At 40.7% G+C, this 144,179-nt stretch overlaps 1 protein-coding gene across 1 annotated transcript; it reads left to right on the forward strand.

Moving 5' to 3' along the window:
- Positions 1–6,728: 6,728 nt before the first annotated feature.
- Positions 6,729–74,194, forward strand: LOC126125964 (protein D2-like). Its single transcript, XM_049915138.1, has 4 exons — positions 6,729–6,956; positions 38,803–38,895; positions 51,687–51,735; positions 73,995–74,194. The coding sequence occupies exons 1-4, from the start codon at positions 6,729–6,731 to the stop codon at positions 74,192–74,194; spliced, it is 570 nt and encodes a 189-aa protein (XP_049771095.1).
- Positions 74,195–144,179: the final 69,985 nt, after the last annotated feature.

Consider the following 144,179-nt stretch of genomic DNA (forward strand, 5'->3'; position numbering starts at 1 on the left):
AAGCATACCTAGTGAAAGTCCTGCAGTAGTCTGCCGAAATAGCAGCAGTCCACTTTCCTGCATATCTCTTCCAGATGACTACAGTATCCTGCTAAAATCGGTGTCAGTTCACATCCATCTGAAAAGAAAATCGATTTAGAACTAATCACAAGAATAAATTACGATGACTGTCACATACAATACTATCCGAAATGAGTTATTAAACAGACATGACCTGAGCGTTGAATGATATTATTATAAGTTATTTTTTCATTCTTACCATTAAAATAATAAGAAAAATGAATGGAAATTACAAAATGAATGAAAACTTTTGTAACACATAATCCATAGTTAAGATTAAATGATACTTTCTATTTGTTCCATGTAATTAATAAAAATTAACTAGTTTCGTGTCATTTAAATCTTCACCGTTCCCGCCGGAGGTTCGAGTCCTCCCGTGGACTTGAGTGTCTGTGTTATTCTTAGCATAAGTTAGTTTCAGTAGTATGTAAGTCTACGGACCGATGACCTCAGCAGTTTGGTCCATTAGGAATTCACACACATTTGAACATTTTCTTTACCGTAAATCACCCTAGAATTCTTCATTTTTGACCCACACTCGATTCTTGGTCCTCACAACGATTTTACTGGTTAGAGCGACTAGAATGAATGCACACTCAGTCTGGGTAATTTACTGGTTGCTAGATGGTGAAGTCCGCTCCGGTGTGAAGAAGCCGACAACATGAACGATGCCCTAACCACATGCCCGTCTGTGCTGACGACCATAGAAGCCTTTGACAGGCGGTGACACAGTGGTTCGTCGTCTGTGCATAGTGCATTGCACGTATTAATATCAATAATAATAATAATAATAATAATAATAATAATCAGAAAGAGATTTCCTCTCTGAAGCAGGACGTTCGCTAATATGAAACATCCAGGCGGATTAAAACTGTGCCGTACAGAGACTCGAACTCGGGATCTTTCCCTTTCGCACGTAAGTGCTCTACCGTCTTTTTTTTGGTGGCCACAATGTCTCCTCCCTCCCATTTCTGGTGATGTGACACAAGGGATGCAATGGTTTTATTGTTTTGAATGTTTTTTTCTTTTAAAATAATTTTTTTTGAGCAGTAAGTAACTGAAACTAATAATCAAAATGGGGACGCACGTAACTGAAAACATGCTTATAGTTGCAGTAAAGGACAAAAAGAAAGGGAGCAAAGTGTGAGGCTAAGGAAGCCATTAAATAAAACCTAAGGGTTGAATCCGTACCAGCATTAACTGGTACTGCGAAGAACCTTTCGCATTGGGGGCAAAAAGAGGAAAGGGGGCAAATACTGCTACACATTGTGAGGGGTCACGACCAAATTCCCTATCTGCTGTATCATCCAGGTATGACTTCTCGCAATGACCAACGTAGATCCCACGTTGTACGTGTAGTGTTCTATCATTGTCTTGTAATTTTAGCTTCTCTTACCCGTGATGATCCAATGCGTGGAGGGTCGTGGAACGCACTCCACAAAAAACTTGAAAAATATTGTCGATACTTCAGGTTACGGAGGATCTTGCAGTGTCGTTCCTGCAAATAGTTCCAAAAGTCTAAAGTGTCCTTAGTGCCATCTTGAAACAATGCACTGCATGTCCACGAAGCCATGTCACGGCATTAGTTTTCGTGCGTAATACGTCTCATCCGGGAATAATATAGTATTGGGTTCGATATGATTCGGCGTCACTCGAAGGAAGTACGCTGACATTTTTCTTCATTAAGTGCCACACTGCCGTAGACTCGCCACTGCTAAAACGGTGTTCATCGTTGTCTTGAAGGCCACAGCTCGTGCACGTGGGTTAGTCCACCATGTGGATCGCATATAGCCTTGATCTGTTCACCTGGTTACCGTTGACAGTGGTATACAACATCGCCGTGACGGCAGTATCGAGTGTTACGTGGTGAATCGTCCTCCACACTACTCGCCAGTTGACGTTCGGGTGCTTCCTTTCCACTATGTTATCGGGTCGTCCACGCTGCAGGACACCATAAATCGTCCTTTCTGTCGCCAGTCGAGTCGCAGGTAAGGCAAGTCGAACGTAACTGAGTTCGAGGTGAAAGACACCGACGCAGAAGATTGACGAAGTGACGTGGCGTATCGGCGCAGGTAGCGATAAGGCGGGCGGCGTTAGTCCTTCTAATAACTTTTCAGACTGCCCGGGCGGTGGTGCCATAGTTTTACTAACGCGCTCACAAACAGCGCGACAGCTCTGTCATGAACGTGGTAAAGGCCAAGGCCTCCCCGATCCGGGGGAAGGGTGAGAGTCTCATACGTGATCTTGAAAAGCATTCCTGAACTCACGAAGTACTCAAAAGCCGCCAGTATACGGCGAGCTAACATCACCGGTGTAGGTAATATCTGGGCGATGTCCGGAATGCGTGACGCTAAATGTTTGTTGACATACTGGGTCCGTTGGACGATGTGCAGGGCTCGTAGGCGGTCCCGGGTTCGATTCCCGGCGGGGTCAGGGATTTTCACCTGCCTCGAGATGACTGGATGTTTGTGTTGTCCTCATCATTTCATCATCATCCAGGAAAGTGGCGAAATTGGACTGAGCAAAGGTTGGGAAATTGTACGGGCGCTGATAACCACGCAGTTGAGCGCCCCACAAACCAAACGTCATCATTATCGTAGGCGGTTGTTGGCTATCCCAGTCCGAACATTTCGTAAAAGTCGTCGAAAGCTGTGAGCAGCGGTACGTCGTATATCGTCTGTGAAATCAATGCCGAGGCATTTCAAAGTTTCTCTGAGCTGTAAGGGGGTGACGCTGTCCTCAGGCAGTCCGACCCCGACGTTCATCGCCACTTATTTTGCGATGTTGATACGACCACCAGTGGCCATGCTATATGCAGCTATCCAACTGTAATCTTTTGTAACCGTACAGTTACAAAATACTTTTAAAAGGCACCTCCAGATCCAGAGGGTCCACGTCTTGCCTTCTACATTGAGGAGGGCTGCCAGTCTGCTCCTCAATCTCTGAACTAACACCGTCTCCCGAAAATCTTAGTTCAGTCCTACCTTTCAGCCAAGTAGCCTCAGTAGCACAGTGGAGGAATTCTCTTTGGTCACTGCCTTCTCTTACCAAAATCACTCCTCTGGCAAGTGCTGCTTCCAGAAATGTAATTTTTTGGAAATTTATTTTCAGTACGTGCTGTATGTTCTAAATTCTCGGCATAATAGGTGAAATCTATAGGGATCAATGGATAAAATACAATTTTTACATGAAATAAGATGGAGTGATAAAAATGGAAGATAGAGAACGAAGAACTAGAATAAAAGACGGTTAAAGGTAGATAAGCAGTCTTTCGCCCCTGTAGTTAAATATATACAATAGAAAAACAATGGCAGAAATAAAATTCAGGATGAAAGGATGCCAATAAATGTCAATAATAAGACTCCCCGGTGACACTGTTATCTTCAATAAAAGGTGAGGAAGACTTACATGAACGGTTGAATGAACGAGTAGCCTAATGAGAACGGAATATGGATTGAGAAAAAAGGTGAAAGGAATGAGAAGGAGAAGAAATAAGTTTAACGACAAACTTAACATCAAAATTGAGGACCGTGAAGTATACGCAGTACTGCCTTGGAAATGGCTCTGAGCACTATGCGACTTAACTTCTGAGGTCATCAGTCGTATAGTACTTAGAACTACTTAAACCTAACTAACCTAATGACATCACACACATCCATGCCCGAGGCAGGATTCGAACCTGCGACCGTAGCGGTCGCTCGGCTCCAGACTGTAGCGCCTAGAACCGCACGGCCACTCAGGCCGGCCACTGCCTTGGAAGCAAAACAGCATACCGCAGACGGAGCAAGCAAGAAATAAAAAGCACAATAGTACAGGACAATAGGGCATTTATGGCGAAAATAAGTCTCTTAATATTAAACGCCTGCCTTTACTTTTCGGGGAAAATTTCGAAAAGGGAAATTTGCAGCACAATTTTTATGCAAATGAATCATGGACATTGAGAAAACCGGAAAAGAAGAGAATCGATTCGTTTGAGATGTGGTGCTATAGAAGGATGTTGAGTGGACCGATAAGAAATGAGGTTCTCTGCAGAATCGGCGAAGAAAGGAATATATGGAAAGCAACGAGAAAGAAGATAGACGATGATAGGACATGGTACTAAAGGTAGCTTTAGAGGGTAACAACTGTAGGGGGAGACATACGGGAATATATACACCATAATAATTGACGATATTGGGTGTGAGGGCTACTCCGCGATTGAAAGGTTGGTAGAGGAGAAGAAGGCGTGGCGGGACACATCAAACATTTACGAACACTGACGACCCAATAAACAGTAGGGTCTGGCACTGTAGACAGATGAAGGTACGACCAACCCTTCAGCTCTAGGATGGACAGCGGTCCCCTGTCAACTGGATGCTGACTACTGCTTTCACGACAAGGAGGAGGACGACTTAACGGCGATGCTGGGTATGGCATGTTATACTATGATCAGAATCTGGCACCTGACTATCATTCTATAGTTAGTGCAGTGTCTGTATTTGAGTGTCTGTGTAGTTCGACGCATATGTCTGATGGAACAGAGACTGCTGACTATCTACAACCATAGTAAGTTATGAAATATACTCACAAATTGCGAATACGACATTACGTCAGCTGTATGATTTACTAAAGACACATGTGAATTCTGGCCGGCCGCGATTCGAATCCAGATTTCCCGCTTATCGACAGCGGTTGGCTTACCTACTGTATCTATACGTGCATGCCTCCCAGATCGATTAAAACTTCCATACGACGTAGTGTCTACGTACCACACTGCTTCTAAACCGTTCGTGTTATTTCTGCATAGCCAGAGGCAATGTTTTTCTCGTCGCTTCTCCTTACTTTGGCGTTAAATACAGTTAGTACGATGTACACGCACGCATGTCAGAAGAACAGACACTAATGACTATCTACAGTCGTATTAAATGATGAAATATATCCTTAGACTGCAAAGGCAATATTACATCAGCTGTATGGTGTAAAGGAAACAAAAGAAAAATTCGGAGTAGGTATTAAAATCCTTGGAGAAGAAATAAAAGCTTTGAGGTTCGCCGATGACATTGTAATTATGTCAGAGACAGCAAAGGACTTGGAAGGGCAGCTGAACGGAATGGACAGTGTCTTGAAAGGAGGATATAAGATGAACATCAACAAAAGCAAAACGAGGATAATGGAATGTAGTCGAATTAAGTCGGGTGATGCTGAGGGAATTAGATTAGGAAATGGACACTTAAAGTAGTAGATGAGTTTTGCTATTTCGGGAGCAAAATAACTGATGATGGTCGAAGTAGAGAGGATATAAAATGTAGACTAGCAATGGCAAGGAAATCGTTTCTAAAGAAGAAGAATTTGTTAATAGCGAATATAGATTTAAGTGCCAGGAAATCGTCTCTGAAAGTATTTGTATGGAGTGTAGCCCTGCATGGAAGTGAAACAAGGACGATAAATGGTTCAAATGGCTCTGAGCACTATGGGACTTAACATCTCAGGTCATCAGTCCCCTAGAACTTAGAACTACTTAAACCTAACTAACCTAAGGACATCACACACATCCATGCCCGAGGCAGGATTCCAACCTGCGACCGTAGCGGTCGCGCGGTTCCAGACTGAAGCGCCTAGAACTGCTCGGCCACCAGCGGCCGGCATTGTTTAGACAAGAAGAGAATAGAAGCTTTCGAAATGTGGTGTTGCAGAAGAATGCTGAAGATTAGATGGGTAGATCACATAACTAATGAGGAGGTATTGAGTAGAATTGGAGAGAAGACGAGGTTGTGGCACAATTTGACTAGAAGAAGGGATCGGGTGGTGGGACATTTTCTGAGGCACAAGAGCTCACCAATTTAGTACTGGAGGGCAGTGTGGAGGGTAAAAAATTTTAGAGGGAGATCAAGAGATGAGTACACCAAGCTGATTCAGAAGGATGTAGGTTGCGGCAGGTACTGGAAGATGAAGAAGCTTGCACAGGACAGAGTAGCATGGAGAGCTGCATCAAATCAGTCTGGACTGAAGACCACAACAACACATGGTGTAATATAGACACCAGAAAATTTCTGTTTCATCAAAGCAAGGAAAATCCCTATGTGAGATTCACACGAACTGTGTGTGATCACTGTGGGACGTAGACAGTATATTTGGAAATTTGGATTGTCCAGGACGTTTGCACAAAAAGCCGAAGTGGTTAAGGTGACCACGCGCCATGTGCAAAAAATTCCTGTTTGAGACCCTGCTAGGCACAAATTTTCGCCTATAGTAAACCATGCAGGTGATGTAACATCGTACTCGCAGTTATCTAGTAAATTTTATGATTACGATTCTCTTTGCTTAGGTTCTGCTTTCTGCCCCGATTCGAAATGAATTTGACAATCGGTAATTTTCAACCAACAATAAAGACTACTTACCACGCAGTAGTCAACATTACACATGGTGCACTCTTCGGTCCAAATAGTGATATGTTGCTTTGAATCTACTCAAGGCCAATGGTTTAGCAAATAATGAGACGTGGAACGTACATGTTTCTCACGGCAATTGGAGTGCGGAACCGCAGAGCGAGGAAGTGTGCCCCGGAATGAAAGCCGCCGTTCGCCAATCGCGCGCCATTAGCGGAGCAAATGAGCCCAGCTTCCGGCACTTCCCACAGCGCGGGTATTAGTGCCGGCTGGCGCGCGAGTTCCCACGAGACAGCACGGGCCATGCTCTGGCGGTGGACGCTGTTGATGCTTCTGGTGGGCGGAGCCGGCCAGCGGGCCTCGGGCTCGCCGTGTCCTGCGCGGGAGGGCCGCATGAGCAACGTGTGCGACGCACCAGCTGCTCGCCTGACCGTCACCAGCGCCAACGGCACGTGGGTGCGCTGCGACCAGCAGGTGGACAAGGAGCAGTTCGAGGCAGCGCCCGTCGTTTCCTTCCCAGCGGCACTCCAGGTAATCACGGTATGGCAAGCATGCGCCTACGGACGGGGCTGGATCTTCAGTACAATAGATGAACAGAAGTTGTTGGGCAGCATCTAACAGTCGGCAACGAAACTTAGCTTTGCATACAAACTGACCGGAAAAAATCGACACCAAAAAATAATATACGGTAATGAAATTTCGGGAATACATTTGTGTAGGTAACATATTTAAGTGACAGTGTTGACTGGAATACTCTCCTTCAAATTCTAAAGGTGGCAGGGGTAAAATACAAGGAACGAAAGTCTATTTACAATTTGTACAGAAACCAGATGGCATTTATAAGAGTCGAGGGGTATGAAAGGGAAGCAGTGGTTGGGAAGGGAGTGAGACAGGGTTGTAGCCAATCTGTATATTGAGCAAGCAGTGAAGGAAAGTAAGAAAAATTCGCAGTAGGTATTAAAATCCATGGAGAAGAAATAAAAACTTTGAGGTTCGTCGATGACATTGTAATTCTGTCAGAGACAGCAAACGACTTGGAAGAGAAGTTGAACGGAGTGGACAGCGTCTTGAAAGGAGGATATAAGATGAACATCAACAAAAGCAAAACGAGGATAATGGAATGTGTTCGAATAAAGTCGGGTGATGCTGAGGGAATTAGATTAGGAAATGAGACACTTAAAGTAGTAAAGGAGTTTTGATATTTGGGGAGGAAAATAACTGATGATGGTCGAAGTAGAGAGGATATAAAATGTAGACTGGCAATGGCAAGCAAAGCGTTTCTGCAGAAGAGAAATTTGTTAACATCGAATATAGACTGAAGTGTCAGGAAGTCGTTTCTGAAAATATTTGTGTGGAGTGTAGCCATGTATGGAAGTGAAACATGGACGATAATTAGTTCGGACAAGAAGAGAATACAAGCTTTCGAAATGTGGTGCTACAGAAGAATGCTGAAGATTAGATGAGTAGAACACATAACTAATGAGGAGGTATTGAATATAATTGGGGAGAAGAGGAGTTTGTGGCACAACTTGACTAGAAGAAGGGAGCAGTTGGTAGGACATGTTCTGAGGCATCAGGGGATCACCAATTTAGTATTGGAGGTCAGCGTGGAGGGTAAAAATCGCAGAGGGAGACTAAGAGATGAATACACTAAGCAGACTGAGAAGAATGTAGGCTGCAGTACGTACTGGGAGATGAAGCAGCTTGCACAGGATAGAGTAGCATGGAGAGCTGCATCAAACCAGTCTCAGAACTGAAGACCACAACAACAACAACATTGTAAGATAATCCATTGCAAAGTGAAATACTGATACAGTAGCAACCGTTGTAACTAGCAATCGCTGTAACCACCAGAATGTTGAATGCAGACATACAGACATGCACGAATTGTGTTGTACAGGTGCCGGATTGTTTGTGGAGTGGAATTCCACTTGGTCGGTCAATACAGGGACAGTTAATCCTGTTTCTGGATGATGCTGCAGTTGTCGTCCTATTTATTTATATAACTTATGATGATACAGAGCTTGGATCAAATACGTAATTTTAAGTGTATACAGTGTAAGAAATGACAAGCAAAATACATGTACAGAATCAAACGTTCACAGTATTATCCTAAATTATCTACACATGACACAAGTTCTTAGATTTCTACGTCCAGTCTGTTGATCCAGTTGAGCCCTTCAGGTGATGCGTGGTGGATGTCATTTATTGATCCCCCAAAGGCTCGTTTTGGGAATTTACCAACAATGTTATTAATTGTATGTACGGCAGCTCCACAGTCACAATCTGAAGATGTTGCCCAGCCCCATTTGTGCTTTATATATCCGCAGTTCCCTTGTCCTGTTCGGATGCGGTTGATGTTTCTCCACTGGCGTCTGGGGAGTGTGAAACCTGGAACTCGCATGGAAGGCTTTTCAACCAGATGACCGTTGAACACTGACGATTCTTCCCACTGACTTCTCCATCCTTCGTTCATGTCAAAGTCGGAGGCTTCAAGGTGTTGTGCAGTTCACCAAGGTGGTTTTCATGACTTCTGACGCTGATGTTCTGCTATTAATATATCGCTGTGTACTGGTAGATGGGGGTCCTTCTGAATGTTTCTCCAGGTCTTCAGGAGAGCATCTGATCTTCGTGGAGCTAGAAGTTGGATGTTACTTAAAACCGGTAGCCATGGAGTTTGAGTGCTACGTATGCAGCCTGTGATAAGTCGCATTGTCTAGTTAAGTTGGGAATCTATCTTGCTACAGTGAGCACTATTGATCCAAGGTGGACAACAGTAGTCAGCAACAGAATATGATAGTGCCAAAGTAGTTGATCTGAGGGTTTGAGCGCTGCATCCTCAGGAGGTACCAGCAAGCTTCTGAATGATATTATTACGGGTCTTCACTTTTGCGGCCACGTTGGAGAGATGTTGTCGGAAAGTTAGGGACCTATCGAGTGTTATTCTAAGGTACTTCGGTGTGCTGCAGTACTTCAAGGTTTGGCCTCGGAGTTTAACTTCTGGTTTATAGTCAGAGTGTCTGTTCCGTAAGTGGAATGCTGAAGTAACAGTTTTCTGAGGGTTTAGGCGGAGGCACAATTTCCTGAAGTATGTGTCCAGGATTTCCCTGTCGGCAGTTAATGTGCTTTCAGCAGTGGTGAAACTGGAGCTCTCGGTTACCAAACAGATGTCATGATGTTCCATATGTACTCGACTGCAGACAGTTCTGCTGACCGAGCAGGCCACGGCAACATGTCGACACTGTTGATCATGTCGGGTTACAACAGCGATATGTAGACGAGCGTTATACCGTTGGAAAATACCCCCTGGGCTACTGTTAATGAATGGAAGAACAACAGGTCGAATCACCAGACTAAAGTACAAATTTTCAATCAGGGTGCGTCGGATAACCTCGATGGTGCTCCTGATCATGCAGATCCTGTGTGTTTAGCAGGCAGACAGGATGACTGGAGGCTCAACTGGTCTCGTTCTAACCAACACACGGCCATCACTGGCACCCAAGGAGAACCAGCTTTCATCAGAAAACATAACAGACCTCCAACCTCCCAGCCAATGAGCTCTCGCTTGACACCACTGAAGTCGCAAACGGCGATGGTTTTAGGTCAGCGGAATGTACGTTACAGGCTGTCTAGTTCGGAACTGTCCTTCACGTAACCAATCTGTAACAGTTCGTTGTATCACAGTGATGTGAACTGCTGCTCAGATTACTGCTGCAGATGCAGTATGATGGGCCAAAGCCATACGCAAACACGATGGTCTTCCCGCTCGCTAGTGCCACTGGGCGTCCGGAGTCCAGTCTTCTTGTGGCAGTCCGTTCTCGTGACTACCGCTACCAGCAACACGTACAATGGCACATTCTTGTCAAGCCTTTCTCCAGTATCTCACAAAGAATATCCAGCTTCTCGTAGCCATATTACACCTCGTTGAAACTCAGTGAGGTGTTGATAATGACGTGTGCGTCGCCTTGAAGGCATTCTTAACCAACATGAACCCATCACATCGAATCTCAAAGGCAACTAACGCTCACGAGTGTTAAAACAACTTGACTTGCATCCTCATAGTGGCGTTACTAGCGCCACTCTCACACAGTCGGTGTGAAATTTGAATAGACATTGCAAGATTCCCTCGTTTCTAAACTGATACTGTTATTACTCAGCTGACCCGCGAGTCCGTAGAGGGTGGTATATCTGACGTACAGTAAAACTGGTCAGCATTTCCACCCGGTATTTGCGAGTATAAGTCGGACCTTCCTTGATCCGCCTTGGTGGGTCGTGTCGTCGGATTTCCTCCTACCTGTGCGCGGTGCAGCTCTCGTAAATGTCGTCCCGTGCAGATTCTTCATTGGCGTATTGGATGTCTCTGTCGGTGGAAGCTAATTATCTGAAATTGCTGTCGATCAAATGTTCAAATGTGTGTGAAATCTTATGGGACTTAACTGCTAAGGTCAGCAGTCCCTAAGCTTACACACTACTTAACCTAAATTATCCTAAGGACTAACACACACACCCATGCCCTAGGGAGGATTCGAACCTCCGCCAGGATCAGCCGCACAGTCCATGACTGCAACGCCTGAGACAGCTCGGCTAATACCGCGCGGTGCTGTCGATCAACTTTGGGGTATCTATTTACTCGAAATTAACATTCAGAATGCCGTAATGTCACTTTTATTCTTATTAGATCAATAATGAAACACTCATGTCACAAACTACTCGTAATCGAGAGCATGGCTAACATCGAACAAGACAGGAAGAGCTCTTAACGCCGACTGCCGAATTTGGCGCGCAGTCCGTATCTCTTACTAGTTTCGTCACAGTTCGTGGATTTCCGATCAAGTTCGTACTTACTAAGATATGAATTTTAACGAGGCAAAATTATGATAAATAGTTTTAAATATCCAGAGACTCCTCCTAGTATACATGTTGTCATAAATGACTTTAATTATTAAATATAAATAAACAAAATCGGTGACTTTGACGCCAGGATGGCGGTACTTCCCGTCATGTATATTTCCCAGGCTGACTCTTGTTGCTACGGTCCAGCGCCGAGCCCCACCCCACTACGCGCGACATATGGTCGCTTCGTCACCTAGCCAGCCAGCGTGGGAAATGCTCTCCGACTCATGGCCGGCTACGGACTACAGAACTTCCTTACTATCGTGAATACATCAATAAGAGACAATAATTTATTAAAACTGGTAAAAATGTCTTCCTCGCGTAAGAGGCACCTTACAACATCACCTTTCAGATGTAGAAACATGCCTATCAACTTCTAGTTACGTCGCACAACTCATTTTTGATGTTGCAGTTTTTTGCCCGACAGTGTATGTACAAGAAAGGCAGGGACGTTGCTCATAAGTGTAACCGTCGTTTTCTGGTCTAAGAGGGAGTACTCTCCCAAAACAATTTTTGTTTGTTTATTTTTTGTTTGGCAGTCATTTACATTTCCCCTACTTCGGGCGAGTAGGCGGCGACCAAATTGCCACTCCTCAGCCATAGAACAATAAATTCTTTTTATTCTTAGTATATATATTTTTTGAAGTACAATAAATGATGATGTTCATACCTAGATGGTGATGATTTGATGTACATTCACTTTATTATAAGCGTAATATCAGGTGACCTCACTTTATTGTGAGTGTGATATCAGGAGGATTCCGGTATTTGTGGGGAGGGATTGGAATGTGTGAAGTATTAGGCAGGATTTTATATAGTAAAGGATGTTCACTGTCTTGTGGTAAGGAAGTGAAAGGCGTAATGGTGTTAAGGAATGACCGGGCTGCCAAGATGACAAAGTCTGCGTTGGAGCCTTCGTTTGGTATGGATGGAATGGGTGGGGTACGTTATGATTGGAAAGGAAGCTAGAGTTCAGTGTTATTTTCACAGTCTGGAACAATTCAAACAGCGTTGGGACGACGGGACATTGCGGGATTGGAAATGAAGGGATGGCGGGACGTTTTGACAGACACGCGGCAAAGATGGGGGAGACTTTAAGGTATTGGGACCCAAATTTACAAGACGTATGGGAGAAGAGAAGGTATTATAGGTGTCTGAGGTGAGGGAACTTTATGAGCTGGTAAAGGGCACAAGTGCGAGAAGGTAGTCGGATACTGCAAGTGAAGCGTATTTGCTATCGGTGCAGAATTTCGAAGCAGCTATAAAATTTTGGAGGAATGGAAGTCCATACTATAAGGGGATGGGTAGTAATGGGAGGATGGGGTTTTTACACGTTTGGATAACGATCGTTGCATTTTAATCCGCATGTTCGTGTAGCTACCAGTTGGTATGACAGTAGATTTCTGGTCGACTGTTAGTCCAAGACACTTTAGTGTTTTAGCTAAGTGCGTCAGACTGTTGTGGATATTCAGTTAATGGGTCAAGAAAACCGAAAACGACTGGGATAGCGGTGTGCTGTACACATTTCCGGCCATACCGCATCAGGTGACATCAATAGCAGAGGTTGACACAGCGGTGGGTCGGGCCGATTGGCTCATCTAGTGCCAGAGCGCGGAATTTTATCTTACCCATTCAGCAAGTAGAGTTCACAGTTAATTCACAAATTATTCGTCTATAAATAAATTTTACTTCACATACTGCATAATTGATTCAAATCTAGGACACTATCTCTTTCACTAAAGTAGAATGTTTCCGAAAATATCGGTACCTATATCATATTGAGGCAAAAAACATATTCAACCGCTGCAGCTGTTTTTCTTGACATTTTCACTTTATTCAAGAAGCGCTTCCTCCATCGTTAAACTCCTCCCACGGCTTGAGAAAGGACAAGGGCTGCACCGACGAGGGTCTCGCATCCGAGTCCCGACTGCCTTGGTGTTTATAATTAACAGCATCGCAATGTCTCATGTTCCAGCCTCACGAAACATATAAAACAACAGTTAAATGTTCCATTTGTATAATTAATAAAAGAATAAGAACAGAGTGGGACCTTCACTGACACACAACGTACAAATTTTGAAGAACACCAACGTCCAGCACACGAAACCCGCTGACCAGAAACAGTTTATCAACGTTTAACAACGTTCGTCCTCTTGCTGACCAGATACCGGTGCAAAAATATCTTTTCCCAGTGAGATTCGCACCAACTTCTTATGCATTATACCGTAATTTAATTAAATTTCAGCATATCTACGTTGTTACGCCCCTGAAATTGTGTTAAGAAATATTGAACGGGTGGCCTCCACAAATTCCATGCTGTTTATAGACAGAGGATCTTTAATAAAACAGATTTCTTTAGGCCATTGTATTACTTTAACAATAGTCAAACCTGGTGATAAAGTGGTTTTTAAAATGATCGAGAGTTACTCCCATCGTTGCGAACCGACACTCAAAAAAGGAAACAAGGTTCCAGAAATTGAATCATTTATAGCTCGGCGGTACGAACTTTCCTACGCTATTTTATTAAATGCTGAATAATCTAGTTCACCATTCAGTTTGACGATATTGTTTCACAGCTGTTCTAAGAGTTCATTAAACATGCTGATAACTATCCTGTTTCTACAACGGACAGCTTAACAAATTCGTATCGCTTTATTAGTCTTCCTAACAGTGTATTTATTAATTCCATCCCCATTCTAAAAGAGTAGCTCAATTTTTGTGCGTTTAACATTAGAAATGTGCCTACAGATCGTTGCTAATAAATTATTGTAGCATCCCAAAGTTCTTTCATTCCACGACCAATGAAATCACTACAACAGAGCTCGGTGCTTGTTTAGTTGTGAATGGGACACAAATCGAAGAACAGCATTCACTCATCATTTGATTGACCACATCCATCCATTGTCTCAGAGTATTAATAAAATGAGTAAATATTAAGGAAAAGGATCTTACAATTAACAATGGTTGCAGTACTGTTTGTGTCCAAGTGCAGTGTTGGTGAATAATATATCTGCAAAATTAAGTGCTGTACAGCATAAAACTTCTTAGCAAAGAACATTTATGCTACTTGTGCTGTGAGCTTTTCATGATGGTTGTAATCGTAAGGAACAATATCACAGTGGATTTGTTCCTTAGTAATGAGATTAGTTAACAAGAATAATATATTCTAAAATTAATAATTCGGTAAATAATAGTGAGATAAAAAGTGTGATACAAAGACCCAACAAATTTTAATAGTCTAACAAATTGCTGCAATTCCGTCTGTTGCTAGAATTTTCTAGGGAGGTGCTGTCGGTACACTGTTTGATGGAACTGCCAGAGACTAACTCATTCGGGATGTTTCTCTATGGGGTTCTTTTCCATTATACGATATAACTAACAGACATTTCAATAGACAACTTTCCACATTCATCACACGGCAAAGTATTACTATGTCCACTCACTTCGATTACTACAGTTCTAAGCAGTAGCAAACTGACATCAAACAATGTTAATTTATTTTTTGCAATCACTTACTGTTCCCATACACTTGTACACATTTATTTACGTGAGATTTAATAGTAGCAAATTTGAAATTTAATTGTCGAATAAACAGAAGTTACTTTATGATCGACAAAATTATCATTACAATACGAAACCTTGGAAAAGTGCTTATGTCGGAGCACAAAAAAGGGGAATATGTGTCCCACTTTAAAAGACTGATAGAAAAGTGGGGAACGAGCTGCCTCAATCCTAATTTCGTCTTCTTCACCAAAAATTTTGTCATGCGAACATACTTGCGCTCTTTTAGCACGGAACATTATAAATCCTTTTATCCAGTCTCTCTTTGTACTTAAGCCTTGGTGCACAGCATCTTCCTCTCAGTGCCACTGTTTCTGTATGTTTCTCTCCCTCAGTCGTCTTTTTCTGGTATTAATTTGCAGCCACTGTCTCCGTGTCACGGCAGTTCAAAAATTCAAAATTTCAGTTAGTTTTTACTCCTACGTCCAAGTCTTCAAAATTTCAGTCCAGAATGCTTCGTCCGATATAACTATGTGTTAAAAGTTCGCCGATGTGGGAGGATCCAAATCTCCCCCCCCCCCCCCTCCGAAACCTACGTATGGTCTCAAACCATCTATATTTTTCATTTCCACAGTTTACTCTCTCTTTTGCTCCCACCGCTTCTGTCACTATGCAGCCCTCTTTCTCCTTTACCGCCACTGTCTCTCACTGACCATCAATATCTCCTCTCTGTTTGGCCCCACATCCATCTCTTCTCTTTCACTGACAGTTTCTCTCTTCCACCGTTCCCTCTCTCTCTCTCTCTCTCTGGCACTGTCTCCTCTCTCGTCCACCGTCACTTCTCTCAGCTACTCTCTTTCAATACAAATAAAGCACGAATATGTTCTCATCCCAAGTTTTTGGCGAGGGAGACTGCAATAAGATTGGGGCAGCTGGATCACCAGCTTTCTGTCTCTGACAACTTTAAAAGAGGAATACATTCGCCTTTTTTGTGTTCCGACAGGACCATTTTCCCTCATGGTTCCCGTCTTTTCTCTGCTACAGCAGGGTGTTCTGCTTAGATAAAACTAACTCTATAGGTCAGTGAAGTTTCGGCAGTTCATCGATATGCATGCGACAGCCTGCTTACCAATATGTTTCGGAACGCCAGGCATAAAAATGGGATTTTCGGGGTTCATACAAAGGTGTCTATTGGTGATAAAAAGGTAGGGTTTTGGATAGCCCTTGGTCTAAGGACCATTTGAATGCCGGCCGCGGTGGTCTAGCGGTTCTGGCGCTGTAGTCCGGAACCGCAGGACTGCTACGGTCGCAGGTTCGAATCCTGCCTCGGGCATGGGTGTGTGTGATGTCCTTAGGTTAGTTAGGTTTAAGTAGTTCTAAGTTCTAGGGGACTTATGACCTAAGATGTTGAGTCCCATAGTGCTCAGAGCCATTTGAACCATTTGAACCATTTGAATACTGAAAAGAATGATCGTCTTAGTGACACTATACTACAGTACATGGCCAAAGTATAAATATTACACACTTTCTCCTGATTAGGCAAATGAACCAAATCGATTGGTTCTTTTTGAATCTGATGTGGTCTATGGTGGACTTGGTGGGACTTAAGGAGGTATCATTATTTCGTGGATGGTACCCGGAAAACCCCAAAACAGGTCTTTTTACTATATTTTCTCCTTCAGCAGCAAAGCAATACCCAGCCGAGGATTCCAAGATGGCTATGCACAGTAAATGGGTCAAATTTTTAGATCCCGATCTCTAACTACCTTCAAAATTTTCGTGATATCTTTATTCGTTTCCAGGATACAGCAGTTCAAAGTTACACACATGTATAAGTGAAACAGACACGTAAATATTATTAAATAAATTGGATGGTGATTGATGATGACGGTTACAAGCATGTATACCCTGTTTTAAATTGATGGGTATACCTGTGATGAATGAATGAATGATGCATTTGCGTAAATTTTGCAAGAGCATTTAGTCAAAATTGAATTACCTGTAGGCTTAAGAATTGTTAAAAACATGAGTTTTTTGGTACCAATCCCCGTCCCCGGATTCCAAGATGGCTATGCACAGCACATGACTAATTTTTACGATATATTTCTAGATTCCGATCTCGAACAACCTTTCTAGATATCTTTATCCGTTTTATAGATAAAGGGGTTCAAATTTACCCTGTTTGTGCACGTAAAATGCGGCGTGAGACGAAAACGTAAGTTATAAAGTGACCAAACACGGAAAAATATGATATAGAGCATCTGCTTTCATCAGAACGGTTCTGCTTACTGAGGCACATGCGAAATTTTTGTGCGCGTAAAATACGGCTGAGGTGTAAAATTAGTTTAGCGTTATTTCAGTTTCAAATAAGTAAACTACCAAAATTTTACCGACCCATAAAGTGACATGCCACGCTGTAGCAGGGAATGGAAGGAAACCAATGGAAAAATTCTCCTATTGGAGCCCAAAAAAGGCGAGTATACTCCTCTTTATTAAAACACACTGTCTGAAAAATAGGGTAACAGCTGCCTCGTTCTACCTTCTTCAGCACCTTTAACAATTTTCTCAAAAATATGGGCATGCGAACATATTCGCGCTTTTATATGCTGAGAGAGAAGAAGACGGTGGCAGAGGGAAAGAAACGGAGAAGTAATAAATCATGGAAAATAGTGTACAGTGGTTATGGTGTAGAAAGAGCGAAGGAGACAATGGCGGTGTAAGAGAAATAGAGGGACGCAGTGATAGTGGAACACAAAAGACAGTGAGAGGGCAGGGCTAGGAAAGGAGTGAAGGGGACTGTGCCAGTGGGAGAGAACTAAAGAGAAGGAGAAATTGGAAATAGATGAGAGCCAGTGATAATGAGAGACATAGTCTCTGACAATGACAACGGGGAAGAGGGAGATAATGACAGGGAGAAGAGACAGCAGCAGTGGGGAGGAATGAATAATAGCAGTAAGAGGGAACAAGAGGGAGATAGTGACAGCGAGAGGAGACATTAGTAGTAGGACAGAACGAAGACAACTGTAGCAGTGCGTCAGGAGACAGTGACCGTTGGAGAGCCACAAAGAGATACGGACAATGAGTTGGGCTCAATGAGTGAGTGAAATGGGCAATTGGAAGTGGATGGGCATGCGAGACTTACAGCGACTGCTTGTTTAGTGGGTGTGCGCAAATTTCAGTCAGGGCAGCTTGTGGCAGTGAGAGGTGAGTTGCATGTTTAAAAAGAGCGGGAATATGTTCGCATGCCAATATTTTTGCGAAATTTCTTAAAGGTGCTAAGGAAGGTAGAATGAAGCAGCTGTTACCACACTTATCAGTCAGAATGTTTTAATAAAGAGGATCATATTCGCATTTTTATGCGATAGGAGCATTTTTACGCTGGTTTATATACTGCAACTCATTTATGTACTTCGACATACATAAACAACTAAAAAGTACACATAACATTAAGTTAACACAAAATCGTTTGCTTTACACTTTTGCTGGATTCTTTGCTCGTAGATGGAAATTCATTAACAACTTCCAGCTTGTGATTTGTGTCTTGAAAGAGTAAAAATGAGATTATAAATATTTTCATGGATTTGCAGTCTTCCAGGTTTACATAATTTTTGGCACTCATTTTAATTTCTTTTCACTCATGTTAAGACCCTTTTCAGCCTGTTTTTGTCACTGTGGTACCACTTTGGACACATTTGTATAGGTGTGAACTGCCAATTATACAGAGACAGCGCGTTATAAAGTTTTATTGATGTAAAAATTCTGACTAGAAACATAGTTTAATGGTATCAGAACCCTTGCGTCATTTCGAACTAGGTTTACGCCTCATACCTGATACAACATGCGCGTTTTACGTGCATAATTAAGATAACTTTGAACCCCTGGATCTCGGGAACGAATAATAGTATCGAAAAAAGTTTCAAAGTTGCCCAGAAAATCATCTTAAAAATATGTGATAGAAATTTCGAGCATTCGCCACAAGTAGAAATTACAGAAGTTGCCGTCCCCACACATTGTTTTTTGTATTTATCTTGATAACCGGTACAGATTTTCGAAAACGGAAAATGGCTTTTCTAGATGAATTTCTAAAGAATGGACAGCTAAAATGCGAGCCATTTGCTACGGTTATTTATTTAGATAATTTCTGCCGACGTGGAAAAACCGGCTAAAAATCAGTCTTTGCGGTTTTCTGCATAAGTACGGCAACTTTGGAACCTCCGGATGTCTGTAACGGATCACGATATCGAAAAAAGTTTCGGCGTTCCCCGAGAGTATTATCTTAAGAACTGTGGTAAAAATTAATTTCGACTGTCTGCCATGAACAGAAATTATAGCAGTGGCCGTCCCCAACTGGTACTTTTCGTGCCCAAAAATCACGGGTTTTCGGGGTTTTCTCAGGAACCAGCCTTGAAAAAATGGTCCTTTTATAAACTGCATAAGGTGCATCTTAGCAAAAGAACAACCCGATTTGCTCGCCTTGCCTGGGTTGGTGTGTGTGTGTAATGTTTAAATTTTGACCCTGTATTGTAAGAAAGATACAGTATGTCCGTTCTTCGGTAGGTATTCATGTGGTCGGTAGGTCAAGCACAACTCAAAAACACCTGACTCCTTATATTTGTAATCAATAGAATCCGAGATGTGACTCCCTGAAAAATCGAATTCTAGCGCTTGGCTTTTTAGAACATATTGGTACGACACATGAGTTTTACACTGGCTTTATTTGATTGTTCAGAGATAGTATCAAGCAACGTACCAGAATAACATACGTGTTTTTTTCAAACTCAGTATGTTACAACAGACGTTATCGTTACAAAAGAGGGAAAACGTAACCAACAGATGCAAATGTAATGGTGACGCATGGAGTGATGTACTTATAAACTCATCATCGTAGAAACTGCAGTTACTTCAATGAAGAACATGACAAGAAACCACACAATAACCACCAGATCATACGGGGTCACGTTGACTGCCCGCAACTGTCGGCTCATGCGGTCTATGAAAGTCAAAAATTAATCATCAGTGGGAGGCAACTGCTGTTGTGAATCATCGGACCATGTCCCACAGTCCTAGTGCCTTAAGTGAGTGTGTGCTTCATGTGCTATTATCTTAACACAAAGCACTCTTGAAGCAAGCAGATCCTTCAAAGGCTAATGATCGCCTGTTTGTCCTGTCGATTAATTACGATGTCAGTAAGGCATCTGATTTATTAATCTCTGACCCCAGATTCATAAAACGGTTACTAGCCTTCGCTCGTCATAGTCGCGAAATTACAGTACTTTACCGCTGTATTATTCACAACTGATACTTGGGCCTTTACCCACTATTCCGAATACATACGCCACGCTATGCATCTGTGAGTTTCATATCCGCGCAGCCTAGGAGGTGGAACATCCCACAAGCTGGCACTACTATCATGCGTCGTTCAAACACACGAAGTACACAAAGTACCGCAGGCTCAAGTCGTATTGTGACAAGCAACTGATGTAACCAAATAACGTTGGCATATCTGCCCATCTGCAAATATTTAAATGCCCTGGCATATAATGTTATCTTTTAACTGCCTTCATTTCGTAAGCCCCCACTTTTCATTTCTACATTATAAACGTTCTTACAATTAGACGAGTTACCATTGTCCACGCAACCTGTAAGTACAGTTCAAAACATTACTACTTAATAGGAAATACCAACCACCAGAACTGTTTATAACCTATAGGCACAATGACAAAAATGTAAATAAAATAGCTAACATATGTACATATTCCAGGCCACTGATGATGCCTTGCAGAAAATAAAGGCGAAACGCGTATGGCACTAAAATTGTGTTTTATTCAGTTGCTGTCAGACGGTCCATAAGTAAAAATTATTAATATAAAGTTACCATTGTATTTCACACAGCATCTGAGGAAGCATATTGCCTGCTTACGCTAATTCATATAAAGCGATAAATTTTAGATATGTTGCAGGCAGCGAGACTCAGGAAAAAAAGCAATTCTGGTATTTATTTAATCACATGCATCATCCCCGCAAAATGTTCCGAGACCGATTTTTACTTCTTGCGTACAAGCGATGTCAGCGCAGTGCTGCGGTGCCAACTTGAACTAACAAATATAAACAAGAGACGTGTATTCGACTAGTCATTGCCGGCAGACAGTGTTGAGTAGTGGACATGCAATTGCAGTGTCTCAACGCTTTAGTATCACAAGTCACTATGGAGAAATCAACTGAATGTCTCTAAATCAAGAGTTCAGGACATTCTCCAGAGTGTTTTGAGTTTGTCCTGCACACCTTGAGTCCCTAACAAAGACAACTACGTATGGACAACTGTCGCGACTTGATTCAAGTTCAGCACGTGGACGATTCTTTCTGGAAAATATCATTAGGTGTGACGAGACTTGATGTTCTTAACACGAACTTACCACGAAAAGACAAAGTGCAGAATGAATCTCTGATAGCAAGCCAAGACCGAAGAAGGTCGGAATCCGATGCGTGAGTTGATCAACAACTCGAAGAAGGACTTTGGTTATATGAACGTTCTGTGATTGTACTCAAGTGAGGGGAGACTATGCAGAACCCAAAATATTAAAACCACTCTCACAGGTTTCCTCAGTTTTTGTTAATCCAGTCTAAACTTTTTGGACTGATGTGGTATATCTTCCTACTGTAACCTGATGATTCGGTTAGGTGCATCCTACAGCTGCCATAAATCCATTGGCAATTACTCTAGTTCATAACTGCTTACCCTCACTTGTATTAATTCAAACTTTCATTGCTGTTGGAAAATACCCCATTTTTCATATGAGTAACGTAATCATAAAATCATAAAAGAAGGTTGTATACCTGGAAGACTCCTGGAGATACTAAAAGGTATCAGATAGATTATATAATGGTAAGACAGAGATTTAGGAACCAGGTTTTAAATTGTAAGACATTTCCTGGGGCAGATGTGGATTCTGACCACAATCTATTGGTTATGAACTGCAGATTGAAACTGAAGAAACTGCAAAAAGGTGGGAATTTAAGGAGATGGGACCTGAATAAACTGAAAGAACCAGAGGTTGTAGAGAGTTTCAGGGAGAGCATAAGGGAACAATTGACAGGAATGGGGGAAAGAAATACAGTAGAAGAAGAATGGGTAGCTCTGAGGGATGAAGTAGTGAAGGCAGCAGAGGATCAAGTAGGTAAAAAGACGAGGGCTAGTAGAAATCCTTGGGTAACAGAAGAAATATTGAATTTAATTGATGAAAGGAGAAAATATAAAAATGCAGTAAATGAAGCAGGCAAAAAGGAATACAAACGTCTCAAAAATGATATCGACAGGAAGTGCAAAATGGCTAAGCAGGGATGGCTAGAGGATCAAGTAGGTAAAAAGACGAGGGCTAGTAGAAATCCTTGGGTAACAGAAGAAATATTGAATTTAATTGATGAAAGGAGAAAATATAAAAATGCAGTAAATGAAGCAGGCAAAAAGGAATACAAACGTCTCAAAAATGATATCGACAGGAAGTGCAAAATGGCTAAGCAGGGATGGCTAGAGGACAAATGTAAGGATGTAGAGGCTTGTCTCACTAGGGGTAAGATAGATACTGCCTACAGGAAAATTAAAGAGACCTTTGGAGAGAAGAGAACCACTTGTATGAATATCAAGAGCTCAGATGGCAACCCAGTTCTAAGCAAAGAAGGGAAGGCAGAAAGGTGGAAGGAGTATATAGAGGGTTTATACAAGGGCGATGTACTTGAGGATAATATTATGGAAATGGAAGATGATGTAGATGAAGACGAAATGGGAGATAAGATAAAGCGTGAAGAGTTTGACAGAGCACTGAAAGACCTGAGTCGAAACAAGGCCCCGGGAGTAGACAACATTCCATTTGAACTACTGATGGCCTCGGGAGAGCCAGTCATGACAAAACTCTACCATCTGGTGAGCACGATGTATGAGACAGGCGAAATACCCTCAGACTTCAAGAAGAATATAATAATTCCAATCCCAAAGAAATCAGGTGTTGACAGATGTGAAAATTACCGAACAATCAGTTTAATAAGTCACAGCTGCAAAATACTAACGCGAATTCTTTACAGACGAATGGAAAAACTGGTAGAAGCCGACCTCGGGGAAGATCAGTTTGGATTCCGTAGAAATACTGGAACACGTGAGGCAATACTGACCTTACGACTTATCTTAGAAAAAAGATTAAGAAAAGGCAAACCTACGTTTCTAGCATTTGTAGACTTAGAGAAAGCTTTTGACAATGTTAACTGGAATATTCTCTTTCAAATTCTGAAGGTGGCAGGGGTAAAATACAGGGAGCGAAAGGCTATTTACAGTTTGTACAGAAACCAGATGGCAGTTATAAGAGTCGAGGGGCATGAAAGGGAAGCAGTGGTTGGGAAAGGTGTAAGACAGGATTGTAGCCTCTCCCCGATGTTATTCAATCTGTATATTGAGCAAGCAGTAAAGGAAACAAAAGAAAAATTCGGAGTAGGTATTAAAATTCATGGAGAAGAAGTAAAAACTTTGAGGTTCGCCGATGACATCGTAATTCTGTCAGAGACAGCAAAGGACTTGGAAGAGCAGTTGAACGGAATGGACAGTGTCTTGAAAGGACGATATAAGATGAACATCAACAAACGCAAAACGAGGATAATGGAATGTAGTCAAATTAAGTCGGGTGATGCTGAGGGAATTAGATTAGGAAATGAGACACTTAAAGTAGTAAAGGAGTTTTGCTATTTAGGGAGTAAAATAACCGATGATGGTCGAAGTAGAGAGGATATAAAATGTAGACTGGCAATGGCAAGGAAAGCGTTTCTCAAGAAGAGGAATTTGTTAACATCGGGTATAGATTTAAGTGTCAGGAAGTCGTTTCTGAAAGTATTTGTATGGAGTGTAGCCATGTATAGAAGTGAAACATGGACGATAACTAGTTTGGACAAGAAGAGAATAGAAGCTTTCGAAATGTGGTGCTACAGAAGAATGCTGAAGATAAGGTGGGTAGATCACGTAACTAATGAGGAGGTACTGAATAGGATTGGGGAGAAGAGAAGTTTGTGGCACAACTTGACTAGAAGAAGGGATCGGTTGGTAGGACATGTTTTGAGGCATCAAGGGATCACCAATTTAGCATTGGAGGGCAGTGTGGAGGGTAAAAATCGTAGAGGGAGACCAAGAGATGAATACACTAAGCAGATTCAGAAGGATGTAGGTTGCAGTAGATACTGGGAGATGAAGAAGCTTGCACAGGATAGAGTAGCATGGAGAGCTGCATCAAACCAGTCTCAGGACTGAAGACCACAACAACAACAACAACGTAATAATACCTAAAATCTGCAAACAGTATGTACTGTTCAGTCGTAAATTTTATCACTTCCTAACAATTGTGTCGTCTATTGTGTATTGTCGTCCTTACGTACAGGCACACCCAATAGGAGTACCTTCCGCTCATACAGCGACATAGGGAGGTTCATCTGCTGTGTGTTTATCTGGCAAAATGCTTTCCCCTGTCGTAAGATCTGTTCGTGCTGACACACTAGATTGTGACCAGAGCGGTGTTTAAATGTGACATACCAATTGGAAGAAACCTGTATGTACAAGATGTACATAGTTCAAAATGGCTCTGAGCACTAAGGGACTTAACATCTTAGGTCATCAGTTCCCTAGGACTTAAAACTACCTAAACGTAACTAACCTAAGGACGTCACACACATCCATGCCCGAGGCAGGATTCGAACCTGCGACCGTCGCGGTCACGCTGTTCCATACTGAAGCGCCTAGAACCGCTCGGCCACTGCGGCCGGCTATGCACATAGTACAGAACAACACATGGATGTAAGGGAAAGACATAAAACGAATGTAAGAGTAAAAAATCTCAACCATACCGTTGTAAATAAAATAATTAGATTTAAATGAGCAGCTAAGAATTACTTTAGATCTATTATTAAAATATGTTTAATTAAATAATTCTCTTTGTATTATAGATCACTGAAGATGCCTAGCACGATTAGCCACAACATTTTTGCTATACACAAATAAAGCATTCACTTGTATGATGTGGACCTTTTCTTAGCGGTATCTACCGGAAAATTGGAAATTTATGGTAAGTTCTATGGGACCAAACTGCGGAGGTCATCGGTCCCAAGGCTTACACACTACTTAATCTAACTCTAAGTTACACTAAGGACAAGACACACACACATGCCCAGGGGAGGACTCGAACCTCCGACGGGGGGAGCCGCGCTAAACGTGACAAGGTGCCTCAGACCTCACGGTTACCCCGCGTGGCGCGGTATCTATATGATGAAGCTCAATTAAACATCTTATCAACAAAATAGTGCAGAGCAAAACTGCCTTATGCAGAATGATATACTACAGTATGATTTCTTCATTGTACTTAGTTGACAGATACATGTTTGAAAGCTGTACACAAGTTGGTACTTTCAGTTGTTACAGTCAACTTGCTATTAACGGCCTCTGCAGGTTCCAAGCAAATCAAAAACGGTCAAGCGTAACAAAATGGTCAGATTATGATACCTTTGTTGATCAAGGACTATGGCAACAGTTCCTGCTCATAGAGAATAGCTTCCATGGTGCTAGAGGAAACTGCAGTCAACGACAGAGAACAACTATTAATACACTGTACGGGTATTTGTTTTCTTTGGGGGGGGGGGGAGGAGGGTGGGGAGAGGACGAAGGGGTAGGAGGGGACTATTATTTGAAGTCCTATCCAGACGTACAGATTTATACTTTTCGTTGCTTCCCTAAATCTCTTAAGGCAAATGCCAGCCTTGATTATTCAGGGACTGTGAAAGCAATACCTACTCGCGGAGAATAATTTGCATGGTGCTAGTGGTTCATGGAGAGCAAAAACAAATGACTTAAGGCATTGGGTGCAAGTGCTGCTCTGTGGTGAAGAGCTTGGTACATCAGAGAAATTCTGGCAGGGCACGTCTAACCTGCGCAGTCAGAAAACTGATGGCACCCTACGCCCCCCCCCCCCTCACATCATCATCATCATCATCATCATCATCATCATCATCATCATTTAAGACTGATTATGCCTTTCAGCGTTCAGTCTGGAGCATAGCCCCCCTTATACAGCTCCTCCATGATCCCCTATTCAGTGCTAACATTGGTGCCTCTTCTGATGTTAAACCTATTACTTCAAAATCATTCTTAACCGAATCCAGGTACCTTCTCCTCGGTCTGCCCCGACTCCTCCTACCCTCTACTGCTGAATCCATGAGTCTCTTGGGTAACCTTGCTTCTCCTATGCGTGTAACATGACCCCACCATCTAAGCCTGTTCGCCCTGACTGCTACATCTATAGAGTTCATTCCCAGTTTTTCTTTGATTTCCTCATTGTGGACACCCTCCTGCCATTGTTCCCATCTACTAGTACCTGCAATCATCCTAGCTACTTTCATATCCGTAACCTCAACCTTGTTGATAAGGTAACCTGAATCCACCCAGCTTTCGCTCCCATACAACAAAGTTGGTCGAAAGATCGAACGGTGCACAGATAACTTAGTCTTGGTACTGACTTCCTTCTTGCAGAAGAGAGTAGATCGTAGCTGAGCGCTCACTGCATTAGCTTTGCTACACCTCGCTTCCAGTTCTTTCACTATGTTGCCATCCTGTGAGAATATGCATCCTAAGTACTTGAAACCGTCCACATGTTCTAACTTTGTTCCTCCTATTTGGCACACAATCCGTTTATATTTCTTTCCCACTGACATTACTTTCGTTTTGGAGATGCTAATCTTCATACCATAGTCCTTACATTTCTGATCTAGCTCTGAAATATTACTTTGCAAACTTTCAATCGAATCTGCCATCACAACTAAGTGATCCGCATATGCAAGACTGCTTATTTTGTGTTCACATATCTTAATCTCACCCAGCCAGTCTATTGTTTTCAACATATGATCCATGAATAATATGAACAACAGTGGAGACAGGTTGCAGCCTTGTCTTACCCCTGAAACTACTCTGAACCATGAACTCAATTTACCGTCAACTCTAACTGCTGCCTGACTATCCATGTAAAGACCTTTAATTGCTTGCAAAAGTTTGCCTCCTATTCTATAATCTTGTAGGTACCCGGTCATATGCCTTTTCTAGATCTATGAAGCATAGATACGATTCCTTGTTACACTCATAACACTTCTCCATTATTTGGCGTAAGCTAAAGATCTGGTCCTGACAACCTCTAAGAGGCCTAAACCCACACTGATTTTCATCTAATTGGTCCTCAACTAATACTCGCACTTTCCTTTCAACAATACCTGAGAAAATTTTACCCACAACGCTGATTAAAGAGATACCTCTGTAGTTGTTACAATCTTTTCTGTTTCCATGTTTAAAGATTGGTCTGATTACTGCTTTTGTCCAGTCTGATGGAACCTGTCCCGACTCCCAGGCCATTTCAATTATCCTGTGTAGCCATTTAAGACCTGACATTCCACTGTATTTGATGAGTTCCGAGTTCATCCACCCCAGCCGCTTTATTGCACTGCAATCTATTGACCATTTTTTCCACTTCCTCAAATGTGATCCTATTTCCATCATCATTCCTATCCCATTCTACCTCGAAATCTGAAACATTACTGATCGTATTTTCACCTACATTGAGCAACTCTTCAAAATATTCCCTCCATCTGCCCAAGGCATCCACAGGATTCACCAGCAGTTTTCCTGACCTGTCCAAAATGCTTGTCATTTCCTTCTTACCTCCATTTCGAAGACTGCTAATTACACTCCAGAATGGTTTTCCAGCAGCTTGACCCATAGTCTCCAACCTGTTTCCAAAGTCATCCCACGATTTCTTCTTGGATGCTGCAATTATCTGTTTGGCTTTGTTTCTTTCTTCAACATAACTTTCTCTGTCTACCTGGGTTCTGGTATGTAGCCATTTTTGATACGCCTTCTTTTTCCTTTTACAGGTTGCCTTGACTGTATCATTCCACCAAGCTGTTTGCTTCATCCTACTTTTACACACTACTGTTCCAAGACATTCTTTAGCCACTTCTAGTACTGTGTCCCTGTACCTCATGCATTCCTTTTCCAATGACTGTAATTGACTACATTCAACTAACTGGTACCTTTCTGAGATCGCTGTTATGTACTTGTGTCTGATTTCCTTATCCTGAAGTTTCTCCACTCTTATCCTCCTACATATGGACCTGACCTGCACTTTCGGCCTCACAATCCCAATTTCACTGCAGATTAAATAATTATCAGTGTCATCAAAGAATCCCCTGAATACACGTGTGCCCCTCACAGCCTTCCTGAATTCCTGATCTCTTATTATATAGTCAATGACAGATCTGGTTCCCCTGCGTTCCCAAGTATACCGGTGAATGTTCTTATGTTTAAGAAAGGAGTTTGTGATTACTAAGCCCATACTGGCACAGAAATCCAAGAGTTGTTTCCCGTTCCTGTTGGCCTCCATATCCTCTCCAAATTTACCCATAACCTTTTCATACCCTTCTGTTCGATTTCCAATCCTGGCGTTAAAATCACCCATCAGCAAAACACTGTCCTTGTCCTTTACTCTACAACTACATCACTGAGTGCCTCCCCCCCTCATACCCTCAAAAAATGCTTGGCATCTAGAAAGCTCTACCAAGAGCTTTTATTTGTGGTGGTGTTTGTTGTTTACTGTTATGGAAGGGGATTGCTTCAGCTCAGGTGATGTTCTGGGGAGGAAGAGCGAGCTTGTCACTATCCTGCTGGAGACACGTGGCGGCAGCATTTGGAATGTACATAATATAAAAGGTAAAAGTTTACTACATAATCGTCAAATTGTTTACGAAAGATACTCACAAACATTTCAGCGGTCCATCTGGTCGCCATCTTCAGGTGAGAGCGCTGTTTACTAAATCTCACCGAAACCGAGTCCAAAAGATATTTTGTTTTTTTATTCTGTATTATTCCCCTCGTTCCATACGGGCGGGAGAGGGGCGGGGTGAGCTGTCACCGCTCTTTAGCCATATGAGAGTAAAAAGTTTAAAACATATTTTAAAACTGGAGAACTGACATAATAAAAACACATATTCAGTCGCATAATTTAAAATATAAAAAAGAGATTTGTTGATTAATTAAAAGATTGACACAGATGAAATGGCAACTGAATGGTTCACGAAAGATAAAAGACAGAGGGACAGTTGCATAAGTTAAAAATTAAAAATCTAGTGTGTTGACTAAAATAGACCCATTGAAGAGTGACTTGATGAGTGGACCTAGACTGAAGAGAGATATCATGGGAATGTGAATAAGAGGGTGATTGTGTTTGCGGGTGTCTGGAGGAGGAATTCGGGGGAGTGAAGAGGGATGGCGTTCAGAACGAGGCTAGGATGTTGGTGAAGAGGAGAGGAAGGGATCCCTGACTGGGGAGGCAGGGTGGGTTCTCTTAGGTCTGGTAGGATGGGTATACATCAGGGTGGATTTCATGGTGGATAAGGGAAGGCGATTAAAGGTTCGCTGGAAGAGGATGCGTAACGTGTGGAGGTGCAGCGTTGGGGAAATGTGGTGGTAGAGGCGCGCAGGGTGATCAGAGAGTAGCGAGCAGGGGGGAAAGTAAGGGGTGAGTAGTGTCGAGTTTATGGGTAACGTGGGATAATCGGACGTGTTCAAGATGGAAGAGGAGAGAGCAGAATTTTATAAGTTGGTAGAGGATCAGTGTGGGAGACGGTAAGCGGCCTGCGCGTGAGGCCGGAGTCATCGCTTCCGTCCCCTAAGTGGCTATTTACAAGTTGCTTTTAGTGCACAACGAGAGTCCTCAGAGTTCTGCAGACTGATCAACTCTCTACGCTCAATTTGCTGCTGCACGTCTCAAGAAACAGAAGCGACGTCTATATCTGTACGTGAAATCGCATACAGTGTTACACGAATGCTGCCGACAGAAGCCGAAGCGTTGACCCCATTTATGCCGTCAAGCGGTGTAGACACTTGCAGCTGTGCACTAGATGGGTCTAGCGGGGCGTTGACAAAGTTATTTCGAAAAGAAGGGAGGTAGAACAGGGCAATTTGGGGCAAAGAACACTTGAGTGCTGTAACTGAATAGTATGATCCGCAACCGTGTCTTTCCGGCATGAGAAATAAAGATTATCACAACAGGAGCTAACGTGATACAGCATTAAGCGAAGTACGTGTATGCGATACGTTTAAAGAATGGAGGCAGCGCACAACAGTGGTGGAAATTAAAGAGAAAATAAAAATTGTGTTCACATTATTGCCTATAATATGTATGATTGAGACAGCAAAGAGAAGTGTTGCCGACAGTGAGGACGTTTACCACCAACAGTGTAGATTTTTTCACAGATTTTGACTCAGCAGTGGCATGGAATCTTAGAGCATCTGATAACTTCCCGGAAGAATAATTGATATTCTCATCACAGTGTCGTACTTTATTAACCCTTTCATATCTGAATTTCTTCTGGAAGAAGGAAAATTTTTTCTGTGTGTGGTAATGCTCTTAGGTGATTTTTTAAATGACTTAAGGTGCAAAATTTATACAAAAATGTGTATCCGCTTTCAAGAGGTACTTTCTACACTTGGCTTCATTTTATGGACTAAAATAACTAATTACGAAATATGTTCTATTGTAATAATAGTAAAATGATTATTCAGTAATTACCATTCAAAGTAATAATAACAATATTCATTTATACAGTGGAATATAGCGAACCAACCACATTCGTGTATTATGGTTGTGACCAACTGCTGCTCACTGCTACATTGACTTGCTGATGTTGTCATAGATATGACCAACAGCTGCCAGCACTAACGCACGATGAAAAGGATGAACATTCGCGCGTGTGTACCTCAGGTTTCCATTGGGAAAAAATGCTTCTTTTGCAGCTAAGACACTTGAGAATTTAGTGTACACAATTGTAGCCAGAGAGTCTGAAAGGGTTAAGCTTCCTACCATGAGGTGGTATCAGACCCGACACGATTTGCTTCTTTTCGTTTGCATCAAGAAACAACGCTAGTGTGTGTTACGTTTGTAAACAAAATGAAACTGATTTTTTAGCTAAGTGTCGGCACATGACATATGTTCTGATATTGCACCTTGTGGGAGGAAGATTAAGGTCTGTTGCACAAGGTCTAATAGAAAGCAGTTATTATCTTCTCTCATTCTAAACTCATTTACAAATGAGTATATGTTCTCTAAATTAAGATTTTTAAGAAATTTTAAGCTTCTCCTCTCCTTTCGTCAGCTCACCCAATTTTTCTCTCGGCTTGACCGTTTTTCTTTTTCTTTCGTGTTGTTCATTGCCACGGCCTATAATGCAACGCCTGCAGAGAAAGCAAGAATTTGCTGACTTCCTTTCAGCACTCTACGCCATGATAGCTTGCTTTCTGTGGATGTAGTACTGACGTGCGGTTTATGGCGCGTGTGATAACACACGATTTTTTCCATTCACTTTAGTGTGCCCTGTCTTGCGCCCTTTAAGAACGTATAAATACGCACTGACCAAAATGAAGGTATAGCGCGCCAGTTGTGAAAACGTGCACAAAATATGAGTCGCTATCGAGTATGTTGATCAGTATGTACTGCCAGCCGAGTCAAAGACCGATGCTGTATCTTTGTCAAGTACAAGACCAGCACAGATTGTAATATTGTTGTACGCAGAAAAGAGTCAATGGCTTTACAGCAAATGATGGGGTCTACACGTTTAATGCCTAGTTGGTCAGAGAGATTCAGTCTAACAGTTAATCAAGTTAGGCGAACTGGTAGTGTTGCAACGTCGATAAGGGCGTAAATCTCAGCAATGACAAGGTAAGGCAAGGGTTTTTGGTTGGATGGTTGGTTGATTTAGGGGAGCGGACCAAACAGAGGTCATCGATCCCATCGGATTAGGGAAGGACGGGGAAGAAAGTCGGCCTTGTATTTTCGAAGGAACCATCACGGCATTTCTCTGAATTGATTTAGGGAAATCACGGAAGACCTATAAATCAGGATGGCCGGAAGCGAGTTTGAACCGTCGTCCTCCAGAATGCGAATCCACTGTTCTAACCACTGCGCCACGTCGCTCGGCCGGGATTTCTGTAACACAGCAGAAAGTACATAGCGTCATATTGGGCACTGCTTGTGTCTGGTGTTATCATGCACAGTATAAAATTCAGGTTCTGAGAAAAATAGAAGTGCATATTTCGTATGTTCTACTTTCTTCTAATTTAGTGATTAAAAGGATGATTTGAAAGAGTTTACAACACAGGTGTGCCCGCAACAGATTTTTGGATGAGTATTCAGCACACTCCTTTGACCACTGTAAATGAAAGGCAGCGAGTACTCGAAAATGAAATGATGTATTTCGGAATCTGTCTTGCTCTAACAAAAGATAAAATTAAACAGCTGTTATAAACAAAGGAATTTCTACATATTTAAAATCCTTCAGATGCGGACTCATCACCACATCTTCATAAAGACGGATAAAACTAAGCAGGCCGGATTGGCCGAGCGGTTCTAGGCGCTTCAGTCTGGAACCGCGCGACAGCTACGGTCGCAGGTTCGAATCCTGCCTCGGGCATGGATGTGTGTGATGTCCTTAGGTTAGTTAGGTTTAAGTAGTTCTAAATTCTAGGGGACTGATGACCTCAGATGTTAAGTTCCATAGTGCTCAGAGCCATTTTTTCTGATAAAACTAATTAAAAACATTTTTATAAGGCGGTTTCAACAGCTAATAAATGTTTCATAAAATTCACGGTGCACAGGCTGTCTTAAAATGTATGTTTATGCTGAGGCTGGTTCCGATCTCAGGTCATCAACACGGTGTTCTATGCACACGAACAAGAAATAATTAGCGATCAATGAATACAATAGAGCAAGAGCTTAAGTAGTTACAATACTTTCAGTTTAGCGAGAGCATCAGAACTTCATAAAGTACGTTTGTAAACAACAGCGTATTTTAGGACCTTTTCTTCTGTTTTGTAGTGTAGTGTTCAGATGTAGTACTTTGCTAACTTATGATGCCGCAGGTGTAAGGATATGACATACTTGATATTTATGTACCGGTTCTTCCTTGCGCCGGTGCGACTGGCTATGAGTGCGTCTTAAAAGTCGAAAAGTATCGCTCACTAGTTTACTAGGAGAGGGTCTGACTGAAGACTGAGTAAAATGAATGGGTGAATGCAAGGAATAACGCCAGAAACCGAATAAACATTAAAGTTGGTGTAGATAACGAAGAAGTTGCAATCGGAATCTTCTGTCTTAGAATTGATTTCTCACCTGAGTACTGTAACAAGGAGGACGTGGAGGCATATTAGCCTAGATGAAGAATACAACCCTACAAAGCTCACAGATTTCTCGTGTCTTGTGGAAATACACTGACGGGCCAAAATGTTAGGTCCACTTACTTAAAAGCGTGTTGGTCCACCTCTGGAACGTAATTCAGCAGTGATTCTGCGTGCCATGGATTCGACAAGTACTTGATAGGTTTCCAGAGGTCTGTGGCACCAGATGCCTATTTTCAGGCCACACACTTCCCGTAATTTGCGGGCGTGGAGCTGGCAGCCCGACAGCGTCCCAGTTGGGTTTCACTGCATTCAGATAGGCCTAATTTGATGGCCAAGACATCAGTATGAGTTCACTATGATGCTCCTCAAACCATTGCAGCACTATTGTGGCCTTGTGACACGGGTAGTTATCCTGCTGGAAGATGCCACCGCTGTTGAGGAGGGCATCAAGAGTAAGCCATTTCAAGTGGTCCCTAATAATATTCACGTATTCTACAGCTGTCATGTTGCCTTCGATTACTATAGCAGGTCCCAAGGAAGCCAAGATCAATGTCACCCATAACAGAATACTGCTCCCATCGATCCGCGTCCGTGGCGCGCTGCATGTTTCAAGCAGCCATTCGCCTGGGTGACGGCCTATCTGGACACGACCATCGACCTGGTTCGACTTTAAACGGGATTCATCCGACCATGCGACACGACTCTATTGATCTCGATGATTCCATGTGCACTGTAATCATAATTGACGATATTGCTGTGACAACACGTAGGGGTCCTCTGCTGCGGAACAGCATGTTCAGCACTGTTCGCTGAAAGATATGCTGCAAAACACTTGCGCCTCCGCCAGAGCTGTACTCTTTCGTCAGATCTGCTTCAGATAGCCGCTTATACTGCTTTGGACAGCGGGTAAGCCTCCGATTCCGATGTTCTGTATTGACGTATGGACGTTCAACGTCTTGTCGCCTACTCGTGGTTTGAGCATTCTTCAACCGCTCTCCATAGATTCTCACGATAGTAGCGCGCGAACAACCGACCAGCTTTATCGTTGCCGAGATGCTCGCTCCCAGGCACTGGACCATAACAATCAGGCTTTTGTCGAAGTCGTTTTAAGTCGGCGGATTCCCGCATTAGTGCTACTTATCGTCACTAGAATGATTCCCCATTCGCCACAATAGCTTTGACCTTGACCTATAAGCTGCTTCTAGTCCAAGTGGCACATCGATGCAACTGCTCAGTCGTGAGTTGTGCTGTAATAAGTGAACACGTGTTTGTGTCTCTCGTCACAGAAATGTAATTGCATAATATTGCGCAGCGGTATGCCATTTCTTTTAGGGTTAAATTGGGTGAAAATGCGACAACTTACGGTAAGCTACAGAAGGCTTTTGGAGAGGAGGTTATGTCAAGAGCTCACGTTTTTCGTTGGCATAAAATGTTTAGTGAAGGGAGAACGAATGTTGGAGATGAAGACTACAGTGGACGGCCATCAGCCTCACGGACGGCTGTCAACTTGGCCAGGGTGCGTGAACTCGTACGATCTGGTCGAACATTATACGTGAAAATGATTGCAGAAGAACTGAATATCAATCGAGAAACGATTTGTCTAATAATAACTGAAGATCATGGTATGAGAAAGATTTGTGCAAAAATGGTCCCCAAAAATCTCACACCACAACAGCGAGAAACACGGAAAAATGTGGCAGCCGATCTGTTAGAGCAAACGGAAATCAATCCAGAATTGTTGAGCCGTATTATCACTGGTGATGAAAGTTGTTTTTTTCAGTACTATCCAGAGACAAAACGACAAAGTTCGCAATGGTGCTCCTAAGGATTACTCAGACCAAAAAAATCTCGCATGTCAAAGTCAAAAGTGAAATGCATGCTTGTGTGCTTCTTCGATTCCAAAGGAATTGTTCATAAAGAATGGGTGCCTTCTGTACAAACAGTCAACCAAAGTAACTACAAAGAAATTTTAGAAAGACTTCATACAAGAGTTCTTCGTGTCCGTGCCAACATTGCTGATAATTAGATTCTGCATCACGATAATGCGCCATCCCATACTACTCTGTCATTACAGCAATTTTTAACCTCAAAACAAATTTCAGTACTACCACAGCCACCTTATTCAGCAGATATCGCTCCGTGCGACTTTTTTCTATTTCTAAGAGTCAAAACGGCGGTCAAGGGACACCATTTTCAAATAACACAAGATGTCCAAAATGCTGTGACGAGGGTCTTGGAGGATATTACAGAAGATGAGTTCCAGAAATGTTACTATCAATGTCAGAAGCGCTGGAAAAAGTGTGTGGAATCAGAAGCGAACTACTTTTAAGGAGACAACACTAAACTTGACTAAAACGGTAAGCAACATTTTTTTCCACATCAGTCTCATTACTCATTACTCATTATCGTCGCACCTAGTACTTCTCTCACCGAGTCACGTGCCCTCAGCGCAACCTCGCTATGGGCAGTGGTCATAATGTTTTGGCTCATCAGTGAGTAGGCTACATATGTATCACTGCAGATTCTGTAAGGAAATTCGCGGAAAACTGGAGTGGATAGAGATAGACTGTTTCGGAATCACACACGAAAAGGAAAAGCAGGGAGGAGGGAGCACAGAGATTGGTAGTACATGTACATATATGTTCACAAGTACTCTAACCGAGGGCCAGAAGAAACCAGAATACGTGAAACAATTTATAATCAGTCCATTCTACACAGATGGTAGCAACATGTGGAATTAGTTACATAATTTTAAATTTTCGAATACAGTCAACAAGGTAATTGAATAGACGCAGGAATTTCGACAGCACTACCACCCAAGATATGTCCGTCCCAATCAGCGAATATCATATGCACAGCGTAATGTATTTTTAAGTGTGAACAGCTGTCTGATGATGAACCTAGCACTCCGAGGTGGCCGCGCGCTTCTAGGCACTTCAGTCCGGAAACGCGCGACTGCTACGAACGCAGGTTCGAATCCTGCCTCGGGCACGGATGTGTGTGATGTCCTTAGGTTAGTTAGGTTTAAGTAGTTCTAAGTTTTAGGGGACTGCTGATCTCAGATGTTAAGCCCCATAGTGCTCAGAGTCATTTGAACCATTTGATGAACCTATCGGTTCGAAACCGGTGACGGCGTTATTCATTCCTAATAAATAGCATTATTATCGGTAGCTGGTGGTTGTTTTTTTCTTTATTTTAAGAATTAACTTGTATTTTCACATAGCCACTACTCACTGTGTCAATTTTCGACAAAATAGCATTCCATTTACTTTTACTCCTTCTTCTCTGATGCTGCCAAGATCCACGTTTCACTCCCACACCGTGCTGTGTAGCAGGCTTCCAGGAACTTCTCCGTCAGTTGAATGTCAGCATTTGACATGAAGAAGCCGTTCTCCGCCTGCGTCAAACTACTCTTGCTTTCCTAGCTTCGCCCATCCTGTGTAAGCTCGCTACTTTTATAGAATAATAGAGCAGTAGTTAACCGTGAAATAGTTATTCTGTCCCATGAGGAATGAGGGAAGTTTTTTTGACAAGGATACTGGACATGCCATAATTTAACTATAACAAAAATTACGTACCTTATGTCTACAGGCATTCACACATTGACAGGTCTAGATTGAAGAAGATGGGATAGGTAGTCAGCTGTGTCCTTATAGTAGGAATTATGGCTACTTGAGTACGTGGCAGGTGTCACGCGCAGGCGTCTCTGAGTTGTGACGTCACCGTGAACCCTCACCCCACGCCGCATTGTATTGAAACTTGTAGGAACTCGGCGCACACATGCTTAACTAATATACAAGTATGAAAATAATCGAGATTTTACCGTGTTTTAGTGTTTTATTGTTATTGTTATTATATAGTGAAGATGTATATTAATTAGACTATTCTTCTACAATCGGTGAAATGTTAATGTAAAGCTTCCGAAGGACGGCATCCTCTTTCACCATCCCGGATGTCATGGTTTTCTTTTCTGTGGGAAGAAGCTCACACAAACGTAGACCACATAGACCTGTAGTAACGATGTCATTTTAAACTCGTAACTGTATTAACAGATTTTCTATTTTGGAAAGTTATATTACTACTATTTTCATTTTTTCAGTTTTTGTCTTTGTCCTCTCTCAGTTCACTTACTACCTTTGCATTTTTTTCCTTGTTGATAGCTTTATTTTGATGAAAGAGCGCGTCCTTATGAAGCATATTACAACAAAACTCTCCATCCAGGAATAGTACGCATTTATAATGCCCCTTTACCTTACAAAAACTTTTAGTTTATGATCCATGTAATTGGCGCGGAATTTTTGAAATAGTCATTACATTTTCAAAGCGAATCCCGCAAATCTTCCAGTTGACTTAATTAAAGATCTTCTTGAAATTGTTTGAAGTCAGTTCTTTCCTGAAACATTTACTTGATCAGTTAGTTTATCATAGAAATGTGCTTACTGGGGGTGTTCGCTTTTTACTCTATGAGTAACATATCCTACAGTCATGTCTAAGAGCGCAACATTTTTCTTCACATCTGGGACACTTTCCTCTTCGTAGCCAGTGAAATTCTCAAACAATTCTCCCACGTCTGAAACAATGTCTTCAACGTCCTTGTTGTCGCCATCACTTTCCTGTAGCTAAGTATTGCTTCTCAGAAGTAACAGTCGTATTTTGAGTTTCCACTAATATATTACCACTTAAACTGTCAATTTATGTATCCTTGCATACACTATGTGATAAGATTTCGCTCGCATTCACGGCAGTGTTTGTTTTCACGGTTAACACTCTGTCTAGTAGTAGTTTTTTCATTAGTTGTTTGTATATATACCTGTAAAAAATGGTATACTTCTTTACGGTAGCTTCGTTTTTGGGTCCCAATATTTCTTTTATTATTAGGCTTACTTACTTACAAGTCTACAGGTCTGTTGCGGTTAGTTCAACTAGCGATCGTGCTGAAAACCATTATTTTCACTTACAAATTTACTCTAAAAAAATCCCTCAATCACCGATAATTACGGGGTAGCTCCTTACTCAATCACCAACCACTAATAAAATTTCACACTGCCGTAAACAACTTTGTTTTCCCTCATAAACACAATTACAATACAGTATGATATTGAAATTGCGAACTACTGAGCGTTGGTTGGGTTCACTCTGACGTCAGCGGCACGGTTTGCTATTGCGCATACACCTTGTGTTCTCTTCCGTGTATCCTACTATCCGTGGTAGGAACCAACTCGGACTTGGCCTGTAGTAATTAAGGGGAAACCACGGAAAACCTAAATCACGATGTGGAACAATAAGTAGCACCGTTAGATGTGCATCTATAGTTATTTTTTAATTGCGACCACTTTCGGTGGTCCACTACCATCATCAGACCACACTCTACAGCAATGGTGGTCTTATAACCGACTGTAATCGACGCCTTAAAATGGCTAAAAGCATAAGCTTCCGCAAAACCTCTCTGTAGTGCAGACCATAAAATCCAATTCGTCTTTGGCTCATTTAATATTAAATCTGGACTGTGTATCAGACGTTTATTGATTTCAAGGGCTTCCAAAAGATTAAGTTGGTGGCCTTAATTTTCTGGGTGGAGAACATGAGATTATGGCTTGTAGCTGTGACCCTCATTTCCTGTAAATCACTTCACGTTCATGTTGGTATAGTAATGGTCAACAATGTTTCGGCTATTTACTTCTCTCTTACTTTTCCAGCTAAGCCACTGCTGCGCCGATATGTTCTGATCGGCGACTACCCGTGTTGCAGGACTCGCTCTACACGCTGATCATGGTGGACCCCGACGTCCCGGGCCACAGGCCGGGCAGATTCTGGCTGCACTGGATCGTCGCTAACATTCCGGTCAGTAGGATGTTCACTTCACTCTGTCAACATCCTGCCGCGTCGCGGCCTGTTATTGTCAGTCTTGCTCCTCTGTAAATAGACGCAGGCCCTGATAAGGCACCACTAAGTGGTTTGAACTGGTGCACAGTTTGTTCCCGATGTTGCAAGCCAGATGTGTGACTAGCGTGCTGGTCATTCTGCAATCTCTTCCAGAAAGTGACTGATGTCCTTGAGCAACACGATGACAGCTCGTACGACTGTCGTAGATTAGATAGCAAGACTTGAACTACGAAGACCGAGGAGAAAGCAACAAGCAGTTCTCAACAAATTTTTATTGTGTTTTGTGTTGCGGAAATAATGTCAACGGTTCGTGAGAACTACTTATTATATTGTAGCTTTCGCTAACTACGTTGCTTTGTATCGGATGATCATACATATGAACAGAGAATGTAATGTTCTTGCTCGGTCGGTTTGTAGAAAGATCTTTAGAGAAAATAAATTCTCTGTTTCCATCTCCAGGACGGATTCAGCGCCTAAGTCAAGTTAAACATCTGAAAATGTTAAATGTATGAACAACAGTGACTTGATAACTAAGCCGAAATATTGTCCGGTCTAACGCGCTGTGCGGCTGGTCCCGGCGGAGGTTCGAGTCCTCCCTCGGGCATGGGTGCGTGTGTTTGTCCTTAGGATAATTTAGGTTAAGTAGTGTGTAAGCTTAGGGACTGATGATCTTAGCAGTTAAGTCCCATAAGATTTCACACACATTTGAACATTTTGAAATTTTGTTTGTTGTTGGTATTGTTATTTTTGTTTTTACTTTAATTTTTAGTTTATTTGTTTTGCAGGCCACTAATTTTTTTCGTTGTATAGCCTGTTGTTCGAAACAAAATTGTTTTGTCAGAGAATCCGTAATAATTCTGCTATATAGGAAGATTACACAAAACTGCAAACCAAAGAATCTAAAAGATTAGTATATCTTTATAGAGGTTTTCAATTCACACAAGATTTATTGTTGCAACTGTGCATAAGGAGTACATGAAATGATTACGTTTGGAGATCAATAGCACAAGCGCCTACGAGGTGTCAAGTATCAATCTATGCTGAATCAGTCAACATTATTATGTGGTGTACCCTTCTCTGTTGGCAAAGGAGGCGCTGACTCTGGCATCGAATCGAACATGCAGATGAAGAAAACTGTCTCGGGATAGGCCTACGTTATGCCACACCTGCTGGCCATGTTCACATAGTTGTTGGTTGACGAGTCGCACGAGTCACTTCTCGTCCCATCGTATCCCACACGTGCTCGATTAGAGACAAGTCCGGAGATCGTGCTGCACATCTTCCACAGGACGTTGAGTTTCACGCTTAGTGTGTGGGTGAGGATTATCCTATGGGAACAAGACGTAACCTTCTTGCTGTAAAAACGGCAAAAGAATGGGTCTAACAACACTATGCTCTTACCGAGTGCTGGTTAACGTCCATTCCAGAAACACAAAAGGTGAACGAGAGTTATAGCTTATCGCACCACAGATTATAAGGCTTGGGGTGGGGCCATTTTTCTTGAACAAATGTACTCTACGAGACAGCGCTCACCCGGTCTGCATTGTACGAGCAAACAACCATCGCCTGCAGAATCTGCTTTTATCGCTGAAGACCACGGCGTGCCATTCCATCTTTCAAGTGAACCTCTGACGGCACTAGTCGACTCGTGCCCGTCGATGTTGTGTCATGAGTGGAAGATGGGGTAGAGCTGTGCGTGCCAGTAGTCTCACTGCTAACAATCAGTTCGCAACAATTAGTGTTGACACGTCTGGGCTAAGAAGCACTCTCCTCTGTGCTGTGGTTGCTGTACCTATCTGCCACTGCTGCTCTTATAGTACGACGATCCTGGCAGACGTCTGTGTTATGTGGACTTCCAGAACCCCATCTACAGGTATGAGAATTTTCACGGGACCACTGATAACAGCATCGTTGAACAACTGACGAAACACGTCTAACTTGTGTGGCAATTCCCCGAAAGGATCATCGCGCCATTCGGAAAGCCACAATTTGACCCCTTTCAGTAACGGTCAGTTAGCTGTAGGAAGCACGATTGCGCCTCGGTGGCATGGTTGCCTGCTTGCTTCACATGTTTACACCTCACTGAGTCTTCTGGCTATAAGCGTTTCCTATTAAAGGGTGGACACAGATGGCACTCTGGTATTGCATCTATCCCACAGGTGGCATATGCTGTCATCGAATCGAAATAGACGTCTTCTTTCCAAGTGTACTGATTTCTTTTTCTGGCAATGTATATGTTGTCTCCCGACTGAGGAAAACATTAACCAAGATGCCGTCGTATGTATACCATGTGTTTGGATTGCTGGTGCAAAAATCAAATGTCAAGTTCATGAGGTACGATGTGAGGCTACTAAATTATTTGGAACTTCCTGGCAGATTAAAACTGTGTGCCGGACCTAGACTCGAACTCGAGATCTCTACCTTTCGCGGGCAAGTGCCCTAAGCACAGTTTTAATCTGCCAGGAAATTTCATATGAGCGCACACTCCGCTGCGGAGTAAAAACTTCATTCCACTAAATTCTTTATCCGCAAAGAGAAGTAACGATCCACCTCAATTTTCCTCAAATTTGTCTGCAAATATTGCCACTTCAAGCTCATACCATATGCTACCCCTGTCACTAATTTCGTGATATTTATTGGAACGGGTGTGTAATCCGTGTAGGACTAACAGCTCTTACGTGAAAGCCTGTGATTATTCCCAGACATATCTTTGCTATATATAAAAGTAGTGCTACTGCCTGCAATTTTGTGTAATAGTTAAATGCCCCGTTTGGAAATTTCTTCCAGCTTCCAAAATAATCTATCGCTTGTAACGAAGGCACTAGTCGTAACATCGAATCGAACTGTGAGACACCTTCGCCATAACTCAGATAGTTACTTGTATGTTCCATGGACCTTATTAGCCATAACGTCTCATTTGGTTTATAAGTTTCAGTGTGTTTTATGTAATTGTTTGGTTTGGATTCTTATCCACAATGAACTAATTTGTGTTTATTAATTTCGGCATACATGTCTACACTGCCTGCCAAAAAAGTGAGCACTGTCACTTCGTACACATACACATCATTGGTGGATATGTAAATGATTATAGTTGCAATTCTCTCTGACAGGTAGAACAGCCTCTAGGATGCATTAATGCTGTTAATGTTGTAAGTAGGCTGTTTAGGTTTTTATGTTGTTAACGCCACGTAGCGCTCTGTATGAAAATTACTGACTGTGCTGTGTGCAGTCTGTGGCTGGTTTGCATTGTTAGAATATTCGCTATTGTAGTGTTGGGCAGTTGGATGAGAACAGCGCGTAGCGTTGCGCAGTTGGAGGTGAGCCGCCAGCAGTGGTGGATGTCGGGAGAGATGGCGGAGTTTTGAGAGCGGACTACACGGACGTGTGTCCGTCAGAAAAACGAAATTTGTAAGACTGGATATCATAAACTGATATGACTTTTGAACACTATTAAGATAAATAAATTGTTTGTTCTCTGTCAAAATCTTTCAAAAAAAAAAAAAAAAAAAGGCTCTGAGCACTATGGGACTCAACTGCTGTGGTCCTAAGTCCCCTAGAACTTAGAACTACTTAAACCTAACTAACCTAAGGACATCACACACATCCATGCCCGAGGCAGGATTCGAACCTGCGACCGTAGCGGTCGTGCAGTTCCAGACTGTAGCGCCTTTAACCGCTCGGTCACTCCGGCCGGCCAAAATCTTTCATTTGCTAACTATGCCTATCAGTAGTTAGTGCCTTCGGTAGTTAGAATCCTTTATTTAGCTGATAGTATTGGTGCACGCTGTATTGCAGTAATTCGAGTAACTATGATTTTTGTGAGGTGAGTGATTCATGAAACGTATAGGTTATTGTTAGCCACAGCCATTCTTTTGTAGGGATTATTGAAAGTCAGATTGCGTTGCGCTAAAAATATTGTTTGTCAATTTAGTGTTGATCAGAATAAGTAAAGAAAGAAATGTCTGAGTAAGTTCAGTTCTGCCCAGCTGTTTGAAAGTCAAATAACGTAAGAGGTTTATCAGCACAGTAATTGATTAATTTTTCTAAGGGGAGGTTTCATAATATTTAGTGTTGTTATCAGGCCTGGTGGGGCATATAAGAGATGTGAACGATGAGGTGTTGAGTAGTCACTGTGAAGGACACGGAAATGCCGTGTACACGTGTGAGAAAGCTTTGTCAGCACCTGACAGAATTAGAGAGTGGCTTCATTGTGAGTCTCTATTTGGCTGGCTGGTCGAATCGTGTACATACAGATTTGTGGTGCGTTCGGGTGTGACAGTGGATCGATCATAGGAAAGTGACGTCAGACGTAATAGTCGTTATGGATTCAGTCTACAACCTGTAACCACCACAAGGGAGAATCACCGTACTGTGCACCAAGTATGTCTTCGCCTACCACCTGAGAACAGATAATGGACTCCCCGCAACATTCTATGACTTCTCGCACTATCAGCAGGGAACGGGCTAGGTAGTTACCGTCTCATGAGCAGGCTGCCGTTAAGACCACAAACTTCAGTCCAGAACAGCGCTGCTGCTACGGTCGCAGATTCGAATCCTGTCTCAGGCATGGATGTGTGTGATGTCCTTAGGCTAGTTAGGTTTAAGTTGTTATGAATTCTAGGGGACTGATGACCTCATATGTTGTCCCATAGTGCTCAGAGCCATTTGAACCACTTAAGACCACAAAAGAAACGGCTGCGTTGGAATGGTGCTCTGTCTGGGAAGCATTTACTGCTAATGAATGGCGTCACATTGCGTTCAGCGGTGAATCTCGGTTCTGCGTGCTCCAGACGACGATCGTCGGCGAGTATGACTGCGACCTAGGTAGAGGTCCCATTATTCCAATGTTTTGGAGATGCATAGCGATTTTTCTCATGGTGTAGGGAGCCATCGGGAATGACTTCATATCACCGGTGGCAGTGTTTGCGGGAACTCTGACGATACAGCGGTCAAGGACATCCAGCTTCCTTCCGGGTTATCCATCTCGCGACAGCATCGGGTGTCTTTTTCAAGAGTACATGCTCATTCGCACATGGCATGTGTCTCTGTGAGCTGTCTGCGTGATGTTGAGGTACTCCCGTGGCAAGCAGAATCGCCACATCTGCCCCGATAGAACATGTGTGGGATCAGCTCGGAATCAACTCCGTAGCCGTATTCAGGATACTGAGGACCATTTACAACAATTGTGGGCCATTTTTCCTCATGAGGACATTCTGACACCCTCTCCAATCGAATCAGTGCATTCATCCTGACCATAAGGAGTGCAATGTCATACTATTAAGTGGCCAAATGGTGAAAACTTCTTTGTAAATCGACTCTATTTTGCAATCGCGGCAATAACATCACGTATCCTTTCAACAAATGAAGTTTCATTCATTTTCTTCCTGTCATTCTGCGTGATTCGCTTTTTAGTGAGGCAGTGTATTTACAATTAGAATGAATGTATGGGTAGAAAGAGTTGCGATGCAGTCTGTGTTTATTGTCTACAAGCGTCTTTAGGTTACTAGAATTCTGTTGCACATCTTTTTAGATGATAATTAGCTTATACATTTTCCAGTATCACGTTAAGCAATTAACAATGAAGGTCTTTTTTGTTCCATGTATTTTATTTATCCATTCCAAATTTTAACTACACTATTGGCCATAAAAATCGCTCCACCAAGAAGAAATGCAGATGCAAACGGGTATTCATTGGTCAAATATATTATACTAGAACTGACATGTGATTACATTTTCACGCAATTTGGGTGCATCGATCCTGAGAAATCAGTACCCAGGATAACCACCTCTGGCCGTAATAACAGCCTTGACACGTCTGGGCATTGAATGAAACAGAGCTTGGATGGCGTGTACAGGTACGGCTGCCCATGCAGCTTCAACACGATACCACAGTTCATCAAGAGTAGTGACTGGCGTATTGTGATGAGCCAGTTGCTCGGCCACCATTGACGAGACGTTTTCAGTTGGTGAGAGATCTGGAGAATGTGCTGGCCAGGGCAGCAGTCGAACGTTTTCTGTATCCAGAAATACCCGTACAGGACCTGCAACATGAAGCCGTGCGTTATCCTGCTGAAATGTAGGGTTTCGCAGGGATCGAATGAAGGATAGAGCCTCGGGTCGTAACACATCTGAAATGTAACGTCCACTGTTCAAAGTGCCGTCAATGCGAACACGAGGTGACCGAGACGTGTATCCAATGGCACCCCATACCATCACGCCGGGTGATACGCCAGTATGGCGATGACGAATACACGCTTCCAATGTGCGTTCACTGCGATGTCGCCAAACACGGATGCGACCATCATGATGCTGTAAACAGAACCTCGAGTCATCCGAAAAAATGACGTTTTGCTATTCGTGCACCAAGGTTCGTCGTTGAGTATACATAACATCGCAGGCGTTCCTGTCTGCGTTGCAGCGTCAAGGGTAACCGCAGCCATGGTCTCCGAAATAATAGCCCATGCTGCTCCAAACGTCGTCGAACTGTTCGTGCAGATGATTGTTGTCTTGCATACGTCCCCATCTGTTGACTCAGGGATCGAGACGTGGCTGCACGATCCGTTACAGCCATGCGGATAATATGCCTGTCATCTCGACTGCTAGTGATAGGAGGCCGTTGGGATCCAGCACGGCGTTCCGTATTACCCTCCTGAACCCACCGATTCCGTATTGTGCTAACAGTAGTTGGATCTAGACCAACGCGAGCAGCAATGTAGCGATACGATAAACCGCAATCGCGATAGGCTACAATCCGACCTTGATCAAAGTCGGAAACGTGATGGTACGCATTTCTCCTCCTTAAACGAGGCATCACAACATCGTCTCACCAGGCAACGCCGGTCAACTGCTGTTTGTATATGAGAAATCGGTTGGAAACTTTCCTCGTGTCAGCACATTGTAGGTGTCTCCACCGGCGCCAACCTTGTGTGAATGCTCTGGAAAGCTAATCATTTGCATATCACAGCATCTTCTTCCTGTCGGTTAAATTTCGCGTCTGTAGCACGTCATCTTCGTGATGTAGCAATTTTGATGGCCAGTAGTGTAGTTGTAATGGCAGAATTCACAAGCTCATCATTGTATTGTGAAACCGTTGCTGATGGTCTAGTAGATCATGTAGTTGCCTTGAAGAAGTGTGGAGATTTTATCTTCATTCCATGTCCATGATAGGTGCTTAGTATCTAAGTATAGGTCCACCACATAGTATTATCTCTGCTATTAACGAAAGAAAATACAGTACGTTAAGTAAGCTGTCATAACATTTTTTCCATCAAAATCGCCTTTACAGCCAGAGTCACAGTTGCTAAACTGAAACATTTAAGAAGGTACATAACACATCGTTTACCAAAAATGGTTCAAATGGCTCTGAGCACATCGTTTACAGTCCACGCCATTTTCAATACTCATGCTGTACCGTTATTGATAAAAAATTATATTATTGCTTTATACTATCGGTTTACTGTTATGGACAGTTTTAGATCCAAGAAAAATGACGGTTGAGACTCGAAACACTTCCGATTAAGTTCCGTCGACTGTTAATAGCCGCTTAGCAGCCAGAGTTCTAGTTTTATGTGACCGCGATCTAAGAGATAAGTGCTAATAGAGCTTAACTGTTTAGGGAGTCATTTCTAAGCAGAATGCTGCTTCTCAATAATGTTACATGGAATGGAAAGAGTTTTTTGCAGTAACCAATGTCAAGGTATTGTATAGTATTTGAGCGACGTATTCTGGTTAAACACAATGTGAGGCAGACACTACTTTCGTCTTACGCATCTAATTACGGTTAAGAAAAAAGAACACCCGTAAATTCTTTTGTACATCGTCGAATGCTGTAACAGTAGTTAGCACACGCAGTCCTCACCACAGTACAGTGTGGCCGGCTCGGTTGAAGCGAACGCGGATTTTCGGCACTCCATAAACTTGTTGAACCCTGGTCAGTAACATCACCTATCGATATAACGTTTTACTAAGTTTCAACCCGCGGCGGTGAGGACACTGTCATCTGACACGGCAGCACGGGATACTTTCCCTGGCCATTCCAACCACGATACGCCCACTGACCGACGGCTACGAGCACACTACTATCACATTTACTCACCTAGGACGCGTGGTACTTGACAATCGAATCCGTCTATCATCGAACTGTGTGAGACAAAATGTGTTTATATCTGAATAAATGATCGTGGACTCCTTACAGTCTGGAGTTCGGTTTGTAACTAATTTCCTGAGAAATATGCCAGGAAACTGTATTTCTCAAAAAATTCATAATTATTTAAGAGTATATGTCTATACTTGCAAAAGTGTGTTTTACCTCACGATATTACAGTAAGGAGTACACAAACAGTACCATCAGCAATTATTTTTCTCCCCCTCCCTTCTGTAACTATCAGTATGTTTATTACATAGATGTGAAGACCACCTTTGTAAATAAGTAGTTCTGGATTAAAAATTACGTGGTTATATTACAGTAGATGCTTTTGCCTTAAATAAACTCTTTGGTAGTGAGCTAGGATCTGGGAGTAGTAAAATGCTGAGTGAAAATAAAATAATATTAGAAGTAAATTTATTTATTTATTTACCCCTAGAGGGCAATTTTTTTAACTATAGAAGCAAGTGATACTAGTTCACCACAGAGACTAAGTCTCAAAACAAATCGTTAGGTTCTGAGAAATATCCAAAATTTATCAAAATTAGCTGATACAGGAAAATACACACACGTCTGTGAAGCCAGTAGGCTAGAGCATAGACAGTAGCATTAGTAAATACCAAAATTTGTTTTAAAAATTTCCATACACAGCTGATAAGGTAAGCAAAAAAAAGTTATCCAACTAATTTGGACATTCAGGGAAAGTGGAAATTTAATTAACGTACAGTTCTGTGTGCTGACTCTCGTACAAAAATAAAATCGATCTCAAATGGGATAAATTAGTATTAAAATTTTACACATCCAGCTGTGAAGCAACCAAAATGAGTTGCTGTTTGATGAGCATATAAAATAATGTACACGTCTGTAGAGCAGGCTTAAACACCAACAAACTCAATAACATAAAAACCGAATTTTAAAAAAAGTTGACGGACGAAATTGTAAATTTTCGTACAGAACTGTCAAAGAACTAAAGAGAAATGTCTGTTTCATTAGTACACATAACCATAGTAACAAGAGAATTTAAACTAATGTATGCGAATATGAAGCAGACTTTTGATTTTTGACTTTACACATATGATTGTGAAGCAGCCCTTTGCAGTAATATGCATAATCATATAAAGCGAGAAATTTAACATGTACACTGCTGTGATGCAGACCGGGGGTTTAACCAAGTGCATTTATGAGCGACGAAATCGCAGGCAAGCGAAGGGTCTGAAGGATACAAATTAGGGAATTATGTAACGGTTCAATTTCGGCCGAAGTCCCAAACAATTTCCTGACACATTCTAAGAGATATACACACATTACAAATTAAATCACACAGCTACTGAATATATATATACATTGGCCCGCTAGTAGATACCAAAGAAGATATATATTAAGAGGCACTTAAAGACAACACACACTTAAATTTTAATAATAATAATAATAGAGCACATAAGCTTCCTGAAAATGATAGCATTTTACCATTACATGAATATTTGTCTCAGATTCTTATCGCCAGGCTGCTGATCAACACAAAGGCATTGGCCAGGCACGGCCAGCAGAACGACCCGAACAGTTTCACGTCAAAATAACAAACAACACGGCCAGCAGGACGACCTGAATCAGCTTAACGTCAAAATAACAAACAACATGGCCAACAGAATGACCCGAATCAGTTTAATGCCAACACAGCAAACATGTGAAGGTGATGACTTATCTGATGACACGATAGAAGACAAAACAGAAGTCGAAAGAAGGGATAGGGGATTCAGTATTAAAATCATAATTTAAAAGAGCTGTGGAAGCATTAAGATCGAATGATGCAGACGGTATTGGTGACATTCCATCAGAATGATTAGGGGAAGTGACAGCCAAACGACTATTCGTGTTGGTATGTAGATTGTATGAGTCTGGCGGTGTACCTCCTGACTTTCGGAAAAATATCATCCACACAATTCAGAAGACTGGAAGAGCCGACAAGTCCGACAATTATCTAACAATGAGCTTAACAGCTCAGGCATCCAAGTTGGTTACATGAATAATCCACAGAAGAGCGGGAAAGAAAACTGAGTATGTGGTAGCTCAAGATCCGTTTGGCTTTAGAAAAGGTAAAGGAACCAGAGAGGTACTTCTGACGTTGCGGCTGAAGAAAAATAAAGACACGTTCATAGAGTTTGTCGATCTGGAAAAAACTTTCGACAACGTCAAATGGTTCAAGATGTTTGAAATTCTGAAAAAAACAAGGGTGAAATAAAGGGAAAGACGAGTAATGTACAATATGGACAAGAGTCAAGAGGGAACAATAAGACTGGAAGACCAGGAACGAAGTGCTTGGATTAAAAAGAGTGTTAGACAGAGATGTAGTCTTTCGTCTGTACAGTTTAATGCATACATCGAAAAAGCATTGATGGAAATAAAAGGAAGTTACAAGAGTTTAATTACAATTCAAGCTGAACGGATATAAATGATAAGATTCGCTGATGGCATTGCTATCCTCAGTGAAAGTCAAGTAAGTTACAGGGTATGCTGACTAGCATGAACAGTCTAATGAGTACAGAATATGGATTGAGAGTAAATCAAAAAATGACGAAAATAATGAGGAGTAGCAGAAATGGGAACAGTGAGGAACTTAACATCAGGATTGCTGATCACGAAGTCGATGAAGTTAAGGCATTCTGTCTGTTAGTATCAAACACAGGCCTTAAATTGATGCACAGCATCACATGGACTGCAGGAAAACGAGAACACAAGAGAATCGAAACAGTTGAGATGTGGTGATATAGAAGGATGTTGAAAATTAGGTGGACTGATAAGGTAAGGAATGAGGAGGTTCTCCGGAGAATCGGCAAGTACCGGAATATAGCGAAAACATTGACTAGAAGAAGGGACAGGATGCTGTTAAGACATAAGGGAATAACTTTCGTGGTTCTAAAGGGAGCTGCAGACAGTAAAAACTGTAGAGGAAAACAAATCAGAATACATCCAGCATATAATTGAGACGTAAATTGCAAGTGCTACTCTAAGATGAAGAGGTTGGCTAGCACGGGAGAGGAATTAGTGGCGGGCCGCATCAGTTCAGTCAGGAGATTGATGATTACAAAAATCAGGCCGATGAAGTAAATCATGTACGAAGTATGTGGCCGCGTCCACCAGCCAAGCCCTGGGAGTATCATGCCTAAGGTCCAGCTCCAAAATAGGCTGGAATCCATACAGGCAGGGTAGTTTTGCATCTCCCCAGTCGGCGACAGCTCGTCCTTGGAAGTAAATACCACCTGTGTAGACGTGATGAGCAACCACCTTGGCTCTGAGGTACATAGCGGTATCCGACGTGAGGTTCCATGAAACAGACAAGCCCTAGAAGACCTACACCGAGCTGCGCGTGCTTAAATCCCTTGCAGAGCCGCCAGCCGGAGTGGCCGAGCGGTTCTAGGCGCTATAGTCTGGAGCGCGCGACCGCTACTGTCGCAGGTTCGAATCCTGCCTCGGGCATGGATGTGTGTGATGTCCTTAGGTTAGTCAGGTTTAAGTGGTTCTAAGTTCTAGGGGACTTATGACCTCAGATGTTAAGTCCCATAGTGCTCAGAGCCAGCCTTGCAGAGCCGCCTCCAGGCGCCACTACTCAGAACACGAAGAAAACTGTCGCTAAGCAACGCGAGGCAAAGAGTTTACTCAAGCAAGGAATCGATATAGCCACGCGTGCGGCTTAATCGATATTATTAAATAATTAGTGGAGGCCATGTAAGCAGTTTCTTTGTTGTCTTGCTTTGCTCCTTACTCATTTACTAGAACATTCTTGTCATTCTGATTGTTTGTTTTGGAGAACTTTAACTTGTTTATAGCCTAACTTTTGCTGGTTCAATAAACCACTAAAAATAACAAAAACATTGTAGGAGAATATCTTTTTTGGGCCGAAGGCATTAAAAAACATTTTAAAACACAAATAGTGTAATAGTATCATCATTCAGCTGCAAAAATGTTTGTGATCTTAACCTGAACGACCATATCTAATATCTTAAACCTGTGAAGGACGTACGAGGAAACGTGTTGTAAGTGTTTGGTGTGAACATTTCTACCATATCACAGCGTGATTTACATGTTGTCACTTGTTTCTATAAACGAACAGATATGTAACGAGAACAATGACGAGACTATTTCCACAGTCATCTTTTATTGTCCAGTTGATAGAAAGCTCGCTACATAGGAAACAAAAGCTGCTTTATTCCCAGAATCGAATGGGAAATGGTTTTAATATTACTGAAGGACTCGTCCTGGCGTTCATCGTGACCCATTTCGGCCAAAACAGAATATTTAAAGGGAGCAATCAGATAGGATATGAACCTCTCTTTTCGCAAACATAAAACTCTCGCCGCAGTATCACTGCTTATATGTGGCAAAGAGAATTATTTCAACTGTTTGGAGTGAAATATTTCTGGTTGATAGCGTACTAGAATCACAGAAAATATCCAGTTTCTTGCCTGCTCCTCCTGCACGAAAGTTTTCCGTTATTTAAATAGAAAATATGTCTCTTCCTGATTATAAATAACTGTTTATAATAATTTTAAGTTAGAAACTGAAGTAATGTTGAGATGAAATTTTCACTGATATATTTTTCGTTTTTCAGGGTGGCGATTTTGTTTCCGGAATATTCGACTCTGCCAACGTCGTAGCAGGTAAGAAATGAATAATGAGTAACTGGAGTTTTAACTCGCTTATCTGATGCTAAGGAGGATGACAGTTAATCACATGAAATTTTGGTCCTCAATCCGTAAAATAGGCGTTTTATTAACTGTGGCTTTTAATTACTTAGTAAATAATACCAGCACAAGGAAATAAAATTATTCCTCGTTTCAGTAACAAAACAAATTGGAGAAACAATTAAAACTGTGAAAAACAGATTCCATAACAGCTGTACTGGTCACTAACGTAGACTTTAAAGGATCTGCAAATGTTGATTGAAGAGATGTGGAAATCAGAAAAGTACAGAAGAATGGGCAGTCGACCTCACTGTACGAAATATGAGTAAAAACTGTCAAGTACTGCCGAAGAATATGTCTCTTACAAATTGACTGTTTCATGTACTTTCAATAACTCTACTGAACAGAACCGAAGAAAGAACCATCTCGATCGCCAACCGAAGAAATGTGAAGGAAGGTTTTACAAAAGGCAGATCCCCCTCAGAGCCGCTATTCAATTTGCATTTATAATCCGTCACAGACTACTTTAAGTCTAAAGGCGCAGTTATAACATTTGTACACATCAAGAGCATATTTGACTCTGTTGACAGGGAAACTCTGTGCAAACTAATTCGACAATTCTGTGTAAAAACTTAATTAGCAGATCCATAATACTCTTACAGACAGTCTCAAAAGTAAAGTTGGTGTACGTAATTTCTAAATATTCTTCCACTGCGTATTAGAAAAAGTAGTAAAAATTTTGAATGAAAAGGTAAAAGAATATCAGTAAAACGGGGAAGGAAGAAACAGTGCATTGAAAATTTGACTGGCATTTGCACACCATTTTACTGTAGTATCTGAATATCCTTTGGATGCAGAATAACAAATAAAATGGCTCTGAGCACTGTGCGACTTAACTTCTGAGATCATCAGTCGCCTAGAACTTAGAACTAATTAAACCTAACTAAACTAAGGACATCACACACATCCATGCCCGAGGCAGGATTCGAACCTGCGACCGTAGCGGTCTCTCGGCTCCAGACTGCAGCGCCTAGAACCGTTGCAGAATAACAATTTAATGTCTTGAAACAAACGGTCACTAGAGGCGGTTTAACAGTCCTGGCAGCGGAAACCAGTTCATCACCAGCGTAAAAATCGCATCAAAGTTTTTCTGGTCAGACATGAAGAGAAACACAAATGAAAAGGGCATATGGTATACCAAAACATTTTACAATGAAGACTGCCTATCATGAGATATAAAAATACGAGGTTAGGATCTTAAATAGTGGCAACTATTTATTCAAAACCGACACAAAAGAGTTACATGTTTGCACCTGTTACTGTCCTTCAAAGTAGTCACCTGCGTTCTATAGGACGCGTTGCCAGCGATGTGGAAGGCGTAGTATACCGTTAGCAGAGCCTGTTCTGTTGATGGTGCGAATGGAGCGGTCAACTGTCTGTCGAATCTCTGGAACAGTTCTGAAGCGAACGCCACGAAGTGGTTCCTTCATCTTCAAAATCAAATCAAAGTCACAAGGACTTAAGTCCGGGGAATATGGCGGATGGTACAGCACTTCCCAGTCCCATCGACCGCAGAAAGCAGCCACAGCTTGCGCTGTATGCGCCCCCGCATTGTCATGCAAAATGATGGGTGGGTTGCACAGAAAGTGTCGCCGCTCCTTTCGCAAAGCTGGTCGCCGGTGATGCTCCAAAAATGAACAGTAATACGACTGATGTCCTTGTGACTTTGATTTGATTCAGAATGTGAAGGAACCACTTCGTGGCATTCGCTTCAGAACTGTTCCAGAGATTCGACAGGCAGTTGACCGCTCCATTGGCAGCATCAACAGAACAGGCTCTGCTAAAGGTACGCTACGCCTTCCACATTGCCGGCAACGGGTTCCACACAACGTTGGTGACTACTTTGAAAGACAGTAACAGGTGAAAACATCTAACTCTTCTGTATCGGTTGTGAATATATAGTTGCCACTATTTAAGTTCCAGCCCTCGTAATACACTAAAACACTGTAACACAACCAGAATGCCTTTACGCAAGTGAATGCCTAGCACTGAACTGTTAATTAGACAAACCAGAAATATTTAAGAGAAGTATCATGACGAAAATTCTAAGTGCAATAATAAGCAACTAAGTTTGGAAATTAGAAATCAGTGATGAAAAATATGAAAATATAGAAAAAATACCAGAAACGTTAAGAAAAGAAAGACTGATATTTTTGGGTCATTTATTCTGGATGAATGAAAATAGTATGACAAAATACATCTTCATGTATCTTTAAGAAAAGAAATTTAAAACAAGCTGGATCCAAGAGAAATGCACAACATGAAAGCTGAAGAAGCAGCAGAAAGAGATTTTTCAGGAAGAAAAATGTTAAATTTAGAAGATTCTAAAGCGGAAGCACTAAGAAAACAGGTGTGACGTGATCTGAAGAAAGTGGAAAGAACTGTGATTAAAGGATGAAAAAATTACTGTATTTAGCATCTACCTGTTAAGCAAGCAACCATTTTTTATATAAACCCAAACATACTTTAGCAGCTTTGTGCCCTTAGCAGTGGGTTCCCTTTATTCAGTCCCTGTACGTTTTAAGTGACAATTATTCTGACGTAATTAGACCTAAAACAGCTTTTATCTTTTGTTCTTACTATCTAAATTTTTTGTTGTGTTGCTGGGTTGTGTAAGACTCTCTGTAAATTTTTGTTTATTGGTAGCTTCTCATCGGCATTTTAATGATGGCACTGTGGGTTTGGTTGACGAGTCAAGAAATTACAGTATCTATAAAAATAATTTTGCTTTGTGAAAATATTTCGCGACTATATCTTGCGACTATTTACAGCTAAGTTCAAAATATCCGTTCTCATCTGTTGTAAAGATGAACAGGGACACGCAATGCATGAATCTGCGTAACTTCACTCGCAGATAACTCTTTTTCAGTTCACAAAACACCGCGTTTATGCCTCTTCTTTGTGCCCAGTCTCTGTTGTTGTTGACTTGTTCTCGTATCATTTTGGCACCAAATTTGAACTTTGTTTACTTTCCTTCTCCGTCTGCCCCTCTCTCCCCCTGTGTGTGTGTGTGTGTGTGTGTGCGTGAGAGAGAGAGAGAGAGAGAGAGAGAGAGAGAGAGAGAGCGTGCGCATGTATGTGTGTTTATCTGTTTGTGTCGTCTTTAGTTTGTTTACGGTTTAGGCTGAGGCTGGGTTTTTTGTAGTTGTAAATCTGTTTCTATTTTAGTTGTGTAATGGTTATGGGCTATTAAGTGGTCAGTGAATCTGCTATGGGAGCACTTACTTTTGAGAACTCATAGGTGTTCTGAATATCTTGTTATAAAGTTGCTACATGTTTTCCCTATGCATACCCTCTCTGTTGAATTGATCTATAGGTGTTTCCCTGTGTTCTGTTGTTTTCTTTTACCCTATTTGAGATCTCTGTTTATTTAAATGTTGCCTATTCCGTGAAATATTTTATTATTGTAGACGAGTTATTGCTATTTTGCTTTTGTGTGTGGGTGTTTTACTGTTGTATCTTGTGGGAGGCCACTGTCTCTATGTTGTGTTTGTCTGTGTTGCGTCGAAAGCTCATTTGTGTATGTTGTATGTTCATTCCATGTTAGTTTAGATAGTTTTTGGTTTCGTTTCTCTATCACATCTGTATCGTAACCATTTTCCAGTGCTATTTGCTTTAGTGTATTTAACTTCTGTATGTTGTTATGTTTGCTTTTGTGTGTTCTGTTTAATTTGTGGAGGATGCATTTTGAGCTTGCTTCATTATGTTTCCATGGGTGATAGAGCAGCTGTGGATTGTTCTGCTTGTGCTTGTAGGTTTAGTGTATATTGCAAATAATGAGTGTTGATTTTTCTTATCATGAGATCGACAAAATTTAGTGCATTGTCTGTTCTGTTTTTAATGTGAAATGAATGTTCGTGTGTAAATTGTTTCGTTCATTACGTAAGTGTTTCATGTGTGTATGTGGTTTTTAAATCAGGTATGATATGTCATCAACATAACAGTACCAGTATATAACTACGAATTGTTCTGTTTTGCTTTATTATGAGGTTCATGAATATGTTGGCTAAGAGGCCACTAATCGGTGATCCCATTGTCTGTTCTTGACATTGGGAATAAAATTACTTATTGAATATCAACTGATTTTACGCTGTTATAGTTTTTAGTTTGGTTGGTATTTCTTTAAAGTCTGTGTGTGTGTCTGGTGTATTGCTTTACTGTTTTAGTCCTTGTGTGATGATGATTTTTTCGTCTGCTGGAATGCAAGTGTGCATGAATGTGACATCAAACGATGTAAGGCTTGATGTATTTGGAAAGTCTAACCTCTTGAACCTATGTACCAATTTCTTTGATTTTTCTAGGTTCCTACTGTTTTCAGAAATGTGTGTTTCCTTTAGTGATGTGTGCGTATGCTGGGCTAGGTGATAAGACAGAGCCTTTCTGAAGTAAATGACTGGTCATCTGGAAATATTTTGTTTGTGAACATTCTTTAAGGAATTTAGAGTAGGTGCTTTTGGATTTTTGTGTGCCATTATTTTTATCTGGCCCTTTGTGATTCTTTTGTTGATGTTTTTCAGTGTTGGTTAAATGTTTCCCTGGTACCTTGTAGTTGGGTCACCGGTCATTTTGGTGATATTGTTGTGCTTCAGAAATACGAAGACACAAACGTATCTAAGCATGTTTTGATTTATAGAAAAAACACATTTGTTTGCAAAAGTGTGCAGTCATCGTTATTTCAAAATCAAATAACACACGACAGAATACTGGATGAAAAGAGCAAATAAGAAATTACTGAAACTGTCACGTAATTGCTAGTTTGCTAAAATGGAAGTTAATCACGAGTTATTTTAATTCATCAGAGGGTGTCACAGAGGTATAGAAGCTTCCGAAGTGCAAGGCGGTTAGGGAAAGACATCTGCTATCTCGCAAATATCTACTGAGAAATTAAGTAACAAAATATTTTCAGTAAGAAATCGAGATATATCCTACACAGTCTTAAATACTGCTTCCATAGGGATAGTGGTCATAATATTAAGTAACAATAGCTTCCATAGAGGCATATAAGCTGTTTTAATTTCTATGCTACAGTCGCAAATGAAGCGTCTCGAGAAATTTAAAGGAAAATTTTTAACAGATGGTACATTACTAATCTTGCACTATTACACAAGTGAATCTGCGGAGTACAGATATACTATAAATGTCACGGTAGAAAATTTGCAGGGGAGTTTTAAAAATACGCATCTGTAAAGTAGCGAAACGGAAACTTAGCGCCAAGAATAATATACTACACCGATGCAGACAATCTCACAAAAATGAGAGCCTTGCCAACAGCCAGGCAGTCAACAAACCAACGAACTGAAGTGCCAAAGCCAAAAGAAGTAAAACATTTCCAATTTTTTAAGTAGTCATCTACGATACGAAAGATTCGCGTACAAGGAATAAAGAGACATAAAAAATATTGAAAGCAATATACTGTCTAATCGATACTGAAGAAACAACGCAGTACAATCAATGCAGAAAGCACTGAACCACGCTAAATGTAGGGTCGTAGACGGAAGTTCAACTTTCTAAAACATGTCTCTGACATTTCACTGATAAATTTACCCACTTTATATAGTCGAAGGGCTTCAGAAATAAAACTGAAGCACTATGTGTTATATGAACTTGAGGCAAATCAATTGAAGCATAAGTTGGTAACATCACAGACGAGGTAAACTATCGGATCAAAAGTATTTGGACGTCTCTATGTAACACGGAACTGATTGCTGTATGTCACGAGAAGTAGACCCGCCAATATAAAGCAAATCACGAAGGCAGACGTGAACCGTCATCCTACCGAATGCGAGTACAGTGTTTTAACCACTGCGCCAATCCACCGCCCGAATGAAACGAAGCTTAGAGTATTATGTTGTGAGTAAAGAAGCTGTCACAGCAGTGCGGATCGATTAGGAGACCTCAGTGTCTTCCAACGTGGACCAGACGTTGGATGTCACCCGAGAAACAAACCCATTAGGGATATTTTAACCCTTCTACAGTTGCCCACGTCAGGGAAACGGAAACTACAGGCTAATGTGGAGACCCAACCACGTTTCATTCGTAGCGAATCTTCACGTCACTGAGAGGTGAAGGCTATATCAAAGGGAGACAAAAAGAAGTCAGTAGTCTTGCCACGATTCAGTCCCACGACCTTTCCGTTAGCAAGCGTGCACTTTGCCACCACTCCACTATGCCGAACTCTGCCTCTAATGAAAGGTCATTGAAGGTCAGTGATAAGGCTTTGCTTCAAGGTGTCTCAAAATTAATTAACTGATTTCCCATTAAGAAAGAAGAAAGTGGTGTAAGTACGTCATTGTGAAATGATACAGAGCAGTACTAGGATATTCGCACAATTTGTGCGAAATGTGAAACGATTACAGAAGCAGGTGTAATTTGTAGCGGAATCCGTTTCTGAAGCAAAGTGGGTGGTTTGTATAAAGTACTGCGTACTTGGACGAGGTGAGGCAATGTTGACAGAGTTGTTGACGAGAGACAAGCACAAAGGGTATTGATATTCCGTTGGCTGGAGAGCAGATGTCGAAAACAGTAGAGACAGCAACGTGGAAACTTTTAACCAGTCCAGATCAGACCGGTACTTCATTCAACAAGAGAACGTGAGAATTAGTCTTTGATAGAACAGTAACAGATGCTGGTTCGACCTAGATCCAAGATTTTCAATCAATAGTTTTGATGATGCAATTAAATAGATAACTGTTATGGTCATGTAATATTAATTAACCAGTCAGTAGAAACACCAAACCCACAAAGGCAGTTTAAATACAAACGTTGCTCTTTAATTTTTTGTGATAATTCAATAATATTAAACTTTGTAACTACATACTCATCCGTCATCTGATGTTTAATCAGTCTAAGAAGTGTATTGTGCTTCAGTAATGCAAGAACCATTGAAAAGTTGAAGATTTATTTTGAGACGATGCGGTGATGAAGACAGTGGTTTACTTCTCGCAGCGGAGTTCAATTCTCCATTCTGCCATCCTGCTCTAGGTTTGACGCAATTTCGCTAAATTATTTCAGGCGAGTGCCTGGAGGCTCATTTTGAAAAGGTAACGGTTTATTCCTTCTATTATCTTTCAGGTTCATCCAGTGTTCGACCAGTAATGACCTTCACTACGAGGAAGCTTTAAGTTCTAACCTTCATTCCCTTTTCTCTTATTACCGTGTTTTACTATCGTGTGAAAACATATTTGCGCCGTTACAGACTTACGCTTTTTTCTTTTTTTCTGTTTTAATATGGACCCTTATATCGTTTCGAAATTTCACAAGTTATTCCCAGTCTTTTGCCGAACGCTAGTTACACTACTTGTAGGTCAGGAAATAAACTGACACATAAGCAAGGACTGCAGAATTTGGGGAGAGTGCTTAGCCAAATATCGTGCCCTTTATTTTCATGCAAGACAGTGTTACTCATAAAACCAAGCATATGTGACAGTCAAGAGTACGTAAGAAACAGATCAGTAATAGCAGAATACGTATACTGCTCAGTTTACTATAAACGTTAATCGTAGATGATCACAGTTTCAGAGGTCTCATAACTATATCACAAGAGTTAACAAATGGGTAAAGCATACCAATATAGCCATTTCTTGAAACTTCCTGTCAGTTTAAATTTACGTGGCGGATCTGGTCTCGAACCCGGAACCTTTGCCTTTCGCGGGCAAAATATCTGCCGTCGGAGCTATCCACGCGCGACACAGACGACAAAGCGTTTGTCCGTGAAAGGCAAAGCTTCCGGATTGGAGTTCTGATCCGCCACATTGTTTGAATTTGCCAGTAAGTTTCTAATCAGGATATATTTTGACTAAGAGTGGACATTCCATGCGGCTTTCCGCGGATGATGCTGTAGTATACAGAGAAGTTGCAGCATTAGAAAATTGCAGCGAAATGCAGGAAGATCTGCAGCAGATAGTCACTTGGTGCAGGGAGTAGCAACTTACCCTTAACATAGACAAATGTAATGTACTGCGAATACATAGACAGAAGCATCCTTTATTGTATGATTATATGAGAGCGGAACAAACACTGGTAGCAGTTTCTTCTGTAAAATATCTGGGAGTATGCGTACAGAACGATTTGAAGTGGAGTGATCATATAAAATTAATTGTTGGTAAGGCGGGTGCCAGGTTGAGATTCATTGGGAGAGTCCTTAGAAAATGTAGTCCATCAACAAAGGAGGTGGCTTACAAAACACTCGTTCGGCCTATACTTCCGTATTGCTCATCAGCTCATCAGTGTGGGATCCGTACCAGGTCAGGTTGACAGAGGAGATAGAGAAGATCCAAAGAAGAGCGGCACGTTTCGTCACAGGGTTATTTGGTAAGCGTGACAGTGTTACGGAGATGTTTAGCAAACTCAAGTGGCAGACTCTGCAAGAGAGGCACTCTGCATCGCGGTGTAGCTTGCTGTCCAGGTTTCGAGAGTGTGCGTTTCTGGATGAGGTGTCGAATATATTGCTTCCCCCTACTTACAGCTCCCGAGGAGATCACGAATGTAAAATTAGACAGATTAGAGCGCGCACGGAGGCTTTCCGGCAGTCGTTATTCCCACGAAACATACGCGACTCGAACAGGAAAGGGAGATAATGACAGTGGCACGTAAAGTGCCCTCCGCCACACACCGTTTGGTGGCTTGCGGAGTATAAATGTAGATGTAGATGTAGATTCTTGATCTCTGTAATAACAGTGCTGTTGTACGAGGTGCATTCTAGTTCTAAGGCCTCCTATTTTTTTTCTCCGGACTGGAAAGAGATAGAAACATGCGCATTGTTTTAAAAATGAGGCCGCGTTCATTGTCAATACGTCCCAGAGATGGCAGCACCATACGGCAGATGGAATTTTACCGCCAGCGGTGAGAATGAGAACTGTTTTAAATACTTAAAATGGCGACGTTTTCCTTACTTGTACAGTGTGCAATCATTCGTTTTCTGAATTTGCGTGGTGTGAAACTAATTGAAATTCATCGACAGTTGAAGGAGACATGTGGTGACGGAGTTATGCATGTGTCTCCTCGTGCGGTCGTGGGTGCGACAGTTTAATGAAGGCAGAACATCGTGTGACAACAAACCGAAACAACCTCGGGCTCGCACAAGCCGGTCTGACGACATGATCGAGAAAGTGGAGAGAATTGTTTTAGGGGATCGCCGAATGACTGTTGAACAGATCGCCTCCACAGTTGGCATTTCTGTGGGTTCTGTGTACACAATCCTGCATGATGACCTGAAAATGCGAAAATTGTCATCCAGGTGGGTGCCACGAATGTTGACGGACGACCACATGGCTGCCCATGTGGCATGTTGCCAAGCAGTGTTGACGCGCAACAACAGCATGAATGGGACTTTCTTTTCGTCGGTTGTGGCAATGGATGAGACGTGGATGCCATTTTTCAATCCAGAAACAAAGCGCCAGTCAGCTCAATGGAAGCACACAGGTTCACCGCCACCAAAAAAATTTCGGGTAACCGCCAGTGCTGAAAAAATGATGGTGTCCATGCTCTGGGACAGCAAGGGCGTAATCCTTACCCATTGCGTTCCAAAGGGCACTGCGGTAACAAGTGCATCCTACGAAAATGTTTTGAAGAACAAATTCCTTCCTGCACTGCAACAAAAACGTCCGGGAAGGGCTGCACGTGTGCTGTTTCACCAAGACAACGCACCCGCACATCGAGCTAACGTTACGCCACAGTTTCTTCGTGATAACAACTTTGAAGTGATTCCTCATGCTCCCTACTCACCTGACCTGCCTCCTAGTGACTTTTGGCTTTTTCCAACAATGAAAGACACTCTCCGTGGCCACACATTCACCAGCTGTGCTGCTATTGCCTCAGCGATTTTCCAGTGGTCAAAACAGACTCCTAAAGAAGCTGCCATGGAATCATGACTGTTTTAGTCATACGCTACTAACTCTACAGTAAGTGAAGTTTCGTGCAACCAGCTGTTGCACACGAATCAACAGATCCTAAGCACACTAAGAAATTCGACTATAATGGTGGTAGTACGTTAAATTGGTACTAGTGATAACATTCGCATTGAAATAGAAAACTAATAAATGAAGCTCTTAAGGCACAAACTAAACAGTATGTTAAGACCTTCACCTATAAGTAATGACGAGCACACGAGAAATAACAACTCTTGATGCAGCACACTATCAAGAACTGTGAAATAGATTTCACATTACTATTAAAAGTCAGAAATTTCTCGCAGTGAAGAAAACCAAAGGACTATCGAACTAGAATAACGAGATTGTAATGATAGGCTGATAGAACGTGCTAATGCACCTTGTTCCCCACTTAAAATACATCAGCCACACCACATAATGCACATGTACAAAAATATTGTACACTCTCTAAAGTCCAGGAGGTATCATGGCCATCTGGCAGTACAAGACCTAACATATAAAGGGAAGTATGCCACCATTTTGAGAGGGGATACAGACACTGAAGAAGATAAATTATTCTTCAAATGGAAGTGTGAAAATTCACTTCTGCCGTTCAGATTAAGTGACTAACGTTAAACCAGGACACAAAAATATCGTAAGTTTGATATTGTCAAATGTGCATTTCAATGCACATACAAGATCAAACTTTCGTACAGAAAATAGATACCTATTTTAAGCAACATGCTCATTCTAACATTCCTCAACACCTGTTTCAGATTCTCTTGATAGGAAAGAATATATAAGGTGATACATACAGTTCAGAATCACAGAAGATGATGAATGATACACTAAAAGAAATTAAGTATTGTTGCCAATAACTTGGGTATCTGGTGATCGTCAGTCACTAGAATTGTAAAGAATGGAAGCCTTCTAAAGTCTCATCCTCATTCCTTATTCTTAATGGACATATCGTTTTAAATCTGCACTACAATATTTTTCAATGTTACAGCATTTTTTAAATTTTTTATTTCCATTATTCCATTTGCCAAGCATTAGGATGCAGCTTCTCTGTTATTCTAAATGGATCTACATGCTCTTCAGTATACTTTTTTGTTTCGGCTATTACTTTTCTTTATTTTTCCCATGTTTTCATTAAAATGAGGTCTGTCTGAAAACTCAATGGAGGTGCCCAGGCATGATGCTTCTTTCTTTCCAAAGCGATTTACTTAAATGTTATCCCTACTTTTTCCCCTTCTTAGCAAATGCTACATATACAGTAGCTGGAGATTCTACCTGTTCAAATAATAGGTTACCAGAATGAAAAATGCCCCATCATCATCACAAGACGTTGTGGCCACCGCTGAGAGTCGTGACCCCATGAACCAAGCGTCTCCATCCTGGATGGTTACCAGCTTCTTTCAGAACCTGCAGAACATGCAGACCCAATATCTTCTTGATTTTATTAATCCACCTGTTCCCTGTTCTTCCTCTCTGTCTTTTGCACTCGATATTCCCTTCCATGACTATTTTCTCCAACTTCTCTCCATCTCTTCTAACAATATGGCCAAAGAACTGGAGAATTGGCTGATACGAGAAGATAGGCGCTTGGAGATACTGATTTACTCAATAACTGAATCCTTCTTTCAGTCCATTTCCTGCGCCAGCACCAAAGCTCAAATTCATCGATGCACTGTTTGTCCCTGGCTTTAATGGGCCATGTCCCTCCACCATAAAACAAGACAGAAAACATGAGTACCTCAACAAGCAGGACCTTTGTTGTGTTCATTATTGTTCTGTTCTACCAGGTCTTGGTGACCTTCTTTATAGCCACTCGCCCTAGTGTGACCCGTCTTCTTATCTCATCATCACCACGTTCCGGGTCACAGATGGACGAAAGAATGTTCAACAAAGGCGAATATATACTGGCCAGAGTTAGGTATGTAAAAAAGGGAATTACCTTTTCGACTTATCTGGCAGCTTTAAAAACGTTTAAATCAAAACAACTTGACATATTCATACTTTGTGATTCATTAGTACTAGCGTAAAGCAACATGATACATGATGTATGTCATATAACATGACAAATGCCATCGTGTCATCCAACATGACATTTCTCGTATCACACAGCATGACACCATATGTCAGTAAAGTTGGTTGCATGCTTCCCCACTCTACAATACTTCCTATTATAGATGCAATCCTACCCTGATACTTCCTATTGTAGATGCATCCTACTCTCCAGAAGCACATACGTTCCGGTGTATTTGTTGTTACACACCTCATCATTAATGTAACAGGGTGTGTGTTTGGAGGAGAAATGGTCGCCTCAGGGAAAAAATCAACCTCCCTCCCAGAAATCATAAAGAACTGTTTTAGCGTCTTCCCAGGAATAAATACACCCCTAGAAATTTTACCCCTCCCTCCCAAGAGAAACTTTTTTAGCTATTAGGCTATTACATGTATGATCTTCAGCTATGTGATTCTAAAAAGTATATATTGTTTACTATGGTTGGCGAATCTTCTGGTTTTTGGGCACAGGATAAGGAACTTAAGCCTATAAATGTCAAGATGCAAATGTGCCGGCACCTTGCAGCTAAGAGAGCTCACTGTACTGAATAAGTAAGGTTAACTCTTAAAAAAACACGAATATGTCAATATGTTTTAATTAAGATGTCTTTGGTTGGTTGGTTTGTTGGGGGAAGGAGACCAGACAGCGAGGTCATCGGTCTCATCAGATTAGGGAAGGATGGGGAAGGAAGTCGGCCGTGCCCTTTGAAAGGAACCATCCCGGCATTTGCCTGGAGCGATTTAGGGAAATCACGGAAAACCTAAATCAGGATGGCTGGACGCGGGATTGAACCGTCGTCCTCCCGAATGCGAGTCCAGTGTCTAACCACTGCGCCACCTCGCTCGGTAAGATGTCTTTGAAGCTGCTAGATAAATCGAACAGCTAGTTCCCTGTTTTCACATTCCTAACTCTACCCAGGACATGTTCGCCTGTTTGTGCTACCTAGCATGATTTTTTATTCTGGTCCCCAAATTTACCTCTTCCGTAATTTTGACATTAGACCACAATAGCTTGGCATCAGATGTAGATTTTTGTTGACTCGAGTGACGACTGATCTGTTATCGGTTTTTTAAAAGTATTTTGAGCAATATTGGTTGAGTTCTGCTATGTTAGTCTGGTTCCTCTGTGGTTAATTGTCTGGTATGGATGAAACTGTTCAGTATAGCCGAGTGTGTCCCCACAACACACATCCATCACCACCATGTCAAAGTCATATGCTCACAGGAGGATTTTTTTTAGTTTCATATTTTTAATTGTTAATATTTTTACTAGTTTGTTATTTTTTAATATTTTTAATTTTTAAAAATTTGGTTTAGTTTTCATTGTTTTTTAAATTTTTTATTTTATAGTTATACACTTTTATTTACATATGCATGAGTATGTACACGCAGTCATATGAAAAATAACCAAAAATACTTAATGGAGTACATGGAATAACAGCAAACACAATTACGATAGCGAACGAAATACTGAATACCATGCAAAACTTATGATAGTAGTATGTGTAAACAGTTTATAATATACAGATAAACTTACAATACTACATATTACATAGATAAACTTACTTAAAAGATTGGTATATCACAAGCTGAACGATTCACATAGCAAATAATAAACTATTATTCTCTCTGATCTTAAAATTCTTGTCATTTTTTCTTTCATGTTTGCAATAACACAAAGTGAAAATTAAGAAAACGCCGCCAGAAAACCATGAATAATTATAGCACGAAATGTTGCAACAACCAATCTGAAGTAAGTATGAGTATGACTGGCTGAAATAAGCAGGTCTTCAGAACAGTGTATGAACGAAAAAGTGCTATCAAATTTTCCATATTCTTCACAAATTGAAGAGCTTAACCTTTTTCTCCGAAAATAAATTTTCCATAAGAAAACGAAGTAAAACATTTCTGTTGGTCAGAAATAGGGTGACCTTTTTGCTGACAATTATTGTTATTGCAAGTCCGCCTGCTTAGCTGGGTGGTAACATGTCGCCTCCCATGCAACCCTGTAGGGTTGGAGATTTTCTCCGCTTGCAGACAGTGTTGTTTTGCCATCATCATTTCATCCTCATCACCAGCGTTCAAATCGCCCAATGTGGCATCGACTGAAATAAGACTTGCACTTGGCGGCCGAACTTCCCTGCATGGGGCCTCCCGGCCAACGATGCCATATACTCATTTCCATCTTTTTATAGCAATTTTCGGGTATAGGTTTCTGCATGATCATGGATAAAACTTTAAATGCTCGATCAATCAGTATAACACTTTGTACAGTGTTGGGACTAATTCTGGATTGGTACATGCATTGTTTTGCATGTCCAAAGATTTTCGATTATATCAAGTCAATGGTGAATAAAATCTTTAATATATAAAGAACGAAATGATAATCAACTGTAATAACAAGTTTTTAAATTATACCCAAATGCAGCACTTAAATTGCAATGCATTTCTAGGAAGCACAGTTTCATGCACAAAAGCCTTCTCTTTCACACATAAAACCAGAAAATTAAAAGATTTTTTTGCTAATGCTTCCTATAATTACTGTAATAATATATTTTTTATCATCTGCACCACTTATTAATTTGATTCATTTTAAACCGTTTCTGCATATCCAATTCAAATAAGAACGAATTTTATGTGCCGCATTTACACCGACTTTAAACGATCTTATCTCGATGATGGGTAAGGACCACTGGATAGAAAAATTTCGTTTTGACTTTATCCATTTAACCACCTTTGTGCAAAGGTTGAACCGATTCACACAAGCTTTAAGTGTAGAAGATGTGCCCTTCAAACACCTCCCATATGAAATCCAAACCAAACAATAATTTTTGAAATGATTAAAATTTGTCTGATACCAAAGTCCTATACAGCCACGAGTGTGGCTCCAGTCAGTAGTTATTTAAGGGTAACTCTTCTCGCAAGTGAAATCCAAATGAGGGTGACTGTTTTTGCATGAAAAATCCTAACGGTGCACATAGAAAAGGTGCCATTAGCATAGCAATAACTTTATACCTATTAAAATATTTTGAAAAAGGAATAAATCGATTCACACAATCTTCCTTAATATACTGTAACATAGCTACAGTAAGATAGATGTTCAAATGGCAACAGAAATGGCTGTTGGCCGAGGCTAAACCAAAAATTTTTCACCCCATGATCCTAGCTCAAATATGAACCGAGGACCAAGACCCTCCAGACAGCGATTCCGTGCACAGGCTTTTCATACTTTGCTAATTACAGCACTTTGATGCTGTAGCGATTTGCCCTAATTCCACGCATTAGTTTACACAACGCAAGTCCTGTAACCTATAACAACACCCTCTTGGTTAGATTACTAAAACTTTGTGGACGCACTTCTCATGAATGTCTCTAATATTGCAGATCATATGTTCTAAGAGAAGATGTTATGTTAGTACTTATCTTCATTCAGCATCAGTGTCTAACAGAAAATTACAGATAAAAATTTTCATTATATTAAGAATCATCTGGTTTTTTTAATATAAAAGACTGAAACACTTAGTTGAGATCTAACTTTGACAAGTTTATTTGGAAGATTTCTGCTCACACGATTTTATTACATGCAGATTTGTTCATAAATATACAACGAACAGGTCTTTACAAACATAAGAGACATATTCACAACACCTTTTTAAAACAAATTCTATACAGTCACCACTGGTTCTTACACACACACACACACACACACACACACACACACACACACACACACACACACATATATATATATATATATATATATATATATATATATATTTATTTATTTATATTTATATTTATATATATGAACAGTATTGCTTCCAGGATGTTTTAGACTTTCGTTCAAATTAGAGATTTGACATAATATTCATTTAATGTTTACAAATACCTCAGAACAACATTAATAATAAAAATTCTTGATTTAAATGCAAAATAGAAATGTCAAATTTGAAGATATCTTATGCCAAAAGGTGTATTTATATTTACCTTTTACATTAAGATAATTTATTCCTTAAGTTAAGTGTGTTTTTGAAATATAATGATGATTTTTAGTTTGATGAACAACGAAGTTCTGTTTATCTCTATGTAAATTAAATTTGAAATATAATCATGTCAGCATAGCATTAATTGTGAATGATTTGGAAAAAATAGAGTGTGTACTCTATTTTGCACATAGGTTATTCTAAAGTGAAATCTGGTACAACCAATTTTAGTAGAACAATATTATCATACAGGATTATGCAAGAAAGTTACTAATGACAAATTTCGTAAATACATCGTCATATTGCATGATTATGTGAGAAACACGATTTCCACATTTTGTAGCCGTAAATCGGAGCTTACCAAATTGAAGGTGAGATCGCAGACTTCAGCTTACTCAGGAAATTGCAGTAAATCTTTGTTAGTTACCTGCTCATGCCATAGATGATTTATTACTTCCTAAGAGTAGTCGAAATAATGTGCCCAGTGACAGTAAGTTTGGAGTTACTTATTTAAATCTTTCATTATCCTTTCACACATATTATTGTGAGGAAAGTAAGTTGACATTTCTGTTTGTTCAGCATTACTCTTCTCTAAACATTTCGTACAACATATAGATATAAAATTCAGACCATTATCCCACAAAATGGATTTTGGTACCCCTATTTTCACAAAATAGTCCTTTTTCAAGTTTGTCTACAAGTACTTCAGCATTAGATCTTAGCATGGGGTATAATTTTACCCTGTTCATATAGCCATTCACCAATAGAAACATATACATAAAACCTGTCCTAGATACGAGTAACAGGCTGAACAAATTCATTGTTATTAAAACAAGTTGGTTCACTACACTGCACTACACATCCCATGTACAATCTTATTGTTTTCACTCACTTTCTGTCATTGGTCTCACATTGCCACCAGCTTTTTCTCCTGTCTCGGTGTTACTGAAAATTACTGTTTAGATAAGTTTCCCCATAGTGACTAAATTTCTTATGGATATAATTGATGAGCAAACCTTCATGTTGTTCTGGGAAAAAGATGTTACACTGATAGTCTGTCTTCTTTCTCCATCTAAACATTATGCTTTTCTGGAACTCCAATGTCTTCGGATTTTCTGGGTCGCTTACATAACTTTTGACAAATTTAAGATTGCCATCTTGTTTTTGGTACATTATTTATACCTCATATTTTTTTCAATCCCTCTTCATATATTTTAATCACTGTAACTAAAATATGCACCACTTCTTTATACATAAATGGATTTTTGTATTTCCCATTATTCTCTGTACTTACAGATAAAACATCAGCGTACTACAATCTTAGCCTCGTGCCTATATTTCTTGTCAATATCATATTTCTGTAAATACAAAGCCCATCTCGTTAACCTAGGGCGTCTCAGCTTACATGTTTGCAGGAAAGTCAAAGTTCTACAATCACAATAAACAGCCACATTGTGCCCACATTGCTTTGAATTCGATAATGTCAGCGACTTGGCTAATGTTTATAGAGTCCGACAATGATACGTTCTGGCACCCCTGCTTTTCAGCTTGTTCTCAGAGAGTATGTTTCAGGAGGCACTTGATAATATATACAAAGGCACAGAGACTAATGGAGTCTTTGTCAATACCTTCGTTATGCTAATGATACAGTTTTGATTGCTGGTAATTTAGACGATATTCAACAACTTGTCAACATAGTAGGAGATTACAGCAGTAATCTAGCTCTGAGTGTCAACGCCAAAGAGACATTTTAAGATTGTCATACGTCAGCCCGACTCCTTTTACAAATACATTTCAATGATTCCTCAGTACAAAGAGGAGACGAATTTAAATACCTTAGAACACTGCTTTGTGAAGACGGAGATCAGACATGTCGCGTGAAGATCAATATGGAGGTAAAATGTCTCATGGAGAACTCCAGTATTACTTACATAAAATTTAAGAAAACTCTCGCAGGTGCAGATATAGATCTCAACTTAGCGTTCGATTTGGAAACTGCTATATCTGGTCTGTAGATCCACTCTGTTCTGATGAGTGGCCACTTAATACGCCAAAATTTTTTTTTTTGTCAACAGCATCGATATACTTGGAGAAGTGCATGAACCTGTCTTGCTTATTCAGTACCGGGTTCGATCACGGACCATCTTCACAATATCTGTTCTACCAACATCACATGGCATACATACCGTTTAATCAGGAAAGCATAAGCCATTGCTGACTTGAAATCGTACAGGCTCAACCAAGCAAAAAACAACGTTGAGAACATAAAAATCTGTAAGAATAAGCTTGTGTGTTAGCCTACTGATTCTTGTTGGGCCTGAGCAATAGTTGTGTGCACTCACTGGTATTGCATGTTTTTAACATTTTTTCTGCTTTGTTAAGATTTTATTATGGCGTGGAGTATCAGTTTCCTTACTTTTGCAAGTCAGCAATGACTTAGCTTTCCCGGTTAAATAGTATGTATGTAATATGAAGCTGTTACAACAGTTATTTTTCTACTATGTTCCATGATCGAAACCGGTTGTGAATAAATGTATTGTAAGACAGCACAATGTGTGTCATGCATTTCTACAATCTTAATATGCCAATAGCAAAAGCATTCCTCCGACGTCATCGTCAAAGGATTAGATTTCAGTTGGCTGTTACTTAATTTAGTCGGACAAGTCATGTCATACATACATCACAAAGTCACAGAGCTTTCTTATGTTACCAGAGATTATGTCAGTGGCTGTAATTGAAGAAAATTAGCAGTGATGATGCTTTCGTTAGATGATGGATAACTCAGCTTATGTCTCTGTTGCCTTTCAGCACTAACTCCCTGTTTCCACGCAATTCTTACCGACTGACCACTGTAACTGCTACCACATTTATAAGGTATTTTATAAGTTCCAGGAACACCGAGACCAGCGCTGTCATCCCATGTCTGCTCTGGACTCGAGCTATTTTATTTGTTGTAGCTCTGCAGAAAGGAGGGAATGATATGGGCTTATCGTCTTCTTGTGATTATTTGTGTTTTTGTTTCTTAGAGATGTCTAATTTAATTTCTCGATCGCTAAAGCCGTTTATTAGATATCTGCTCTCTGAAACCAGGTGTTCATTGTCAGAGGTAGCTTCATATGTCAGCGTACTTTAAATGCCAACAGTAAATCCCATAAGAAAGCAGGTACACCTCACTAAAGCATTTCATACTGACACGACAGTAATTTGAAAAGTTCGCGTAATAACCAGGAGATATCAGCACAAGTGGAACAAGATTCTCGCATAATAATAGGACATCCTTTATGAGCAAAGACGTGATGCACAAGTACTCTGGATAGAGATATTTGGTGGGGGGCGACTCTGCTGTTGTTCTCGTGTAGTGATTAGCGAAGACAGAAAAAAACCGAGATTCGAGCAATGATTAACTACTTAGTAAAAAAAGATATGAAGGGAAAGGTCAGTTGTTGCCTAATAGACAAACGAGTTTAAATTTGATCTGGACATCTTATATGATGATCCGCGTAGTGGTCAACTTAGATGTGACACCATCCCAGAAATTGTTGCAAAAGTTCATAAAATGGTCACGGGGATCGCCGACTAAAAGTGCGAGAAATTGCTGAAGCTGTTGGGATGCCATCTGAAAAGGCACATTACATTTTAACAGTGGTACTAGTACTGTATGTGAAAGTTATCTTCTAGATGGGTGCCACGACTCTTAACGCAGGATCACAAACGCAGGAGAATGGAAATGTCCGAACAATATTTGACTCATTTTCAGAGCAACCAAAAGATTTTTTAGTGCCGGTTTGTGATCACAGATGGATCTTCGGTCCGCTGCTATACCCTCGAGGTAAAACAACAGCAAAAGCAGTGAAAACATGTTTATTCATCACCAACATAGAAAGCAAAGACAATACGGTCTGTGGGAAAGATCATGGCTTCAGTTTTCTGAGATGCGAAAGGGATGCTGCTGAAGATTATCTTTCCATTAGTCAAACGATTACTGAACAATACCTCGCTAATCTTCTGACCCAACTACAGCAAAAAATACGCAAAAGAAAGCCATGGGTGGCAAGGAAAAAAGTCATCTTTTAGCAAGACAATGCGCGCCAACTCACAAGTGAGAATAGCCGATCTGGTTCCTTAAAACATCCATCTGTACCTCAAGCTCAAAATTGTCCTTGGTGATGGAGATTCTCTTCAGACAAAGAACTGACAACTGAAGCTGACCGTAGTTTTGCACGCCTGGAGGTATTTAATTTTCGACATTGGATGAAGGCAGTGGAACAGTACATTAATGTATAGGAAGACTTCATTGAAAGACAAAAAAAAAAGAAGAAAGTAACAAAAAATTCGCTGACGTACTTCGTTTATATTATTCCAATGCGAGAACTTTCAAACTACCCTTGTACAAATGTGAACTTAATACGAGGGTTGGAACTTAAATAGTGGCAAGTATTTATTCAGAACCGATACAAAAGAGTTTCATGTTTGCACCTGTTACTGTCCTTCAAAGTAGTCATCAGCGTTATGCAGAACCCGTTGCCAGCGATATGGAAGGCGTAGTATACCGTTAGCAGAGCCTGTTCTGTTGATGGTGCGGATGGAGCGGTCTAAAGTTATGGTGATTCTCGTGTACGACTGTGATGGTGTTATCCTAACACATTACGTTCGTCCACGGCAGACCGTCAGTGCACAGTATTACTGTTCGTTTTTGGAGCAACACCTGATACCAGCTTTGAAGAAGAAGCGGCGACACTTCCTGCGCAACCCACCCATCATTTTGCACGACAATGAGCGGGAGCATAGAGCGCAAACTGTGGCTGTTCCATTCGGTCGATGGGACTGGGAATTACTGTACCATCCACCATACTCATCGGACTTGAGTCCTTGTGACTTTGATTTGATTCCGAGGATGAAGGAACCACTTCGTGCCATTCGCTTCGGAACAGTTCCAGGAATTCGACAGGCAGTAGACTGCTCCATTCGCACCACCAACAGAACAGACCTTGCTAACGGTATACTACGCCCTCCACATCGCTGACAACGGGTTCTACACAACGCTGGTGACTACCAGGTGATCAAAAAGTCAGTATAAATTTGAAAACTGAATAAATCATGGAATAATGTAGATAGAGAGGCACAAATTGACACACATGCTTGGAATTACATGGGGTTTTATTAGAACCAAATAAATACAAACTTTCAAAAAATGTCCGACAGATGGCGCTTCATCTGATCAGAATAGCAATAATTACCATAACAAACTAAGACAAAGCAAAGAAGATGTTCTTTAGAATAAATGCTCAATATGTCCACCATCATTCGTCAACAATAGCTGTCGTCGAGGAATAATGTTGTGAACAGCACTGTAAAGCATGTCCGGAGTTATGGTGCGGCAATGGCGTCGGATGTTGTCTTTCAGCATCCCTAGAGATGTCGGTCGATGATGATACACTTGCGACTTCAGGTAACCCCAAAGCCAATAATCGCACGGACTGAGGTCTGGGGACCCGGGAGGCCAAGCATGACGAAAGTGGCGACTGAGCACACGATCATCACAAAACGATGTGCGCAAGAGATCTTTCACTCGTCTAGCAATATGGGGTGGAGCGCCATCCTGCATAAATATCGTACGTTCCAGCAGGCGTTTATCAGCCAGGCTGGGGATGATGCGATTCTGTAACATATCGGCGTACCTCTCACCCGTCATGGTAGCAGTTTTGTTGTCCAGCGCCATCTGTCGGACATTTGGGAACTTTGTTTTTTTTTCGGTTCTAATAAAACTCCATGTCATTCCAAGCATGTGTGTCAATTTTTACCTCTCTATCTACATTATTCCGTGGTTTATTAAGTTTTCAAATTTATACTGACTTTTTGATCGCCCTGTACTTTGAAGGACAGTAACAGGTGCAAACATGTACTCTGTTGCACCGGTTGTGAATAAGTAGTTGCCACTACTCAAGTTTCAATCCTCGTATAAATGACCTGACAGTAATACTCGTAAGTAATCAAATATAGACCCCAACAAATCGTATGTGAAATATTAATGTATCGTATAGTTCGCTAGAATATGGTATCATGCTGTTTACTAAAGAATTAGAGTCAGGGACTTGTCGGCTTCGTTTTATCCTGAATAGACAGTTTGTAAGACGTCATGTATTAATGTTTTTTCCTGAGTCCGTTCTGATTCTGGAGAAGGGTGAGAAACGACTGCCCTAAGTTACAGGAATGTCCGCAGCACCTTAGTCAGTGGTCAGTGTGGGACGTGTTGTTGCAGAGTACCAGAAGCCCGAGCCGCCGGCGGGCACGGGCGCGCACCGCTACCTGCTGCTGGCCTACCGGCAGCCCGCGGGCCGCGCGCTGCTGCGGGCGCCCGCGCTGCGCCCGCAGTTCCGCCTGGTAGACTTCCTGCGCGACGCCGGCCCCTACTGTCTGCAGGGACCGCAGGCCGGCGCGCAGTTCCGAGCCGCCTACTGACCGCGCCTCCCTCGCGGCCACAGGCGTCCGGTGTTTGACGAGCAACCACCATCTGCTTTTGTGCCTCTGACGTGAAGCTGTACGTTAGGGAAGAAGAAATCGAGAAGGAGAAGATAGTTGATTGTGAAACCATCCCATCTCCTCTATATCTCTTTTGTTCCCTTCTACAATAACCTATGAAACCTTTCCTTAGGATTTCTATCTCTTGCTTAATAATAACAAATGAAATCTTCCCTTTGAAATTTATTTTCTTTCTCAATCTTCGCATACAAATTTAATTGCTGCTTATTAAAAGTGATTTTCTGATTATTTCGACGAAACATAGAATATGTCGTCGTCGTGGCCCTCATTCGTTATCTGCAATAACGCAAAACTGTTCCTTACCTTTTTTACTGTTACTGGATCGCCAACTGACTGCTACATCGAACTGCGACATGAATATACTTACTCTGGTTTACTATACTCTATTAACTGCTGGTGGACTGTCATAAGAAGTGGCTGTATTTATTACCCAAGCTGACGTTAATCTGTAATAGAAAAGCTGACGTTATTCTTTAATTAATTTGACTGAAGTTACGTAATTCATAGTTACACTTTTTCTTGACAACAATAAAATTTTTGCAACGTTTTACGTTGATGGTTTTTGGGATGGATTACAATAAGTAATGCAACATTGCTGGCAAAAATTAATTGTATTCTGAAAACGCTTCAAATATTTACTGTTGGTAATGAAATGATTTTACAAACGTTCAAATGGGACTTACTTTTTACAATAATCTTACAACTAGCATTGCGCAAACATGCCTTCAGTAGTCTTGAGTTTCGCTAGGAAAATAATTCAATAATATTAGTTCCTCTTATGATAATAGTTAGTTGGTGTCTCTGTACATCCGTTTATAATCTCTTGTAAATCATAGCTGGTGGCTGGCAGGCACACTGCTCCTCTCTCAACCTCTCGCTTCAGACCTGCTACCGACTCGCTTTACGTCTCGCTTACTACTGAGTTCCTACGAACGCTAAAGTGCGGTCTCTCATGCCAACAATGCTTTCTGGTGCAGACAATCCCTGCTACCATTACAAAATGTATCAATGCGATGTCTTTCCCGCTCTTTTCTTAAAATGTATCCATACGCGGTCTCTCCCGCCCTTTTTAAAATTACATCAATTTGCGCTCTCTCTTGCCAACAATACTTTGGTGCAGACATTCCCTGCTACCACAATTATTTCCAACATGACAAATATTAATTATTCCTACTTAATCCTATTAATAAAATATACACATCTTTCATAAATTGTGGTTTGACAATAGACAGTAGAAATATACAGGTCTTACAACTGTACCACTTAATTAAAGCAAAGAAACATAAGTATTAATTAGCTGAAAGAAATTTTTATTCATAAGGTGGGTTTTTTAACTTCATTTTATTGTATTATTTATTTTTACTGTTTGTTAACTTCACTTTATTGGGTTATTTACTTTTCTGTTTATTTGAGAACTCTGCTAAAATGTGTTGTTCCTAATGTAGGTACAGTGGCGCAACTTTAGTTGAACACCTGCTAACAGAACCACCTGGAAAATTTCTACTGTAATAATAACCGAGAGTACAAGGGTCAAGCAGATGTCCTTTTTTACTTCACACTAACTATTGGTTTTAGATTAACCACCTCATTCTCTATGTAGCATATATGCTACATCCAACTTTTATTTTTTTTTCTAGCTCAGGCATTTACTTAAACTTGCTGTACCCAATTTTAGCATGTACTTTACATCATGTGCTTTCTGTGCATCATTTGTTTTCTTTCCTGTAAGGTCTCATTAGGTTCCAGCACCTAACAGAAGGAAGTTAATTATTGCAGTATCAGCATGGCTTCGCGAAATAAAGATAATCTCTGCTTATATCAAGTCATTTTGAACTAGAATGATTTTGCAATACGTTTAATATGCGTGTGGTACATACGCTAGCTTATGGTACATACGCTAGGGAATAAGTGCATGTTTGCTTCTTCACTAAAACACAGCGATACATTTTTTCAGTGTAACACTTGGTCTACATTCTACGGCGATGTGTAGCTTCACAATCAAGAGAGAGAATGCAAGGGGAGGAAGGAGAAAAGAGAGTGAAGAAGAAAAGATATGTTGAAGATGAAACTCTTCCAACGAGAAAACAGCCTTAATGTTTCAGGCCATGCATCTGCGTCAGATACCCAGAAAAGTCTTTGTGGGTTGCTTTGATGTAAGCGTTTCACATCTGTACAGAACACTTAAGGCAAAATAGACCTCTGTTTCACAAAAAAGACTTTTTTGCAATTGCGTAAAAAAGTAGCATGTGAAGATGGTTCAAATGGCTCTGAGCACTATGGGACTTAACTTCTGAGGTCATCAGTTCCCGAGCACTTAGAGCTACTTAAACCTAACTAACCTAAGGACAGCACACACATCCATGCTCGAGGTAGGATTCGAATCTGCGACCGTAGCGGTCGCGCTGTTCCAGATGTAGCTCCTAGAACCGCCCGGTCAAACCGACCGGCAACATGTGAAAAATTTACTGACTGTCTTTTGAGATGTACTACGTAAATAACACTCTAGGGTACTTACATAAATATGCTTATGTTTTTCAGTTGTCAGTTTATAAATAACATCCGTCAAACCGTTCCCTCGTTACTATATAGAATGCCTCCATTCGTAATGTTAATTCTCACTGTTCATATAACATCAGTGAGCGCACTGTTTCGAATATTTTTATCACTGACGATGTAATTTTGTACTACTTGACAACAGTGACGAACTCGTGGATTTTGTTACTTGACGTTATTGATTTTATCGCGTAGTACAGCGCTGTAAATTTACGATGTAGAAAATTTTCTTATGTACCTGCTGATCGTCTGTGAACGGAAACTGGTTGCTCAATACAGCAGTTTGATCACAGCTTTTCGGGGTATATCAGTACGTCCTTCAAATGTTTACAAGATGTGGAATACTTCCTTCTTAAAACATATCCTGAGAGCATGATACTATTAGGATAAACTGAGTCCTAACGTAGCGAATGCTCTAATATTTTAGTGAATCACATTTTTTGAAAATTTGCTTTATTTTGTTCAGAAAATCGGATTGATCACTATTATGAACTTCTCAGTCACAACATCTGATCTCAGGAGTGAGGAAGTTAAGTAATCGCATGGAGGTATGCTGACAGCAATTTTTTCCTCGATCAAAGTCTGAATGAAGTAGAATGCGGAGCACTCTCTGCCACACACTGTACAATGGCTTCCGTAGTTTACTATACAGGGTACAAAGTGTTTGAGTACAGAGAATTCTATTGGTCACTGAGGGCAGTGTAATGAACAACATTAACATTTGCAGACTAATAATAATAGCTATTACAAGTCTTATGCTTTTAGTTTCGTTAGTACATCCAAGTACATCAGGCAAGAGATGGACATTAAGACTTACTTTCCCCTGGGTAGCAGGTCAGTTGTCGACATGTGGATGCATGGACACAAAACGGTTAGTCTATACTGGCAGTTGCCGAAGATGTAGTGGTGCAGTTATTATTGCGCACAAAAAATATTGTATTAAATTATGCGTCGTGTTTGTGCGAAGACTATTCGATGCAGAAAAAAAAGTAGAAAACAACCAATTCACTGATATATGTACGTTTTAAGGTACTGTGTATAAAAATATCTGCACTTCTAACCGTTACACTCTGTATTTAGAAACAGACAAGTGATAAATATGAATCACCAGAGGAGAAGATGATGAGTAATAACTTCAGAAGTCAAAGAAAATACCAATGAAAGGTAGTAAATGAAATGAAGATTAATTGAATGAGATTGCTTCTTGCATAAATATATTGATTATGTTTTCATTACAGCAAATACGACATCGAAAGGTGTACATTTTCTAGTGTTTAATTTTGTGGACTGGAACTAGAATAAAGTGAACTACTGTTCTTTATGGCTCATGTATCTATGTTATAATACTGAACAGTAGAATTGATGTAATTACGGTAGTGTTATATCTGATAAAATGAGTCACTGAAACTCTATGTATTTTTAATTAATTAGAAAACCAAAACTGTAAGTTAAATAAGATATCCTAAGAGGCTACGTATTGTGCAGGAGTGAGACGTGCGTGTGTGACGTCACAAAACGTGACTTGTAATTCCAACACACAAGCTAATGGAATAAAAACGCTCTATAAAATTACTAATCAAATTTTTAAAGAATGAACCACCAAAATGTGTCTGTAAAAATTCCCTGTGCATTTATGTTCGCAGTCTGACTAAACAAATTCCAACTAATGAATACTGCACACGCAAATGTGACACTGCACTGTGAAATAAAACTGTTTGTGTATGAAACGAAAACTGTACTGATTTTTACCTAACCTGAAGCTGATAATAATTCAGAAAAACAATGATTAACATTGAACGACCTCATTGTATCATAACTGAAATGTAACTGGCTGTAACAAATTTTTTATGGCTCATCTGTGGCAACGGCAACTTGGTAGAGCTTGAAGTTATGAACATAAAATATACAGCACAGCAGCAAGCTAGCAAACATGAATGAAAAGTGTGGTGCAGTGGAATGCAAGGACGTGCAACTGTTCTAAAGAGATTTTGCTTTTGATTTGTGCATATGTGTTTCCTTACACGCAATGTGTTGACACACATAATCAGGAAATAAAATTCTTTCGTGATGAGACAGTGCTGGAATTTGAAGTTTCTTAATGATAACAAGAACTGATCTTTAAAAAGCTATATTGTGAATAATGAATTCATCCTCTGACAATTACAATGATCTTAGCAAAAATGACCTTTTCTACCAAATATTACTCTGCCTAATTACCAAGACGATAAATGAATGATAAAAGTAACTTCTGAGTGCAAGCCATGTGACTTAAAAACTTTACTTATTCTAATCTGAACAATGCACTAACTAACTCAGACTAATAAAGAAAAACTCCATCAAAACTTTCCATTATTCAGTCTTGAATTATGCGCAAGCAAAGCAATGCAGCAAAACTTTACCTCATAAAAGTTTTACTTGTCCAATTAATCTTAACCAAGTCATAATTCACAATTCATCTTTCTCTGTATCTTTATCTCTGTGCTCTGCAAGCTATTTCCATTCGCTCAGTAGCATAATCAACACCAGTCTTCCTCACTAGCTTAGCTCAGAATGCCTACTACAACATCAATACTACTGGAAACCACAGATTATAGTGCATGTACTCAGAACCTCTGTGGCATAACATATCGACTATCGAAAACTAGTGTCCAGAAATGACAATTGTGAAATACGACATATCCAATGAAAATATAAATCTCATATCACTTTCCTTGAATGCGGAAAATAAACCAGAAACCTTAGCATTACCCAACCCCCTTTTACCGATTGGAATTTGGCATGATGCTATTTACAAATAGGAAGGAACAGACAAGAAGCCCTGATATAGGAAATCATAAAAAGAGATAAAAGAAAAATTTACGTCGAAATCTTGAACAAAACTATCAGTAGAAGGACTCTGATAAGTAAGAAAAGCTATTACGTTTCCAATACATAAGACAGTAGTAATGAAATTAGGCTTTTGATTACATGAGTTGTGTATACTTAGGTTATGACTTAATCAACAAACAGTTAAGTAGTAAAAGACGTAGGATAATGTGAAACTGATTTAAGAAATGAAGGACAATGTTCTGCTCAGAGAGGTAAGTAAAATTGCATTACACAATTGTCATACACACATCACACAACAACACATCAAGATCCTCCAAAGTTTTCTGTCAAGAATGAAATCAGTAGAAAGTGTTGAAACAGTACATATGTAACGACTAGATGATAGACTCGGATAGGGAGTTATGTGATATGTCCCCCACTGACAAACCGTCTAGCATCTTCTTTGAAACCACAATGATTGGCACATCACTTGTAACATTGATGCATGAGGCAGTATTTCCGGTAGACGAACACTCAGCATGACAGGTGGTGTGTAATTATTAGTGACAACCCACAAATCCGTTATTCATAGTGGCGCATCCGCTGATAGCCATCAGACCAGTATTGCAGTTTAGTGATAGGAACCATACAGGGTTAACCTGGAGAATGTCCATTTCTCTCAGAAGTCAAAGAAAATACCAATGAAAGGTAGTAAATGAAATGAAACATAATACAGTAGAGCGTCGATTATCCGAAGTAATTGGGGGACATGGGTGTTCGGAAAACTTTTTTTTTTCGGATAATCAAACAGTACATGTTTATTTCCCAAAAAGAAGACTGTACAGTAAATTTATTCATAAAAACAGGCATCTCTTTTAGTATTACAAAGTAACATACAAAGGCAACTTCAGTAGGAATACATAGTATGTGGCACAGTTTATTAAAAAAAAGCTATACATATTACATACGCATTTTGAATGAACAATACACACAGTATACAAAATTAACGTTTAAAAAAATCCTTTATTTTGGTCTGTCTACGCAAGCCTACATGCGTACGAGCAGCTAAGTCACGTACTATTTTCATTACAGATATCTGAAACTGGTCACTTTCATCTTGGGCTTCAAACCATCGCAATTCAGTATCTAAACAAGTGAACGCCTCAGAAGCTGTTGGTATACTTTCATCTTCACTTTCTGGAGCACTGATTGATGAGATGCTGGCGGCGTCATCTTTATCAGTGACGACGTTTACAATCTCGCTGTCTTGCAAGATTTGGTGTCCTGGATCTGCATCATCGATATTCATCCATTCATGAGCGTCTTCTTCATCACATTCGTGGCAATCTATTGCTTGGTTTGGGAGTGAGGGGGATGATGGACGGTAGGGTGGGAGAGTAACAGGTGCGAACGAGTACACAGTTCGGTTAAGCGGTCGTTCGGTTGACCGACGTTCGGATAATCGACGCTCTACTGTGGAACATATTTTATCATCTAAGATTGACAAGCCGTACAAAGCAAAAGGAAATTGTGAAACATGAGCAGTGAGATGTATGATAACGTATGCTTACGCTGATATAACATAAATTTTTCACAAAAACTAAGAACATAAGTTGTAGTAATCATTCATAACTGCTAATGTAAAACCGCCCATGCAATGTAATTACAACAGTCGAAATAAGCAAAAATAATATTCTTAGCAATTACAAATGTAAAATATTTCAAATGTTACAAAACAAACAGCAAAAGCAAACATGTATAGCAGTAAACATGAAAATATTACCTATTAATAATAAATGGTGAGAAAGAATGAAAAAAATTATTTGTGTGCACAATCTAAGATTTTTTTTAAATTTACCCAACTATACACAGAACACAAACGACTATTAACCCTCTACAAGCACATATAAGGACAGGAAATAATTCAACTACAACTTATCTAAGGACAGGTAACGATTAACTTCAAACACACGAGGACAGCGAACAATGATGACTGGACTAATTCATGAAAAGATTATTGAAAGTATCTGAAGAATTGGCTGTAAGAAAACTCCTGTTGGTAAGACATCAATCACCAGTGACACAAAAACTCTTATTATCCTAACTTTGTACGCCTTTAGTTTCATATACATTTGACAACAACAAAAATGTCTTCACTTGCTTCCTTTATTTCCTCTGTCAACATTTCATAATTTATTTCTTCCAGAAACATCTTTACTTCATTAGGATACTTCTATACTCATCTTTCTATTTCAAAATCATCAACATCACAGACAGGAAGAAAAGCTAAATACATGCCATCAACTCTACAGATTTAATCTTACTTCTTCATAACCACTGCCATCATAGTGCAGGTGAAACCTAAATACACACACTCAATCAAATATTACATTTCTCCAGCACGCTCACTACAAGAAAAAAAAATTATTATGCTCGTTTGATCTTTCTCCAGGCTTCGAGCTTCATGTCGTCGTATACTGTAACTTACCTAAATCCATTACGTCCCTAAATTTCACCTTTATTAGGTATTGTTATTCCTAAAAGCTGAAAAGAACGTTTTCACAAGCAAATATTTCTACATAATTTAATCTTATGACATTAAAATTTAAACCATGCCATAGCAGAAAAAAACAAATTTAAAAGAGAAAAGAAAAATGTATTGCTTATGGTAAGAGAAAAAAGAGCGCTCTTGTCTTCTATTGTTTTCTTCATTCATGCATATTTCCCAAAATTTGTCATTAGTTAGTTTCATTTCATTATGTAATTGTGAACATTTCCTTCTATGCAGCATTCTTTAGAATAAAATTTTTGCTTTAATTTTCTTTGTGGATATTATTTCCTTAAACATATAAAACATTTCAATACATAGCAAGTACCATCTTCATAATACCATATTCTCTACATTACCATGAAAGACGTGTGACAAACTACAACAAAAAATTATAGCAATGTACATTCCGTTAGCAAAAATATAGACAACTAGATACAGGAATGTAGCTATGTACAAGTATACCAAAATGAAAAACGTTCATCAACTATTCTCAAGAATTCATATTACATTTTCCTCAATAAATGTTTCGCATGGGTGATATGGTGCAGTCCTCTACTTCTGTGGTTACATAAAGTTTTAGTGGGCAAATACATCTCTTTATGGGCAGATTTACAAAAATTCCGTCTTAATGGGATTCACCGGTTTTTACCCTACCGAAACTTATTATTGCAGTGTATCTTTTCCACAATCCATTTTAACAAATCCTTCAATTTTTATGATGCACGTCATTACACTGATCATTACTTTCCACATTTTTTGTTGATCTCCTAAAACATAACTTCACTTTAGTTTAACTCTTTTCACTTTACTGAATTCCACCCATTACTCTTGAACACATAATGACAAGGTCCCTAGTAACAATAACAATATTCTCTACTTTTCCTCGTATCTGATCTTCCTTTTCTCTCTTTCTCTTAATCTCGTAATCCTCATTTCATCATCGTTTCTCACCTTATTTTATCCTTTTCATCATTAACTATTATCATGATCTATTGCCTCCTCATTTCATTAACAACATAATACTTTTCTTTACCATTGCCCATCAAAATGCATGACTTCTTCCAGCAATCACTTCTCACTCTCAAACACACATCTTAGCAAAAAATCTTATTTCTAAATTACTGTCCTCCACATGTCTGTAATGTATCGCTGATTTCTTCCTGTTTCCAATCATTATTTCTACACACTAGTAAAATACTCGATATTCTTTGATATTGCTATTCAAATTACATAACCCAAAACTAATTTAGTTAATATGTTGCCACGCTACCACACCATTTGCTTCTTATTCATCGTCTCATATTTCCTACGGAAAGCTTGCCTCAAATAATTATCTTATTGCTGTTTTGTCATCATCAAGAATTATGTCACTTCTCTCTGCATAGTTCAAGAATGTAAGAAAGAGTTCTGTTTGATAGGTATAAGCGATAGTAGAAGTGAAGGAAAGAGTGCACATGTCTAAAGATAGGAACAGTAGTACAGCTACTTGCGACCCTAAGCACGCCACTGCACATATTCACTAAGGAGTAGTAAATCCTGAGGGCTTTTTTTTTTCTTTGAAACTTTCGTAACACTTTAAACCTTACAACCGTCAGGAAACGCTTGCAACTGAAATTGTCATTCTTCAGTGTACTCGTATGCTGTTTGTTACGCCACATCGGCCGTCCACTAATATGCATGCGAGAGAAATTTTGCTTCTGATCATGTGTGCTTACGCTCTGTATGTTAGTATGTCCACTTAATTGTTTGTATGAGAATAGCCAGCATTATTAGCATCACTACCTTTATTACGTTTTCTTTGAATTTCTGTGGGCAATCATGCATGATATTTACTTTTCGTTTCTGGTGTTGGTTAATTTTCAACTGGCCAACCGTAACGTGTTTCAAAACTTCGTATTTCCCTGCTTCCTAAAAGTGCCCTCATCTACCTCTTCATCTTTTTCGAAACCTGTTTCGTTCTGTTGCCGTTTTTATATTTCATTAGTGTGAGATCTGTTCTCAATACGTTTCTTCATCGGCTGAAAGTCATCATGGATCTCTTGTCTTATCTGAAGTGACAGATTCTGCATCTGGAATTTAACCTCTTCCTGTTTCCCATTCTGCCCCTTTTCCTGTTTCCCAGTATTTTTTTCCTGTTTCATATTATTTTCTTCTCGTCTTCCTTAGTGACCTAATGAATTCTTTCTGTGATTTAATATACTCCATATGTGATTTTTTTTATAGATAGCAATAATTCTACAATAATGGCGTAATCAGATTCAGCACTAGTAGCAACAAAAGGCGACAAAGGTACAGTTTTGCAGTCATGATTCCGATTCGTAACAGCAGTGAAATACAACACTCTAAGGCTTTCGATTACACACTCTGTACAAAAAGAATAAATTATCCTAGGTAATAAATAACCAGTAAAATTCTGTATATATCAAATAGAAACACATAAATCTGCACTGCAATGACCTCAGTGTGTACAAACAATTTTCACTAAAACAGCGAATGCTTTACCCAAATAACGAAGAAAGTCTCTCAGAATGGTGTAAGTCAGGAAATATAAAATAACAGTACATAAAGAAATATATATAAAATTTTTTATACTAAAGTTAGCAGTAAATCAGCGCGTGCGCAAAAATGTTATATTACGTGGTTTTGTAGCTTCGATATCGAGGAAGTATTTCCATCTGACTACGAAATTACCAAAAGTTCCCAAAACTTCCCATCCTAGGCAAAGAGTTCGCCAAGTGTAATTTTTCTATTTAGTTTACTCTTGTGAACTGAAACTAAGGTAAAGTGAACTGCGATTCTGTATAACTTCTACACTCCTGGAAATTGAAATAAGAACACCGTGAATTCATTGTCCCAGGAAGGGGAAACTATTGACACATTCCTGGGGTCAGATACATCACATGATCACACTGACAGAACCACAGGCACATAGACACAGGCAACAGAGCATGCACAATGTCGGCACTAGTGCAGTGTATATCCACCTTTCGCAGCAATGCAGGCTGCTATTCTCCCATGGAGACGATCGTAGAGATGCTGGATGTAGTCCTGTGGAACGGCTTGCCATGCCATTTCCACCTGGCGCCTCAGTTGGACCAGCGTTCGTGCTGGACGTGCAGACCGCGTGAGACGACGCTTCATCCAGTCCCAAACATGCTCAATGGGGGACAGATCCGGAGATCTTGCTGGCCAGGGTAGTTGACTTACACCTTCTAGAGCACGTTGGGTGGCACGGGATACATGCGGACGTGCATTGTCCTGTTGGAACAGCAAGTTCCCTTGCCGGTCTAGGAATGGTAGAACGATGGGTTCGATGACGGTTTGGATGTACCGTGCACTATTCAGTGTCCCCTCGACGATCACCAGTGGTGTACGGCCAGTGTAGGAGATCGCTCCCCACACTATGATGCCGGGTGTTGGCCCTGTGTGCCTCGGTCGTATGCAGTCCTGATTGTGGCGCTCACCTGCACGGCGCCAAACACGCATACGACCATCATTGGCACCAAGGCAGAAGCGACTCTCATCGCTGAAGACGACACGTCTCCATTCGTCCCTCCATTCACGCCTGTCGCGACACCACTGGAGGCGGGCTGCACGATGTTGGGGCGTGAGCGGAAGACGGCCTAACGGTGTGCGGGACCGTAGCCCAGCTTCATGGAGAAGGTTGCGAATGGTCCTCGCCGATACCCCAGGAGCAACAGTGTCCCTAATTTGCTGGGAAGTGGCGGTGCGGTCCCCTACGGCACTGCGTAGGATCCTACGGTCTTGGCGTGCATCCGTGCGTCGCTGCGGTCCGGTCCCAGGTCGACGGGCACGTGCACCTTCCGCCGACCACTGGCGACAACATCGATGTACTGTGGAGACCTCACGCCCCACGTGTTGAGCAATTCGGCGGTACGTCCACCCGGCCTCCCGCATGCCCACTATACGCCCTCGCTCAAAGTCCGTCAACTGCACATACGGTTCACGTCCACGCTGTCGCGGCATGCTACCAGTGTTAAAGACTGCGGTGGAGCTCCGTATGCCACGGCAAACTGGCTGACACTGACGGCGGCGGTGCACAAATGCTGCGCAGCTAGCGCCATTCGACGGCCAACACCGCGGTTCCTGGTGTGTCCGCTGTGCCGTGCGTGTGATCATTGCTTGTACAGCCCTCTCGCAGTGTCCGGAGCAAGTATGGTGGGTCTGACACACCGGTGTCAATGCGTTCTTTTTTCCATTTCCAGGAGTGTATATCTGTGTTGTAATCCTGAACAACACATGTGGTATAATTTCGGAGGCGCTATTTGATAAAATGAATCCCCGAAACTGAAACTGTGTTGCTGTATTTTTAATAAACTTTTGTCAAGTAATTAGAGAAACAAAACTGTAAAGTAAATGAGCTTGTACAAGAGCACATGTAACTTACTTGTGGAAATGAGTGGAACTTCATGACGTCCATTTATAAAATCACCCAGCTATCTTCACTTACTGTTATTTGTATTTTGCCTATACTGACCCTTTTATACTGAGATGTTTCCTACATCACCTTGTGTTGTGGCTTTATATGTATAAGTGATAAGTGATTGTCTGTGTGCGTGTTCTGTGGTAGTGAATACGTACACCGTTAGTGGGACACAGGGCGATGGGTGAAACTGGTTTCACACTATACGCTTCCATTGTTATGGCGATCTGCTCCAGCTGCTGCAGATGCTGTATTGAAGCTGAAAGTGTTAATCAAAGTTGCGGAGAAATATTCGTCGGGGCTCTGTTGCATAGCAATCAGATTTGCTTTCAGTTCTTAGAAACTTGGGTGACAAAAAAAAAAAAAAAAAAAGATCCGTGACATCACTTCTTTTCCGAAGAAAACATTAGATTATTTAATTAGAACTGAACGCTCCCGTCGGAATTGTTCTCGAGCTGGTATTCATTAATAGATCACACTTGAGTATACGTCGTTTGTGGAAATAGCACGTACCTTTTTGAAATGAACGAAGTTATATTGACCTTAGTGTCAATTAAATTCTTCTCGCACATGAATTAGCGATTCTATGTTATACATAAAGATGTATATACAAATTTCCTTCAACATCTCGCAATAGCGTCGGTGTGTACTACACAATAAAGAAATGAAAGAAATTCTTAATAAGAACGGAAGCTTACTGTCTAAGAATAATTATCTAAGCGCTCTACGCCACAGAGTAATAAAGAATGACTTTGTTTCTCTCTCTCATACTGTCACATTAACGCATAGCAATCTTATTACATGATACATAATACATTGATTGCAGCATCTGTATGCAACACAGCTATTAACCATTTACTCTAAAATATCAAGCAGAAAAACAGCGAACAATTGCAAATGCTCCTCTCCCATAAGGCGTCTGCGTCGTCAAGGCTTTCTAAGCAGAGACACATTTGAATGGCCTCTCCAGTTTAGTACTGAGCTCGCTGGGGATACAGAGTAGGAACGTGTTACAAAGAGATCTGAAAAAACGCAACCGTGAATTATCAAACGCAAATGTAGAAAGTTTACTTATGAAAAGCGATAGTGTGAATTCATATTCGGACAAGGATACTGTCGCTCTTCGGCATCTCAGTGCCGATAAAATCGTTCTTCACGTCTTAAGCGCTCGCCTTACTGTATTGAAAATGATAATGCTGACGAAGGACGATGGCAGAGCAAATGCCCCTCCGGTCTGTGACGAATTTTTAATGTCAGCAGAAGGGATATAAATGGCCAACACAGCAGGAAATTGAGTGAGGTGCCCCTCGTCGCAAGCAGCAAACTCAGCGCTGGTACCAATTCCGTACAGAAAAGCTTGGTGTTTCACTTTGTTTTCTAACTGAATGGTCCAAGCCACCCAATATTTTTGTGGAGCGACGAAAGATAATCTTTCGACTGAATGTTTTTCCTAATTTCATCCATGTGATTGTTTATGCTGCCTGTCTGTATTAGAGGCAATTACTTCGTACACATAGTCAGTAATGTGCTTACTTGTTTGCAGACACTTTCTTAGTTGTGATGAGATATGTTACAATCTTTGAATTACGACTTCTCGAATTGTAACGTCAGTCTTTGACAGGAACTAGAATAAATCATTTGCGGATATTATTATGTGGATTGTACGCTATTGTACTATTTGTAAGTCAATGTGTGCCGGTATATGTCGGTAACTTGGCAACTTGGTGGCTTGTCTTCGTACAAGTCAAGTATCACTCGAAAATGTCATAACAGCTGAAATTGTCCAATATCGCAATAGAAGTAACAAACACAATCCAAAGCTGAAAACGTCATTTCACTCATCTGTTTATGTCTGGCAGGCATTGTTAATGTTGTAGAACTGTCCAGCAATTTCTCACTGTAACTTTTTTCATAGCGACTTGCAAAAATTCCACTTAGAAAAACCCGATCCGATTCTCAAATTTCCCCAGCTAAGTGTATCAGTAATCAGTACTTACGTTTTTGATTTTAATTAAAGCGGTAGTTCTGGTTTGATAATCGATAGTTGTTGGTGACGCCATAACTTTGTAGCAGAAGAAGGCCCTTGCTTTTGAAGCTTTGATGGAACACGTAAGCACTTCGTTTTATGTATGCCCCGGCCTAACGACCTAAATTCAATTTATTGTAATTATGGACCTGCTTACATCCAAGTAAACATGTCGATTCATTCAAAGAAAAAAAAAATAGTGAAAAAATGGGACTATAAATTTTGTGATAAATTGTTTCCATACATGCAGATTTATTTTAATTTTCATAGTAGTGTAAAACGTAACCGTATCCCGGAAACATAATATGATAAATTTTCAAGAAAAAATTAAATATCAGGAGTTAAATGAAGGCTCTGTCATGCATTTGAAAATTCAAGGTCAATGTGAAAAATCGCTTTTGGATACTAGAAAATACTGGCCATCTTCTTCATATACAAAAACCCACATTTTATTCCACGACTACCGGCTGCACATCCACTCTTTTGATTACTGTTTCGTTTCTGGCGCGAAATAGTGAATCATCTCATTCGTATTAACATATCAGTGAATAAAATCAGTTATATTTCTTTGAAAGTGGCTCAGCTGCTACTGAAAACATTTGTTTTATGGTTAGCTTACGGCTGGGTTTTAAACAGACTAGACAGTCAACTTAACTGACGCAGGAGTTCATTCTGATCTCCGTGCATAATTCGTAAAATATTTAATCCATAATTAGTTGCTAATCGTCCAACAGTGTAATGTGCATCTTCTCAAAGTTTTCGTCCGTGGTTGCAGATCTGGACATCTTTCAATATTGCTCATCTTCAAGAGAAGTAGCGCTACATAGCACTCATCTGCCCGTTTCGTATCTGTTGAATATAAACGAACAGACCCCTCACAAAACTAGATGTCATATAGAATTGCTTTAAACTGATTTAAACAAAAGAATAAATTACGGTGGATACGTATGAGCGAAATACACAAAACTGCTGTAAAAATCGTACGAAAATGTGGAGTTGTACTAGTTTTATTTTATGGGCCAATAACTGCTGATAACAAAAGTTTCATTGATATAGGCATTATCGCTGTATAAGAAGGAAAGCTTTTCATGGCATTATCATCAACTTCGGTAAAAGCACTGTATAATATTACTAAAACTTTACTTACCTGGATAATTAGCATTAGGTTTCACATAGCTCTTGGTCGAATATTTTCTATCGCTGCTGGCTAACACTCCTCCCAGATCTACAACACACGTCGTCTTTTTCTGAAAGATTTTTCTCCAGATTCTTGTCACAGTTTACGTCAACCGCATTCTGTTTTCTCAATGTGTGAGGCTTAGGTGACGAGTGAGGCTTAGGTGACGAGTAAAATAAAAATGATTAGGTTTAGGTCGAATGTGCTAATCCTGTTGTACCATTTCTTTATTTGCTTGCTGTCTTATTGTAGCAGTCATCCTCCACACACAACCCCCTCCCCTCCCCCCGCACCCTCCTTTAACTTGCTTCGTTCAGATTTCACGCATTGTTGCTTTACCAAAATGTTCTTGTCCTGACGGATTATTTCCGTGGAAGTCTCTTTGTGCATAGAGACTTCAGGTTTAATGCGTAATGTACAATCTTTGCAATGCCCTTTGTAATAAACGAATCTACGGCAGCTTCCACAGTTGCCACAGGCATTTTTTTGTTTTATTAAGTTTTTAAAGGGAAATGTATCGCAATAAATGAATGGATGCGAATAGTGCAGTTACACTTAAGTGGACCCTAATAAAGAGTGTATAGTTCTGTAAAGTCGTTTATCTATCCCACAGATCCTTTAAAACATTTATATGAATCAAACATCACTTAGTTTAAATGCTTTTAGTAAAAACTGAGGAATGTAAATACGATATACTAACGTTTGTCGAGCGCAAAATTAGGCCTAAAACGTCTCATTTTGCGTGGACGCTCACTACGAACACATTCGTTAAAGTAACTGTTTGTATATCACCTTTAAAACGACAAGTACTCCACCGTGTGATCCGCTAATTCTATTACTATGTTACAAGTAATGATTTAGCGTACGTGTCAGATGAAGAAGGAAACAAGAAGACTTGTAATATTGTGCAGAGGTGAACCAATAATCTCGCAGATCTTAGATTTGTACTATAGCAATAATTAATCGTGAGGAATCACTGCTCGTTGCTAACTGTAGGACGACAACTTTAATCGGCGACTGCTCTAGCTTATTAGAATTACAAGTAAAACTGATGAATTCTGTTAATACAAATAATGGATACTTTACACTGTCTCATTCGCACAAGTTAATGATTAAGAAAGATAAGTACTATCTAATTGTTCCTGGCAATTGATCAATCTAGATTACACCTTATTACGCACATGTACTGCACGCTTTTGTAATGTGGTCGTCCATTCCTGAGTTACAAGATAAATCAAGACAACAGCATTTTGCAGAGTGCAGACTTCCAATTCATATACTCTAAAATCGAATGAAACTGAAAGATGCTTGACGAATAAAAAAGTAGTGCTTCGTATACGAATTACTTAACGCACATAGTTCGTTCGACTAGATACTGACGCAGGTACGTGAAACTCAGTGTTACCAGGAAGTCACACTGAAATCGTTTTAGTTTGATAAGGAGCTAAATTTTGGCCGAAGTACCTATCTCTGAAGCGGACGGCACGCAGAAATAATAACATCGTACCAATGAAAACATTCCAGGCAGGCAGAATATGCCTTTGTATTTGATTCACTGGAATATTATGCTCTGTTTCAGATTTTGGTATTTCATCTTGCAGTTCATAATCTACACTTTGAAAAATGCACAATGGGACGCGACGTGTGAGAATATCAGGCCAATAGGATATAGATATATGTTGATGTCTTCTTTCTGAAGATTGGTCTGATGCAGCTCTGTGCGCTATTCAATTTGTTGCAAGCTTGTTCATCGCCACCCACACCCACTCGAACCTGGTTACCGCATTACCGCATTCGAGCCTTGATCTTGCTCAACAATTTTCTCTCTTACCATACTAACTGTTCCTCGTTCTAGTCAAGTTGTGCCACACAGCTTCTTTTCTCCACAATTCGATTCAGTATCTCTTCATAACTCACTCAATTTACTTCTCTAATCGTCAGCATTTTTGTAGTATCACATTTCAAAACATTCAATTCTCTGCATTTTATTTCTGTGTAATGCTTCTCTCTAGACAAATAATGTTTCAAAAAGCAAAACCTCCTAACACTGAAACCGATATCATTCGTTGATGGCTCATGATGAGTCCTGTCAATTGATTTCCTTTAGTCAAGTTGTGCCATAAATTTATTTTTTCGTCAGTTCGATTCACTACCTCATTAACTAATGAGTCTGCCGAGGTAATCTTCATTCTCCTGTTGCACCGCGGTTCAAATCCTTGTGTTCTCTTCTGGTATGTGTTGTTTGTCTCTAATTCGCTTCCATACAAGGCGATACTGCAATTAAACGCTTTCAGAAAAGGCTCCCTAACAGTTAAATTAATGTCAATTGCTACAATATTTCATTCAGGAAAACTTTTCTTGTTATTACCGTTCAGTATTTTGTGTTCTGTTTACTTGTGAAAGTGACAGTTATTTTGCTTCCCAAATAACAAAACTCGTCTAGTATTTTTAGTGTTTCGTTTTGAAGTCAAATTCCCCTAGCCTCATCTGATTCGAGTTAGAAGCGTTACTTTCATTTACTTTTGTAATTGTGTTATTGCCTTGTTTCACGACACTATTTCGTTTAACCTGTTCTTCTAAGCCATGTGTCGTCTCCACGAGATTTAAAATGTAATCGCCAAATCTAAATTTTAATTACTTTTACAAATTTCTTGTTATTTTCCTTTAATTCTTGCTCTATGTACAGATTGAATAACATGAGAGATCATTTGCAATCACGTCTAATTTTCTTATCAATAACTGCCTTTTCAAGTTTATTGTTTACATTGCGATTACATATATTTATTTCCTATTCTCATGCATCCTTCTACAGCTTTGAGTTTCTCCTCTAGCCATTGTTACTTCGTTAGTCTGCACCCTTCGCGCCTCATTTCTTAAAGCAATGTATTCTCTACGGCCTCCTTTTCTTTCACCATAACTTTTTCAATCTCTTTGTTATCTGCAGTCCAAAAAGTTTCAAGACATGGTTTGTAAAATAATTATTTAAATAATAAACTTTTTTATATAACATTTTTTAAAACGGACTAGAAAGCATGAAGTAATTTCTCCTGGCAATACACATTCCTGACCCCACGCAGATAATCCTGAAAATTTGTGCTTGTGAATTTTTAACATCTGTGGTAGTACTTGTAAAAATTGAAACTAGTGATCAAGTAATGAAGAAAATTAATAATGCAGCTGTGACAGTTCTCTGCAATTTATTGCATAAATTGACAGAACGAAAACATGGGGCGCATGCAATACAAAACTGGTACATCAATAGTTCATCTAAGTTACTCACAATTTTTTGGCACTGCATATGATATGAACTTTTCTGTAATTACCCTCAACGACAGCTACTCTCTACAATGCTTACTGTTATCTGTAGCATGCGCTCCACGTATTTCCTTTTGAATTTTACAAGTATTGTCGTAGCTACTAAAAATTCACAAGCACAAACTTTAATCTGTCTGTATGGGGTTAGAAATTTGCATGTAGCTAGGAGAAATCGTTCAGTACTTTTTTGAAACGAGTTATATTAAAAAAATAATTAAACGATCATTTTCTTCTTTTTAGTCCTGTGAGTGTGAAGTTTTTCAATTGGTTTCAATATTCTGATGAGATTACAACAAATACGTGGTACATTTCAGGTTTCCTTTCACCTGAGTCAACCAATATATTGATTCCTCGTCAGTATATCTCAAGAAAAGACCGTGAAGTAAAAATGAGAGAGAACTGAGCTAACACGGAGGCTTGCCAGCAATCATTCTTAATGTGAATCATTCGCCACAAGAACAGGAAAACGGGGGAACTAACAGTGGTACACTAAGTACGCTCCGTCACACACCAGACACGAATGCCATTTAATATTGTACTGTTATCAAGTTCTGAACAATGTTGAAACTTACAAGTCACTAACTAGCTCATCGAAAGGTTACTTTGAAATCAAATGCTGAATTTGTACTGAACAGTCAGACAGACAGATAGTGCCCTCCGACACACAGCAGGCACGAAAGTGAATTAATATTGCATTGGTGATCCAGATCTGAGCTATGTTGAAAGTTTCAAGCGTCTAGCTCATCGGAAACTTAGTTTAAATCAATTGCAAAATTTGCATCGAACAAACAAAGAGACAAGAAAACGAACTAATAAAAACGTGTTAAAAAAGAGAAAAGTTAAGATTGTGATTGTAGTGCTTCAATTGTTATATACTTCAGTACAACACAGAAAAAGTTCATAGAGCCATATTAAATTGCCAGAAAAGTGCTTCTTTGGGATGTTGCTCAGCTCGCGCGTCACATTGGCTTCAGTGTCGGTTATGTCGTCATAGCGTTGACGCTTCATGCAAATTTATGCACTTTGTCGTTCTGTGGTAGATTAGTATTGATAGCACCAAGTATCGTCATCCGTGATGACGTTTTCAAGGAAATATATGTCAGCGTTTAGCATTCTAATCAGTTGCGGCATGCGTCCGTGTGTTGCTGCTTTTGCAGGGCAAATTTTGGACACACTTTTATCTTTGTTAAAAGTATTTAACACGATATAGAGAAGTTACTTCATTGCGATTTGTGACGCACCAACGTTGACACACTACAGCTGCACGAAAACTACTTAAGACTGCCTGCTAACAAGTGACTGGCAGAAACAACATCTGTTGTTTACAGTTGTTAGTGCAAGCTGGAACAATAGTCATTGTACTGACTTGGCTTATAATTTAAGAATAAAAGCACTTTCGGAACTTGTCGGACCGTCTGTATACGTACTTATATTACAGAGATATGTCGTGGCTTTGCGTAAGTTTTGTCTATGATATTCTGTTCGCTACGATTTGCTTAGTTAAGTCCGCCTCCGTAGCGTAGCGGTAGCGTTACTGCCTTCCATGCAGTGGGTCCGTGTTCGATTCCCCGCAGGGGACTGGATGTTGTGTGTCCATCATCATATTCATCATCATTGACTCGCAAGTCGCCGATGTGGCACCAACTAAAGAGGACTTGCAATACGGCAGCCGAACTCCTCCGCATGGGGCCTCCCGGCCAACAATGCCATACGATCATTTCATTTCTTTTGCTTAGTTAAACTCAATTCAGTTTTTTCTTCATTATTAGATCTGCTTCGTCGTTATCCCTATTTGTTTTGATGTTAATAAATTGTACTCACTTGAGCAGAAAAAGGTATGCTTTGTTCCCATTACATGTTACTTAAGCCTATGCATTATTTCTCTCTTTAAGATCTACCTACACGATTAATGGATGTAATACTCCACGATTCGACACGTAAAACGGCATATCTTTTCGCTTCTCAATAACAACCTCCAGACTAATCCGCATCCGGAGATGAATGGGGGAGAACTTTCTACGCTGTAGGATGTCATCAGCAATAAACCATACCGAAGATCTGGTTACAGCATGATAGTGTTGGCTCATGACGCAAGGCCAGAACCGTCAGCCATCCAGACTATTGACCCTGCAACTGCTGAAAAGTTTGACGCCCCAGTTCAAACTAAATGCATATTAACATTGTAAAAAATGTACGAAAAACCACCAATTCAGTCGATTTGCGAACTGTTGAAATACCACAGACACAAGAACAGGGTGACGTCGAAATATTTAACAGAGCTGGTTTCCGTGACACTTAATGTTCATCACCACTGTAGTGAGCAGCATTACAGCTTTCTTAAATTTTCACACATCAAGGAAGTCTGGAAAGCTGTTCAGACTTGTTCCACAAAACACATACAGCTGGAATCAGTCCTGCAAGTGGAGGAAATCGTCCGCTGCAACATAACACGTTGATTACCTAACGTGTCATTCCAGCAAGTGTAAAAATTCGCGGGTTTCTTTCCTAATATTATAAAAGTCAATGTACCAAATGGTACTACTGGGGATTTAGTTAGACTTATAGATGCATTTTAACACGCAGTAAGGCAGTTTTCACTTTGAGAAAATATTTTTCTTGCATGTAAACGTAGCAAGAGGTCCAGAATCAACACTCCACTGCAGATTGTAGGGATGCCAGGTGTACGTTCGTTAGACAACTCATAGTTAAATATAAAAGCTTGGATTAGAAGTAAAGTATGAATCTTTCTGTGTGATGGGTCATCCAACAAGAAATTGCTAACAGCAGCCGTTGTACGCTGTGTCTTGAAAATTCTCCAGATAGGAGCCGCCTTGTGGCTAGGCAACTCTTTCGTCATATGCGTTCGGTGTGGGGCAAACATTCAGGGGATACCCGTATACTTTAGATTCGAAGAGGCAATTATGAAGTTATTGGCAGTAAATATAATGGCAGGCCATATACTGGTTAATTTTTGGTTCGTCGTTCGTCACTTTCTAATCAAACTAAATGTTACTGAGGATAATAATAACAAAATAACTAAACTAAATTTGTGCAGAATGTTTATTTTCCACACCAACACCACAAAAAACAGTCGGTCATAGACTTTATTAGTCATGCTTAAGACTAACGATAATATGATAAACTCCACTTCGTGTTCTTGATATGACGAATAAAAAATAATCCTCAAAACATAACCACGTATTCACTGTGTGCCAGAAAAGTGGAGTTATACTCTAAGATCAAAGTATTACTATGCTTGTGATCTTAATACATGATAGATTATGAGGACGCAGTCTATTAGATGCAGCATATAAGGAATGTCCAGTTCTAGACAAACTAAAAGCTACATTGGAAACCACAGTACGCGAATAAGAAATGGAATTTAGAAAAGGGATTTTAACAGCTGCTGTCGTACGTGTTAGGGCAGATTACTGCTAAAAAAGAGTGTTACAGTGGGACTCATTTAGTATTAATTTGTCTCGAACAAGCAATTTATTACGTTAATTAGGGAAAACCTTCAGCAATTTGTAAAAAAGGGGGAATAATCAAATAATATGCAATAAACTTTAAGAAAATTTGTCTGTAGACAGTAACTACATCTTGACAACACCTATCACAACAGAAAAGGAGGACAGAATATATTTCTCATTTCACTCATCTTTCCAGTATTTTTGGAGATTATGTGCACATTTCTTTGAACTGCCTTTTACGCACAGATCATATCGTACTGCTAGCAAGAAAAAGGTGTCTTAAGGAAGAAAGTCGAGTTCTGAAAAGAATTTGTGGAGAATGTGGTCACTGATATAAACCGTTTCTGTTGGAAATATTTCCCAATTACACAAAATGTGAATTATGAAATAATACAGGTATTAAATCAAATTAATTATTTGGGCTGTGGTGTGGCTTACGAAGACAATAGTGATTCAGATGAAAACCTGTCAAAACGCGGGGCACAAAAACGAAACAAAGAAACAAATGACCATGAAACTTTATAAAACAATAACCATTTCCCCAGCATTACGAAAAGCAAATTACTCTACAGGTTAGAAACCAACATCAGGGACGTCATATCCAAGTTTCAGAGAGCAGACCGAACAGTTGTAATGAAGTTACGTCAGAAAGACACGAAACATCAAAATTATAAAAGTACAGGGTATTTATAAAAGAAAAAATATAATTCAGTTAGCAGAAAGAATGGAATTACCACTGTAGTATAGTACAGGAGGACTCTCTCAGTAATGAGGGCACTTGGAAAAATCAAGGAAAAGTAGGCTGCCTCTACAGAAATATTCTATGTAACACCAAATGAAGACAATGAGATCGAGTTGATGCTGATGGAAATAGAGCCAGAGTATCAAGAACGTGGAAAACTTCACGACTGATGCTACTATACGAAATAATGTAACCGTTTATCGTTAGGTTTCACTGTTGCAAATTTGGCTGAAGTTACAGAATTATATGTATAGGGTTTATAATTTAAAATAGCAATCAATGTCTTTGAAAGTGCTTATTTAAAACAAACCTATACTGGTTCGGATTTATTGCAAATCCATCTTCAGATGCCTCTTCCAGATTTTCTTGGTTTCCTACTGGGGCCTCTTTTTGTGTTCGTTATTCATTTTATGTACTAAGATAAATACAACACGTTCTTCGATTAAACTTACGAGAAGTGTTAGTTTCCATTTCTTCGACCTTCATGGAAATACACTTGAAATGATTTTATAATTATTAAAACCTGAAATGCGTGGAAAAGTTAAGTGGGGTCTGACTGATTGAGAGGAATTCACCGTATATTTATTGTGTTACACGTTTTAAAGTGAACACGTTTTCACACTGCACTATGCAACTGCTGTTAAATTCTCTGGAAACTGCTTCAACACCCACTATTCTATGTTCTATGGCGGCATACACGCTCAAAATTTACAAAACGAGGACCAACTTCGCATACGTAATGTAACAAAATTTTCAAAGACATTAAATTATAAACCTGATAATTATAGTAGAACCGAGGTTCTCATAAAGTTTACTTTCAACAAGAGAGCATGTATGGACCGGGTTAAGAATGAACCAGAATCGTCCAAGGAAAAATCATTGAATTTTGCGTACTTTGTTTAATGACATTTTGCAGCGCACTCCTTTTTGTTAGGACAGACAAAATGAATTCATTTAGCACGAATTAAGGGATTGCATCTGAACTGTACGTTTAAAAATTACTTCAATACATAAATAAATTATTGATTTGCAATAGGGTACGTAGTGTAAAGAATTTTTTTGGTTGAAGCAAGCAGCCTGTCAACGCAAATCTTTCGCTCATCAGAATTTATATTACTAACTTCCTGAAGGTCTACGTTCATTTCCTTACATTATGATTGATCTAGAAGAGCAATAAGCCTGCTTCCCTTGAGTTATTAGAAAATTACTGCCCAAGAAAAATATGAATGATTATGTCTAAAGTGCCTTGCGCCTCCCACTCAAACAGAGATGTTTGGGGTACAGTTTTAAGTGCAAAAGTGCACACAATGTTGTCGTGTGTACATTATTTAATTTTATGACTTACATGCGGTGTAAAGTACTGTGGATCGAGAATAACAATGTTGCTACTAATAAATTAAACACTCAACGGTATGTTTATGACATCATACACCGAACTCTTAAAAATTACCATGAACGGGTACTGAAGGAACGATAGATACCTTGAGTTCAACAGAGCTGTTTCTGTGTCTACTTTAAAGTACAAAAGAGAGGCAGAGACACTGGCATCGAGAGAAGCTAAGAGAACACATATACTAGAAACGCATTTCCTATGTTATACAAATGGTTGCACAGCTCTCCGAAGAGAAGATACTGTAAAGAATTTGAGATAAGATACGATTATAGAAAATGTCGAGGAGTCAAGGTGAACGAATACCTGTCAAGCACTGGGGTAAAACAGATGTTAAATTAAAGATGACAGACTCCTAGGACAGAAAAATTAGTGGAGATTGTGAAGGAGTTTGAATCCGTGCGTGTATCACAGAAAGAAAACCATCTGTACACGCGGACATTATATTTTGATGCAATAGGCACCTGCGGATTCATTGTGTGATGGTTAATACTTCAATGAGTCCTTTAAGCCCTTGTTAAAACTGTTTCGCTGCTTTTTATGAATCTCTGTGATTATTTATATGCCTTGAATCATTATTCACAACGAAAATTTAAAGGCTGTAGTAAACAATCGGTCTTACTTATAGCCTTCGTCGAATTTCTCTTGGATTGTATTTCGCAAGGAATGCAAGAAGCTTTACTTACAATCGTTACCTAATGTGCAACTAACACGTAAACGTTATGGTTGTGCTGCAAACATATTAAGTTGCTGTTAGTTTCCGACATGGCACGCTATAGGCTGGCACATGTAACTTACATGGCACTGACGACTGTCTCTAATTCACCCTGTAAAGACGTTAAGATCGATTCTCTGGTTAAATCTTTCATCTAGCACTAAAAACTGCAAATAAGTTTCTGGTTCTTGATAGAGATCTTCGCCCACGTATCTTTTGTTTAATAAACGGATTATTTCGTTAGCTATGCAATTTTACGTGCCAAAAGCAATTACACAAACTGATTATTTCCATAACATGATAGTGACGTTTGGTAACCTTGTCTTACCAGCTCTGCAGTCAGTAACAATTTTCATTTCATGTTTAACGAAAAGTAAAAAAGTTGTAACTATTTTTATTTGTAGTGAGTGTGAATGTCCTTAAATTATCCTTACAACAAACATTGCAACTAGTTGAACTAGCACACACATTTTTATAAATTCCGTGATAGAATCTCGAAGCACAGCGTAAAGAAGCTGTGGTAGTCGCTTGATGAAGGACCCACAGAATGGTCCAGAGTGCTTTGTCTATAAAAAAATCAATATTTTTGACTGTAAGCGATATTATTTTGTAATAGAATATCGTATTTATTGTAGTACAAATATAATAAGCCTGTATGCCTGAGTTCGGTTACTACAATTTCTTTCAACAGACATATTTACGGATACTGAGTGCGATGTTCAATGAAAGTATGAAATTTAAAAAACGAGGAACGTCAGACAAAGACACTATGGAACGTATCGCAAGAAGAATCACGAATACAAAACATGCAAATTCAGCACCAGAACACACGTGTATAACAATACAAAGTATACTAGTAATCAGTACAGAAGTAATACAAGGACCCCGATCAGAAATCGCAGACGTAAGTGTGTACGGGGATTTATGCTATATTCAATTTTTATTTTTCTAGCGGAGGTAATTAATTAAACTTGCCTGATTACAGCGTGTATTTTACACCACGTGCTTTGTGTGTATCACTTGTTTTCTTTTCTACAAGCTTCCAATAGATTCCTGCATCTAACTGAAGGAAGCTCTTTATCATAGTGTTAGCATGGCTTTGAGAAAAAAGATAATTTCTGATTTTTGCAGAAATATCGTACTAGAACGTGTTTAACATGTGCTAATATACCAATCACTATTAAACAATTCATTATTTTCTCATAATAAGCCCGTGATAGTGAAGAGCGTATACGAGAGAAAGAAGAGAGTGAAGACGAAAGAGAACAATGAGAAAACGCCCCAGATTACGAAATCCTGTGCCATCACCAACAACCAGGATGTTCCCTGATATACATCTACTTGAGGTCATGAATAAGACCGGGAAATGTCGTTTCAGAAGCGGGTTGCCTTGATGTAAGGCTTTCACATTTCTGCAGAGCAAAACAAACCTCTGTCTCATAAAAAAGTAGTATATTTGTGATAAATTGTCTGATTGTATTTTGAGATATAAGAAGAAAACAACGTTTTATGATACATTAATATATTTATCTGTATCCGTTGTCAGTTTATAAATAAAATAAGTCGAAGCAATCCACGAGAGCATGTTATTACTGGAATAGAAAGCGTATTAGAGGCCTGTTGTAGCGAATGCCCTGATAGTTTGGTGAACCACAACATTTATTTTAAATTTAGTTTTTTAGCCTCATTTTGTACCAGATCAACGTATTCAACATAATTATAAAGTTTCCCAATACGGGTAAATATTGTAAAATAGCCTTTCCGACCAGCGCTGGTTGTAAAAATTGCAGTTAATTTAAATTTGTAAGTGAGCTGTCACCTGCAACTTTGAGTGAAATTTTTAGGTTTCGAGAAATACTTTTGACTTTATTAGAATAAATCCTGTGTTTCTGGTCATGAAACTTCAAACATACGTGAAAGAGAACTCAGAAAACTGACTTGTGACACACTCTTCAATAATTTGGCACAGCTTTTTATCTCCTTATAATTTTCCTCTAAATCAGAAAACAGGAGAATGTGGCTGCTGAGGTTATCTCATGTAGTTTGAAGATACTATGGGAGTTCAGAAATATATGATATACTGAGAATAGCTTCATGTTTCTGTGCGCTATGTCTCTCCACTGTTCGTCGAGCAATTGCGGAAGATTGTACTCTGATTTGGCTTTTGCCAAAGTAAATTCATGATTAAATGAGGAGTTGTATGGGATTTTAACTGATTGTGACAAAATTATTGCACTCAATAGTTTGCCGAAAACTGGACGACAGCTGTAGTGTTTATAACACTGCATGAACAGTACGATTAGTACCAAGTCACAAGTTGAGTACCTGCTTTGTTCGTCAATGGACGTCGATTCGGTTGTTCTTATCAAAATGTTGTGTGTTTCAAGAGGTCTTATTAAATGTAAAATTTTCTCATACAGATGACGTGCTTGTTATTGGAAGAATCTGTGTAATTTTAATTGTATACGTTGTTTTGTCTGTAGTGATTAAGACTTCATAAAAGCCGCTAGTTATTTGTAAGTTTTACCTACGCTTCGTCATTTTATTTATGCCACTTAGTGATCGCAGAACACAGGTTTCTACGTGGAAGACAATGGGAAAGGAGGGACACGACTGTGGAATGCTCACAGTTCAGCAGTTTCTGCAGTTTGACTCTCTAGTTGCCTGCATATTGCAATTCAAATAATAATATGTTGAAACATCGAGTTCATAACGTCATAAGCACAAGGCTAGAGAACTAGTTAAAAAGAATGTATGTCATCTCATAATACGATACCGAGGGTTGTCAGAGAACAATGTAGTACAAGACTCTGTTATTCAAACGTTATGTATACGAGATGCTATGTTTGTCATTTGTTCTTCGTCTATTATATAAGAGTAAATTTGGAATATCAGTTAAGTAAGTGGCGACATGAAAAATTAATTGCATGGAGCTGGCGGTGTCAGACCTAGACATTTCATTCCTATCCCTATCTAAAACAAGATGAAGCAAGTAATCAACTTTTGAGTGTGTGTATGTCCATGGTTTTTTCTTGTTTTTTCTTAACACTGGTACAGGAATAGTATCTTACTATCTGACAAACACAGCATTTCCTGAGCATTTACTTTACAAATTTTTTATTAGAAAGAAAAACAAAAAAAGAACTACGTTTGTAGTGTAATATCGAAAAAATTTCATTTGCATGTATTCACGAAAATATCTTTGAAATTATGCGCTAGGAGCAGCTGCTTCGCGTGCCTACAACGAGATTTTGTAAACGTCTCTATGGCAACGCCTCTACATAGCTCTATAAACGGCTATTGTTTTTGCCTACAGTCGTTTGCGCTTCGCAGTTGAAAGCTGTCGAAACTGCTGCCAGATGTCAGGGATTACCCTAAGCCGACTCAGCTGTAGGAATGTCCTAGTACTGAACAATAAATGTACTACAACTTCATAAGTGAAGTTGCATTTTTTCGCGCACATCAGTGTTCATGACGTCATGTCTCTTGACCTATGTCTCGTACAATAATATAAGTTGCATTTTTTCGCGCACATCAGTGTTCATGACGTCATGTCTCTTGACCTATGTCTCGTACAATAATATATTTGCCTAGGCACATTCAGCGGCATATCTGAATACTGTCTGAAAAATATGTTGCTAATGAAGTTAGTAGCAAAATAGAAATAAATTTAAACGTCGTACATGATGCAGCAGTTTTTCACGCTTGTCTATGTTTATGGTGTCATATCTGCTGAACTATGTGTGATACCATGATATAATCTTGTAGGTACATTCAGCTGCGTGTGTGAATACTGTATGTGAAATTTATTACGAATAGAGTTAGTAGCACAGAAGTAATAAATTTAAACGCCATTTATGATGGGGCAATTTTTCACACAGCACATTCTTTATGACGCCATATCTCCTGAACTATTATAGGTAGGTGGTTCTTACCTTCAAAGAGATTGTTGCATGACAGTGAGAGATATGTGCACGGAGTTTGGTTGAAGTCGGTCCAATGGTATAGGAAGATATGTAGAACATACAACCAGACATACATCCATTTTTGTAATGTCACAATCTCCACTCATTCCAAATTAATAATATAAGTTTAGACGATGTAGCTTGAATTCAAAGAAATAGTATTGGCAGCAATTGAGAGATTTATACCAAATAAATTAACGAACGACGGAGCTGATCCTCCTTGGTATACAAAACGGGTAAGAACACTGTTGCAGAAACAACGAAACAAACATGCCAAATTTAAACAGACGCAAAATCCCCAAGAGTGGCGATCTTTTACAGAAGCTCGAAATTTAGCGCAGACTTTAATGGGAGTTGCCTATAACAGTTTCCACAACGAAACTTTGTCTCGAAACCTAGCAGAAAATCCAAAGAGATTCTGGTCGTATGTGAAGTATGTTAGCGGCAAGAAACAATCAATGCACTCTCTGCGGGATAGCAATGGAGATACTATCGAAGAGAGTGCTGCCAAAGCAGAGTTACTAAACACAGACTTTCGAAATGTCTTCAAAAAAGAAGACGAAGTAAATACTCCAGAATTCGAATCGAGAACAGCTGCCAACATGAGTCACGCAGAAGTACCGTAAATATCCTCGGAGTAGTGAAGCAACTTAAATCACTTAATAAAAGCAAGCCTTATGGTCCAGAATGTATACCAATTATGTTCCTTTCGGAGTATGCTGATGCATTAGCTCCATACTTAACAATCATATACAACCGTTCCCTCGACGAAAGATCCGTCCCCAAGACTGGAAAGTTGCAAAGGTCAGACCAATATTCAAGAAATGTAGTAGGAGTAATCAACTAAATTACAGGCCCATATCGTTAACGTCGATATGCAGCAGGATTTTAGAACATATACTGTGTTCGAACATTATGAATGACCTCTAAGAAAACGGTCTATTGACACACAGTCAACATGGGTTTAGAAAACATCGTTCCTGTGTTCTCTTTATTCACATGAAGTGTTGACTGCTATTGACAAGGGATTTCAGACCGATTCCGTATTTCTGGATTTACGGAAGGCTTTTGACACTATACCACACAAGTGGCTTGTAGTGAAATTGCGTGCTTATGGAATTTCGTCTCAGTTATGTGACTGGATTTGTGGTTTCCTGTCAGAGAGGTCAAAGTTCGTAGTAACTGACGGAAAGTCATAGAGTAAAACGGAAGTGATTTCTGGCGTTCCCCAAGGTAGCGTTATAAGCCCTTTGCTGTTCTTTATCTATATAAACGATTTGGGAGACAATCTGAGCAGCCGTCTTCGGTTGTTTGCAGATGACGCTGTCGTTTATTGACTAATGAAATCATCAGAAGATCAAAACAAACTGCAAAACGATTTAGAAGAAATATCGAAATGGTGCGAAAAGTGGCAGTTGACCCTAAATAACGAAAAGTGTGAGGTCATCCACATGAGTACTATAAGGAACTCGTTCAACTGCAGTTACACGATAAATCAGTCTAATCTAAAAGCCGTAAATTCAAGTAAATACCTAGGTATTACAGTTACGAACAACTTAAATTGGAAGGCACACATAGAAAATGTTGTGGGGAAGGCTAACCAAAGACTGCGTTTTATTGGCAGGACACTTAGAAAATGTAACAGACCTACTAAGGAGACTGCCTACACTACGCTTGTCCGTCCTCTTTTAGAATACTGCTGCGTGGTGTGAGATCCTTACCAGACAGGACTGACGGAGTACATCGAAAAAGTTCAAAGAGAGGCAGCACGTTTTGTATTATCGCGAAATATGGGAGAGAGTGTTACAGTAATGATACAGGATTTGGGCTGGAAATCATTACAAGAAAGGCGTTTTCCATTCGGACGGAATCTTCTTACAAAATTCCAGTCACCAACTTTCTCCACCGAATGCGAAAATATTTTGTTGACACCGACCTACATAGGGAGGAACGATCACCACGATATAATAAGGGAAATCAGAGCTCGTACGGAGAGATATAGGTGTTCATTCTTTCCACGCGCTATACGAGATTGGAATAATAGAGAATTGTGAAGGTGGTTTGATGAACCCTCTGCCAGGCACTTAAATGTGATTTGCAGAGTATCCGTGTAAATGTAGATGTAGTCTGCGCATTGTAAATTTTAGCAATTTTATTCAAAGCAGCGCTCCGATATACATACATACTGGCTTTTACTCCTTGTAATGTGGCATCTGTCGTTGTTGTAGGTTGATAACTCTGTAGCTGTATTACTGAAAAGTTTGTTTCCGTTTTTGTAATTCTGTCTTTAAATTATTGTAGTTTCAAGCAAATAAACTGAAACCGATTTACGTTCATTGTATCTGAAGTAGGACTATTATAAAGAAGTGAGAAAATACCGGATTTGTACTGCACCATCGTTTTCTTATTGTGTGATCAATCCGAAATTTAATATTGTTATCGGTAAAGCACAGTCACAATTATTATGGGTAAAACTGATTATCAGAGTAGAACATTCTACCACCAACCGGTAGTAGTTGTTGACGTATGCGGTAAGGATATGTTTAATTTGTTCACGTCCGCTTGACTATGAACAAATGTTTCAAAAACAATAATACAGACTTAATCGTGACTCAGTGTCTATACCTGTGTTTTTATAATTTTTGTTATTCTCCCATATTACTTTTCCACGAAGGAGATATAGTATCAGAGCTAAAAGCTTAAGAGACAAACCTGTGGAACTGTGAATAGGGACTCAGTTTACGGTTACTCGTAGAATGTCGACATAGCACACTCTGTGTTAAGAGCTACGGCTACCACCCATCTTTCTTTTGACACATCTGCTACATTCCTGTTCGGCCCGCCAGCACGAAGAAATCGCTGTGTCATTTGTAAAGAGAACAATCAAGTTTGCATTCTCTGTGCTTCAGTACATAATTTACATTTAAAGCTCGACAGTAGTAGCACATTTCAATGTAATTTGTACAACCATTGATGACGTATAAAAGACTATCTTTCATAGTACAGGGACAATAAATCACAGACGGACAGCTCGAGGCAGACGGCACATCAGGTAATTTTGGGAAAGAGGAAGATACTGAAACTTACGCAAAACAATTAGTAAGTTTAAATTGGGATAGGTTCTTTAGGATCCGAATGCTGATTCAATGAAGTATTTTATTCTTATGTCGGCCATTGAATACAACAGAAATTAAGGGACTTGTGAAAGTGCGCATGTTAGAAAAGTAATAGCCAATAGCGATTTGTTGAGTTGTTGGCCGAACTTACTTAACTGAGTGTTATGAGAAGCTATTAAAATGAACACTGCTCCTAGAATTAAGAAGCGAAATTTCACTTTCGTTGATAGAGCATAGTAGGTAAACGGGATAGTGCTTTTTCTAATTGCCGTCTTATGTTATGAACTGTTTCCAATAAATCATAAACTAGTAAGACAGCTAAATCATGAGTGGTTGGCGTAAAGTGCGTTTTTCAGGTACACAAAAGAGTATTCATTGCATAATTTTGTCTCATTGTTTGAATTTCTACATAATTACTAGAGCCAGTTCTTTGACTGCTGGGTATTTATCTACGAGAAAGAGCGCCATTTTAATTTTTATTCGTTGGACTGGTTCATGGCAACAGTTGCAACCGCTACGCCTACTTTGTTTACTCAAAGGAGCAAACACGGGTGGCAGTTTGTAAGCAGCTCGAGATTTGGGTTTAATCAGTCAGGACTGTTATAAATATCATATCGCAGAAGTTTTTATAACGGCTGTATAGTTACGTAAAGAAGTATCACAATCGGTAACAAAGTCACAAAGGCACGTGCTGCCGCGGGTTAGTTTGGGATTTATGTGGCGGCTTACTTAAGATTTAAATGCAGTACTTCCATAAATGATACAAAGCTTTTCTCAATAAGGCAGCGATTCCCAATGAGACCTTTTAAGGGTATCAGTAAACGTAGCAAGATTGAACACAAGAGGAAGGATCTGAGCGATACAGTTTGCAACTGATTCCAAAATATCTCAGATGGACACGTTAGTACGTTGTGGGACAAAATAATGAGTTAAAAGACAAAGGAAGTCTTTTTCATTTAGTGTGGTGTAAGTAGGCTTCTCTACTTCTAGAAAAATGTAAGTTAGTGAAGAGGAGTAGGAAAACCAATTCTGTAATGTTCGAATCCAGCATTAGTGGTCTGATACTTGAAACATAATGTCAATGGAATATCTAGGCGTGACTTTAAAAAATGGAACGAGAACGTAAGGACGATATTAAGGAACGCGACTGGTCGACTGTGGTTTATGAGAGGAATTTTAGGACGGTGTAGCTCATCTATAAAGAACATCACATACAGAACAGTCTAGAGTACTACTCGAGTGTTTTGGAATCCCAACCAAGTCAGATTTAAAAGAAGAGATCGAAGCAATTCAGAAGCGGGCTACTAGATTTAAACTGATGGGTTTCATCAAGACATGAGTATTACAGAGGTGCTTCGTAAACTCAAACTGGAATCCCTGCAGGAGAAACGACACTCTTTTCGCGAAACGTTATCGAGAAAATTTAGAGAACCAAAATTGGCAGCTGATTGCAGAACGATTCTAATGTAACCGATAGGAAGTTAAACCCTCACCTTCCTTCCTTCTGATTATAATGTCACCAACGGACTTTTCGCCAAAGAAACGTGAAGACGAATCAGAAAAATTGAGGTTCGCTCGGAGCCATATAGGCTGTCGTTTTTCCCGCTCTACATTTGCGAGTGGAACAGGAAAGAAAGTGGCTAGTAATGGTACCAGGTTACAAGGAATCACCTCCCCTTCCCCCACCACCATGCACCATATGGTTGGGTGCGGAGAGGGTACGTAGATGAGGATACAAATTTGAATAGTTGCCATTCAACCGTAGAAAAAACTCGCGGTGAGACTTTAAAACGCCAAATATCGGACTGATATCTAGACACAGCTAATCGCGCCATGGATGTTTTAGGTCAGAATACCAGACCACAAGTGCTGACTTGGCTAGATAATAAATAGCAATAATGCACTGTGAACGGAAGGCCAGGTGCTAATAGCTTGGGATACAGGCAAAAATTTGGCGTGCACAGAAGGTCGGTATGCCTGGCGAAAGCAATGGCTGCACTTTAAAAGTAGATGGAAAAAAGGTTGGTTTAAAATTTTTCGGAGGTTATGTCATATATGGCAAAATTTACCTTTCTTAGACCAAATTACTTGTTAGGTAATCTATTCGGAAAATGATGCAGTATCTCACAAAATGTAAAAAGCAGAATATTACAGAAATAAGGGACAAGTAAATGGCTTTGTGTACCTTCAGGGATTAAGTCACAAGAAAATTGTCACCACTATGTGAGCACAGAAATGTGCACATTCAATTCAGTGGGCTATTGAGAGCTTATTTCTTCAGAAAAAGTGACGATTTGTCGTTCACATCATGCACACAAGATTTGGGTCCTATGCCATGGTTCAATATTTTAATGAAATTAATTTATCCAGAGTGGAAATTTTAATGAACACTTCTTTCATAAATGAAATAACGTTTTGCAAAAACCATGGCATTTTTTCAATTTGTTTATCATTAGTAATAGACTTATCTGTTTTGCAAGAGCGGACATTTAGTAAGACATTTTGCTATTATTATACTGGTGGTAGAAAAAATGTCATCAACCGGGTTACGGTACCAAGAAGAATAGGGACGGTGATGTACACTCCCTGATTACGATTTCCAAACTATGAACCAATATACTGGATTAAATCTCACACTTCTTCATAGTTTCTCACGGAATACACTTCATTAAAAGCATCGCAGGTCACCTTCACGTGGGTCTTTCCTCAAAACAAGAACATTAATTATCTGCCTGTTGGGATTAAGTAAAAAACGAAAAGGTTCACTCAGAAGATGCGACTGCGACACATTGTGGAAAACTTTTATCAGAAGGTAAGAAGCAAAGGCACACCATAGGGTAAGCGACGTTAGCAAATACAGAGTGTCAAACCTTTGGGATCAGAATTATACAGACGATGGACGATTCTGAAATTAATGTTTTGAGATAACAAACCAATGATGGAAACTAATATTTCAAGCAGTACTAAGATTTGAATGCGCAGTGTGTATGAGGCATATTTATGTAAGCAGCTTATATATAATAAGACAACAACCTCTTACTTGTAAAAATACACAACCATCTTTTGTCCTTCCATTGAGCAGTTTACAGGTTTATAGTCCTTGACAAGTTGTCTGATATGGAGTTTTACTCGCTACATGAACTTGCAAAACTGCGTTTAACTGATGATGCAACAAGATGTATACCTATAGTGTTCATTGCGCCATTGGTGTGTGGAACACAAGTAGTAATCGAAGAGGAACTGTTGGCAAGGTCCTGGGTGTTTACCTTAGTAACAAGGGTGTTTGAGAGAGTGGCGCAAAATTTTATGCTCCATTGCAGTGGTTGTATTGAGATTATCGCACATTTGAGTGGAAACTTTTATCAGTCCTAAATATAATTCAGATCGAACACTATGGGACTTAACATCTGAGGTCATCAGTCCCCTAGACTTACAATTAGAACTACTTAAACCCAACTAACCCAAGGACATCACACACATCCATGCCTGAGGCAGGATTCGAACCTGCGACCGTAGCAGCAGCGCGGTTCCGGACTGAAGCGCCAAGAACCGCTCTTCCACAGCGGCCGGCCCTCAATTTAATTGAAAGCCACTTATAAGGAAATGTTGAAATATAGATTCAGCTTGAGATACTGTGATAGCTTTCATTACCTTGTGTGAATAAAGATTCAATGGAATTTCACAAGAATGATATTTTCTTAATCCTTGCTGGTTATGCGGCAACGATAATTTTCTTCGAGGTATTTCATGATGTTGGAACTCGGTACATCTTCCAAAATCCCACTACAAATCGGTGTCAATGATATGGATCTGTAATTAAGCTGATTACTCTTTTTTTGGTATGACACGCACAACTTCCCAGTTGTTATGTACGTGTCTTCCGCCGACCGAGCGATTGTATATGACTGCTAAATATGGAACTTTTCTTCAAGTGACTCCAAGTAACCTAATCGACGTATATAATCTGGACCGGAAGACTTGCCTCTGTTGACTTAAGGTACGTTGTCCAAGACGCGACGCACGCTAGCGACTGCGACGGGTCGCTACGTGACGTCAGAAGTTGCCTGCTGGCGCATGCGCAGTTCGAGTTTGGGATGCGACGCGCGGCTGTTGCGACAGCTGCCGCAGGACTGCACCAGTGAGCAGTGTTGCGACGGGAGTCGCACGACACAAAGACGTACGGCTGCCAGAAAGATGTCGAGCCAGTCAAGGAAAACTGAAATGAGCCACTCACAGGATGTGATGCTCTGTGAGCTGGTCTCGCAACATCCTTGCCTTTACGATTTTGAAGAACCCTAAATATAGAGACACTATGTTTAGAGACAGAATTTGGGAAGCAATTGGTGCACAGTTGAAACTGGCAGGTGAGAGAAATATATAATATTTTCCCATTAATGCAAATTTTTCAGGCCTGTTATGAAAATCAGTATAATCCATGCAGATGTAGAATTAGAATGATGAAAATGACCTTGACGGTCAATTTTCGCATTACTCTTTTTTGTGACGATAAAATTTGAAAACGTCAAGTACATTATAAAATGAACAATCTAAAGTACAACGAGAAAGTTACATTTTACAATACCTTCACTTTGAAAGTAAACGGTAGATTGGTGTCTTGATGATACCTTCTAGTTGTGAAAAACCACCACCGGATTGTTGTACAGCTTTCTGTAATCAATAGATGCTCGTTTTTGAGGAAGGCGTTTCTCAACAGATTGCGCAAACAGTACGCTGCAATAAGTAATTTGTCACATTAGCCTCAATTCATTGGTAGAAGATGGTGCTCAAAAAACTTGTGCCAAAAGTGCACTACTGTTTTACAAGGCACTTCTGGTCTGACACAGTTCACAATTGAAATTCGTCTTTTGTAAATCCTGGAGTCATCTTTTGAGTGCAGCTTGGCAAGATTAAATGTTCATGTCATCCATAACGATGTATGCTGTCAGAATATATGAATATGGAAGTTCATTTGGATGGGAATAAAGACTCAGTTGGCTATGAAAGTTGCCTTAGCTTGTTCCAAAAGTTTCTGCATGGGAGAAACTGACAAGTATAATTTGAGGAAATTTTGTGAACAAGCACGGACATTATTTCTTCCACATTTCTGCCAGTGTATACTGTAGACGTTCAGAATGAAAATTCTAGAGATGTTTAAGGTGTAACCCTATCTTGTTGTCAGGAACTTGAAACAATGCAATGACGCAAGTGTGCGCTTATTGTTAATAAACTTATCTTTCATTGGAATTTTAGGTGAAATGTGCAAAAACAGATGGAGGAATATTCGGGACTCGTATCAGAGAAATAAACGAGAAAGAAAGCTTGGAACAGGTTCAGATGCCTCAGCAAAACCACGAAAATGGGTTCTGCTTGATCACTTGGGTTTAAGAAACCTACATTTCGTGGCATTTTAAATGAAATTGTCAAGAGCATATGGAGAAATATTAGTAACTCATACCGGAGAAATATGACATAAAATGGTTTCATTAGGTCCAAATGTGTCAGCGAAACAAAACAAATGCATTCTCTATCGTGTGATGACCACACGATTCTCGTTGCGCGTCGATAGAACTGGCGGCTAGTCGCGACGCTCCCGGAGATATATGAGTCCAAATCTCGGTAACGGAGTTCGATATCACTCTGATCTCAACTTTAAAAATAATTTCAATATGCTAGCTTCTTTTCATCGGCAACGATGTATGACCTAACGTAAACCATACGTAAAGTAGCCAGCGACCACATTTTTCACTGTACACAATTCAAATTTTATGCAGTAGGTTACTTGTAAATTAAGTATCGGGATAACTGTGACGAATATCGGAAAAATAGACACCTCATTATCAAGCTGTGATGTGAAACTGTAAGATACGCAAACATCAATTTTTTGTGCCTTTTACTTTCCTCACAATTGATAGAGAAGTAATATACAGCGAAAAAAACACGCAAAACCGGAAGAGATACTTTCCAATTTTTTAAAGTAAAAGCAGAATCTGTATCGAAAAACTAACTCTGGGAGCCGATGTAACTTTGTTGCATTAACATACAGTATTTTTTACAGCAAGAAAATCGGAATTCTTATTTTTCTTATGTATTTGAATCCGCCGCCGCCGGCCGCAGCTTGGGAAACGGCAACGACTCCAGTCGTCTTGCGGCCGTGCCGCCGTCTGCCAGGGTGGGAAAAGAGGAGGGGGCAGCGTCGCAGTCGCAGCCAACTGTCGCGTCTTGCACAACGTAACTTAAGCTGCCCCGCTACACCGAGGATACATACTTACAAATTACTCTTCTTGGGAACTGTTGGTGGTTCGAATACTGGCAAACTTACTTCATCTTCTTTGGTGAAAGAATTTCGGGAAACTGTTTAGTTAAATCCTCTGTAGTGACGCTATCGTCGGTAAAATTGTTACTGCTGCGACGCAGCAGGTCTTGACTGCATCTTGCCGACAGTATTCGTTACATAAGACCAGATTTCGAGCAGAGTTCGTTAAGGAAGCTATTAAAGGCATCGCGCAATGAAGTTGGCGCTAAGTTTCAAGCATCGGTAGACCCATTGCCATTCGTGGAGATTTTGCGTTCCTTGCGTCTGACCCGTTTTGGATACTATGGGAAATCCGATCCGTCTTTTATTAATTTACTTGGTATAAAACTCTCATTTGTCGCCAATAGAGTTTCCTTAATTTTGAACCACATTTGATAGACGCTTACATAGAAGTAGAGGAAAGAAGACTGTATCTTGGGCAGGCGTCAAGTGAATTTCTGTCTTCTTTTTTAAACAGATATATTTTGCGTTTTTTGCTGGAATTTGCTATTACAGTATTCATCTCGCTACAACGATCTTGTCATCACGTATCCCTGCATCCGTAATGAGGCTGCCTTTCATTGTTTGTTGCTAATAGGTCTCTATGTTGTTGCAACCATTTACACCCTGTGTGATCTTCTGAACTAATTGCTAAAAACAATATTCGGAGAAAGCATTTAGTACAATTCTGGACGATAATATGTGTCTTCCAGCGATATTCAATATAAATTTTTGCTAAAATATCGAAAGCAGCTACACCTGTATGAGTCGGCTACCTATTCGAAAATTAGACTCAAATTCACTTTAAACCTTTCAGGAAGTGTATCCTTTGAGGGGGGTGGGTGCGGATGGTGTCAGGAAGGGGGAGAGAAGGGGGGTTTTAGTAAAAATAACCTGTTAAATTATAAATTATTTCGTTTGTCGTCTATCTTCTATCGATACTGACTCACAAAAGCTATTTTCTTCAATTTCAGTGCAACATAAACTACTAGTAACACCAACTCCTCACCGTCAACTGAATTCAGGATATTATTTCTATAAACCGTGTGGACCTCGGTACAAACTTACGTCCAGTTTTAGCCAGCTTATAATACCTATAACGAATTATACTTCAGTCGTTTCTACGAATTCTTGAAGCTATGATTCTTTCCCAACACAGCTTCGACAATATACAACTGTAATATCGTTTTGTAGGTCTACCTTCGCCCTGTGTTTGATCTGCTCACTTTCAGACCGTATCACTTTCGTATTTTCCCGAGACCGTCTAACCTAAAAACCCGACCAATCCACTGCACACAGCGCCCGATACACGTTTAGCCGTCTCCTGTGAGTAATGCAACCCTGATCTATTAAGCGGATCCCGACGCCTCACCAACCTGTGACTCAAGTCAAGGAATCTGGAGACTACACGATCGCAGAACCGCCTGAGCGTCTGATTCAGATCCTGCTCTTTGCTCTGAATCAAAGGTCTGCAATCGATTCTGTCAACGATGCTGCAGGCGTTGAGCTCCGCCTTCATCTTGCTAGCAACACTGGCTGTCTTTACCACTTCAGCTAGCCACCGCAATCCAGACAGTATTCTAATCCGAAGCGACACACATCGTTACTGCTGAACATGAGCCACCACCCAGAGGAACCCTGTCTACTTCGTGACACGTGGAAGGATCCGTTCCATATCTGAGGTAACTCACTCTGGTATGCACACAGTGTGCACACTGGACTTCTTCCCCTCTTTGGCACTCAAATACCTAGTGGACTCCAGTACCTCAGGACAGATCTCAGCGAGTGTCTCAAGACATATGAAGTTGCCGCTAAGGAGGGGCGAACTGGAAATTATATAAGTCATCTTCTCTTGGTTTAGGAGATATCAGTGCAAGTGACCATTGATCTATAAGGCCATGCAAAATCTTCACTTCAGTTATAACCATTTTCTGTGAAAATTCTGTAAGTAAATCATTGCAAATTGTTGGTAATCTGCGTTGACATGGCGTCCTAGACCGCGCGGCCACCCCGCGTGGCACGCCGGAATTCTCTGTGGCAATATACACCGCGATAATTAATAGTTTAGTAGGCAGTTCAGTTCGAGAAGAATGGAGCTCTTTAAAAAGGGCAATCAGAGAAGTTATAAAGAGAAACGTAGTTAGAAAGAAGCAAATTGCAAAGAAACCATGGGTAACAGAAGAAATACTTCAGTTGATCTGTGAAAGAAGGGAGTACCAAAGTGTTGAGGCAAATCAGGAGTACAGAAATACAAGTCACTTAGGAATAAAATAAATAGAAAGCACAGGGAAGCCATGGCGAAATGGGTGCATGAAAAATGTGAAACATCGAAAAAAAAAATGATTGAATACTGACAATTCAGTGAAATTAGAAGCAAAGATAGTAACATAAAAATTGCAATGGGAAAGAGCTGATAGGTGGAAAGTATGCACTGGAAGCCTGTATGAGGTGGAAGGCTTGTTTGATGACATGAGAGAAGAAACAGGAGTCGACAGGGAAGAGACAGGGGATCCCGTGTTAGAGTCAGAATTTAAAACCAAATGCGGCCGAAGGAAAAGACAACATTCCATCAGAATTTCTAAAATCAGTGGGGAAAGTGGCAACAAAACAACTATTCACGTTAGTGTGTCGAAAGTATGAGGCTCGCAATATACCATCAGTCTTTCATCCACACAATTCCGAAGACAGCAAGAGCCGAAAAGTGGGAGCATCACTGCAGAATCAGCTTCGCAGTTGAAGCTACTAACAATAATAATATAGAGAAGAATAGAAAAGAAATTAAGGTTGTGTTAGATAACGATTAGTTTGACTTTAGGAAAGATCAAGGCGCCAGAGAGGCAGTTCTGATGTTGCTGTCAATAATAAAAGCAAGAGCGAAGAAAAATGAATACACGTTCGTAGAATCTGACGACCTGGAAAAAGCATTCGACAATGTAAAATGGTAAATGAAGTTCGAAATTATCAGAACAGTAGGGGTAAGCAATAAGGAAAGACGGACAATATACAATATGTACTACATCCAAGAGACAACAATAAGACTGAAACACCAAGAACGAAGTGCTCGTATTAAATAGGGTGTAAGACAGGAATTTAGCCTTTCGCCGTTACTGATAAATTTATGCATCGACGAAGCAATAGCAGAAATAAAAGAAAGATTCGAGAGTGGGATTAAAATTCAAGGTGAAATGATATCAATGATCAGATTCTCTGATGAAATTGCTGTCCTCAGTGAAAGTGAAGAAGAATTATAGGATCTGTCGAACAGAATGAACAGTCTAATGAGTACAGATTAAGAAAAATCGAAAAATATGAAAATAATGAGAAATAGTACAAATGAGAATAGCGAGAAACTTAACATCGGAACTGGGGGTCACGAAGTAGACGAAGTTAAGGAATTGTGCTACCTAGGCAACAAAATAATTTCCTTGGTACTAGAGGGAGTAGTAGAGGATGAAAACTGTAGAGGAAGACAGAGACTCGAAATCTGCAGCAAATAATTGATGAAAATCTTCTCACACTTTGATTTTTAGTGTCATTTAGGTAATAAGTACGGAAGAGAGGGTGTGGAGCTTAGAAATCACACCACGTAACGAGTGATTTTGTGTAATATGCTTAGCTGAAGTGTTGGCGAATACATGACAATTTGCTCGAGTTGTGCAGTTCAAGAGGACTATACAATTGATTGTCTCCAATAAAAAAAAAGAAAAGAAGCCCCGTCTGATTTTGTTTGGTCGCCTGGTGAAAGTCTCTCTACTTGACGCCACTTCGGCTATTTGCGAGTCTGATGATGAGATGACATGATAGGGCAACACAAATACCCAGTCCCGAACGAAAAAATCTCCGAGCCGGCCGGCAGTCGATTCAATAGAAATGAACGGCACCCGTTTTTATTACTCAGAACCACTTCACCACAACCAACTTGTCATATGTTCTACTACAAGCAAATTAACATTTTTAGTCACTAGCACTACATCCGCAAGGGACGAGTTAAGCATGTCTGAAACCAGACCGACTCCGGTTCACTTACGTACTTTTATACAGGCATCAAACCACTGTACGACGCATCCGTCAGAGCAGTTCTACGGCGAAGTCAGAAAAGCCAGCGGATTAACCTAGTAGGGCAGTTCGACCGCGGAGGTGATTCGTAAATTGATACGCGTGAGGAATAAAAAGGGGAGAGCTATACTTACGAATTCGGTCATGAGGGACTTTCAACGGTATGTTTTGCCAATAACAAGAGCGCAACAACTTTGCAGAAGACAACGTTACAGTATTAGATAAGTCTGGAGACTACTTTGAGTGCGGCAGTTTACAGGTGTGGAGGAACTCGTAAGGAATAGATACAAACGACTGTAATTATATAGATCATTGGGAGAGCCAACTATTCTGTCTGGTACATGTCGTTGTGGACTTCAGTCTGAAGACTGATTTGATGCAGCGCTCCACATCACTCTATCCTGGGAAGCCTATTCATTTCCGTACAACTACTGCAGGTGCTCACTGTATTTATCTCTTGGTCTCCCTCTACGATATTTGCCGCCTCACTTCCCTCCAATACGAATGCGTCCTGTCAATCAATCCTCTCTTTTAGTCAAGTTGTCCCACAAATTTCTTGCCTCCCCAATTCTATTCAGTACCTCCTCATTAGTTACGTGAGCCACCAAACTAATCTACAGCATTCTTCTGCAGCACCACATTTCAAAAGCTTCTATTTTCTTCTTGCCTAAACTGTTTATCGTCCCTGTTTCACTTACATACAAATACTTTCAGAAAAGACTTCCTAACACTTAAATCTATATTATATGTTAATAAATTTCTCTTCTTCAGAAACGCTTTTCTTGCCATTGCCAATCTACATCTTATATCACCTCTATTATAAATTATTTTACTATTCAAATAGAAAAACTCATTTACTACTTTGCGTCACGTTTCCTAATATCATTCCCTCAGAATCACCTGATTTAGTTCGATTCATCCCATTATTCTTGTTTTATTTTTGTTGATGTTTATCTTGTATTCTCCTTTCAAGACACTGTCCGTTCCTTTCAATTGCTCTTCCAAAACCTTTACAGTCTCTGACAGAATTACAGTGTCATCGGCAAACCTCAAAGTTTTTATTTCTTCTCCCTGAATTTCCTATTCCAAATTTTTCCTTTGTTTCCTTTACTGCATGCTCAGTGTACAGATTGAATAACATCATGGATAGGCCACAAACTTGTCTCACTTCCTTCCCAACCGCTGCTCCCTTTCATGCTCCTCGACTCTTATAATTGCCATCTAGTTTCTGAAAAAGTTGTAAATAGCGTTTCGATCCCGTATTTTACCCTTGCTACCTTCAGAATTTCGAACAGGATATTCAAGTCAATATTATCAAAAGTTTCCTCTAAGTCTACAAAATTTATAAACGTAGGTTTGCCTTTCCTTAGCCTATCTTCTAAGATACGTCATTGGATCACTTCCATACAAATACTTTCAGAAAATACTTCTTAAATCTATATTATATGTTAAATGTTGCTACATTTCTGATACCTAAGATACGGATATGAAGGAGACCGAATTTCCTCAGACTTCAAGAAGAATGTAAGAACTCCAGTTGAGAAGAAAGCAGTTGCTGGCAGTTGCGTATATCATTAGTTTAATAAGCCAGGGTTGCAAATATACTGTCACGAATTATTTACAGATGAATGTAAAAACTGGTGGAAATCCGTCTTCGGCATGAGGCAATACGGACCATGGAAGATAGGTTGAATAAAGAAAAATTCGCTGTTATATCTTGTGTAGACTTACAGAAAGCTTACAATGTTAACAAGGATACATTGTTTGAAATTCTGATGATAACGGGAAGCAATTACTGGAAGTGAAAATTTTACAGAAGCTAGACTGCAGTGCCAAGAATTGAAGGGAGTGAAAGGTAAGCAAAGGCTGAGGAGGGAACGAGACAGCGATATAGTACATCTCCGAAGTTATTCTATCTATATTCCGAACGAGCAGTAAAATAAACCAAGGGTAAATTCGCAGAGAGAATTATAGTTCAGGGTAAAGAATAAAAATTACGACGTTTACCGATGAAGCTTTAATATAGTCAGAGAATGCAAAGGAACTGGAGCAGCAGTTGAACTATATACATATTTTCTCGAAAAGATATACGACGAAAACCAAAAAGGTAAAAGAAGGTAGTGGAATGTATTCGAATTAAATCAGGCGATGCTGAGAGAAATAGGTCAGGAAATGACACACTAAAATTAGTGGACTGATTTTACTATTTTGGGAGCAAAATAACTGATGATGGACGAAGTAGAGAGGATCTACAACGCAGACTGGCAGTAGCAAGGAAATAATTCATGAGGTAGCGAAATTAGTTGATGTCGAATATAAACTGAAATGTTAGGAAGTCTTTACTGACGCTATTTGTCTGGAATGTAGTCTTTTAAGGGGGTGTGACATGAGCGATAGACATTTCACGCAAGAAGAGAATAGAAATTTTTGAAATATTGTGCTACAGAAGAGCGTTAAAGATTAGCTGGGTAGATTTTTGGAAATTTGTGGTAAGTCCTGTGGGGCCAAACTGCTGAGGTCGTCGGTCCCTAAGATTACACATTACTTAATCTAACTTAAACTAACTTACGCTAAAGACAAGACACAGACACACACCCATGCCCGAAGGATGACTCGAACCTCCCACGGGGGCAACCCCGCGAACCGTGACAATGCGCCCCAGACCGCACGGCTACCCTGCGCGGCTGAAGGGTAGATTGAATAACCAATGGCGAAGTACTTAATCGAACAGGTGAAACAAGGAAGTGATATATCGATAGGACATATCTGAGCGGGGACGTAAGACTTGTAGAGACCCGCGCTTGAATACAGTTCAAACGGATGCAGGTTACAGTGGTCATGCAGAAATGAAGAAGCTTGCGCAGGATATACTAGCGTGGAGAGCTGCATCAAACCAGTCTGCAGCTGAAGGCTACAACTACAAGTGCAGGCGATTGTCCAAACAACTCAGTGTAGTAAGTAGACACACAGCAAAAAATTGTGTTAGGTACTTACTTTGACGGTTCCTCGGGACTGTAAGCGTGATGTATTGGAAACTTCAAGGCTGCCACTGACGATCTCTTCCTTCCAGCCTCCCTGATGTGAGCCGCCGTGGTCCCAGCCGGGATGGCCCACCCCTACTGTATCGCTTCGTGCGGACAGACATGTAGGGCAGTGAGGCAAGTGATTCGCTAATTACGCAGCGCCGGTACTTCGACACGGCGCGCGGGGGCGGACGGCATCCTCTCGTGAATTATGAGTCGACACGCACTGCCATGTGGGCGAAGGCGTCGGCGTCGGCGTCGCATCTGCGTGCACGCATCAAGCACCGCGTACCACGCACCACGCGCCACGCATCAACGCCCCCGGCACTTCGGTGGCTAATGCATGGCGGGGGCGCGATCAGCAAAAGTGCCCCTCACTGCAACATTCACCACCGGAAGCGGCCACGGGGAAATCAGCTGTTCTGTTGTGTGCTGCGCCGCGCTGCCGGACTGACCCACATTTCCGCACTCCCACGCCACGTGGGCGTCTGTTGTTCGGACAGCGAGGTCACTCGAGGGAGGGACCAATTGCACTGCGATCTGGTAAATGTGCGGAGGAGGACGCGACCGCTGCCCTTGTTACCGAATCATGCTGCTGTCAGCCGCGGGCAACTCCTAGGGCGTGATGCAGCGCTGTGCATCGCAGATACAGTCCGCAGAATATTCAGAAGCCATCAGTAGGGTAAACACTGAGCGACAATAAAGCGTCGAGAACTATAATATTAACTTCTTCATGTGTGTTTCCACAGCCCCGACGTAATTTCTGAATCCTAAAAACACTTGAAATGTCCACCGTACGCTATCAGAAGTACCGGGTGATCAAAAAATCAGTATAAATTTGAAAATTTAATAAACAACGGAATAATGTAGATAGAGAGGTAAAAATTGACACACATGCTTGGAATGACATGGGGTTTTATTAGAACAAAAAAAGTTCACAAAATGTCCGACAGATGGCGCTAGACAGCAAAACGTCAGTGACTGCGCATGACAATCGTGTATAAAAGGAGCTGTAATGAGAGAGAGAATCAGATGCACCAGCAGTCGCAGCATGTTGACGTTACCTGAAAAGGCGCTTTTAGTGAAGCTGTAGCATCAGAATGGGGAATGTGCTAGTTCAGCGTTACGATCCTATCGCCATAGGAAGGGGATTCGAACGGGTAAAGGTCCGCTGACAAATGCAGCTGTGGCGAGAAAGATTTCGAAGTTCGAAGCCACGGGTTGTTCAGACGATAGACCCCGTAGTGTCCGACCGAGCAGAAGGCGTAATGCTGCTGAGACAGTTCAGGAAGAAATGGAGACTGCAGTGGGTTCGTCTATGTACGGGGAACTCAGCGCTCGCGCAGTCGCACGTCGCACCGGCATTCCATACACTACAGTTTGGTTGGCACTTAGGCGTACCCTCCGATGCTATCCGTACAAAATCCATCGGCATCATGAATTGTTACATGGCGAGTTAGTGAAGCGGAGGGCATTTGCGGTGTGGGCGCTACAAAAGATGGCGGAAGATGACGATTGGTTGAGTAACGTGTTGTGGACCGACGAAGCTTATTTCACGCTCCTATGGTCTGTCAACGCCCACAACTGCAGAATTTTGGCTACCGAAAATCCTAGAACTGTCGTGGAAACTCCATTGCACGACGAGAAAGTCACGGTATGGGTTGGACTTACCACATCTACCGTTATCGGGCCTTTTTTCTTCGAGGAAATGCATGATTCTGGTTTTCTAACTGCTACCGTGGCGGGTGAGAGGTACGCCGATATGTTACAGAATCGCATCATCCCCAGCCTGGCTGATAAACACCTGCTGGAACGTACGGCGTTTATGCAGAATGGCACCCCACCCCATATTGCTAGGCACGTGAAAGATCTCTTGCGCGCGTCATTTGGTGATGATCGTGTGCTCAGCCGCCACTTTCGTCATGCTTGGCCTACCAGGCCCACAGACCTGAGTCCGTGCGATTATTGGCTTTGGGGTTACCTGAAGTCGCAAGTGTATCGTCATCGACCGACATCTCTAGGGATGCTGAAAGGCAACATCCGACGCCGACACCAATGCCTCACCATAACTCCGGAAATGCTTTACAGTGATGTTCACAACATTATCTCTCGACTACAGCTATTGTTGAGGAATGATGGTGGATATATTGAGCATTTCCTGTAAAGAACATCATCTTTGCTTTTTCTTACTTTGTTACGCTAATTACTGCTATTCTGATCAGATGAAGCGCCATCTGTCGGAAATTTTTTGAACTTTTGTATTTTTTTGGTTCTAATAAAACCCCACGTCATTCCAAGCATGTGTGTCAATTTGTACCTCTCTATCTACATTATTTTGTGATTTATTGAGTTTTCAAATTTATTCTGGCTTTTTGATCACCCGATATTTTTCCCGATAAACTCTGATGCACACGCTTATATTAATGTCCGCTTTCGGCCTATGCCCACTTTCAAATGCAGTTGCGCACATATCGAAACTAGGGAGTAGTACTATACGACAGCGTGGAGAAAAGGGATACCTCCGACTGTTTTATTTGAACTCTTAGAGCTTTTTAAATACACGGATGAGAAAGAAATCGCAACACCAAGAAGGAGTTGTGTGATGTGGACGAAAGTTGGTAGGCGTATTTCTGCATCTAAAAGATGGTGTCTATTCAAATTTCGCGCCAGTCAGATGAGAGCGGTGCTAGTAGTGCCTCTATTAGGACGGAAACAGAAAGAATGAACCTTTATTGTATGATTATATGATAGCGGAACAAACACTGGTGGCAGTTACTTCTGTAAAATATCTGGGAGTATGCGTATGGAACGATTTGAAGTGGAATGATCATAGAAAGCGCGGGATTAGCACAGCGGTCTGAGGCGCTGCAGTCATGGACTGTACGGCTGGTCCCGGCGGAGGTTCGAGTCCTCCCTCGGGCATGGGTGTGTGTGTTTGTCCTTAGGATAATTTAGGTTAAGTATTGTGTAAGCTTAGGGACTGATGACCTTAGCAGTTAAGTCCCAAAAGATTCCACACACATTTGAACATTTTTTTTGATCATATAAAATTAATTGTTTGTAAGGCGGGTGCCTGGTTGAGATTCATTGGGAGAGTCCTTAGAAAATGTAGTCCATCAACAAAGGGGGCGGCTTACAAAACACTCGTTCGACCTATACTTGAGTATTGCTCATCAGTGTGGGATCCGTACCAGGTCGGGTTGACAGAGGAGATAGAGAAGTGTGAGTGTTTGGAGAACAATCGATGTCAGTGAACGCAAGCCGTCGGATTGTCGCAGAGCTCGTGTGTGGTCTGCCATTTTCATGATGAAGGGGCGGGTGCTCCATGTGTGGACGAACTTTTCGAATTCTAACCTCGATTACAGCACGCTGTTTCTCACTTACAGACGTAGTTACATTACACACAGCCATGTTACACGCTACAATTCGGAGCGCTGTAGCGGCAGGGGGCAGCAAATTTGTAGATTGTTAGTAACGTTTGTTTTATTTGAAAAGCTGTAAGAGTTTCAGAATGAAAAATTTCGGAAGCGTTATTTTTCAGCACCCCCTAGGACAAAATGCTACGAAGTTCATCTGTATAAACAAAAATCTGTGACATCCTACGATGGACATTTAAGATGGTTTCAGCATTTAGCCACTGCAATGTTTCGGTTTTGTTATGTCATTTTCAGCAGTCTAAAGTCCAAAATATTGGATGATTTTGGCGGCTTCGACGTAAACAGCAGCAATTCTAATCTGCAGCAGCAGTCACTTGTTAGTGTACAGGATAAAGATATTGATGAGGTGGACAATCGCCGAGAGTATAACTCACAGTATTATCAGAATGTGGCTGATAGGGGTCCGAACCTGGTTTCCCGCTTGCCCGAGGCAGTGCTCTGTCGAGAATACCTGACAGGCGAATTAAAAGTTTTAAATTGTTGCCAGATCTAAGTGTGTAAAGACTTCTACTTTCACGTTCCGTGATGAGGCTCGTGCGTACAGCACCTTATCGCCTACTCGTAGTTTCACCGTCCTTCAGCCATTTTCATAGAGACTTACGACAGTAGCATGCGGACAGTTGTCTAGTTCCACCGTTTGCGAAATGCTCGTTCACAGGCTCCGGGCTGTAAAATCCTGCCCACTGTCAGAGTTGCTCTTGTTAGTGGACTTCCATAGTGCGGCCCGTATATCGCGGTTAGAATGGATTCGTCTGTGCTCCGCTTATGTACTTTCTTCACCACTTCACGTGCGTGCGGCTCATGGTATTTTGCCTCATTAGTGTAACTGAGCAACACTAAACGCGTCTGCTGCTCCTAGAAACACAGCAGAGGAGTAATGTGCAGCACGTCTTTTCTTACTGTATGTCTTTCCGTCACGATTGCGTTGAATTATTTGTTTTGTAAACTGCTGTCACTTTCTTGTCAGGATATCGGCCGAGAAAGCCTACATTGTATGATAAAATCACCGCAGGCATCGTCGAACACAAGAGTATTCTTACTTTACGTCTCTTGGCGATCCACGCTGGCCTTATTATATTAGAATATGTTTTAAACAGATATTAACCCTTAATTACACTCCATATTTAGACTGACATTAGTAACTTTGTGGAGTAGTTTTCGATCCCAAATCAAAAGCCATCTAAAACTTGTGTTGCTTGAGACTTTCCCGACGGACTAGTTATAAATACAGTTCTCGGCGAACCTGAAGATGTCGGTCAGTGGCGCCAACGAAATATTGTGGAGTTTTCACGACATTCAACGTCTCACCCGAGAACCATGTTTACATCTGAAAGTTATTTACTTCTATGTTTCTCTAAACTGTTATCAATAAAAGAATGGCTTTAATTTATGAAAAACCAACCTTCATTAACAAAGAAAGCATGATCCTACCAATAATCAAGACTCTTACATTAACATTGGCGTCTTAAACAGTGTTTTAGGAATTAAATTTAAAAAAAGAAACAAAATCTTCTCCAACGACGTTCAGAAACATATTTTGAGATCAAATAACGGTTAATTAAGTAAACCATGACCAAAAAAGGCCTTCAGTGAAAAATGATGCTAGGTACATGAGCGAATGAACTTAGCACTTATTATGTTTATCACAGACGAGACATACCTTTTTGTCAATGGAATGCATTTTGCGCACTTATTTTTAACATTTAGAACATTTTCTTGTAGTTCTTGTGTTTTTAACCCTTTCGCTACGGTGAACTTCTGTAGAAGTCGGGAACAAGTGTGCCGCCCAGACGGTGGACTGCTACAGCAGTTCCGCCTCGCGTCATATTTCTCCGATTCACTACGCTTGACTCGTATGGAAGTTTGACCTATGCACCATGGAGCAGCTGTGTTCAAAGTCTGTAGTTAACAACAGAGTCACTGGATGGCAGTTGCATTCAGTTTCAAAGCGTCGGTTTCGCCTGAGTCGCACTGCTCATTTCCCGCCTTGTTTCTAATCTGAAGTGACGTGTTGTTAGCAGCAGTTAGTTTCCTCTAGAAGTGATACGGCAGATAAGCGATATACTGTGGACGAAGCTCTTTCTCTCATACTGGGTAGTGACTTTGAAGATGAAAGCGAATCATCGTCCGAATATGACGATGAACATGAAGCACCTATGCTGCTTCTGCATCAGGTACACGTGCTACACCAGCTGTTCCATTGACAGTCTCAGTCTTGGGTTTGTTCACAGAAAACAAATCTACAGATAGCGAGATAGATGAAAAGGCATCAGAACCGCCGAACAAGAAAAAAAATAATGTGAGAAAATAACTTGAATCCGAAGAAACACACGTTTGACGCAGCTATTTCTGGACTGAAAGGTATCGTAAACAATGAAAGTATAATCAGTTCCCTTCAGTTGTTCCTTAGCACTGGTATCATAAACAGTTTGTGTGAGGAAACTGACAGATACTTTTCTCAAATGGTGGCTGCTGGTCGCATTCCAGAACGGATCCAAGGAGTATGAAGTGACGTGAGTGTAATTGATATTTACATCTTTATTGCCACTATGTTTATCATAACAAGAGTAAAGAAATTGAGCCTGTTTGAACACTGGTCTGAGAATCCAGTTATTCATACAATATATGTTTTAAATAATAAATCACCCACCCCACCAGAGCCGAATCCGAAACACGGATATTATAGAAAGTACGAACAATTACGGGAATTAACTGAAAGATCCAAGAAAACTGTTTTTATTCAAAACGAATATTAAAAACATGTGTGATTTGTATCAATCTTTTCCCGAATAAATATGAAGTCAAATAATTGCGATAACACTACGAGTGTGAAAGCAGGACAGAATAGCGCCGCGAGAGCGCGAAAAATGTGTCGTACAGCGGACACGGCCGGGTGGGACTGGCGCTCGTCCACAGCGCACTACGCAACAATCATGGCGCCGGCGTGAAAGGGTTAACGCGTAGACATACGTGGCATCGTGTCACTGTTTACTTTTTTGGCTGACTCGGTTCTGGTTGGAATTGCACAACAATTCGTCGAGCCTGCTATTATTTTCAAAATTTTTGCAAAGAACATAGCCCATAGCAGTCAGCAAACCCCTAGAAAAATTTATGGAATATATGTTCCTCTCTTTGGCATTTGCTTTGATCATAACCACGCCGAGTTGTTTTATAAATAATCGGCACGCCGTCTTACTATTCTTCCATAAAAAGCCAGATCGGCTTTGCTGTTTTTTTGTTGGTTTTCATCGTGAACATTCTCTTCTTCTGCTCCTTCATCGTCCTCTATTTCACTGTCAGATTCGTGATCAGATATTTCTTTTTCACTGTCACTAAACTCAGCTGCATCTTGAAAAGAAGCTCTCATATGGAATGAATTAGCAGTCTTCACTAGCTAACAATAATCCCAAACTTTGATCATCGTTCACATGTTGTTCCTTTCTGTCTAAAAGAGTTAAAAACAATTCGTGATGACAAATGAGAAAAGTAACGTTTATGACTTCGTGGGGTACATTTCGACACCAGTGTGCACGTATCCAGGGAAATAATGACCACAGATTAGCACGCGCCTGCTCAATGCAAACGCACAGCCGGTTCTAAGCTTACATAGAAGCTGAGAGGCAACTTAACTGTAGGAAATGAATTGTAAACAAAAGAGAGACGCATTTAATAATAAATTACCCCATGATTGTTATTAAGGGTAAGGTCGAACAGTGAGCGTTGGACACCGTGAACCAGCAGTACACCCGTGAACTGTTCGATCAACAAATACGCCACGAGAAACGGAATAATCACGTATCTTAAGACGCATACTACAGATTAATCGATAACCTGACCACAGTTTTTGTGGTCATGGACTGCAAATAAAGAAATTATACACTTCCTGCATCGCTGTTTTTATTCGTAACTACGTCACAGCTTGTAGAAATGTATGTGTTAGAAGGTATGTTCGTGTTACAGTGGTCTGATGTCTTGGCTAGCAAATGCATCTGATACGAGCTCGATGGAACACACCAACGATACTATTACCCACATCCGGGCCTACAAACTACCGACCCGTAATTTTCTGGAATTGCTTGACCTATGCGTGGACATCTGGAGGATGGTACATGAATCTGGAAACCTACAATGGAGTTGTGGATTGCATGTCGCGTCATTTGTTGTTGTGGTCTTCAGTCCTGAGACTGGTTTGATGAAGCTCTCCACGCTACTCTATCCTGTGCAAGCTTCTTCTTCTCCCAGTACTTATTGCAACCTACGTCCTTCTGAATCTGCTTAGTGTATTCATCTCTTGGTCTCCCTCTACAATTTTTACCCTCCACGTTGCCCTTCAATGCTACAATGCTAAATTTGTAATCCCTTGATGCCTCAGAACATGTCCTACCAACCGGTCCTTTCTTCTTGTCAAGTTGTGCCACAAACTCCTCCCCAGTTCTATTCAATACCTCCTCATTAGTTACATTGTGCTATATTGTGTTCCACAGGTGGACCAACAAGGTGTTAAGCAGATGTTTATTAGGTTCTGGATCATCACTTTATGCCTGCCTCCACTAATTACATACTATTTGCAGCCACTTAACGCAGCACTTTTCATTCCCTGGGTTCTTATTATCGCCACGTTTGCAGGGAATGGATGAAAGGACATCAAGGAGGAAAGTTAGTGCGACTGCAGATTGATGAAGTAACAGAGAGATGGACGAAGTCATAAGCCGTATTGAACACAATGTCTGGCTTTAGAGCCACGGGAATATTTCCCCGGAATACTGACACTATTCTCGATCATAGTTATACTGTGCCCTGTCAAATACAAACAGAAGAACAAAGAAATACACTTTTCCAAGAATCGAGCGTTTACAATGCAGACTCCCAGCCAACAGACCCTGAAGCTCCCTATAGAGAAGGCCCTAACCCAACTGTAACTGCGTCAACTGCGGCCTCACTACATAGCAAAACGATTGGCTAAATCCAATGCGAGTGGTGGCCGGTAGATCTTCATATTTTGACCAGAAAAAAGCCATAGAAGTGTTCAATAATTTATATGCTTCGTATGCAATCTATTTTATACGGGATCTGCAGTTCCACAGGATTTTAAGAATAAACGGTATCCTGTCATTTGTTTCATCTGAAAAGCAGCCTATAGGGTCGTTGCACTTCATGTCTCGATATATTGTCACTCCTAAACATTTATATGACGTGGCTGACTCTAGCTGAGACTCAGTAATGCTACATTACAACTAAATTTAGCTTTTACGTTTAGTTAAGAGCACAACTTCGCGTTGCTCTAGACTGAGAGCTTCCTGGTAGTGTTTGCACCGAGCTAATTTTCGAAGGCCTAACTAATAAATGATGATGGCGTCCTCTTGGGTAAAATACTCCGGAGGTAAAATAGTCCCCCATTCGGATCTCCGGGCGGGGACTACTCAAGAGGACGTCGTTATCAGGAAAAAGAAAACTGGCGTTCTACGGACCGGAGCGTGGAACATCAGATCCCTTAACCGGGCAGGTAGATTAGAAAATTTAAAAAGGGAAATGGATAGGTTAAAGTTAGATATAGTGGGAATTAGTGAAGTTCGGTGGCAGGAGGAACAAGACTTCTGGTCAGGTGACGACAGGGTTATAAACACAAAATCAAATAGGGGTAATGCAGGAGTAGGTTTAATAATGAATAGGAAAATAGGAATGCGGGTAAGCTACTACAAACAGCATAGTGAACGCATTATTGTGGGCAAGATAGATACGAAGCCCACACCTACTACAGTAGTACAAGTTTATATGCCAACTAGCTCTGCAGAAGACGAAGAAATTGAAGAAATGTATGATGAAATAAGAGAAATTATTCAGATAGTGAAGGGAGACGAAAATTTAATAGTCATGGGTGACTGGAATTCGAGTGTAGGAAAAGGGAGAGAAGGAAACATAGTACGTGAATATGGATTGGGGCTAAGAAATGAACGAGGAAGCCGTCTGGTAGAGTTTTGCACAGAGCATGACTCAATCATAGCTAACACTTGGTTCAAGAATCATGAAAGAAGGTTATATACATGGAAGAATCCTGGAGATACTAGAAGGTATCAGATAGATTATATAATGGTAAGACAGAGATTTAGGAACCAAGTTTTAAATTGTAAGACATTTCCAGGGGCAGATGTGGATTCTGACCACAATCTATTGGTTATGACCTGTAGATTAAAACTGAAGGAACTGCAAAAAGGTGGGAATTTAAGGAGATGGGACCTGGATAAACTGAAAGAACCAGAGGTTGTACAGAGTTTCAGGGAGAGCATAAGGGAACAATTGACAGGAATGGGGGAAAGAAGTACAGTAGAAGAAGAATGGGTGGCTCTGAGGGATGAAGTAGTGAAGGCAGCAGTGGATAAAGTAGGTAAAAAGACGAGGGCTAGTAGAACTTCTTGGGTAACAGAAGAAATATTGAATTTAATTGATGAAAGGAGAAAATATAAAAATGCAGTAAATGAAGCAGGCAAAAAGGAATACAGACGTCTCAAAAATGAGATCGACAGGAAGTGCAAAATGGCTAAGCAGGGATGGCTAGAGGACAAATGTAAGGATGTAGAGGCTTATATCACTAGGGATAAGATAGATACTGCCTACAGGAAAATTAAAGAGACATTTGGAGAAAAGAGAACCACTTGTATCAATATCAAGAGCTCAGATGGAAACCAAGTTCTAAGCAAAGAAGGGAAAGCAGAAAGGTGGAAGGAGTATATAGAGCGTCTATACAAGGGCGATGTACTTGAGGACAATATTATGGAAATGGAAGAGAATGTAGATGAAGATGAAATGGGAGATATGATACTGCGTGAAGAGTTTGACAGAGCACTGAAAGACCTAAGTCGAAACAAGGCCCCGGCATTCCATTAGAACTACTGATGGCCTTGGGAGAGCCAGTCCTGACAAAACTCTACCATCTGGTGAACAAGATGTATGAGACAGGCGAAATACCCTCAGACTTCAAGAAGAATATAATAATTCCAATCCCAAAGAAGGCAGGTGTTGACAGATGTGAAAATTACCGAACTATTAGTTTAATAAGTCACAGCTGCAAAATACTAATGCGAATTCTTTACAGACGAATGGAAAAACTGGTGGAAGCCAACCTCGGGGAAGATCAGTTTGGATTCCGTAGAAATGTTGGAACACGTGAGGCAATACTGACCTTACGACTTATCTTGGAAGAAAGATTAAGGAAAGGCAAACATACGTTTCTAGCATTTGTAGACTTAGAGAAAGCTTTTGACAACGTTGACTGGAATACTCTCTTTCAAATTCTGAAGGTGGCAGGGGTAAAATACAGGGAGCGGAAGGCTATTTACAATTTGTACAGAAACCAGATGGCAGTTATAAGAGTCGAGTGGCATGAAAGGGAAGGGAGTGAGACAGGGTTGTAGCCTCTCCCCGATGTTATTCAATCTGTATATTGAGCAAGCAGTAAAGGAAACAAAAGAAAAATTCGGAGTAGGTATTAAAATTCATGGAGAAGAAATAAAAACTTCGAGGTTTGCCGATGACATTGTAATTCTATCAGAGACAGCATAGGACTTGGAAGAGCAGTTGAACGGAATGGACAGTGTCTTGAAAGGAGGATATAAGATGAACATCAAGAAAAGCAAAACGAGGATAATGGAATGTAGACGAATTAAGTCGGGTGATGCTGAGGGAATTAGATTAGGAAATGAGACACTTAAAGTAGTAAAGGAGTTTTGCTATTTGGGGAGCAAAATAACTGATGATGGTCGAAGTAGAGAAGATATAATATGTTTCTGAAGAAGAGAAATTTTTTAACATCGTTATAGATTTAAGTGTCAGGATGTCGTTTTTGAAAGTATTTGTATGGAGTGTAGCCATGTATGGAAGTGTAACATGGACGATAAATAATTTGGACAAGAAGAGAACAGAAGCTTTCGAAATGTGGTGCTACAGAAGTATGCTGAAGATTAGATGGGTAGATCACATAACTAATGATGAAGTATTGAATAGAATTGGGGAGAAGAGGAGTATGTGGCACAACTTGACAAAAAGAAGGGACCGGTTAGTAGGCTATGTTCTGAGGCATCAAGAGATCACAAATTTAGCATTGGAGGGCAGCGTGGAGGGTAAAAATGGTAGAGGGAGACCAAGAGATGAATACACTAAGCAGATTCAGAAGGATGTAGGTTGCAGTAAGTGCTGGGACATGAAGAAGCTTGCACAGGATAGGGTAGCATGGAGAGGTGCATCAAACCAGTCTCAGGACTGAAGACCACAACAACAACAACAACAACAACAACTAGATGTTCTCGCAATTTTTCCAGACAGCATACACTCATAAATAACAGCATCTTCTGAGAAAACACAGTAGCTGAATTTAAGCCTATTCTTAAGAGATGCTTCAGTGTGTGTAGGTGACTCACCATTTGGGATCACGTGCTGAGTCCTATGTATTAGGGAATTTTCGATGCAAACGTTCCACATTCCACAAGCGCTCTCTCGTACTACTATTGGATTTGCATCCTTAGGGGACAATGATATAGTAGGGAACCCTTAACGAATGTTGCTCAGGAGATGCACGTATTCAACAACCTATACTGATGAAAAAACACAGTAAAAGTTTACCCTGTTGCTTAAATGTTACATGCATCTTTTCGAATCATCCGTCTTCTGACGGATTTGAGCGGCATGCTATGAATTCTTCTCTTGTGCCAACCTCAGAGTAGCGTCTGCACCCCACGTCCTTGATTATTTGTTAGAAGTACTCCAATGTCTGTCTTCCTCTACCATTTTTACCCTCTACAGCTGCTTCTAGTACCATGAGTGTTATTCTCTGGTGTATTAACACTTCTCATATCATCCTGTCCATTCTTCCTGCGGTGTTTTCCAAATGTTACTTTCTTCGTCGATTCTACGGAGAACCTCCTCATTCCTTATCAGGCCATCTAGTTTTCAACATCCTTCTGTGACACCTAATTTCAAACGCTTCTATTCTACTCTTTTCCAGTTTTCCCACAGCTCATGATTCACTATCATACACTGCTGTGCTCCAGGTATACATTCCCAGAAATGTCTTTCTCAGATTGAGGTATATGCCCTTATATTAGTAGATTTATTTTGGCCAGTAACGCCGTCTTTGCCCATCGTAGTCTGCTTTCTCCGTCATGTGTTATTTTGCTTCAAGGGTAGCATAACTGCTTCATTCGCCTACTTTGTGGTCTATAGTTTTTATCTAAGTTGATCGCTAATCACATTTCCGCTAATCCTCAGTATTTCCATGTTTCTTCGGTTTACTCTCAATTCGTATAGAGCCAAGGAAACTGGTACACCTGCCCAATATCATGTAGGGCCCCCGCGAGCACAAAGAAGTGCACCATACGACGTGGCATGGACTCGACTAATGTCTGAAGTAGTTCTGGGGGGAATTGACACCATGAATCCTGCAGGGCTGTCCATAAATCCGTAAGAGTGCGAGGGGACGGAGACCTCTTCTGAACAGCACGTTGCAAGGCATCCCTGATACGCTCAATAATGTTCATGCCTGGAGAGTTTGGTGGCCGGCGGAAGTGTTTAAACTCAGAAGAGTGTTCCTGGAGCAACTCTGTAGAAATTCTCTACGTGTGGGGTGTGGCACTGTCCTGCTGGAATTGCCCAAGTCCGTCGGAATGCACAATGGACATGAATGGATGCAGGTGATCAGACTGAATGCTTACGTACGTGTCTTATGTCGGAGTCGTATCTAGACCTATCAGGGGTCCCATGTCACTCCAACTGCACACGCTCCACACCATCACAGAGCCTCCGACAGATTTAACAGACCCTGCTGACAAGCAGGGTCCATGGATTCATGAGGTTGTGTCCATACTGGTACACGCCCATCCACTCGATACAATTTGAAACGAGACTCGTCCCACCAGGTAACATGTTTACAGTCATCAACAGCTCAATGCACGTGCTGACGGGTCCAGGCGAGGCGTGAATCTTTGTGTCGTGCAGTCATCAAGGGTAGGCGAGTGGGCCTTCGGCTCCGAAAGCCCATATCGATTACGTTTACGTTTCGTTGAATGGTTCGCACGCTGAGACTTGTTGATGGCCCAGCAGTGAAATCTGAAGCAATTTGCGGAAGGGTTGCACCTCTGTCTCATTGGACTATATTATCTTCAGTCATCGTTGGTCCCGTGCTAGCAAGGTCTTTTTCCGGTATCAGCGATGTCGGAGAGTTGATGTTATACCGAATTCCTGATATTCATGGTACACTCTGAAGTGGTCGTATGGGAAAATACCCACTTCATCCCTATATCGGAGATGCTGTGCCCCATCGATCGTGCGCTGACTATAACACCAAGTTCAAACTGTCTTAAGTTTTCATAAGCTGCCACTGTAACAGGAATAATCGACCTAACAAGTGCGCCAGACAGTTGTTGTCTTCTATAGGCGTTGCCGACCGCTGTCCCATAATCTGTCCGTTTACATATCTCTGTATTTGAATACGCATGCCTATACCAGTTTCTTTGACCCTTCAGTCTACGTGCTCAAGGGACTTTTCATTCTATTCCATAGGTCCTGTAATTCTTCTTCAGTTTTACTCATCAGCTAATCTTATCATTGCTGGTCTTTAACCCTGAACTTTAATCACAGTTTTTAACCTTCCTTCTTATTTTCGCCATTGATTCTTCGATGTATTGACTGAACAACCTTATCTTAAACCTTTCTAATCCGCACAATTTGTTGCATGTCATATTCGGACAAAATACTGATAGTGAACGCAATTCGCTGCATCGAATTCAAAAGCTACAAATAAACATTATTTCTTGGTGGCAACAGACGATTTTTCACCGGCAGGATTTTTCCTGACTATAGTGGAGCGTTCCAATACCGATAATTGAAATCTGTTACTGTGGCAACCATTATTTTTATCCTTTATCGGATAAAACACTGAGATAAACAATTCGTGGCAAATCAAAAATGAAAGAGTCACTTCGTGAGGCGTTTTTGGATAGTATAATAATGGTGGTGCACCGTACACGAAATGCAGGTATATTGTTTAGAACGGAGATCTGGCATGCTTTTTTCGTTACTTCTGATCTGTTTTCTGTACCATGGGCGATCAGTACCATATTACATTAGTTTATTCGGTATAAATTTGACATTTACGGTCGATATTATTTCTTTGAATCGAATCCACAACTGGTCTATACTTCCATAGTTTGAAAGGAGTGAAGAGTGTCTTCTAGCCTTCCTAAGAGACAGTCTTCACTCCTTCCAAACTATTGAAGTATATACCATATGTGGCTTCGGTTCAAAGAAATAATACACACACACACACACACACACACACACACACATATGTTACGTTTATTTTTGGTGGACTTGGATGTTTCGGTAATCAGTTTCGCTACCGTGACCTTGTGGTCACTAATACCTGTATCTGTCATGATGTATTTTCTCGGGGTTCAGAATGAGATTTCCACTCTGCAGCGGAGATTAAAACTGCGTTCCGGACCGAGACTCGAACTCGCGAACTTTGCCTTTCGCGGCAAATGCTCTAACGACTTTTTTTCTTTAATCTCATTTTGTTCGGTGTTGTTCGTTGCAATTGTTTTGGGCGGACGTCTCATGACACCCGGCCAAGTTCAACGATGATCCATTCACTCAGTCTTCTATTACAGAGGGCAACTAACCCTCTGATCAAACACGCTGAGCTACCGTGCCGGCGCCGACTGAGCTACTCAAGCACGAGGTCACGCCCCGTTCTGACAGCTTTACTTCTGCCTGTACCTCGTCTCCTACGTTCCAAACTTCACAGAAGCTCTCCTGGGACCTTGCAGAATTAGCACTCCTGGAAGAAAGGATATTGCGGAGACATGGCGTAGCCACTGCCTGGGCGATATTTCCGGAATGAGATTTTCATTCTTCAGCGGACTGTGCGCTAATATGAAACTCCCTGGCAGATTAAAACTGTCTGTCGAACCGAGACTCGAACTCGGAACCTTCGCTTTTCGCGGGCTAGTGCTCTGTGAGGACAGCGCATGAGTCGTGCGGTGGAGCTCAGACGATAGAGCACTTTGCCCGCGAAAGCCGAAGGTCCAGAGCTCGAGTCTCGGTCTGGCACACAGTTTTAATCTGCCAGGAAGTTTCATATCAGCGCACACTCCGCTGCAGAGTGAAAATCTCATTTGGGAAAAGTCCCCAGGCTGTTACTAATCCATGTCCCCGGAATATCCTTTCTTCCAGAATTGCTATTTTTGCAAGGTTCGCAGGAGAGCTTCTATGAAGTCTGGAACTTTGGAGAGCACTTCTTCGTGAAGGGCAAAGGCCCCGAATTCGAGTCTCGGTCCGGCACGCAGTTGTAATCTGGAAGGAAGTTTTGCTCAGAGTTGTTCGTCGCTAAGAGGTGAAGTGAGACTTTGGTCTCCTGAGGAGCTGCTCATAATGATTTTCGTATATAGTGTTTAGTACAATCTCTCACGATGTTTTATATCTACCACCCAACATATCGAGGATAGATTGAAGCCACCACTAACCAACGTTACAGCGCAGAAGCGCTGAAACAAATATGTCTGAAAAGACCGCGCACAGATTCGTGGTTTGGGGGGATCTTAGTGCTCGGTTCCTATTTGAGTTATGAACATGAGGTGAAAAGCTTTTAGCCTGGACCGGCGGCCATTTGTATAACTATTCGAACCATTGTATTGCTGTAGCTGTGTTATAATATATTACACAAGGTTTCAGCGACGAAGCGAATGGATTCATTTCTTTTGCAAAAGATTTTAATTGGACTGAAGTTAATGCTCAGATAACGGCACCATCTGTATATGCACCATTCGGATTTCTCCCTGGGAGCTTCCTGGAGCGCGCCATTTCTATAACACATAGGAATCCGTTCACTCATTGCACGACGGTACATAAACGGGTAATGTCAAAACCAAAACATTTCCCAGCAATCTTTATCCGTTGTTGACAAACGATTGTTTAAAATCGTGTTAAATGTAGCACGTAAAATTCGTTCGTACGTGGTATGAATACGAGGAAACGATTTAAAGCGAATCAAATAAATAAAAAAATGGTTTGTTACAATAAAATTGAAAACTCGCTTTCGAAAATATAGCTTTATTCGGGTTCTACGTGCAAAGAAAACAACGCATTTTTCGTGAGGTTTTTTACTCAAGTCTCTTCTATATTTCAGACTTGTGCGAATAGGTTAAAATTTTGCAAGAAGTTCGATAAATACACGTAATGAACGCTCGTCCTCTTGTTTTGTGAAAGCTTCATCCGTTGCCACGATATAAACAGCTGGTTCGAAAGATAATAAAAAAGAAACCTATACCGGATCAGTCATCGCCCAAGCCGACAAAAATCTACATGGAATGCCAAGCTAATGTCAAAATTAGAGAGTGGGATGCGTCTGCAACAGGAAGTATTTGAGAGTGGGGTTGCATCTCTAAAAGGAGGTGTCCCAAAGTGAGGACGCATGTATCCTAAAGTGACACGTTGTGTCATATTGCACGACGTTACAAATGCCATGCTGGATGACATGATGGCGTGTGTCGTGTTATACGATATGACATGTACATTGTTATTTTTCTTGACTCGATGCATTTTATTTCCTGACATGGGTACTAATTCTAAAAAGTGAAAAAGCTCGAAAACATCAAGATGTTTTGACTTAAATGTCTTTGAAACTGCGAGATAAGTCGAAAAGCTGGTTCAAATGTTCAAATGTGTGTGAAATCTTATGGGACTTAACTGCTTAGGTCATCAGTCCCTAAGCTTACACACTATTTAACCTAAATTATCCTAAGGACAAACACGCGCACCCATGCCCGAGGGAGGACTCGAACCTCCGCCGGAACCAGCCGCACAATCCATGACTGCAGCGCCCTAGACCGCTCGGCTAATCCCGCGCGGCGAAAAGCTAGTTCCGCTCTCTTATATTCCTGACTATGCCCAGGACATATTCATCTTTTTGTGCTGTGATAGGAGCATTATTCACTTGGTAGTTTGTCTGGGTAGAGTACCTATTTGATATAATAGTCAAACTTTCTTTGAAGTGTTGGGAGACAGTATAATCTGAGTGGGGGATCGGTAAAATGAACCAATTACTAATTTATTCCGGATGTCGAGTATAACCTCGACTGACACTAACTCACAGCAGATATCTACTGCAATTTCGTTACAAGATAAAAGACTTCTAATGGCAAAAATACAGCACCACGAACTGTATTTTATCCATCCTTTCTGAACAACGTTAAGTCTTTTGTAAAAATTTCGGCCGAACTTATCTCCTGCTTTGACCAGCTTTCGGCACCTACGCCGATTTCAGCTTCAGTGCTTTCTATTAGTGCTTTGATCTCCGGTTATTTCCCAGCACAGCTACGATAATTTACAACTACAATACTGATTGTTGCTATGTCTACCCTCTTCCTGTGTTTTTCCTGCACCATTTGGGACCTTGTGTACCACCCCTAGACCCTGTAACCTAAAAAACCGCCTGTCTATTCCATACAGCCGCTGCTGTCCATGTATTCACCTCCCGTGTGTAGTGGAACCCTTAAGCGAAAACCGAAACCCTACCACCCTATGGAGCAAGTCGATAAATCTGCAACCTACACGTTCGCAGAACCGTCCGAGCCCCTGTTTCAGACGGTCCACTCGCCTCTGTACCAAATGTGCGCATTCGGTCCTGTCGACGATGTTGCAGATGGTGCGGTCTGCCTTTAACTCGCAAGCACGACTGGCAGTCTTACTGATTCAGCTAGCCGCCCGAAACCAGAGGGAGTGTCTCCCTATCCAAAGGGACACATCGTTACTGCCGTGAGCCACCACTTACAGTTGGCTGTACTCTGTGCTCTTCATGGCATCGGGAAGCCCTTTTTCCACATTTGCGATGACACCTGCCGAGTACGCACACAAAGTCCACACTGGAATTCTTCTCTTCCTTGTTAGCTATATAGCTAAGGGGGCCCACTATGTATTTAAAAGTGGAGCTCCCAACTACCAATAATCTCACCTTCTTAAGCCTTAAGTGAAGTATGGATAAATCATGAAGACCTTACGTTAACATAGACATTGACGAACATGAAAATAAATAAATAAATAAGCAATAATTAAATAATGAAAACCAAAGGGTTGTTGTTGTTGTGATCTTCAGTCCAGAGACTGGCTTGATGCAGCTGTCCATGCTACCCTATCCTGTGCAAGCTTCTTCATATCCCAGTACCTACTGCAGCCTAAATCTTTCTGAATCTGCTTAGTGTATTTATATCTTGGTCTCCCTCTACGATTTTTACCCCTCACGCTGCACTCCAATACTAAATTGGTGATCCCTTGATGCCTCAGGATATGTTCTATCAAGCGATCCCTTCTTCTACTCAAGTTGTGCCACAAATTTCTCATCTCCCCATTCTAATCAATACCTCCTCGTTAGTTATGTGATCTACCCATCTAATCTTCAGCATTCTTCTGTAGCAGCACATTTCGAAAGCTTCTATTCCCTTCTTGTCCAACCTATTTTTCGTCCACGTTTCACTTCCCTATATGGCCACACTCCATATAAATCCTGAAGCTTAAATCTATACTCGATGTTAACAAATTTCTAATCTTCAGAAACGCTTTCCTTACCATTGTCAGTCTACATTTTATATCCTCTCTACTTCGAAAATCATCAGTTATTTTGCTCCCCAAATAGCAAAACTCCTTTACTACTTTAAGTGTCTCATTTCCTAATCTAATTCCCTCAGCATCACCCGACTTAATTCGACTACATTCTATTATCCTTGTTTTGCTTTTGTTGATATTCATCTTATATCCTTCTTTCAAGACACTGTCCATTCCGTTCAGCTGCTCTTCCAGGTCCTTTGCTGTCTCTGACAGAATTACATCGTCATCGGCGAACCTCAAAGTTTTTATTTCTTCTCCATGGATTTTAATTCCTACTACGAATTTTTATTGTTTCATTTACTGCTTGCTCAATATAAAGACTGAATAACATCGGGGAGAGGCTACAACCCTGTCTCACTCCCTTCCCAACCACTGCTTCCCTTTCATGCCCCTCGACTCTTACAACTGGTTTCTGTGCGAAGTGTAAATAGCCTTTCGCTCCCTGTATTTTACCCCTGCCACCTTCAGAATTTGAAAGAGAGTATTCCAGTCAACATTGTCAAAAGCTTTCTCTAAGTCTACAAATGCTAGAAACGTAGGCTTGTCTCTCCTTAATCCATTTTCTAAGATAAGTCGTAGGGTCAGTATTGCCTCACGTGTTCCAATATTTCTACGGAATCCAAACTGATCTTCCCCGAGGTCGGTTTCTACTAGTTTTTCCATTCGTCTGTAAAGAATTCGTGTTAGTATTTTGCAGCCGTGGCTTATTAAACTTATAGTTCGGTAATTTTCGCATCTGTCAACACCTTCTTTCTTTGGGATTGGAATTATTATATTCTTCTTGAAGTCTGAGGGTATTTCGCCTGTCTCATACATCTTGTTCACCAGATGGTAGAGTTTTGTCAGGACTGGCTCTCCCAAGGCTGTCGGTAGTTCTAATGGAATGTTGTCTAATCCCGGGGCCTTGTTTCGACTCAGGTCTTTCAGTGCTCTGTCAAACTCTTCACGCAGTTTCATATCTCCCATTTCATCTTCACCTACATCCTCTTCCATTTCCATAATACTGTCCTCAAGTACATCGCCCTTGTATAGACCCTCTATATACTCCTTCCACCTTTCTGCTTTCCCTTCTTTGCTTAGAACTGGGTTTCCATCTGAGCTCTTGATACTCATGCAAGTGGTTCTCTTTTCTCCAAAGGTCTCTTTGATTTTCCTGTAGGCAGTATCTACCTTACTCCTGGTGAGATAAGCCTCTACATCCTTACATTTGTCCACTAGCCATCCCTGCTTAGCCATTTTGCACTTCCTGTCGATCTCATTTTTGAGACGTTTGTATTCATTTTTGCCTGCTTCACTTGCTGCATTTTTGTGTTTTCTCCTTTCACCAATTAAATTCAGTATCTCTTCTGTTACCCAACGATTTCTACTAGCCCTCGTCTTTTTACCTACTTGGTCCCCTGCTGCCTTCTTTATTTCATTCCTCAAAGCTACCCATTCTTCTTCTACTGTACTTCTTTCCCCCATTCCTGTCAATTGTTCCCTTATGCTCTCCCTGAAACTCTGTACAACCTCTGGTTTAGTCAGTTTATCCAGCTCCCATCTCCTTAAATTCCCACCATTTTGCAGTTTCTTCAGTTTTAATCTACAGTTCATAACCAATAGATTGTGGTCAGAGTAGACATCTGCCCCTGGAAATGTCTTACAATTTAAAACCTGGTTCCTAAATCTCTGACTTAGCATTATATAATCTATCTGAAACCTGTCAGTATCTCCAGGCTTTTTCCGTATATACAACCTTCTTTTATGACTCTTGAACAAAGTATTAGCTATGATTGTGCTCTATGCAAAATTCTACCAGGCGGCTTCCTCTTTCATTTCTTCCCCCCAATCCATTTTCACTTACTACGTTTCCTTCTCTCCCTTTTCCTACTACCGAATTTCAGTAACCCATGACTATTATACGTTCGTCTCCCTTCATTATCTGAATAATTTCTTTTATTTCATCATACATTTCTTCAATTCTTTCATCATCTGCAGAGCTAGTTGGCATATAAATTTGTACTACTGTAGTAGGCGTGGGATCCGTGTCTATCTTGGCCACAATAATGCGTTCACTATGCTGTTTGTAGTAGCTTACCCGCATTCCTATTTTTTTGTTCATTATTAAACCTACTCATGCATTACCCCTATTTGAATTTGTATTTATAACTCTGTATTCGGCTGACCAAAAGTCTTGTTCCTCCTGCCACCGAACTTTACTAATTCCCACTATATAACTTTAACCTATCCATTTCCCTTTTTAAATTTTCTAACCTACCTGCCCGATTAAGGGATCTGACATCCCACGCTCCGATCCGTAGAACGCCAATTTTCTTTCTCCCGGTAACGACGTCCTCTTGAGTAGTCTCTGCCAGGAGATCCGAATGGGGGACTATTTTACCTCCGGAATATTTTACCCAAGAGGACGCTATCATCATTTAACCATACAGTAAAGCTGCATGCCCTCGGGAAAAATTACGGCCGTTCGCAGTACCAGCACAGCTAGGCCGTTTTGGTAGTGTTACAAGGCCAGATCAGTCAATCATCCAGATTGTTGCCCCTGCAACTACTGAAAAGCTGCTGCCCATCTTCAGAAACCACACGTTTGTCTGGCATCTCAACAGATAACCCTCCGTTGTGGTTGCACCTACGGTACAGCTATCTGTATCGCTGAGGCACGCAAGCCTCCCCACCAACGGCAAGGTCCACGGTTCATGGGGGGAACCAAAGGGTAAACAACATGAAATAGTCCCTGGGATAATAAAGTGTTCTATACCGGATGGTTTAAACTTTTCACTACATGTTTGTTCAGATTATGTCGCAGATATATTGAAATAGTGGCCTCGCATCAATAGATAAATTAACACAACAGTGATTGAAGATAGAAAAGTAAAATATAGATAACTGGTGAACGAAGAATACACACAAACAGTACCTAGTTGGACTAAACGCTTGGAGACGCGCATAAAACGATGAATTTTTCCCCTGTTACCACCGTTCATGAAATGGGATGGCAGTTAAACGATAGTTTTGCTCTCACTTGATGTCATTCATGGCGACAGGTTTCGTGGGATGCAACTGAGGATTCGAAGGTAAAGGCGTGTTAGAAAATTGCAGTCACAAATAATTATTGAATATACAGTCTGGTTAGTACAAAAGCTAGTCTGAGGAAAACATAAAAATGACGAAACTTAGGAAGAATAATACAGTAAATAATTTACTAAACTGCATGGTACAAGATGTAGCTAAAACAATTCTGTTATCTAGGAAGTAATATTGCACGCAGTATCTGAAGCAAAGAAACATTGGAACCAGACGTGCGCGAAAAGAAAAAAGGGCTTCATTAATCAACAGATTATCCAGCATTTCCATAGAACTGATGAAAAGCCGGCCGGAGTGGCCGTGCGGTTCTAGGCCTACAGTCTGGAACAGAGCGACCGCTACGGTCGCAGGTTCGAATCCTGCCTCGGGCACGGACGTGTGTGATGTCCTTAGGTTAGTTAGGTTCAATTAGTTCTAAGTTCTAGGCGACTGACGACCTCAGAAGTTAAGTCGCATAGTGCTCAGAGCCATTTGAACCATTTTGAACTGATGAAAACGTTTCTGCACAAGTGCCTGTGTAATTGATGTTAGATAAATTTGGAAATTAATGAAAGAAGGCGTTGGATTAATTTCAAATGTAATGAAGAAGTATATGTTGACGACCGGGGGTGAAGAATGCATTATGACTGATGTGCCCAGATGGGCCGGTACGACTGAATTTTTATTAAGTCTAGTGAGCAGGGTACAATAACACCGTTACTATGTTCTATGGATCTCAGTCCACACTACTTGATTCAAGCTGAAAGTCAATCACCTACAATAACACTGTTTCTTGAGACACTACTTGGTTCTTGCTTAAGTCACCTATTCAGGGTGCACTGGAATGGTTCAAATGGCTCTGAGCACTATGGGACTTAACTTCTGAGATCATCAGTCCCTTAGAACTTACAACTACTTAAACCTGACTAACTTAAGAACATCACACTCATCCATGCCTGAGGCAGGATTCGAACCTGCGACCTTAGTGGTCGCGCGGTTCCAGACTTTTGCACTGGAATGTTCTTACGCAAACCTAGTCCGTGAGCCTGTAAAGGAGAGCGGTAGGCTGCTGGATGACGGATTGAAGATAGAGTCCAGAGAGGCAGTGAGCTCGAGGATGGGTTGAGACGGGTCCAGCGAGGTTGGAGCTCACGGATGCTGCAATAAGATAGTGTTCGTAGGCTCGGTGAAGTGAACGATCGATGAAAGGCTAGTCGCAGCCGGCGTAAGCTCAGCGTGAACCGCCTGCAGGGAGGATGGGTGGAGATCTAAATACTCACTCGGTGGAAGAATATCGGCTCAGCGATCCGAACGTAAGTGACTCGTGGAACCAAGGCAGTGGCGTAGTAGCAGCACTGTTTGCGGCGACGCTTATGCCTCTGGAGACTCCACTGGCGCCACATGGCGCAGTGTCTGTTGATGCAGGCGGACATACCGCGTTTGATCAAGTTTCACTGGCGGGCAGGAGCTGCTCCAACCCACACTACACGACTGTTAGGCTGGTGGTTGTGCCACAAGCAGTAGGCAGGAGACACAGCAAGAAAAATTTTATTATAAATTAATTCACTAAATAAAATATGAAATGAAGACGACAGTGGAATGGAGCACATATCTAATGAAACAGCAAGTTTACTGTCAGACACAGTAGTTGAAGTAACAAATTATATGAGGGCGTTGGTTTTTCCTATCCAGCCACAATACGTTATGCAGCTGTTAGAATGCAAACGGTTATCGTAAGATGAAGCGTTTTCGAGAAGTTAATCAATAATGTATTATCGGTTGGGTGTGACAAGTTTAATAAAAGACAATCTTCTGACTTAGGTATGTTCATTTTGGTTTTGAAGCCCGGTGGGGACGTTGGCATTTGCCTGCTGATGTCAGAAGATATGCTGTATGTATTGTTGGATGTACCCGTTGTGCTACAGGGCACGATCTGTTTTAAAATATCGGGTAACAGGTCTTTCAATTTGCAATATAAAAGAAAACTTCATGTTGATACTTGCAGAGGATATTTTCGATGTCAAGAAATGTCATAATATGTGAGCATAAAACGTGTTCCAAAATTCTACAACATACTGATGTCAGTATTACAGGCCCCTAGTTGTGTGCGTGTTTA

The sequence above is a fragment of the Schistocerca cancellata genome, chromosome 1 (assembly GCF_023864275.1).
Source record: "Schistocerca cancellata isolate TAMUIC-IGC-003103 chromosome 1, iqSchCanc2.1, whole genome shotgun sequence".
NCBI lineage: Eukaryota > Metazoa > Arthropoda > Insecta > Orthoptera > Acrididae > Schistocerca > Schistocerca cancellata.

Coding starts and splice junctions, on each gene's coding strand:
- LOC126125964 (XM_049915138.1), top strand. CDS start 6,729: ATGCTCTGGCGGTGGACGCTGTTGATGCTTCTGGTGGGCGGAGCCGGC. Junction 6,957..38,802: donor CCTTCCCAGCGGCACTCCAG/GTAATCACGGTA, acceptor CCCGTGTTGCAG/GACTCGCTCTACACGCTGAT. Junction 38,896..51,686: donor GGATCGTCGCTAACATTCCG/GTCAGTAGGATG, acceptor TTCGTTTTTCAG/GGTGGCGATTTTGTTTCCGG.